General features: G+C 40.2%; 3 protein-coding genes and 1 long non-coding RNA gene across 11 annotated transcripts; 3 read left to right on the top strand and 1 right to left on the bottom strand.

The window, feature by feature from the left end:
- Positions 1-2218: 2218 nt before the first annotated feature.
- On the top strand, positions 2219-50665 carry mboat2 (membrane bound O-acyltransferase domain containing 2). Of its 2 annotated transcripts, XM_004082258.4 has the most exons (13): positions 2219-2472; positions 28210-28355; positions 30076-30153; positions 35634-35729; positions 39048-39103; positions 40411-40465; positions 41598-41784; positions 42264-42456; positions 42766-42869; positions 42957-43021; positions 43137-43269; positions 45725-45876; positions 48633-50665. In XM_004082258.4, the coding sequence occupies exons 1-13, from the start codon at positions 2389-2391 to the stop codon at positions 48796-48798; spliced, it is 1515 nt and encodes a 504-aa protein (XP_004082306.1). In that variant the 5' UTR covers positions 2219-2388; the 3' UTR covers positions 48799-50665. The 2 variants fall into 2 exon arrangements, with proteins under 2 accessions (XP_004082306.1, XP_020569117.1); XM_020713458.1 differs by lacking the exon at positions 28210-28355 and having other exon boundaries at positions 2331-2472.
- A 1550-nt stretch (positions 50666-52215) lies between these two features.
- Positions 52216-107725, top strand: LOC101155812 (kinase D interacting substrate 220). 7 transcript variants are annotated; one of them, XM_004082534.4, is made up of 32 exons: positions 52216-52382; positions 56503-56651; positions 58793-58891; positions 59505-59603; positions 60422-60520; positions 61378-61476; positions 61895-61993; positions 63660-63857; positions 63934-64032; positions 64218-64316; positions 64590-64688; positions 64795-64972; positions 65086-65250; positions 65325-65504; positions 66250-66415; positions 66530-66681; positions 66943-67043; positions 67918-68103; positions 68303-68443; positions 69524-69761; positions 69837-69928; positions 73900-74044; positions 74918-75080; positions 91308-91486; positions 94165-94376; positions 94579-94692; positions 95313-95372; positions 101009-101125; positions 101198-101296; positions 103465-103677; positions 104777-105001; positions 106581-107725. In XM_004082534.4, the coding sequence occupies exons 2-32, from the start codon at positions 56520-56522 to the stop codon at positions 107385-107387; spliced, it is 5055 nt and encodes a 1684-aa protein (XP_004082582.1). In that variant the 5' UTR covers positions 52216-52382; positions 56503-56519; the 3' UTR covers positions 107388-107725. The 7 variants fall into 7 exon arrangements, with proteins under 7 accessions (XP_004082582.1, XP_020569290.1, XP_011488627.1 ...); XM_020713631.2 differs by lacking the exon at positions 95313-95372 and adding an exon at positions 97828-97860 and having other exon boundaries at positions 56493-56651; XM_011490325.3 differs by having other exon boundaries at positions 56493-56651.
- LOC110017505 lies at positions 71962-73306 on the top strand. The gene is made up of 2 exons (XR_002292924.2): positions 71962-72695; positions 72782-73306. It is a non-coding gene; the product is annotated as an uncharacterized LOC110017505 (long non-coding RNA).
- A 513-nt stretch (positions 107726-108238) lies between the features above and the next one.
- Positions 108239-110305, bottom strand: id2 (inhibitor of DNA binding 2). Its single transcript, XM_023951977.1, has 3 exons — positions 109842-110305; positions 109636-109696; positions 108239-108994 (listed from the first exon to the last, which is right to left on the bottom strand). Exons 1-2 carry the CDS (start codon positions 110196-110198, stop codon positions 109640-109642), a joined length of 414 nt encoding a protein of 137 aa, XP_023807745.1. The 5' UTR covers positions 110199-110305; the 3' UTR covers positions 108239-108994; positions 109636-109639.
- Between the last annotated feature and the right edge of the window lie 11591 nt (positions 110306-121896).

The raw sequence follows: 121896 nt of genomic DNA, 5'->3' as shown, positions 1-121896 counted from the left end.
AAAGCTAAATTTTGAGATGGTTGACTTAAAAAACCATGACCCAAAGATCCCAGATTAAGTTATAGAATCATTTAATGAAGAGATTATCCTAGCCATTAACAAACTATTACAGGTTTGAAAATGTAACAGCATCCAGGCCTTTCTGTCCTCAAAACATATAACCACTGACATGACAGAAAATATTTCTTTCTGTTTAGAATAATTTAAATAGATAGATGACTTTATTAATCCCACAATGGGGAAATTTCATAAATTTCATCAATCTGGGAATAATCCAAGTTACAGAGAAATTACATCTCAAATTTTATGAGCAAATGAAAAACAAGAGAGGGCCAAGAACTGAACCCTGAGGAACTCCACATAAGAAAGGAGGTGATGACAAAGTGAACACGGCGGACTCAAAAGGGCTTACATTCTAAATAGACCTAACCTATCGCAAACTGCTTCATGCTCACCTACTTTTCAAGAAAATAATTTGAAATATTATGATTGATTGTGGAACTGTTAGTTCTTAAAGTTCAAGGCTGAAAGGATCATCAGTCATAAAGAATATTTTTAAAAACACAAATAGGGGCAGATTATATACAATGCACATTTCTGAAATTGAATTTAAACTAAGGTTACGTTATTTTTGCTTTATTTTCTTGGTACTTTATATTACATTTGGGGATTTTTGTGTGTGAATTGGCCTTTTAATGGGCTTTGGCCTGTTGGTGAATATGTATAAATAAAGGAATAACTAAACAGTTTGATATTATCATAAAACCATTATTTTTTAATATCATGTGCTCAAAGTTTCTGCAAAATTCATCATCAACTAACACTTTGGATATTTAAAATCTTAACGGTTTTCTGTATCAGCAAAATGAAAAGGATGACCTTTATGAGCGGGGGCTGCCCTCTATTGATCACTTTTGGTAATAGTGCAACATGGGAGAAAATAAAAGAGTCATTTCAGTTAAATAAAATGTTGGAAAGCGAAAAAGAAACAGAAAGCATATAGTTCTATCAATCCCAGTGCCAACAAACAGATGTCAAAATGACAAAGATTTTGAATTCTCGAATGAATGAGAGTGCACCTCCACCAGGGGGCGCTGATTGACACTATGGAGAAAAGCTTCTAGTATAAAGCGGCCACTCCCTGAGATTATTGTGTAACCTCATAAATAGACATACCGGTACTTTCTGACTCAGGCTTGGAGTTTAACGTGAATAAACATGTGCAGTATTTGCATTATTTTCTTCAAGTAGACTATTTTTTTGACCAAGAATAGGAAGACTGTTGCTTCATTCTTTAACATACATATTTCTACGTAACATTGCAAATAATGCATTTAATACATAAAGGGAATAAAGAATTGCTAAAAAAAATACAAAAATTATCTTAGTTAAATCTGCTTCCTGACACTATTTGGCATTTTGGGAGTCTAGAAATTGCCATCTTTATGAAAAAAAAGAAAAAAAGAGGCACACATAGGGCTTATTACTATTATTGTTTTTTGGTCTTATACGTGTGTTTGATATTAACAATTGTTTCTTTATTGTGCAATTGACTGTGAATTTCTGTAAATTGAAAAATGTCCAATAAAGTTCATTGGAAAAAAAGAGTTTCCATCTGGCTTTAAGAGCAAGACATGTAATTAAAAACTATTAGAAATCAGTTAGGATTTTTATTTATTTTGTAAAATGCACTGGATTCGTTAACAGTCCAAATTTTCTGGACTGAGTTAACTTTTCTTGCACCTCAAGTTAAAATAGATGCTTACGACAGAGGGCTGGGCCGCAGCCGCCACTCTCCCCCGAACACCATTTTTACTTTTGTGCCAAAGACCCTCTAGGGTCAAGAGAACTCACGGCTAACTTGATTTCAATAAATATCACCATCTTGTCGCTAACAATATGAAACAGGCAATCTATTATAGTTACTTAAGTGATATTTCTATTTAAAAAGATGGAGTAATAACGAACATTCTAGACGCTAAACACGCATGCGCACACGATGTTAAATAGAAGGATTTTTGATAATGAACTACAAAATATAAGCACAATATAAATTAATCACACGTGAGTTAACTAAAAGGGGGCGTAAATTTCCAAAAACAGTGTTCTTAAAAATGTAAATATAACTCTTTGACAACGAAACGAACTAGCGGGCCGACGAAAGATAAATTGTTGGAGTGAGTCATCTCGTCCCTGTGTTTGTACTCTTTGTCGTCGGACTGTGCCGTGGATGACAACAATCCAGCTCGTCGCAAAAACAGCAGCAGCAGCGGCGGCGGCGGCGGCGGCGGCGGCAACGGCGGTAGCGTGCCTATCATCGCAGCGATAGAGGGGAGGTGCAGCGGACCGGAGGAAGGAAAGCAGAAGGATTTACAGACCCGTCCAAGCATGGCTACCCAAACGACAGCATCATGCACTGGATCCACTCTGTTGCAGCCACTCAGCGAAATTATCAATCTCCCTCTCGATCAGGTATGTGTTCGGATGGAAGAAAGACCAATCCGTGGAGGGGAATCGGCTGGACTTTTATTTGAGAGAAATTAATCACTCGTGGGACGGAGTTATTGTATTAAGCTGATGCGCAGCAGGAATTTTGGTTAATGCGGGTTTTTTACTGAAAGCTAATGGATATTAGACCAAAGAGGCATTCACTGTCACCATCAGCTAGGCGCTTGTCAAGCTATGGCGAAGCTAATGTCCTTTGTCTGCTCCTTTGGATGCCCAAACCCAAACCGTTGCTCCTCCAAGAGAGGTTCGAGGACCCTGGGAGATCGCTCCACCCTCTCCCATCCATGAGTTGGCGCTTTCACACTTTGATTTGTCGTGAAATGTCCTCATTCTAAAGGCATCTGGATCTGCTTTCACTACCTACAAGCACATTTTACAGCTGTTTTACCTCATCGGATCCCAAAAAGGTTCAGAATCCTATCCGTTTTATGAGAATATGGTGAAGGAAGCTGGAAAACCAGATTTTTTTTTTTTTACCAAGCAAAAACATGTAATTGAAAAATTAGAATAGGCCGGAACAATGACAAAACTGTGGAGCCACATTAAGGTGTGTCCAATCTGGAGTTGCATGATTAAAATGAATTAAATGAATACATTTATGTGTTTGAAGTGCTCTCAGTGTGGGTGATCACATTCAGACCTGGAACAAGCAGTCACACCCACTGGATCTGCCTGCTGGAAGCTCATCTCAGCCTATCATGGCGGTTGCAAAAGCCTCTGAGGCTATCCAGTTTTGTTGAACTGGAGGAATATTTAGCAAGTAAAGACTCAATGGCGGATATGTTCGTTTGCACATGGAAAGGCGCAGTGGTAATATTCTTCTCCTCCTTTCCTTCCCCAACTGAAATCACACTGTGTTTGAAGTTCATTCAAGTCAGGGTTTATTAACTTCTATATAAGCTAATAAAGAACCCTAATAAGAACCCAAATATAAACTTTTAAGTCATTAAAAAAATCTTTCTATTTTCAAATTATACAACATGTGCATGCTGTCACTCTGCTGCAATTCTGCATATGACCCAAGTTTAAGCAAATATTTGAACATCTGTGACACCTCAGTGTGTGTCTTTTCTGTAAAATGCACTCACTTCTTTCACCAGTGAGGAGAACTGTCAGATGCATAGAGTCTTCCACCTGGGGGGGGGGATGGGGTGACACATTCCCAATCTAACTTTTCTGGCCCCAAATCAGAAAAGCCTGAAAAATCACCCTGAGGGGGGGAGAGCCGGAGGTTTGTAAAAAGAAAAAAAAACAACAGGACCATGTCATCTGCGAACAGCAAAGACAGGATTCCAACCATTTGGCCATGTTGAGAACTTTTGTTCATAAAAATTCTGAACAGAGCAAGAAAAGCCATTATATATATATGTCAGTCTCTGAGATCAATCCATTAATGTTGCCTTGGTTCACAGAGACCTGTGGAGAGTTCACTGAACCACAATCCTTTTCTTTATCTGCTACTCTCTTATAAGTTCAGACCCTGTTTTCTAAGAAGTCATGAACATGTTGTTTCACATCGTCAATTTAAAGACAATATTGTGCGAAATCACAATCCAACCCCTACCATGCTCGACAGTTTGGGTTGTGTGTTTTATGGCTAAATGTCTCGTTTGGAAAATTCTTCTATCTTGAAGATATTCAAGACGTTGTCTAATACATTTACTCCACTAAAGTTCATTGAAGCTCCTGTCTCTTTAAGAATCTCCTACTGGAAGACTGATTGATTGATTTGTAAGATGACATTGACAGATTATAAACTACTATTATTTTGTTCTCATTTGTTTGTTTGAAAAATGTCTTAATAAACTGCACATCCATGAATGCAAAACTCGTGTTTTCAGCAGCAGAGCATCTTCACTCTGTTGTGAACTTTAAGTCTTAGTCCCAGGAGCTTGTCACCTGTACGAATGCTTTTTGGGTTGTCCGGTCTTGACAGGAGTGACTGCATCTTAAGAGGAGCAAGGGTGTGTCTTGAAGTTGGTATGGCCACCTCAAGAGATGTCGTTAAAAATGGAACATACGATTGTTGTGCGTGTGATACTGGTACTGTAAAGTATTTTTAAGTCTAATTGTGTCGAACAGGAGACGCTGTCGTTCGGTGCCAATATGTAACTCTCTAGTAGTCTGTAAGGTGCAAGTACTAGGCATTTACTGACTCTGCTAAAATGGTGCATGCGCCAGTGACCCAGTGCCTGTTGTATAATTCAATTCAATTCAATTCAATTTTATTTGTATAGCCCAAAATCACAACAACAGTCGTCTCGATGGGCTTCGAAGTAAAACATGAAATCAAAAGGATCACGAATACAAAGAGTTCAATAGGAAAATACTAAAATGAACTAACAAACTGACTAAGCTATACTGGCATCCCTGCCCTTAGACCCCCCTTCGCGGTAAGGAAAAACTCCCAAAAAAACCGGATTCCGGAAAAAACGAAGAAACCTCAGGGGTGCCCACATGAAGGAGGGATCCTCCCCCAGGACGGACAGGCGATTTACCAGAAATCTTAGAGAAGAATTAACTTATCTAAATCTACAACTACATATATAAAAGTCCAGCAGACGAGCTTCATCCAGCCGTGGTTATCGGGACAGTCAAAGGCGCGAGTCGAGCCGGAGACAGGAACCACAGCCAGGTGTAGGAGCAGGAGCAGAGACGAGGTACTCGGTCAGGTACAGAGCAGAGACGAGCCAGAGATGAGCCAGAGGCAGGATCCACAGCCAGGTGTAGGAGCAGGAGCAAAGGCGAGGTAAACGGTCAGGAACTGGAGCACGGATGAGCCAACTGGAGTCTGGAAGCACTCCCACTCCCCAGGAGGGGAGAGGAAAAGAGGGACAATACATGAATCGCACTGCACCAAACAGAGGCATGGAGAACTAAATGATAAATTATGATCAAGAATAGAGGAGAGGAAGGGTAGAAGTAAAAAAGGAAAGAGGACAGAACCCCAGTGTACCATAGTTACCCCAGCTTCAACTTCTAGCAGCCTTTTAAAAGAAATAGTTATTATTAAGTTTAATTTAACTAACATTAAGTTAAATAATCTCTGAATACTAACTAGTCTGACAATAAGCCTGTCCAAAGAGGAATGTTTTCAGTCTAGCTTTGAATGTAGAAACTGAGTCGGCCTCTCTTATATGAGCTGGGAGTTTATTCCATAAGACAGGGGCTTGGTGGCTAAACGCTCTACCTCCAACCGTACTTTTACTAATTCTAGGAACCACAAGCAGTCCTGCATTTTGCGAGCGAAGTGTTCTGATTGGTTGGTAAGGGACTATGAGGTCCTTAATATAGGACGGGGCCATTCCATGTAAGGCCTTATAGGTTAACAGGAGGATCTTGAACTTAATTCTAGAATCAACTGGGAGCCAATGGAGCGAAACTAACACAGGAGTGATGTGATCTCTTCTGCTGGTTCCAGCTAACAATCTAGCTGCTGCGTTCTGAACAAGCTGGAGACTTCTTAAGGAACTCTTAGGACACGCTGCTAACAAGGAGTTACAGTAATCCAGCCTCGACGTAACAAATGCATGGATGAGTTTTTCAGCATCACTCTTAGAAAGTATATTTCTGATCTTAGCAATATTCCGCAGGTGAAAAAAGGCAGTTCTACATGCCTGAGATATGTGAGCCTTAAATGATAAATCCTGGTCAAGTAAAACCCCAAGGTTTCTAACTGTGGAATTGGGGGCTATACTTATACCATCCAGGGAGACTATCTGAGCAGACAGAGCATCTCTGAGGTTTTTAGGACCAAGTATAATGACCTCAGTTTTTTCTGGGTTCAAGAGGAGGTAATTAATTGTCATCCAGGTCTTGATGTCACTGATGCAGGCGTTCAGTTTCTCTATCTGGTCATTCTGGTCAGGCTTCATGGATAAATACAACTGCGTATCGTCGGCATAACAATGAAAATTAATGCTGTGTTTCCTGATTATGTTTCCTAGGGGTAACATATAAAGCGTAAACAGGATCGGTCCCAAGACTGAGCCCTGTGGGACTCCATAGTTGACTCGAGTGCACTGAGAGGAATGGCCATTTACATTAACGAACTGATACCTATCAGACAGATAGGATTTAAACCACTGGAGAGCAGATCCTCTGATCCCTATGTCCTGCTCTAATCTATGGAGTAAAATACCGTGGTCGATAGTGTCAAAGGCAGCACTGAGGTCCAACAGGACCAGAATAGAAAGTAGTCCCTTTTCTGAGGCCAATAACAAGTCATTAGAGACTCTAACTAGTGCAGTTTCCGTACTGTGGTGAGGTCTAAACCCCGACTGAAAGTCTTCAAAGTGGCTGTTGTCCTGTAGGTGGCAGTAAAGCTGCTTAACTACAACTCTTTCTAGGATTTTAGAAATAAAGGGCAGGTTTGATATCGGTCTATAGTTGGCCAAGATGCTAGGATCCAAACTGGGCTTTTTCAGAAGAGGTTTAACAACTGCATATTTAAAAGACTGTGGCACGTAACCCGTTTCCAGAGAGGCATTTATCATTGTTAATATGGAATCATTAATTAGGGGAAAAGTTTCTTTAAAAAGTCTAGTGGGTCTAACTTACACGTTGAGGATTTGGAGGACGTAATAATTGATGTTATTTCCGCTTGATCCACAGCAGTGAAGCAGTCTAATGTTACAGAGGTTTCTATGGATGCCTCCATTTCTACCGCTTCAGCCTGTTCTGGGCTGATAGTAGGAATAACTTGATTTAACTTATGTCTAATATTTGAGATTTTACTATCGAAAAATGTAAGAAAATCATCAGAGCTGAGAGAAACAGGAACATGTGGTTCTACTGAGCTCTGACTGCGAGTTAATTTAGCTATAGTGCTAAAAAGAAATCTTGGATTGTTTCCATTCTCTGATATTAAGGTTGAATAGTACTGGCTTCTAGCTCTACGCAGAGCTTTTTTATAATTTAATAGGCTATGTTTCCAGATATCCAGAGACTGCTCTGAACCGGAGCGGCGCCATTCTCTTTCCAACTTACGGGTTTCTCGTTTAAGAGAACGAGTTTCAGCGTTAAACCACGGTGCTACTCGGTTTTGTCTGACGAACTTAGGTTTCAAGGGGGCAACAACATCGAGTGTACTCCTGAGGGCTTGTAAGGCATCATTAACAAAGTGGTCATTTATACTAGGACTGATACTATGGGAGCTGGTCTCAGAGTATTTTCTCAGAATATCACTAAGTACTGGCTGAACTGTGTGTTTAAACTCAGACACAGAACGGTCAGTTAAGGTTCTTCTAAGCTGTTTCTTATTCACTGGGGCAGAAGGATGTTCCAGTGTAAGCTGGAAGGTAATCATAAAGTGATCAGAAATGATGGGGTTAAGAGGAAGGACACTCAGCTGGCTGATCTCTATCCCATGGGTTAGAACAAGGTCCAGGGTGTGCTTATGACAGTGAGTGGGTTCATTCACACTTTGGGTGAAACCAACATCATCTAATAAAGCTGCAAAAGCCTTTCCTAGGCAGTCACTGGGGTCATCAACATGAATATTAAAATCCCCTAATATTATAATTTGATCAGAATCTAAGACAATAGTCGATAGGAAGTCGGAAAACTCAGTTAAAAATTCTGAATATGGGCCGGGGGGGCGATAAATAATTATGAGTAAAACAGGTTTTCGAGTTTTCCTGTTTGGGTGACTTAAAGACAATATGATGCTTTCAAATGAATTATAAGCATTTTTAACTTTAGGGCTGAGAAGTAAGCTAGACTGTGATATTACTGCCAAACCACCTCCTTTCCCTGAAATCCTGGATTTCTGATAGTTAGCATAAGTGGGGGGGGTTGCTTCATTCAATCTAACATAGTCATCCTGATGGAGCCAAGTTTCTGTTAAGGCTAAAAGACTAAGATTGTTATCAGTAATTAACTCGTTGACTAAGAGGGACTTGGAGGAAATGGATCGAATGTTTAATAAACCGCATTTAATGACATCATAATTCTGCTTGTGAGAACTGCTGTCTGTCACTTTAAGGTTTCTATGACGCGCTCCTTTCATTTGTCTTTCAGCACATAAGCTAAAGCTAGGACCTGCTTGACTTTCCCTGCATGGGTTTTGCACCGGCACTAACCCTAAGGGAGGCTCAGAGGAGCGTTTTACACTGCTGCTCTGCGCCCGGGTCTCGTCTCTGGATTGTCAGGTTAACAGACTAAGGCTAGCAGAAATGTTTCTAGAAAGAAGAGCGGCACCGTCCCGAGTGGGATGGACGCCGTCTCTCCGCATGAGACCGGGCTTCCCCCAAAACGCGCTCCAGTTATCCACAAAACCAACGCCGTTTTCTGGGCACCATCTAGAAAGCCAGCGGTTAAATGATGAAAAGCGGCTGTACATTTCATCATTGACTAAGTTCGGCAGGGGACCAGAGAAAATTACAGTGTCGGACATCGTCTTAGCCAGTTTACACACCGAAGTTACGTTTAACTTAACCACCTCTGACTGTCTCCGTCGGGCATCATTACCGCCTGCGTGAATCACGACTCGACGGAACCTGGACTTACTCTGAGCTAACATCCTAAGGTTCCCCTCGATGTCACCAACTCTGGCCCCCGGATAACACCTGACTGTAGCCGCTGGGAGCTCCACGTTTCTAACTTCAGAAGAGCCTATAACCAGAGTTGAGTGTTCAGCGGGTGTGTCGCTGAGGGGGGAGAACCTATTACTAACGTGGAGTCTCGGGTGCTCTAAGTTTTTGCGTTTAGCACTATGTTTCCTCCCAACCGGTACAAACCCCTGACTGTCTCCCGGCTGTTGGGAGGGCGCTGGGGTGCTAACTAAGTTAGCCCTGGTAGCGCGGCCCGCGCTACGAGTAACGACCTGGCTAGCCGGCTTAGCTTCCACTGTGCGGAGCCGCGCTTCTAACTGCTCCAGCCTGGCCTCCAAGTCTAACACAAGACTACACTTAACACACCTACCCCTATCTTCACTAAAGGAGGCAGGATCATCACTAAACATATGGCACATGGGGCAGGAGAGAGGAAGAGAGGCGGAAGGAGTGGTGGTGGCCATACTAGGTTCTAAGCTAAGGCTAGCGGTGTTTAAGTAAAGAGAAGTGGTTTATTTAGCAAAATGAGAAAAGTGAACAGCAAGCGGTTTAACAGTGGTGAATTCGCTAATAAAAGGTACTAGATGTGAATATTAACCCAGATAACCCTTAGAGTAAGCAATAGTAGTAAGGCTAATGCCAAACAAGAGGACAGCAGTCACACAGCTAGCACTGGGAATAGCTCACCCGGAAATGACGTCACAGGAAGTCCACAGCACTGTGCAGTGTTCGCTACGACCTCTCGCTCGCAGCATACCCATGGATGCGTGGACATTTTTGCTTAGTGGAATCTCAGAGCAGTGTACCACCTTAATATCTTGTGTGGGCTACCTGTGCACTTTGTACAGGTTTGCCCGTTTTTCGCCCTCAGACAGCCTGTATCTATCCGTAAGGGCAGTTGTGACCAAGGCTTTTTGTTGGAAAGAACAACCAAATGACACGACTTTAATCAACTCTACAGAGCATCAGTAAAATAGGCAAACATATACTTACCTACTTATTCTACTATTGTAAAATCACAATACTGATAAAGTAAATAGCTCGGCAGTAGGACGGTAGTGATCATATTAGATCACCTTTGCATTTGTGCACCTCTGCAATCAGGAAGGAAGTACTTCAGGAAAAAATACTGAAACTACGGAATACTGAAAGTGGCTATTGGTGCCTTTTGTTTTGTTTTGACCCTTTTTTCCTTACCTGAAAGGATATTAGTTGAAGGACAGGAAAAGGAGACTGTCCAAACTGCACAGACACTCTTCGCTCACACTTTGTTGGACAGGTGTCACCCCCTACGACAGTTTAGCTTGTAAGCTTCCTGCCAGCTGCTCTGCTGTGCCAGGGTCGCTGTCAATACCACATAGATCAATACATCCACTTGGGTGTGTGTTGCTCATTGATGTTGACGCTAATTTCTCTGTGCTGTTGTGGAGTTATGCGTCTTTATATGAGCTCTTGTTTGGATTCGGAACTAAATGTATGGATGGAAAGCAGGCGTGGTAAGTTCCACTGTTTGTATGTTTTTAAAGCCGGTTTTTCCAGCTTTGTGGTTTTGGTTTTGTAGTTGGATGTGTTGTCACCGAACCTAAACATTTCTCAAAATTTACATATAGGTTTGGACTAACTAGTCTGATGTTTTTTGGAGCATACACAGTAGGGCTGGGTTTAAAGTATAAAATTCAATCAATATCAAACCCATCTTTACTATACAATATCAATTCAACAAATGCATAAATACAATATTTTTCTTAACCAAACAAGGTCTGTTTTGAATGAATTCAATCAAATTGCAAGTGAGACAGAATTTTTGACCAAAAACAGTTCAATTCAGTATTTTACCCATGATACCCAGCCTTTTTGCACCAATAAGGTAATTTAAAAAGGATTAAACAGTAACCTGTCTATCAAAGACAACATTTTGAGTGTCTATTGGGTGGCTAATCACAAAATCAAGCCTGTCTCTGTAAAACACACTCTGGCTCTAACCTTTTTGTCACTTCTGTGTGTGTATTTAATGTCAAAGATAATTACGCTTGGAGGTTTATTATGAATGAAGCGGTGTTGTCATTAGGGAATGGACTGATGTGAGGTCAATCAAGAGTCGAAAGGGCCGTGATCTAACCACTTACAGAAAATGCTTGTCCTGCCAGTTTGCCCAATTGTGGAAAGGAAACGTTTAGATGACATCATGTCCTGCTTTCATATGAACTCAATATAAACCATTGACTATAACTAGTCACCTATTGGTTATTGTGTGAACTGACCTGGTTCCAGCTGCTTCTTTTTTTTCTTCCCAAAGCAGCCTTGAACAGGAGGTGCAAACGTTGCCCCATTAGTTTTAACAGCTTCACAAAAGTGGTATCATTTTTATAATTTTTCTTATCCATTGAATTAGACCTAAAATGGTGCCTACATTTCTTTTTGTTTGTTTATCACACCTACAGCCTATTCCCTCTCATGTCAGCACATTTTCTTGCTGTTTTTACATAAAATTTGACTGTAGCTTCGCTGTTGTTTGTCACTACTCACACATCACATGACCTGTAATTCAACTGTTAATTACTACTTCCTATTTCCCTATAGAAATGCTGCCTTCACTTGCTACTTAAAAGAGGACGAAAAGAGGGTTCAGTCCTGGCATAATGAATAAAAAATGTAGACTTTTGTGTGGTTTAAACTCTTGACTACCTTACTGATATTAAGCTGTGGTGTTTGTAAAGCAGGTCAGAAAATCAAAAATAACCCAGTTTAAGGAATCCTGACTTTTTACCAAATCTTTCTTAATAAAGTTGCCATTGTAATGATTTGTTTTGACAGCACAAATCTTGTTCTTATTTATAATTTAGACTTCTCAATTTAGCTTTCACCATTCAAGCCCCAGTCAAAGCATGTACATGAGTGTGGCAAACATAACTAGAGCTTCCAGAATATTATTATTTATCACTTGAGTTGGGATCTTGAGCTACTTCTTGATAGAAATGACTCTTTTTATCCCTAATATTCCAACACAAGAAGTGAAGGTCGTTCTATGCAAAGAAGAATTCTCTTCTCCCCACCATTGTGTTTTTAAGCACTGTTTGTAAAGTGCCTTGACATCTCATGCCTGATTTTGAGACCTTTCTTGTCCACATGTGTAGACCTGCAGTGTCCCAGAGGAAAGTTTGGAAATTTCCATCTGCACTGTGAGATGTTTTAGTGATCACCCACACCTCCAAAGGATGGGTCTAACGTCAAAGCCTTTGTGTTTATCTTGTCAGTAGTATTTAGGTTCGTGGAGATATCAGGATGGGGTAATGTTTTGAGTGTCAACACTGGCAAAAAAAGAATATTCCAAGCATCTTTTTTTTGTCTGGCCATTGTTGAAAATTGTGTGGCAGTAGTGTCTTTTTCAGTCAAGTTCTTTTCTTTCTTTTGAAGCAGATACCGGAATGCTCGGTTTTGTGATTTCTACGGTAAACGTTTCTACTTTGCCCATTTCCTCTGCCAGAATACCAATGCTTTTGTTAAAGAATGTGCTGTCATCACAAAGGCATTTGCAGTTCCTCTTGTTTTAGCCTACAAACAACAACAGACATAAAGAGCTCGTTTTTTTTTTTTGGTTGTTGTTGTACCTGGTCCCAGCGTGGAAGTGGGGTCCTGCTGTGCATCCTGTGGTCTCAAAAGACCCAGCTGTTCAAGCACTCTGTTTTTATTGGAGATATTTGATTTTAGTCACAATCAGGGCATAATTTCTGACTTTTCTTTTCCTTTTATTTGGTGGTACAACTCTTTCGCAATCACATGGTGCGTCAAGCTTGCAATCATAAATGAGTTTATACCATGTTGTTCCTAAAAGGCTTCTAGTAATGTCTCTTTGGGTCCCCATAAAACATTTGCAGCACACATTCCCTGCTATAATTTGCCCTTTTCTGCAAGTGTTTAAAATTATGCTTTGAACATGTGCCTAAAGAATAAATCCAGCGTTGCTGGGATTCCCGAAGGCCCCAGCTTGGATCTGCTCCTCCCGAGCTCTAGAGGCCTCATGGGAGCTTTCCCCTTCTTCTTTTTTAATTTGCTGATCTTTTGGGAGTTTTATCCTTCCCAATTGATTTCCCTTAGTGTAATGCAGTCTACTGGCTGCTGTCTTTATTAAAGAGCAAATTCAACAATTTAAGCATGTGGGATTTTTCCTTGGGGGGGGCGAATGAGAATGCTTGTTTATGTTGCTAGTACGCAGATTGGCAGTCCTTCTGAAAGGGGTTTGGATTTGTGCGTAAAGAAGTGTGTAATTCAGAAGATTCCAAGCTCAAACAGCCATTTTTGTCACAGTCATGTTGGGTGTAGATGAACCTTCTCTAAAGATCCATAACATTGTGTTTGTAAATTTTCTGTTGTTGGATTCAGGACTTGAGCTAATTTGTCTTTTCTGTTGTAAAGCTTGTTCCTTCAGAAGGAGCCTAAATGTCGGCGTCGCATCTGGCTCTCTGATTGTTCTGTTTGGCATGTCAATGCAGGTGCCTGGGCCACTCTAATTCACTTATTCAAATGCACTTTGTTTGGCTGGAGTGCGGTGCTGTGGGCACGGGTGTGCCCCCATACAAACTCACAAGGCGTTTGCATGCAAGACAGAGACATGAGCCACATGGGCAACAAGTGATGCTTAGTTCACACTGGGCTTGAAAACGAATGTTCGAGTGACTGCTTAAAATGAAAAGTCTTTGTAAACACGTGCATATGGGCATTTCGACTTCCGTGTATAAAACTCTCGCGTTGACGCATTGCTACACAGTTTTTCAATCCATTTATGGGCTATACGTATAGTGTACATTGCTTCAAAGAAGAAAATGGTCTCCGTTCAAAACTTTAAAGGCTATAGTTTTTATTTAGTTATCGCTTTATGTCTTAGTCACAACTGCCCTTACGGGTGGATATAGGCTGTCTGCTGATGAAAAATGGGCAAACCTGTATAGGGCACGGAGGTGGCCCATAGGAAGTTTTAAGATTGTAGAGCGCTGGGTAAACCCGTAGCGCAAAAAAATTCATATATATTTATCTATGGCCATAGTACAGGTCGTATCAAACACTTTTACAACACTCAAAGTTAAGTGATGGTGAACTAGGTGTGATCCAGGAGTGTTGAACCATTTTTTTTCTTTTTTTTCACCCCCCCACCCCCCAAATAAATAAATAAAAATTATGGACTGGTCAAGGGGCTCGTTATTGCTGTTCAAGTGCGGCCCTTGTCCAGCCGCTGCGTGTTGCAGCCAGACTGCTAGACATTAGCCAGGGATGAGAGATATAATTTTTTTCTGACCGATACGATAACCAATATTTACCCTGCAACTGTGACCGACAGCTGATACTTAAGTGTCTACAGTGACACAAAGTTTAGATTTCCCTTTTGTCTCTTTATTAGAAATGCACATCTATTCTTTTACTGGACAATCACTTTGCGCTTGACCTTTTTAACATACAGCAAAGGATCTCATAGGAACAAGGATCACTTTAAAACTTTCATATAAAGATATCTGAAAGCATTCAGACCATTTATTGAATATTGGACATACCTGTAAACCATAAGCTCCCCATTGCCAGGGATCTATTAGGAACAACATGTATTATATCAAAAATAGCATTTACCTCAAAACAGTCAATGGCTGACTTTGACTATAAACATAATCTTCTCAATCTATTAGGAACAAGTATAAATTTCATAAATGAAGTGTTTCTAAAAACAGCCAGAAGAATATCGGACCGATACAGATAAACTCAAATTAATGCAAATATTGGCCGATACTGATACTGGGACTGATATATTGCCCATCCCTAACATTAGCTCATTACAATTAAAAATGAGACGTATTGTTGCATGTTGCATCATCTGTACAGGCTTTATGCACAGGCTGGTAGCTCTGTGAGAAGAGTAGTAACTAAGCAAATAGATGACAAGTGTCTGAGCAAACCACAAACCAAAAGATTGTATCTGAAGCTCTTTGATGAAAAGGGCAAATTTGCATTCCCAATGAGCTGATCCCAAATACATGAGGAAGGTTTTCTTTACTGGTTTAAAAAAAGACCACAAAATCAGTCTTGAAGAAATCGAGATGGCTTGTTAAGATGCCTGTTAATTGATGCAAAGAGTTCCTCTTCTCAGTAGTTCCTATAATGTTAATGTCTGGATCTGGACGACAGCAGATGGAGAAAAGAATCATCTGACATTCCCCTGTCAAGTGTTCAAGCGGGGATTCTCTATGTAACTCAGCTCTACTTTAAGTCAATACATCCATTAGTAACGCTGCAGTGTAAAGCAGACAGATCGAGTTGCTACTTTAAAAGAAGCTTCTCAGTGTCTGGATGAGCTGGCCTCTTCTCAGCTGGAGAGTCTTTTTTTTTCAGGGATTCAATGAAGCAACTTCAACTTACAAGCCAACTAATTAGTCACTTTTGATAGTGGAACATACAAATAAGTAATTGAGGAGATGTTTCTGGTTAGATCGAGTTACGTGGCTTCATAGATGTTTATTTTTAATGGATCTTGGGGTTTGAAATGTTCCACTCTCACTTCAGTTTCGAGTCAGACCAGAAAAACACAACTTCTAACACCCAGCGGCCACTAAAAATCAAGCTAAAGGCGAAGGGAGGATACAAGTTTGTACGTCTTTGCACTACCATTTTTGAGCAAATCCCACTTTTCTATTTTCATCGGAACAGACAGACTCTTTCACAGTCACCAAGCTTCAGATACTTTATTTTCTAATTGGCTTCACGCTCCAAAAAAAATAGTCAATGTGAGCATTGATCTCCTCTGGAGTACAAGTTGCACTGTCATCCGAAAAGTTCTGATACTTAATGTGAAATTGATTCACAGTGGTCGCTCGTTCGAGGCCTCCTCTCATTGATCGCGTTCGGAACTGATCACCTTTGTTGCACACTCCCAAACAAACAATGGACTGCGGAAGTGCACTCCTGCATCCTACAGGATGGAGGGTTGCATCACACCGCCGTGGCTGATTTTGTTGAAAGCGTTGACCTTATCTGAGGACAGACCGAGGTTTGGGTTCCTGACCTCTCGGCAAGAAAATACTTGGAAATGAAATTTCCGTTATGTCGAAATGTCTGCATAGGGTACATCCTTCAACCATGTCATTCTGCTCCTGTCTGCTTTTTTATTCCCTGAAAATATTTCCTTTAAACATGTTCTCATCTGTAACCAATTGGATGTTGAACATAAGAAGCTAGTTGTATTTTTACATGATTGAAGTCACTGGAAGAATCCAACTTTACAAACCGTTACCCTGATGCCACGTTCAGACCGGGCATGTGATCTTGAACAAGCTAAATAACCATTCTTGAACTTGCGTTTAGCCTGTGTTGTTCATACTGGACTGTTGCTTGTTCATGATCAAGATCATGGACGTGCAGTAGACATGCATCTTGTCTGTAGAGCTCAAAAATGTCCGTAGCAACATGTGAACGTGAGAGTTTTGAACGTGGAAGCCCAAAAGCACATATACATGTTTACATACTTGTCAATGAAAGTGGTTGCTGGGAATGCACTTTGCTAAGGGCGATGTGAATGTAGCTTAACTCTCAGTTTTTGTTCATTCATGTAAAAAACTAGGTTGTTAGGCTTCTCTACTTTTGGGGTTAATCTTTACCCTGTCTAGACGACACACCATTGGTTTTACCTGTAATGGTCAGGTGTCATTCAGGATGCAGCACAGACTGTGTTACTACTTTCTCAGAAATCTTAGCTGACTCCATCCAGTGCCGTTTGGAGTTACGTTCCTTTAGTTTCTTTTTTCACCATTTTTTATTTTGTTTTAGTTTGAACTAAAACAAGTCTGTTTACCGTACTTATTTTCTACCATTATTAACAAATAAATTCTTTAAAAATCAGAAAATCAGACGATAAATACATAAATGATCAAGAATAGAGAAGAGGAGAGGAAAAGTAAATGAAAATCAAGGACAGAACCCCAGTGCACCATACTTTCCCCAGTTTCTAACTTCTAGCAGCTTACTAGCAGCTAGTGGTAATTAAAATTTAATTCAAGCATGTTAATAGTAAGTTGCATGCACTATTATAGTACTTATAGATGATGGTAATGATAATATTAATAATAGAAAATATACATTTTTAGCATATCAATATTATTTAAAATATAGTATCAATGTAAGTTAATAGGCCACGAAATCTGTCAATCAGAGGTGTTGATCGTTTCATGAGACCACATATGTGACCACATATGTGAGACCACATACTGTAATTTCCGGATTATAAGTAGCTACTTCTGTCACACGCTTTCAACCCTGCGACTTATTCAATGATGCAGCTAATTTATGCATTTTTTTTCTTTTTTTAATCCATTTTTTTCTAACGACCCCTAGGGGCGCTCGAGCAGAAAGGTTAAGAGTGAGACAGGGGGAATACGTTATATGTGTCGAGGAAGACTCAAGTTTAATGTACCTTCCTGCTTTGTGAATGAATAGCACAAACAGACCCTCATCATGAAAAAATCAAGAGGAAATGCATATGACGCAGCTTTTAAGTTAGAAGCAATCGTTAAAAGCAGTGTGAAAAAATCCACCATCACCAACGGGTTTGGAAAAGCCGGTCTGCTGCGTGACGGAGAGGACAGAGCAAGCTCAGGAGAGAATTTGCCTCAGAGTGACACTGACAGCGACAACTAAGGAGACACTGAGAGAGTGTGTGGCCAAGAATATCTGACGCTATTCCAATCCGACACTGAGGAGGAAGACTTCCATGGAAGATGAAGAAAGCTCTCAGTGACTTTTACGTTTATGTTTTTTAAAACAGCCCTGTTAGCGCTGTGTTACGGTGTGTAACAGTTGTGGAAGAAAACTTCCGGTGCACATGCTGCACAGCGCTTGCCTCTGCGCAGCACGTGCCTCTGCGCATAAGCGCGTGCTGGGTAGGGGCGTGTGTGCACGCACGCCTATAAGTTACTGCTGCTCTCAGTGACTTTTACGTTCATGTTTTTTTAACCAGCCCTATTACTACCATATTGCTGCTGTTATTGCCGTGTCACAGGCACTCTTTGGAAAGAAAAGCTCAGGTGTATTCATAAAACGTTGAAAACTCTTTCTGTGTACCGTCTTTCTTTGTAAATATATCATGTGTTGAACCTTTCCTGCGATTACTTTTTTCTTTCCTCTCCGCCGAATGCGGATCTTCCTTCGGTTTTTCACTTCCCTGTTCGGACCCTCAGAGCCTCCAGAGCGGGATAATAAAGAATCATTCAGAGTTCTTCTGGGGGAAACCTTTTTTTATTAGAGTTCCCCTTCTCTCTGTATATCAAACATAAACACACACTTCCGCTGTGCGCTTTCGCTCCCTCTTTGCGCTCCCTCCTCTTTCTTACACACGCGGTTTCAGCACATACACATCCTCATTCTACAACACGTGTTTCAATGTGGGCACATGCGGCTTATAGACAGCTGCGGCTTCTGGATGTACAAAATGGTTTATCCTTTAAAAATGTAATGGGTGCGGATTATAATCAGGTTCGCTCTATAGTCCGGAAATTACAGTAATTTTATTAAGGAATCTGATTGTTCAGTTCATAACTTAAATGAAAAAAATCATGAAGAAAATGAGAATAGGCAAAAACATGTTAAGAAAAGGTAGCAGAGCAAGAATGTATATTCGGAGAAATGACTAATAGCTGTTTATTTCTCAATAGAAGTCACCGGAGGGTACTTCCTGTTTGGAACTCGAGGGTGTTTCTCAGTCCAGTTCTCATTTACTGTCAATGGAGTGGTTTAGAGTATAACGTGAAAGATGTGTAACTCTCTAAGGTCCGTAATAACGGAAACCTAACTTCCTCAGCCGTGAGCTGTAGTGTTTACTATAACAGGAAACCAAAGGCTTTAACAGTACTTGTAGCAGCATTCAAGCTAGAATGAATCAAACTGTAAGCCAGCTGTATTTCTCCTTCCCTTATCTGCTACATAGTGCTACATAGTAGCATTGTTATGGTGGAACATGCTGCTGTTTGCTTATTCCGCTGATTCTTCAAGGACGTTTACAGTGATGGGGTAACAAACTGTGATTACTGTCAGGAAATCTCTTTAAAGAAGTAAAAAATAATTGAAAATATCATTACTTAATGACCTGAAGAAGAGGTTACCTTTGCAGTGAGACGGGCATTTCTTTTTGCCAGTTTCTTTTTTTCTTTTTCAGGCCTCAGACTGTTTTTTGGTTCTGGAAAAAATGTTTTGTAGACGGGAGATTCGTGTTGGAAACAGGGTTCTAGCCCAGCACTGTAGGTTTCTTTGTGGGGAATGGCTGATTGTTCGGCTATTTATATCTGGCCTGACTGTAGAGCCTGGCAGGGATAGTTGAAGCGCGACTCTGCAGGCTCAGAGCATGGCTCTTTGTGGCTGCTCTTGTCCATACGACATCTTTTTTCTTTGGCCTAGCTCTTCCTCGCCCTTCTGTAAAACACACAAAAGACGGCAATTAAACATACTCTGCGGCCTATTGGCTGCCGTGGCATTCCCGGTGTTTTATAATTCTGGTTGAATAGTTTGTTTGCAATAGGGTGTTTTCCCACAGACCCAGATTTCACCTCCCTCATTTATTCCTGTCATCAAGGAGGGCTGAAGAAACCAACTGACTTGTTGCCATCTCCCACAAAAGTGCTGCCTTTGTTTTTTTTTGTGGATCTGGTTCCACATCAAAGCAGTGAAACATGTCTTTTCATTGAAATCCCTTTCACAAATATCAATACCTTTTCTTTGCCACGTTTCATAAACGCATGGGCGTCAGCTGTTTTTAATCTTGTGTGGGATCCTGAACATAAATGCTCTTTCCAGCTCTCACCTTTCAAGACAACTTGTGCCAGCTGCTGTTTGTGAAGGAGAGCTTGTCAAGCACTGTTGTGTTGTGGAGGCCACACGTTTTTGAAAAATTATTTTCTGGTAGCAATATGTGTATAATCAACATTTTGACACTAGTGGAATCACTCAGGCTGGATGGTGGTGTTGGGAGGGATTGATTTAGTGACAAAAAAGGGCAAAAAAGATTTTATGCTAATGGATGTCTAAATATAACTCCCACTCTATGAAGAAGCAAACAGACCCGTGCACAGTCAGGAGCCCACCGGATGCAAACAAAGAGGCAAGCAGGATGGATGGATGAATTTAAAGTATTTTACTCCTTTGTGTTTGATGGGATTTATATGTGCTTCCATGGGAAACGTGGCCTACGCATTCAGAGCGCTAGTCCAGCTCAATATGTTGGAGACAATTATCCCTTTTGTACCGTTCCTGAGCTTTTGATCAGCATTTTTCTCCAGCATTTTCAACAAATGGTGTTTAAGGTGTGCACCACAATGGATTGGTATCCTGTCCTCGCCTTCCCCCAAACAGTAGCTGGGATAGGCTCCAGCAACTCCACAACCCCAAAAGGGATTAAGTGGGTTTTCAAAATGGAGGGAGGAAATTAAGTAGGGATCCGCTATCCCCACGATTTGGTTCAAACCTAGATTTTCTTTCGGTTAAATACATGATTGGTGTATTACAAAGCAACATCAAAAACCTACAAATTCAGAAAAATCGTTTTTTGATTATGTTAGTAAGCAAGTATCAACGAAGAATAATCTTTCCGTTGGCTTATACTAAGCCTGGTGTAATGTAATAAAACAAAAAATAATAAATCCTTCTTAAATTTAGCAAAACACGTGTTTGACACTTCCTATGAATAATAGATACCAATACGGGTTTTCTGTAGAGATGAATGGACTTACTTTCCCCACGATTTGGTTCAATAGTGCAACAGTTAGGTTTTAAATCGAAAATTATGTCATCCCTAGTTTTAACGTTTTTTTTTTCTTAAGAGTAAGATACCAGTGTTTGTGACTTTTTACTATGCCTTCATTTTCTTATGTGTTTTAGCTTTACTCTGAAATTCATACCACTTTATAAACAGTTTCATTTATATTTGCTTTTTAAAAACCTACAAAGTAATTCTTTTTTAGCCTGTATGTCCCCAAAAACCTTTTGATAAATGATCAGAACAAAAAACATTTATTTTTATTTTCTTGATTTTAATAGTTCATTTTTAATATCTCTTAGGTGTTCGTGCTGTGCCACTTCTTGTATTTTTGTTTTTAATGTTTACATTACTTGCAGATAATTAGGAACAGAAACTGGGATAGGGTCGCGGCGTTGCTGGACCCTATCCCAGTTTCTGTTGGGCAAAGGTGGGGTGTATCCTGAATGGGTCGCAAGTTGCAAGATAGACATATTCAAAGTTATCATTCCTAAAATATTTTTTGTCTTCCAGCAAAACAAAGCTGAAGTTGTTATTCTTCTTCCACTAGGATGATAATCTATCAAAGACTGGATGTCACTGATAAAGTTCCAAGATTTAATCACAAAAACGGACTTCTTTTTTTTATGTTGTAGCGTTATATCAAATACTTGCACAAATAGAAGATTAAAAAAATATAACACAAACTGGCATGATTGAGATTACCTGCTTGGATGTGGCCATTTCTGGGTTTTTGTTTTAAAAAAAATAAATAAAATAAAGATTTGCCCAACAAATGCTTGATTTGCGCTCCATCTGTCCATTGTCGTGGCCCCTGGGACAGAGAGTTGCACCCAGAGAGGCGCTTTGCTTGGAAATCAGACCGCAAGGATGCCTACAGACTTAATGATGTAAAGAATACGACAAAATGCGAAACACGATGAGTGTGTGGTGAACTGCGGTGCCCCGAGGTCTTTCGTTTTCGTTTCCCTATTACGAACCCGTGTTTGCAGTCAGCTTCAGGAAGCTGTCTTATCTTGGTCTTCCACTGCACTTCTCCTTCTCGCTCAGTTTCTTTACATCTAGCGTGTGTCATTCTATGATGCAGCTGCTAGGAGAAACAGGCTGAAAACCCGTTGCCTCTAAGGTGCCCAGTGGCCTTTTAAACATCTGCATTTCTTGTTTTTTTTTTTGCTCCCTACACGTCTACAATCCATACGTGCAGTAACGATGCAAAACTGACATTATATAGCCTGGTTTAATGTACATTTTTTGAAAGTTGGGCAATAAAAACACAGCATTTTTTTCTCCATATGAGGCCGACGTGGTAAGCTTCTAAACCCCCATTGTTTCTTTTTAAATAGTTGGTCTGTCATCTCACAAAGTTTAACTCCTTCTTTAGGTGATTTTCTCCAGAGCTGCATATTTCATCGGGTTTACTGCGACACATCCAAAATAGTGGTTCTCTCTGTGTCTTTTGAATCTCGAAGGAGCGTAGACATTCTGCTTGGCGCTCTGAAACAATAAGTGTGCTGCGCCCAAGGGGGGAGTTGACTTCAGAGGGAATCAATAATAGAAGAAGGTACCCATGTATTATGAATGAAAAAGCGGCGTCTTCTCGTAGAGGCGCTTGTCTGTTCCAAAGTGTTTGTTCAATAAACAGCAGGCCCCCAACAGTGGCGACAGACAACAGCGGACACACACAAACACATTCAACTGTCTTTTTTTCTTTTTTTACTAACTCTGCATCTATGACCGCTGGTACATTTGCTGCAAAGCAAAGAATTTGCCCTTACAGAGACTGATTGCTGCTGCAAATTCCTGCATTCTTCAGATGTAGGTGAAAACTGATTGTCCACAAACGCGACAACAATGCTGTGTTATCAGGTTGCTGTGTAAAGCCACATGAGCGAGAGGCATTTAACAGCTTCTGTGACATGTGCTCTTTGCTTTGCAGAGTGTTGCTCAGGCAAAAGTACAGATTTAAAAATAGTTTGGCTCAGTTTTGTTTCTCTTTGCCAGTCCTTTCTTCACACTGTCAGTTCCCCTTATACCCATGTTACATGCAAATCTGTTTAAGCACTAATTTAGTACAAATGTGTCAGTATTACAACGCTTGGGTTTCCTTTATGATACTTTAGAGATCAATATAGCTTTTTTCGATGAAAATTGCTGTTTTGTTTTATTGTTTTGTTTTCAACATGTTTTTGTGGGATTTGTCTGATTATGAAGGACACACGTAAAGAAAATTAAGTGTAAAATTGCATTTCTGAGTATTTCTTTATTCAAGTCATTGTGAATCAGGAGCAGACGAAAAAGCGCCGTTTGAAAATTAATGTATTTGTTAGGTAGAAAATACGATGGGTGGGCCATAAGCTCTCATTCTGATGCATCCGCTTATAGACAACTAGATCCATGTACGTCTTCCTTTTCCTCGTCCGAATTGGCGTCCGGCTCAAAACTGAAAACCTCCAATACTGCTCGCCCTTTTTGTCGCACTGGTGATGTTAGGTTAGGGATGTGAGGAGCTGTAAGCTAGCAGAAGGCCGTGTAAGCAGTAAGCACTCTGTTATGGGTGACGGTAAGGGGGGGCGGGATTGCACCAACACTTGCACCCACAACACAGAGGTCTGCTCACCTGAGCTGCCCGCGAGGGTCAGATGTACTCATGGTATGTATTTCTTTGTTTCTCTGTTGAATCAGAGCTTCAAGTACACAAAAGAAGCGGCTCAAACCCTAACCCCCACCTGGTTCTACACGGACGCAACCCAAAGTTGTGACAAAGGGCAGCTTGAATCATCTTTTTTCTATGTTCTTATGCTTTATCCTAAAGCTACAGCTGTTTTTGCTCTGCTGAAAACACTTTTGAATTATTACTATTACTATAATTATTACTACAGACTTTTCTGTTTTTAATGCAGTGTATAGGCAAATAAAAAAAATTTGGCTCATCTTTTACTCTAATCTCAAAGAAAATGTCTAAGAATGGCCGAGACCTTTATTTAGCAATAACGTGAAATAATTACTTTCTATACCTTCAGTTTTTCTATTCCTTGCTTTCTCCAATTCATTCAAACTGGATTCTGACTGGTCCATCATAACACTGACATATTTTAGGCACTCTGATCTACACACACCGCTGTACTTGGATGCAATGGCCTGTTACATAACCGAATTTGGCTGAAGATTCAGCTGTTTGGAGTTCACGGTCAGACAAACAGTGATAGGTGTTAAGACCGTTAGATTCAGGTCAAATCAGTAGCCCGTCTTCGCTGTGATTGTTTTGGCGTTGTGCAGGCGTCTGTACTTTGCTCTTGCCTTTCATAATGATGACGCTTAAAAAAGTTTTGCAGTTTGTTTGATCATGTTGGCTTTTATAAAAACGGTTTCTCTTCTTTCCAGATTCTCTCTGTCAGGGAGGTCAAGGATCTAGAATTGTGCATTCCGGCCAGAGTCATGGGTTCAGACTGTGTTCGTCTTATTCAAGGGAGTGGGAATTCATTCTTCTTTCTTTAATGTTCTACAATTGGTGTGTCCAAGCACAAAATAGAAATGGGAAATAGAAAAGGAGGAAGAGGCAGAGACGGAAAGGCCTGGAGCAGATAGCTGCAAGCACAGAGGCGGAGACCGAGACGGGGGTGGGGGGCAGAACACCAGTTGAAGTCTTCCTGCTGTTTTATTGCAAACAAATGATGCGATTTATTAGGGGTGTAACAATTAATTGATGAATCAATTTATATTTCAACATCTGAGGCAAGTTTTGTTGTATTAAGCTGTACCAATAAAAATGCCTTTCAAAATAAAACAAATAGATTATATCAATACTGGTAAAGTACCATTTGGATTGAGACATGGTAGGTTTATTTTATTATAACGGATAAACAACCAAGTGCAATCACAGCAGACAACACATGTGATGACAGCAAAAAATGATCAAGCTATCATTCCAGTCCAATGTGTGGAAACACCTTGAATTTTCTAAAGACATGTGACCATACAGTGTGGTAGAATGTTTTAATAATGTTCCGTTTGTACTATTTTGATGTGGAAAAACAACAGTGGGCTGAACCTGAACTTGCAAATTAATTCTTGTTTACTTGTTTATTTGTACAGATATTTAATTTACAATTAACTATCAAGAAACACAAGGGGTCTGGAAAACTTCACCTGCACTGTTCAGGACCCAGATATTTATCTGTGAGTCACACTGGTTGAAGCTTTGACTAAAGATGTCCCGGATTGATTTTAGGTCAGTGAATCGAACCAATATCGACTATGAATCATATTTTCAACCACAAATTAAGATATGAATTGAATTATTGCTGCAAAGGAATCATTACACCCCTACGTTTCATGCATGTATCATGCATGTATCATACATACATACATGTATGTATCATGCAGTGATTTGTTACTGTTACTGTTACTGTTACTCTGACTGTGGATGGTTCTTGTCAATTTCTACTGGAAGCTCCTAACATCCCAATATCTTGGTTTATCATGACAAAACCTGGTCATTCTAGTTTAGCTACGTCATTATGAATATTATCTATTTAGTTCAGTTGTGTCATTATCAATGTTCCTGGCATCAGAGTAAAAGACGAGCACTTATAATAATTGAGATCAATAGAGAAAGTTCTGGTGACCCGAGGGCTCAGTTTTGCTCCTGCTGCCTTTTTTAAACACACACTAGCATGCATGTTTTACCGGTATGTTTTAACGTGCCGGCGCCTTAAAACCCGGTACATCTTTTGTATGTGTCAAATACCGAAAAATCACCCATAACTGAGACTGCGCCCTATAACCCAGTGGGGCGCACTGGGTTATATGGTCGTGAAAATACGGTAACCTAACAAATACCACACAACATTCTTACCACACCCATGACATTCCATTTTCAACAAGCCTCAAGGGAACTGCAAGACCTGTGTTCCTCCTGAAGTACTACTTGATCCGGCAGCCTCTTTCCATGACCTTCCAAGAGCCTGGACAACCCAAAAACTTGCAGCACCTGCAGGTTGCATGTGACTACACCTTTAGTGTCTAGCCCAAGGTTAATTCAACATATGACTGGCATAGACCAAACTACCAAACTATGAGTGGGAAACAATTTTAAGATTCAACCATCCAGACAGCTAAGGAAAGCCATTAAAAATCTCACAAACTAATGGATGATCTTTATTTAAGTCTTTCCTGTCTTCTTGTTCTTGTGTTCGGATGTATCCCAATACTCCCCTCCCAAAAGTTCTGTAAAACATTGTCAAAGATTCCTAGCTTTCTGAAGACTATTGTAAGTATACTGTCCTAACTCTTTTAGGTGAAATTTGCAAAAATATGTAGTTTGTGTAGTTATAAAAAAAACTATGATTATTACTAACTAAAAAAGTTTGTATATCCAAATATCCTTTACCTTGTTCCCTAGCTTTGGAACCTTTTTTAGCACTATTCCAAAGAGACACATTTTTTAAGGATTTTAGTGGATTTCAGAGGGGCATTTCTCCAGTTTATTTCTTCATCCTAAAGAAAAATAAACTATTTATTGTCAACATTTTGGCAGTGACTGAGCTTTTTCCACATCTCGCCCCCTGTAGTCACTCACGTCTCATGCTTGCTGCAGCCTTCAACAATCCAGTTACACCCTTTCACCCTCCCACATGAAATGATTTCCTTATAAAGCAATGCATTGATGTCCAGGAAAGAGCTCATTTCACGCTGAAGCTTTTGCTATTTTAAACACAAATCTTTCAGGTGTACTTTTAACACCGAGCTACTCTAAAGATCCCTCTTTTGGCAGGTTTAGTTTTGGGAAAACTTTAAAGTCTCTTATTGTTGGGTTTCTTGTGTCTCTTGCTTTCTTGGGTTATGGTGACTTGAGCAAACATGGATCGTTTTCTTGTTTGCAAGGAAGGTCAGCGGGGCTCTTCTTTGGGCATCTTACCAAGTCGACTTCACATAAAAATCTCTTTAGTTGGAGAACCTTAACGTAATCAAAGTATGAAAGGAAAACTATGTTGTCATAAAAAAAATAATTTGGCCATATTTTACTCTTTTGATAAGAATTACTCAGGGGCTGAATGTCAAACAAGGCAGACTGTGTCAATTAAAAACCACATTTTTTACTGGTACTTTATCGGGGGGTGTTGTCTTTCCATTTAATTGATAACATTTTTTTCAAATATAATTTTTGGTTAAACTCCCAATGTCGTCATGACTGTCTATCTGTTTTAGTCTTGCCTGTTGGACTTCTTGTCATGTCTTTGTCTCAAAGAGGCTGCTGCCTTGAACAATAGTCACTGTAAATTTAGCTGAATATAACAGACCAGCTTTTGTTGTGAACGTTCCTTGCATGTGTGCCTTTTTCTTCCAAACGAAAAATCAAAGTTCTTTTGGTGTCATGCCCTATTCATTATAAAAAACTGAGCTTGAAAACTGCATATGATTTCTTCCTACAAGTCATGCAGAAGAGATGACCTACGTACTTTGGGCTATATCTGTCCCCCCCCCCTCTCTGTCCCTCTCATTAATCACACAGGATGCATGGATAATGGATGGTCCTCATGGTGTTTGTAGTCCTTAACTGCCTACAGCCAGACAGATCTATTCACATGACCTATATACAATGTTGAGCGGCTGTGTTTGCAGACATGCATCGCTTAGCTTGACAGAAAACAAACACAGACTTACAGCATAATTGTTTAAAACCCCTTTGAAATCATCATCCCGGCACGAAGCCCTAATCAGTTTGGTGTCAGAATTGGTCTTTTTTTCTTCTTCGTAAAAGCAGATTTAAAAAAAAAAAAGAAATGGTATCAGATTTGAGTTATTACTGTTTTTAGAAACAGTCCCTGCAGTAATATAATCAGATGCAGTAATAGCAATAAAATCTTATTTAAAATGACAGTGTTTTGGGGGGGTTGACGTCACAAAAAAGTATCAACCTTCTGTCACATCAGCTGAGCATCTTTTTTTTCCCGTATAGTGCTTCTCTACAACCATATAGCTAGTGTTTGTAATCAGATCCAGAGGTTTTTATTGTATTTCCCCAAGGGATTCACCCAATCTCACTACTGACTGCACTAAAGCTGCTTTGCTGAGCCTTTTATTTTAGACTTTGTGAGGTGAAACAGGGTCTCAGACATCCACTCCAGCACAGCTTTACTCTGACCTGTCAGACTCTGTTACTTAAAGCCCATCCAAAGCAATATTATGAAATTTGAATTTCTTTTCACAATTTCAGCTTTGTTCCACTTAAGTCTGTGTTTTACAACAATAGATTAATCAAAAGTAGAAGGTGGACCACTTCAATTATAGCTCACCTCTTTCAAATGTGGGTAAGAGCCCGCCAAACTCCACAAGTGCCATATTCTTAATCATTTGTGTTTTTGTGTGCAGGTTAACTTTGTTGCATGTCAGCTGTTTGCCCTCCTGATGGCCATGTGGTTTCGGATCTACCTCCATCCCAGTAAGACCAGCCCATTTATCAGACATGTAGTGGCAACTCTGTTGGGCTTCTATCTGGCTCTGTTCTGCTTTGGCTGGTGAGTCAGCGCTTTTTAAATGTATTCATTTTTATTACAGATTTCACTTCCCTCATGAAAATCTTACACCCTTTTGTCCTTCTCCTCCAAAGCTTAGCTTTGTAACTCTTTGTTTGTATCATTTTGTTTGGGATTTATAACATACCATCACTTCTCAGCTGCTTCAGTAATTGGCACACTAAAAGTTATATAACATTAAAGACGTGTTATGTAATGAGGTGCTACTTCTCCTTAAGCTATTTTACGATTCTCCTGAGTGTTTTTTTTTATACACGAAAGGAAATTTACTCTAACAGTAAAATGTTCACAACCTTTATAGCTTCATTGTTTTTTTCAGAGATCATGTGAAAATCCTTTTTATTATCATTATCAACAGCCTTGTGAACGGTTGAATATCATCCAGACATGGACTCCTGGGGCTTGCTTTGCTTCTCACCCTTTTCCTCTCTCATCCTCCATCAACTCTGCTTCATTCATCCCTACCCAAAGCACTATAGTATATTGGCTTGTAACTGATATCCAATTAGAGTAAATTTGCTGGGTAATAAACAGCCCGTCCTGCCTCTCGAAGTGCAGCTGCTGGGCAGTCATACGAAGAATTATCTGGTCCTGACAGTGACGCTTCGCAAAGCATCCTTTACTATTTATATTTACAAGCAGATTTATGGATGTTGGAAAAGTAATGAGAACCAGAACCAAAAGGGACCATCTATAGGTTTCACCTGCTACCACACGGGTGCATAATGCCGTCTTCAAGAAGACCTTTAAAACTAAAATCCACTAAGCAGATATTTAAGGTTGTATTCAGGCTGGACACAATTGGTTTGCTTGAAGTGAACCAGATTTCGTTTCCCCCAATAATCCGGAAAAATTGTTTTTTAGTGTGAATACACCCCAGCGGGCCCTGGTTCCTGGACCAGGAACTGCTCTCCAACCCATCTTTCTGACCCATTGAAAACCAAGTTTTGGTTCGCTCTGAGATTCCTTTCGGAACGGAGTATCTGAACCAAATGATTTAAACAGAATAGGAATATAGCAACTGATGAGCCACGGACAAATTGTTACAACAAGCATTGCTTTGTATTTGTCCGCTGCTATCATTTTGATAATGTTAGATAACATTATCATGTTATCATGTTAATATAGTTTTTTTTCTCAACTACTCTACAACATTTGATGAGGTCTATTGTGCTTTTCGGTTGCACACACTTCAGCTTCCTTACTTTTTAGTGGGCAGTTCCCCCCTTTTTTAAATTGAAATCACCTGTCCACCCCGCTTTCTCCCATGGTTTCTTCCAGCCTCGGATGCCCTTGTTCTCTTTGTTGACTTTCTGCTAACGCAGTGTGGCATCTCTGATCTCCTGGAGGGCCTGACGTCGGAAAGATCACACACAGAGAGCCTTCTGTTGCACACTGCTGCTGCTGCTGCTGTTAAACCGTTCATGTGTGTGTCCATGTGTATGTGCTTCACAAGAAGAATGAGAGATGGCTATAAATGGCAGCATTTGATTAACAGGCACGCGTTAATTTACAGCTGTGGTGTGATATTACTGCAGCTCGAAGGCGAGCTAATTAATCAAGGAGGTCTTGTGTTGATGGTTTTGGTCTAGGTGGTGATGACAGATGTCAGGCCTCGCTTTGTTTTTCCAATTCCTGTATTTGCAGAAAAAAATGAGAAGACTTTGAGTAAAAGACCCTAAAGGATTCCTGTTTTCTACAGGTATTCCCTCCATTTCCTGGTGCAGAGTGGGCTGTCGTACGGTGTGATGATCTTTGCTGGTCTGGAGCACATGCACAAGTAAGACTTACATTTTTTATGTTCTTTTTTGTAGTAGTGTTACATATTATTGACCTCTGAGCTCTGGAAGGAGGCCATTAAACCAAAAAATTAGAAAATCAGCACGAACCTGTGTTGTTTTTTTGAGACATAGTTTCTGCAGAGTGGCTGTAGTTTTTTAGAAAAAAAATGGAGTAGCTAATTTTAAGTTTTTCTATCTCCTTGTGTGTTTTCATTGAAGGGACGTCAATTTTCCTGATTTATTTATATTTTATTTTATATTTGCTTGTCTTTAATAACCACCCAGAAGCTAAATTATGTTCCCTTCTAGGGTGTGGAGGGTCTGTAACCCTTGTGCTATCCTAGGCACTTTACCATTGGGAATTGGGGAGTTGGGTCATCTAGACCCACTAGACAGTGCTTTGAACCTTTTTTCTTCAATGTTTTGTGATCTTCACTGGTGTCCATGGATTACATGAAATCTTTCCACCTTTATCCACCTTTGTCATGGTAGGAATAACACGTCAATGTAAGGGTGGGGTCATCTAAGATAGCACAAGGGTTAAATAAGTATTTAAACATCTCTTAGTATATTTTTGTAGTCTTCTTTTCATAATTCAAAGGTGTGCATAGGTATTTTCATGAACAGATATGAAATCATACTTTGATATTAGTGACAAAATACTGATGTTGAATTTTGCCAGTATTATTCAACTTTTCTTTTAACAATTTACCCTTTGCAAATGAAATTTTTATATTAGGGTTGCATTATTCAAACAGCACAATATACCTGCAGAAGCTATTTAAGATATTTTAGGCGACAAAAACACTTTAGTAAAATAAGAAAAATAAAAAATAATAATAATAATAATAATAATAATGCAAAATATTTAGTCAAACTATTTAAAAAATGATAAAAAAATAATCTATTGAAACAATTTATTTGTTTAATTATTACTTTATTTGATCCTTCATTGTTGGAGTTGTTGAAGGGCAGAACTAATGGGTTTCATCCAGAAAATGTGGAATGATAAAAATCTACAAAATGTATTTTGAAACTGTTATTTTAGTAGATAGAATCTAATTTATTTATTTTATTTATTGAAGTACCCTCCGTGGATGCCAATAGGTATCCTCAGGGTCACATGTTCAATGAGAACAGCTAAGACTTTTTTGTGGTCTGAGTGACACATCCTCTTCCCTCAGGTCATCATTAGTCTAAAAATACACACTTATTCTCACATTAAGGCTGATTCTTCAGCCAGGACAAACGCAGGTGTGTGCACCCCCCCCCCCCCCCCCCCCCCCCGACTCCTCAGGGAAGGCCTACCCAAAAATAGCAGTCGACACAAGCCCGATCACAGCTGCTACTGCAGACAAAGAGCTCAGATCTGACGGAAAATGTCAATTTCTGACGGAAACTCTGAGTAGCTCCGTGTCATTTTTGTCCCCCTCCAGCATTTCATTTCATGTTTGTGGGAAGTCTAACCAAAAAAATAAAAGGTAATCCATAACACCTGCGCTGCTTCAAAGGTAAGGTTTACCCAGCCCACTGACGGAGAGGCAGCTTGGGGGCAGAGAGACATGACATGAACTTGTTTCCTGAGGCTGTTGAACCCGCTGGCATGGCTCTTTGCATAACAAATGAGTTACTATCACTACAAGGGGTTAAGATTTAATCGTGTCTGTGTGCTTTGTCCCCGGGGAGCGTACATGCTGATCCAGCATTTGGCCTTTGGCCTTTGACCTCAGACCTCACCACAATGGTGCCCCCTGATCCCCCTCATTTTTATTTCTCCTCTCATTTGCACCAACCTTGTTAATTGTGTCCTGTTAGTGCAGCCTTTTTCTTTCCTTCTTGCTTTTCCCTCAGCTATTTGGAAAGTATTTGTGGAGTCCTTTCAGGGAAACGAAGGCGCGTTCCGACTTCTTGGAGCTGCAAAAAGCATCTCATGTCGTTGTGTCGAGTACCCAGAGGCTCCTTGTCCACTGGAAGGCATCATGTTTCACCTCATTCACTCCGTGTCACTTTAAAAGCTCATCTTTTGCATGTGTTAAGTCGGCTGGGAACGTTCTAGATGCCTCCCATCTCTCCAAACTGAGCACAGATAAACAGATGGATGTCAAAAGAAAAGAAGCTGCAAAAATTAGGAATTCTTTTTTTTCCATCAAACTTTTTATAGTGGTTCTAATAGAAAACAAGTGCTCAAAAAGTAATTTTTTTTAAGGAAAATATTTTTTCGGTCAGTTTTTATGTAAATATTTCATATTTTAAACTTAAAATTAGTCATTAAAAGTCTCATATGCTTATTTTCTGTTTTTAAAGGAAACGTTTGCCTAACAGCTAAGTAAAATAATGTTTAGAAATTATTACGGTAGATTGTTTTTTTTTTATGGTAACAGTAAAGCAAACGTTACTGAAAAAAGGGCTTCTAGTTAATGTTTTACTTCCCCAATTATCCTTTAATTTTCACTTACATCACATAGAAATACTTCATGACTCCAGGATTTCAAATGGTCCAAACTATTTAGCCACCAATTAAAAGACTGTTTGCAAAAGCGTTACAAAATAAAATGATTGCTGGTAAAAAATAAAAAGTCATTCTCTGATCCACAAAATAAAAATAACCTTTAAATGACCGACCCAGCTGTAAACTCCATAACCCTAATATTGTCTCTCTGATAATTGTGTCATTGGTAAGAATTGAACTTGATCAAACAGGTTTGAAAAAGTTTCCTCCTTTTGGGGTGAATTTTTTTCCTATAACGGGAGGAATCAAAGCACCAAAACATTGGTGACTTTACAAAATAATATCAGTTCTGTTGTTTTTTAAAATTCAAAATTCAATCAAATATTCAGAAAGAGTATTTTTCTTATTTCTTATGTTTTAAGCCGTTTTGACTATCTTTGGCTCTAAACGCCCAGAATTAGTCTGTTTAATCGATTCATCTACTTTGTTTTATAATAGATCATTTGAATTGACACATAGTAAATAACAGTCATAATTTATGATGCCTCATTATCCTTAAAGGACCGCGAGTGAAATCATTGACTTCATAAGTTAATTTTTTTTAAGCATTTTAATTAGAAAATGTGTTTTTCTTTTACTAAGCATTGATGGACTGAATCATATTTACTGTAACATTAATCTCAGAGACAGCAGTTGACCTCATGACCTCATTATTGCACACAATAATGTGCTATTTAGATCTAATTAACCATAATTTGACTTTTTCTTCCAATTTCAACTGACATTAACAGCGTTTTATTGTCAAACCATGAATGAAAGAGGAACTGTTCAAATAAATACAAGGCAAGCGGGGTGTCATACTTCATTTAAAGGGTTGATTCCCTCCGTATAACTTAAAGGAAGCTCTTTCAGGACATTTTAGACTCAGGGATTTATAAAATCTGTAAATTTTGCAGAACATTAATGAGACAGGGCCATGATACTGATCAGGAAAGCTCGCCTCGTAATCTCTGTTTTAGTTCATAAAGGTGTCTGACAGGATTGAGGCCAGGCCTCTGTGTGAGTCAGGCAAGTTCCTCTGCAATAAATGCATCCAGCCTCGTCTTTATGGCCCCCAGCTTTGTGCTCGGGAGCTCACTCATCTTACAGTAGAATAGAATAAAAGCTTTCTGTGAAGTGGAAAGCTTTTTCTTATCCGGTGAACATAGAAAGGCTGTCCCTAATGAAAGGTAAACAGCCTTAAAATATTATCCTCGCACTTGCAAAAGTCATCATTTGTGCGGAGGAGCTAGGCACGTGATGTTCTCTCATATTTTGGTTGCCAAGTAAGGTATTATGATTTTTTTTTCCTTTGGAACAGAGTGGACTAATATGTTTTATTCCTCTCTGTTGGTCAGACATGCAGCTCCCCAACCATAAAAGCCCATACCATGACACTCCTGCTGCAGTGTTTGTGTTTCCCCAAAGAGTTTGAGAAAACTGCGACCACTGGTTTGTAGACTTCAGCTGACCAAAGAGGAGAATTGACCCTTTGAGACAGGAAGCGAGGAAATTTTTGCACACTATCCATGCATCCATTTTCTAAACCCGCATAATTCTTTTCGGGATCACAGGGTTGCTGGAGCCTATCCCAGTTGCTGCTGGGCTAAAGGAGGGTACACCCTGGATGGTTTGCCGGTCCGTCCCAGGGCCATGCAACCACGCACACTCACAATCACAACTAGGGACAATATAAAGTGACCAATTGACCTACAAGGATTCTTTTTTGGACTGTGAGTGCAAACCACCACACTACCATACAGCCAACAGTGTGAGTCAGATCACAGAGAGTTTGGAAAAAGTTGTCACGTCAGTTAACAGGTGTAGTGAGGAAGTGTGTGTGTGGTTTCCTGACAGGTTGGTCCCCTCTCGATAGTGCAGCATAAAAGTAGATCAAAACAAATGAAGGTGGGAACTTTTTTTATGTGCCATTGTTTTGCATTGGGTTTTTTCTTAAATTGTTTGTTAGAAGTTAACAAGTTTCCCGTTCTTAAAAAAAAAAATAAAAAAATCAAGGTTGTAGACTGGTAGGTTTGCCTGTAGATTTCTCCTTCATGATGAATTTTCAAACGGTTGGCTCTTCAGTGAATCAAAAAGGACACTACCCATCCGTCACTACCTAATCCAAATTCCCTAAAAAGTTCAACCATCTCAAACTTCCAACGTTTGTTCAAAGAACCCACGTTTTGTACGTAGAGACCAAAAACAGTTATAGAAACCTGCATATAGATACGTGAACGCAGGAGTTCTGAATGTGGAAGCCTAAAATGTGCATATACCTTCCTGTGTTTACAAGTGTTTTTAACTGAAAGTGGTTGCTGAATGCGTGTTGCAGAGGCCGATGCGAATGTAGCTCAAGACTTTTTCACTCAGAAACATAACGGGATCTTGGATTTGAGATAAAACTGTTAAACGCTCCAAATAGTCCCTGTTACTGTCTGATTCTGTGTTGTTTTGGATCTGACTGACTGTATAGATCAAATCTTTCTTTGTTGAATACAGTGTGTTCTCAGAATTGAGGAGTTTCTTTGTGTGCTTCCTTCATTGGCGACTTGCTCTTACTCGAGTGCTGTATTCTTTCTTGGAGTACAGTTGTCTTATTGTTTAAAGCTGGGGGGGGTTGCTGTCCTGCTAGCTGTTTTTCAACTTGGGCTGACTCTGCAACAGCTTTGTACCGCAGAATCCATCGCCGCGCTTTCCTCCGCCTCCTATTTGGAGGTTTTGTAATCCCTACTTACAGTTAAACATTATCGGAGCCCCCTTTGACCGGTTCTTCTTTTTTTTCTTTTACTTGCTGAGTCTGCTTCTTTTAACCCAACGCTTAGAGAAGGCTGCTTGGCCTTTGCGAGGAAAATAAAAGAATGCTTATATTATGTATGTGAAGGTGCCCTCTGTGAAGAGCTTTGTAAAATGTGGTGCGTTTGTCCCTTTAACCATTTTTTTTTATAGCTTTGAATTTTACACAGCCTCCATGTTTCTCTGTCTGTGCAGATACTGCTTCATTGTGACGCTTGGCTATCTGATCGTGTGTCAGATCACACGAGTCTACGTTTTTGACTATGGGATGTACTCTGCAGATTTTACAGGGTAAGCTACTCTAAACAGCACAAAATCTATTTTTTTATGTTTGTTTGTTTTTTCTTGAAGGAAAAAAATCTCTATTTTTGAAAAAATGTCAGGGACTCTGTTTCTCCCCCCCCCCCCCCACTCCTCCAGACTCTCCGACAATGCAGACAGCCTGCGCTCCCAGCAGGGTGGGGGCGGCTAGTTGCTAAGCAACCTAATGCAAACCCATACTGCCTCTGACCGCTGCCGTTGGCCATCCCTTTGTTTTGCTTGAGATTGTCGAACTTAGAATATCAGCACAGGCTTTGTCTTTAGAGAAGTTATTATGACATAAAATATTCTTTCATTTTAATATTCAGTTTGAGAAATTGGACGTCAAATTAGAAGATTTAGTCTGCCTCCTAAATGATAAATCCTGATATATCCTATAATAGATCCTGTTACTACTACTAATAATGGATTAGATTTATCTGCGCTTTTCCAGATGCTTTAAGCGCTTATTATGTGTCCATTATTCATTCACCCCTAAATGTTGATAATTCCTAAAAAAATATGACAAGTTTATTTATTCAATTTGCATTTTGGGGAAAAAAATCCAACTACCGGTAAGTGTTTTTAGTTAATTTGTCTCAGAAATTTTATATTTTTACGTGTATTTAAATAAACAGACATAGAAAAAAAAGCCATAAATATATATATGCATAACATAAAATTGTAAGGACAAAAGTCAACATTTTACAAGAATGAAACTGTAATTTATTGATTTAGAAAGCCGTATTTTTATAAGGTAAAAGTCAAAATAAAATTTTCATTTCATGAAGATAAAGTTACCTTACAAAAATGAAAGCGGATTGAGTGAGATTCCTGAGCAGCACGATCTCCTGCAAGATAAAATCAACAGGTTATGCTCAATTGTCATTTTAAAAAGCTTAAACTAACAGTTTAAAACACAACTTTTTCATTATAAAATAACTTTTGAAACATAATTGTACAACGTTTTTCTCATTATTTTACGACCTTATTCTTGCAAAAATTTTCTATTTTTTCTGATAATTTTACAAATGTATTTTCTTATATTTATTTTATTTGATTTATTTTATTTGATCCTGTTGTTAATTCCTATAAAAATATGACATTTATTCATTTATATTGCAATTTTGAGAAAATCATTGATTAAAATAAAATGTGTTGAAATTTAGGGATTAAACTTCCCCAAAAAAGGTGTTTACAGGGATTTAAATTAAAATTAAAAGATTTTACACTGTTTAAAGGTATTTAAATTAAAATCAAAAGGTATTACAGTGTTAACAAGTATTCAAATAATGGATTATTAGGGCTACCATTAAAAGATTTGAATAACGTCATAAAATTGAAAGAAAAAGTCAACATTGTGTGAGAATAAAGCTGTAATTTCATGAAAATAAAGCTACATTTACAAAAATGCAAAGCTTATTCAGCGAGATTCTTGTCGTGCATCTTGAATTAAACCGGTTCTGTTGGATTGTCTTTGTTTAAACATTTTAGAAGCTAAATGTAGCGTTTGACTTACAAAAAGATAGACTTTTATTCTAATTTTCTCTTTTTTGTTTCTCATAATTATATAAATTTATTCTTGTATGTTTATGTTTTCATTTTATTTGATCCTGTTGTCAATTACTATATAGATATCTCAAATTATTTAAATTGAATTTTGGGGAAAAAATATCCAATTAAAAAGTGTTTCATTATTAAATTTTCCTAAAAAAACTATTTTTAACAGTATGTAAATAAAACAGTGTAATATGGTTTAAGAGTTTCAATAAAATTGAGGGATTTTATACTTAAATGCATCAATTTAGAGGAAGTAGAGCATTAAGGGTTCGTAATCTGGTTCCCCATGAGGATCTAAATTTTTCATCTAGTCCTTTGGCAGCCCTGATTCACTTTCTCCTGATAATTTACCATTTTCTGCCTCTTCTGGACTGCTTAACCCCAAAACTTTGGCCAAGCTAAGCAAACTTTTAACTCCTGAAGAGAAGATTGCACACAATTCCAAAAGGCAGCCTGTCAAGAAGTGACTTCTCTCTTTAATCCCAGATTTTCCTCAATTCAAAGAGTCTCCGCCCCCTGTGCCTTAAATCTACCCTCATTTTTAGCGCTGCTGCCAGCAGTTTCTAGGTAGAAATGGAATCAGAAACCTGCTGATGTGAGCGCCGACAGAGAGGCTGCACACAAACCTACATTTGGGTCAAAACAGGCAAAAGCAGAATCCGGAACATATATTTCAGTCTTATGTTTTATGCATATCCTGCTGTGACAGGCAAGAACTTGATGAATTCAGGATGAAGAGGCCTCGCTGCAGGAAAGTGAGAGGGGCAGAACTTTGTTGAAAAGGAGGAAATCTTAACAGGAAAAAGCCCATAACTGTAAGGATATGGCTGCAGCTTTGGCTTTTCCAAATATTGGATTTATTTTCCCATTATATCTATTAGTGGAATAACAAAACTAAGAATAAGAACCAGTGGCGGAGCTATAACGTTTTTTTTCGGGGGCAAAAGAATTCGGAAGGGTTACAAAAAGTGAGAACAGCAGAGTGCAAATGAAAGGATAAAAAAAATGTATTTCAGAGGTTTTATCACTTTTATAAATATTAAAAGTGCAGTTCTTTTTGCTGAGATGCTGTTGCTAATGTAAAGCAGTCTTAAAAAAAAATCATCATCAAGAAATAAACCAAACTCTACTTATACTTTAGTTAATGATCACTGTATTTAATTTAGCAAATGTGATTTAAGTGACATTTTTGTTTTGTTTTCTGTCTTTTTAATCTATGCATTTCATCATTTCTGAAATGAGTTTGATAAATATGTGTAAATTCTTTATTTGCTTTGACTACAATGCTTGAAATAAATGAATAAATCAAAATCAAATCAAATGTTGAAATCTTCAAAGCCCAAATGGGCCGGCACACACAATAGTGTAGAAAATAATTTATGGGGCTCAAGATTTAAATAAAAAATAATGCTTTTGTTGTTTTTATAATGCTTAAAGAAGCTTTACTGATGATTTGTTCAGTTTATCAATGACAATAATAATAATAACTACAAAATGGGGGGGGGCAAAGCTTTTTACATGGGAGGGGGCAGCTGCCCCCCTTGGCTTCCCCGGTAGCTCCGCCCCTGCTAAGGACTAAATGTTAGTAAAATGGGAAGATAGCTGCAAAAATTAGATATAAAATAGATTTGTACAAGCTTAGCAAATCAATTTAAAAATGTGTGATGGAAATCCATTCAATAATTTCTGGAAAATATTTTGATGTGGTTTAAACTTTCTGCATATTTTTTTCTCGTTATTCTCCGTCAGACCCATGATGGTTATAACACAGAAGATCACCAGCATGGCGTTTGAAATCCATGACGGTAAGACAAATGTGTGTGTGTGTGTGAGCATCCTCCTGGGGACTTAGGTGTCGGATGTTTCAGAACAGAAAAAAACACTTACCGGTAGATTCTCTTGTGAGTTTCAAAGCAGACAAGTGGACCACAAGTAGAGCATGAGCAATATTGATTAAAAAGGCACGTCATCTTTTCAACCATCCTTCTTTTCATTAATTTTTCATCTGATAAATGCAAAATTGATTAAACCGAAGTGCAAAAAGCTATTTTAAACATTTGAAATGTTCAAAATAACAGTTTAAAACTCAAATTTACCAAAAATAAAAGTACATAAATGGATTTGTTATTAGTACTTTGTTATCCAAATATATTTTGTTTCCTGTTTGAAAAAAGACCTTTCTATTCTCAAAATATTAGGAGTCAGATTACCGATTAAAAATTGAATCGGATTAAAACTGTCAAAGATTAGGTGTGGATGTAAACATTGTCTTTCTTCATCAGGTTTGCAACAAGAGAATACTAGTGTTTTTTTTCAAACATATATAATGAATAGTCACCAAAAGTCCTAATATTTATTATTTTAGTCAGGAATTTTTAATGCACAAAAAAGTGTATAGGTGCCGATCTTTGCGTTTCATGAGCGCCCCTCTATGGGTTCTGCTTTTGCACCTAATCAAGCCAACGATCACCCATCGACCTCACCTTTGAGATGAGAGGGAGTGCTATTTGTCCGGGATTTATGTTTCTGGACTCTGAAAAGTCAAATTAAGCCACTACAGAGCAGGAGGGGCCTCTCATTGGTTTTTGAATCCGAGGTCAGGCTTGAACATCCGATGATGTGTCATCAGAAGCTTTATAGGGGGGTACAGTACAGTTATTGATGTTCCTGTGTGTCTGCATGTCTTTGGTACTTTAATAAGCATTTTCTCTTTTATTTTGAAAGGAAACTTCCAGCATTTTCAGCACAGTTTTAAGGTTGGGAGGTTGAGTTTTGGGCTGAGGAGCTGCCAAAATTATTCGGCAGCATTTATAAACTTAATGAGGTCTAATTAGTCACAGAGCCCCAGGCCTTCATTACAAATCAGCAAAGAAGCATTGGAGCCCCCTGTAGCGGGTGGTGACCCCTCATAACAGAACCACCTGCCTGGCTCATCCTTCCCTTCAGCTCTCTACTTCCTGTCTTGTGTTTACATTCTTCTCATGTCCTTAGCGACCTCTGCCATTTTGTAACACCAATCGAGAGGCGTTGGCATAAAAAAACAACAACCTGCAAAGCGTTTTTTTGTTTTTGTAATATTTCTTATAAAGTGTCTTTATTCATGTGTTTGTAGGTTTGGCTAAGAAAGAATCCCAGCTGACTCCCAATCAGAAATACCTAGCTATCAGGTATGTGGCTCAGGTATGTTTTAATGCTTCAGATTAACAGTTCAGCTCTTAAAAAATTCACTTAAATTAAAATTAAAATTGTTTTCTTTTTTCAAAGTAACCTCTGTTTTTAAGTGGAAGGCCTCCAAAGCCAACCCTGAAGTTGACACGTGTAATCTTGACCTAATTTGTTTGTTTAAATTCCAGTTTTATTTTATCTACTGGATACCATTTAGATGTACAGTTTTGAGTGTTATTGATCTACAGCATACTGTATGTGGTAGATCTCTCACATCTAGATCTACATCTATACAAATGACTGATCTGGCATATTTACCGTGTAAATCAGCTAGATTGACCAAATCCACCATGTAGAAAAAGATGTTTTACTCCTAACATTTCTAACACATTTGCCATGTCAGTATTTAGATTTAATAACTGTACTTTGCTAATCTAATATATGTATCCTAAAGATGTGCTAAATTTATTATCATTTCTTTGATAAATCTACATCTGTTTGTGAGATATTTGGATTATCATAAGGATTGGGATCAATGAAATGTTTTTTCTTCAGGTTGTAGGTTGTTTCCTCATCTTTTTTCTGACGTTTCAAAATGACCTTACTTTGTGCACACACAAAAAATGGAAAGGAAAAAATATGCCAAAAGAATTATGGAGGAAAGATTTGACCCATAAAATGAAACGGTACTTTGTACATGTCCTCCATCATTGGAAAAATGCCACAACAACATGTGAAAAACACCAAACGCACAATTTATTTTAAAGTAGGGGTTTAAAGAGAGTAATAACTGTGGTTTAGTATTAAGAGGTTGTGAAGTTAGCCCTCAACTAGAGCTCGTGATCCAGCAGTTAAATTGCAGTCTAACCCCTGCAGCAAAAACTACAAAAAAAAGAAGGAAAGAAAAATCACAAGGCCAAAAAGACTCTGCCAAGGAGTTCTTTTGTTTCCTGCTAGCGCCACTCTAAGACATGTTGCCCTGGAGTTTTTCATGGCTGCCACCCGCTTAGAACTGCTTAATAAATGCAGGACAATAAACGTCTGGAAAAGCAAATTCCAAACTAAAAATGTCTAGTTTTAATCAGTTGTGTTTCTTTCCTGTCGTTCTTCTCTTCTCATCTTGTCCCCCACAAGCCGAATGCCCAGCTTGTTAGAGTACCTGAGCTACAACTGTAACTTCATGGGCATCCTGGCAGGACCCACATGCTCTTACCGAGACTACATGGCCTTCATCGAAGGGACGTGCTACCAAGCCCGCCACCAGGAGAACGCCAACGGGAAGGAGAACGGGAAGTTCAAGCAGAGTGAACCCTCACCCAAGGTCTGCAAAATTAAGTGAAACTTCTATTTTATGCAGCATGTATAGAATAACACCATGTAGATGTAATGGTTATTTAGCCAGCTTTGACAAAAATCATTGTGACTAATTTAAGGTTCTTAAAGAGAGCTGGTGGGTAAAAATTAATTTGAATTTAGATGAAGCGATGTCCTCGTGTGAGTTTGAGTACATTTTGTGTGTTCCAATCGATGTTTTACCGATTAATTACTGATAGTTGTGTTGTGAAAATGAAACAGAATCCAAACCGTTAAGCAAATGTCTCTGTTTACGTCCAATTGTTAAAGAATGTATGCAGAAATAGTAAACAAAATGAGGAATAAGAATGGGAGAAAAGACCCAAAACGGGAATTTGAGTTGATATGACTTTAGTTTACACACATTCCTACAACTAAACTTCTTTTGCTTTTTTGAGTGTTTAGTGGTCCAGTGAGGCTTCTACTCTGTGTCTTCTCTCATCTCAGAATGACGTCATCTCCAAGCTGTGCACATGTGCCATCTCGCTGGCTGTCTATCTGTCGCTGTACAAGCTGCTGCCGGTGGAGTACTCCATCGACGACTACTTCGTCAAATCCACTCCCTTGTATCTCCAGGTCATCTACCTTTACCTGGCAATGTTGGCTCTGAGGCCAAAGTACTATTTTGTCTGGACTCTTGGTGAGTTCTCTAAATCATTAATTAGAGTTGTTTAAATTTTGCGGCGGATTAAAAAAAGGTTTAGATGTTCATTTAATGTAAATTCTTCTACTTAAATGAAGCAATTTCTCTGAGTTGATCTGTCTTTTTTTATTATTGTGGATAAACAGTCTCAGCCAATTGCTTTTCTTATTCTAACAGTGCCATCTAGTGGTGAATTTACTCGTGTTTGACTTTCTCACAGCATCTGAAATACTCAAAAAGGGACAAAACTTTTGTTATTATAATTATTATTATTATTGTTATACGTTTTGTAACTTTCTCCTGCAGCTGATGCGATCAACAATGCAGCCGGGTTTGGCTTCAATGGATACAACAAAGATGGCTCCCCGCGGTGGGATCTGATTTCAAATCTTAGAATTCTAGACATTGAGGTGTGCATATTTCATATCAGCCCCATTTTTATTTTTGTTTTTGTATTAATAAGGCCTGAAAATATGTTTCTTTGATCAATTTTATAGTTTGCCACAAGTTTCAAGCTGTTTTTAGACAACTGGAATATTCAAACAGCTCTTTGGCTAAAAAGGTAACTGATTACTCCACTCTAAAGGGCAGATATGTCCACCCAAAAAAGTATTTTTACGGATGTATTATGGTTTTTTCCCCGCTCATTTCAATTAATTTGTCTGTTTTGTTCGCAGAGTTTGCTATGAGCGCTGTCCGGTGAACCCCACAGCCGCCACCTTCCTACTGTCAGCCATGTGGCACGGGGTCTACCCGGGCTACTACTTGACTTTTGTCACTGGCATTGGCATGACCATGGCTGCTCGTGCAGTAAGCGCAATTTTTCTGTCTAAACAGCTCTCATAATAGGTGATCCTCCAAGCAAACATCCCCAGTTATTCATATTAAAAAAATTCAGCATATATTATAGTGGAATTGTCTACAACCTGCTAATATTTACTTATTTTTATTAAAAACAGACAAACACAATTAAATCACTCAATAGTAAATGAGGAAAAACTCAATTTAAATCTTAGTTTAAATGCATTATTGGTCATTTGTAGTATTCTCTAATCCTAATTAAAGATTATTTGTCCATGTTGTAAAGTTAGGATGTATGAAGTTTACTAGGGGAGTTTCTGTCTAATTCTAGTTTAAATCAAAGTGCTCTCAAGTTGGAGAATCTAGGTTGATGCAAAATTCACTTTTTAAGGTTTTCTCTGCATGAGTAGACCCTTTTTCCAGGTTAAATAGTAGATGATGACCTTGTCTCTTATTTTAACAGGCGGGAAAATGAGTGGTAATGTCAAAACCTCTATCAGATAATGTCCTAAAGGCAAGACTTTTTGGGTCGGAACATGCACATTCATGAGGGTGCATTCTATATACTTTGGTCACAACTGCCCTTACGGGTGGATACGGGCTGTCTGTGGCGAAAAATTGGCAAACATGTGTGGTGTGCGCAGGTGGACTACACAAAATATTAAGGTCATTCGGTGAGCCTGTTTACTGAGACGTAGCCGTGTTGTATAGATTTTTCTTTTTTTATACCGCCTGACCAAATTCTGCGCAGGGATCCTATAAGTGCTTCTTTGCGTGGAGCCTGACTGTTAGACATTAGAAAATTAGACCATCAGACTGTAGTTTATGTGGGCATCCATGCACAATTCATTTGCACGGGGTCAGTAACGGGCCATAAAGCCGCCAAACGGCTCATTGTCCCTTGAGGTGGCCGCATGAGCCTTAAGGGAACTGCAAGACACACCTCTTATAATGTGGCCACTCCTCCTTACAACCCTTCACAGGCCAGACAAATAGTTCAATTCAATTCAAGTTTATTTATATAGCCCAATATCACAACACAGTCGTCTCAACAGGCTTTGGGCTTTTACCAAGAACCACATCACTACTCTTTACACTGACTGAAAAATAAGCTATGTTCACTTCACCCCAGGCAATGTACGTACAAGCATACCACCAAAATCTTTGTAAACACATGTATACGTGCGATTTATTTAGGCTTCCACGTTCATAACTTGCATTTTCGTACGTCGCTATGCAAGTTTCTGCGACCATTTTTGGGCTCTACTTACAAAACTTTAAGTCATTTAACACGTCTTGAAAGTGGAACTGTGTTGAACTGTGACCAATCAGGGACTAAGATGTGGTAGTAGCCAAATAATGACGTCCCCTTAAATTCACAGAAGTGCGAATCATTGGAAAATTGATCATGGAGGAAAAATTATTAATTGCATTTCGTTCCCTACCAAAGTGTTATGACACCAATTCTTTCATATATATAGAATAGAGTTTTAAAAGAAAAAGCCTTAAGCTAGTTTCGCGAGATTTGACCCTCTTTGACATTTTGAACCGAGCCTCTTCCAACTGTCGGTGGCGGACGCGCGCTAGTAAAGGGTAGCAAAAGGAAAAGAAGAAGCCCCTCCCTGCTTTTGCAGTGTAAACCCCATGGGTTAAAAACACACTCAAGAGTGCATTTTTGAACGCACGTCACATGCCCATGTGAGCGTAGTTATACAGCTATGCTACTACTAGTTTATAAATAGTATACACAGTCTCCATATACTTTTTTGTGCCCCTGTTTGATATTCCCCACCACCTACACTCCATCCACCAAATTCCTTTTCCTTTCCTTTACCTTATTCAAACCCATTTTATCAATAATTTAATGCTTTTATTTGCATGTAAAGAACTTTATACGGCCTCAGACTACAAAACGAACCATCCCAATAAAGTCAGATTGCCTTATCTTCTCATTTCAATCTGTATTGTTCAGGTCTTTGGCAGTGTCTCACAGTAACAGCCATCTTTGAAATTCTGCTCATGCCCTCCCTCTGAACAGCCACTTTGTCTCTCTTATCATAATCTTTTATCCTCCAAACTGATAGCACTCTAAACATTATTTATAGCAGTGAAGACAGTGATACCCATAAATACTTGATATAGCTCTGTGTAAAATATATACTATTGAAGGAGTGTTTGGGTAAAATGGCAAAGCAGGAAATTTCGCATCCAGGTTTCCGTACAGGCACTTTATTTTTCCTCAAACTGGGAGACGATGGATAGGACACTGACCCACTTCTTCCCTCAGACTAATGGCTGCAGTCTGACAGAAAGGAAAGCTTTCTCTTTTTAAACGAGAAACAGAGAGATAACAAGCAGGAGAAGTTTGTCGGCCACATATTTGCAAAATGAGAGCTGCATGTTTTACTGAAGTTAAGAATGAAAGTCGTTAAAAAGTTCTCAACGATTTTTTTCCTTTTTCCAGGTGAGACACAACATCAGACCATACTTCTTGGTCTCCGACTCACACAAGTTAGTCTATGATGTCATCACGTGGGCGTGCACACAGGTCGCCATTAGTTACACGGTGGTCCCGTTTGTCCTCCTTGCTGTGGGGTCCTCACTAAAATTCTACAGGTATGACTATCCGTACTGATCTGGTTAAAAGAAAAGTCACTTTTACTGGCCTGGCTTTATAACCTGGTGGGGCTTTCTGGTACTGTTTTTGATTTGTTGAAAGGAATTTGTTACAGATCCTCCTTATGGGGGTTCCACAGGGCTCATTGTTGGGACCCCTTACTTTTTTTTCTAACTTCTTTCCAAAAGAATTTTAAGTAAAAATGTAAAACAATTTAATTTACAACTTTATTAATTTAATTTCTTTTATTTCAAACTGTTATGCTAAGCGGCTTTCAGCGATATGTACAGACAGACCTGACCTTTTCAGGTTCATATGAAACTAAACTAAGGCAGAAGTGATTGTGTTTGATCCACTGAGTTCTTGTTATTTTCTTCCCAGTTGGTTTAAATCTTTTGGCATCAAAAAGTGGATCATGTAACTTCATTTTAAGGTAGCCAGTAATCTTAGACTTGATCCTTAGTTTACTTTAGTGATGGTGTAGTTATTGTAATTCATAAAGGGGTAAACAAATTACCCATATTCCCTCTGACCTCCTTCCCGATTTGGAGCTAATTTCAAGACTTAAAGATCATTTAAATCAAGATTTAAATGATTTAAATAATCTTGCTCAGGTCAGCTAATCAGCTTCTTATTAAAGTATAACTGGGTCTCAAAGAGGATTTCCACCAAAATTCTAAAAGATGTGTGACCCTATTAGAAACATCTTAAAAGCCTTTTTCAAATGCAGTTAAATATTGCCAAAATTTTTATTGCATTGTCTATTTTTTATCATTTTCAACAAAAAATGCATCTTTTTTTATTGTGATGTGTTTTTGTTTGTTTTTTTTTTGATTTTTTTGCTAAAAAAATTAAACAAACGTCATGCGACAGACAGTTAATGTTTGTGCCTTTTTATTTTTTATGTGTTGTCACAAAACGGGCAGACGGCTGGTTCCAAATACAACAGGTTTTATTAGCACAACTATACTCCACAAAGCTAAATCAGGGTCAGCCAGGCAGGGGTCAATCAGATTAGAAATAGGAGTAGTCAGAATCCAGGCTAGATTCGGGGCAGGCAAACGGAGTCATGAAATCAGAAAATCAAGTCAAGATATAATGCTTGGCAATGCAGGCGTGTAGAAACTCCACGCCGGGGCTGCTGGGAGATGTAGTGGGTCTAGAACTCTGGAGACAGCTCCCGCCGGTGACCAGTGGGGGAGAGAGAATTCTGACTTCTGACACTCACATTAACTGCTTGTGTGTGACACCATTGCTTTGCAAAAATAGCCAATAGATTTTTGGCCCACATTGTTATAGAATGAAGACTTTTATTAGCCTGGCTCTCTGCTGTTAGGCTGTGACAATTAACAAGACAGTTTAATGAGGGAGAGATAGGGAGAAAATAAAACTGAGCGGCTCGAACATTGTTCCGTAATCCGCCGTGAAATAAATATCTGGTCATCAGCAAGTGGCTGCCAGACAGTCCGTAAAACACTTAGCAGCTATTTGTTTGGGAGCCAAAGAGTTGGATGGATTAAACTTGTGACCTGATAAATGCATTAAAGAGCCACTCTGATCATCTTTTAAGCTATTTTTAAAGCGTTCGCAGTGGTTTTCTAATTACACTTATGTCGTTTTTAGCCAAAATCCAAAAACCTGTTGTTTTTTAGGACGTAGTTTCTGCAGAGCGGCAGGAGTTTTTTAGAAATAAACCCGCTCCTACTTCCCATCATCTCACAGTCCCTCACAACCCCAACCTAATTTTACTGGGGCAACAAAAAAGGCGAGCAATATTGGAGCTATATCCAGCTTTGGCCCTATGTTACAGCTCCAAGCTTTTTCAAATGGCATTTTTTCCCCGGCTGCCCTGATTCACAACGATTTGAATGAAGAAAGCGTTCTACTATGGTGGATGATGGAATGAAAGAGATGGGGTGTGCCCAAAGCTGAAAGGGCCTATATCATGCTTTTCTTAACCCTTTTAGAGAAAACTGAAACCATTTATATATAATTTAATATTAACTTTGGGACACTAAAGAATGCATTTTTTTAAATGAAATTTTAGTTATTTTCACAGCTTATTTTCCTACCCGGCAGTGAGACGGCTCAATCTCTTAGGCACCGACTTTTGCCCCTTGTGGGTACGGCCCATTTTAAGGCGTCACCCTAGAGTCGGCAGCGTGTCTGCGTCTCGCCCATGAAAACAAACAACATTCGAAGTTTTGCAAAGATGGATGAGCATATTACGCATAGCGTTTTTGCCGAACACCGCTAGCTCTGCTGAGAAAGGGTGGTAGCCTGGGGGCTGGCAGAGAAGACTCTTCTTGGAAGGAGCGGTTTCTCACTTATCTACATTACAATATGAGAACCCGCTCATTTTTTCATGGGTTGGGAGGGGTTGGTGCTCAGAGCACAAACTTTTAGAGGAATACCCAGAAATGTGTGAATGGATCAAAATACAACTTGGGGGTGGTTTTTTATAGTGAGTAATTAACATGATAAAACACTTAAAAGTTTAAAAAATTGATGTTGCATGATATGGGCCCTTTAATTTTCTTTATATATTCCTTCCATTGAGAAATATCCAACAAAAACATGCTTCAAGACACCAAAAACATGGTTTTCATTGGAGTGGGACTTTAAAAGCTATGCACCACCAGAGTTTGAACCCCATTTTGGTAAAACTGTCATGTGAAAGCTCACTTGATAGGAATAGTCAAGTCATAGAAGGAAGGAAAAGACCAAAAAAAAAATCAACATTTTGTCTTCACAGTTCATGGTACTTCTTCCTACACCTCCTGTGTCTCCTGGTGGTGCTCGCACTGCCTGTCAAATCGAAACGCCGCCAGGCTAAAGAGCAGCAAGAAAACCAGCAGAAGGACAGCCAATCAGATCCCAGCACAGACAGCAACTGCAACCAGAAGGACAAGACCTCATGAGGCTCGGGACAGAGCAGCAGGCGGAGCCGGGGACTGTTTTGAGTCTGTTTACCTGACGAAGAACCAAAAGAAAAAGTAAAAAAAGATAACAAAAAAATAAGTATTTTTATCAGACAGAAAAAAATCCTGTCACATCCAATTGAAAGAACAGTCACACTGACATGGATAAAAGACCAAGATGGAGTTTAAGTTAACAAGTAATCGTGGTTACAGTATTGGAAAACCTTCAAGCTGCCTTAAACCCTCTATGTACTCTGAGTTAAACTGGACAGCAGGAAACACAGTTACTCTAGTCTGATAGAGCAGGGGTTGCAGTATGTGGGTTTTTTTGTCGTCATCTGGGTTTGATGGCCGAGAACAGAAGGTGTGTACAAAGAAAAATAACCTTTATCATCAGCTGCCAATTTCAAAACAGGCCTTAGGAATAATAAAATTATTATTTAATATCTGTCTTTTTAAAAGAAGAAAAAAAAATCTTCGAAAAGATTTCATGTCGTACGTGTTTTGTATTTAGATGTTTGTGATAACAATATTTTTAAAAAAATTGTTTTTTTCTTTTGGGAAGGGTGGGGGGACTACAACTGACAGAAAACCAGAAAGACATTCAAATGTTGTCCATCTTCAGAAATGAGAAATAAAAGGTAAAAAAAGGACTTAAGTGTTAATTTTTGCATTTTTCATATGCTTGTCAGCTTGTCTTTTATTTTGAAAAATGTGAGTCAATGGAAAGGTGTTTTTCAAAGGGAATCAAGTGGTTGTTTTTTTATTTTATTTTATTTTTTGAGGGATTTTAGACTCAGAAAAGTACTTCATCTCCTCACGTCTGTCACAGCACTGGTTTTTGGATTTCAATTGCTTCTTGAGTGGAACTACCTAAAACATATTAAAATATTGAAGACCTTATTATGGACGTTCTTGATGATAACTTGCACAGTTTTGCTATCAAATCCTGCAAAAGCCACATAAATCGAACCAGATTAATCGTCAGAGAAAAAAAACTGTTACAAGCCAAATGAAGTGATTGCTGTATTCTGGCTGCCTGTGAGGACCTTTGAATTAAATCCTGACCAGCTGATTGGAGTAAAATGGTCTTTCTTTCTGTGTTTGCTTCTCGTTTGGGTAGATTTCAGGGTGCATCTTACTGTATGGTGGATGAGACACTGGTTCCTCTTGTTCTTAGTATGTTGGCTCACCCTAAGCCTTTCTAATATTATGGTTTACTCTTTGAAACACGAGTCCACACAGCCTCATTTTAGATCATTCTTGGGGCTTATTTACTGCATTTATTGAAAGAAAATGATTTTTCCTTAAAGATAAGGAAGTGAATTATATTTCATTAGAGAAAAAGAAAAAGTTCTGACTCAAAAATGGGCTTTTGTTGAGTCAAAGCGAGGTGGCAGATCTGAGCTGTGAACCGTGCATTTCTTACTAAGACTTTCTAACATTTGCATACTCCTGCCATAACTGTGTGTGTGTTTGCACCGGTGTTCATGTGATCTGTACATGTGGATGTGTTTTCATTCTACATGTTTCTGTAGCCTGGGCCGTGTGCAGGCGATGGACGGCCAGCTGAAGGGGGGGTTCGGGGTGGGGGGTGGGAGGCTATGCTAGAGCATTTATTGCACTGCATGGCCACCCGAACCAACAGATCAATGCAAACTGCTCCATGTGTCCACAGTGCCAAATCACAAATGGCGCATCTTTGTTTTTGTGTGTACGTGTGGCTGCGTGTGTTGGTGTGCGTGCGCCTGTGTAACATGATGGTTATTTTTCTGTCAGAAGGAAAATTTATGGAAAGATTTGTATAACAGTACATTAAAATCCTGATTTATGTGGCAAAAATAAAGAGAATTATTTTTAAACACTACACTGCTTGTCTGTGAAGTAATCATTTTAATTCACTTTGGGATGATATAAACACAAAAATCTTTGATGCTGACATTAAAACAACACATTAATAGGGGATTTATTGTATAACACTTGCATGCTTGCACTTCCTTTATAAAAGTTGTGACTAAAATACAATAAAAACCTTTAGAAAATTCAGTAAACTCCCAAATCTGCATCCTTTGTCAAATTAAAATTATTGATAGTGTTGTAAGTTCACTCTCATCTGGGTAGGGACAAATCTACAGGGGGATTCCAGGCTCACAGCTGACTTCCCGCAGCAGGGTGACACACAAATTGCCAGAAATCGATTGGCTGATACTGATGACAGATTTATGAAGGAATCTGTCGATGCTGATATTGTGCCAATCATTGTGCATCACCAGAATAAGTTGCAGAGCTACTATATACCTCAGTTGTGGCTGTTTGACTTTGAAGAAAAAATAAAATCCCTAATAATTTTTTTTAATTAAATTATCTTTAATTTAATTTGAAATTTATTTTTAAAAGGAATTTCAGAGTTATTGTTCCTATAAAACTAAGTTAAACTGTTTTTTACATTGCTACAAAAACACATGTGCTTACATGAATGAAAGTATATTGGATCCTAAGAAAACAAAAATGATGTCAGTACACCAAATCAGACTAATAAATTCATGCAGCTAATCCCAGTAATTACTCAACATTGGTGCACATTTATTGTAAAATACACACAAAAATTGTCTTTTCTATAGCAGCCATAATGCAGCATGTATGGGTACACAGGAACAAAAATATTGTTTAAAAACAAACATCCACAAAGTGATAGAGACAACAGGTAATGTCATTTTTTTGGCTTGCTCTGTTTCAATGAATAATTCAGGCAATATGGAAAAGTTTGTATTTTATTTTGAAATAAATTTTATATGCACCACTTTCAATTGATTAAAGAAAAGACTTTTATTTTGAAAAAATCGAAACTCTTATCAAATCTGGGGTTTTATACATGCAAAAAATGAACGAGTGATAGGAAAAACTGATTTTTTCCCCTTATAAAACAAAAAAGTAGAGTTTAGTGGCTCTTGTTGGGTTTTGATTTGTGAAAAACAGTCCTTCATTGGTGTAAAGGTTGTAGAATCAAAAATAAACCTGATGATAAAGTAATTATTTTAAACCACTAATCTACCTAAAAAAAAAATCTTTAACGACTCATTTATGCAAGATGGTTCCATAGCAGAAAAGGTTTTAATATGGTCATCAGGTTTTAGATTTTTAAAATAAACTTGATTTATTTACTGATTTAAATTAAAGTTACTTAAATTCAAGAAAAAAGTACCATTAAATTATCCTAAAAATAACCATCTGAGTTAAAGCCTGTAACTTGTTGTTCGGTGTGGTAATTTGTTCGTACCCCCATCGTGTTATTTAATCCCGTCGACAATTCTAATCCCGTCGTCAGATTGGGTTTTGTGTCTCCTGTGGAAAACTGTGTGACCCAAACTGCGCATGCTCCGCTCGGATACAGTTGTCAACTATAAACAGAAGAGAAGGGGGCGGAGTTACAGTCCGCTGACATTTCTAGTTGTTGGTAAAAATGACTGTGAAAGCCTGCGGCAGGTAAAATACCCAGCGTCTTTTTTTCATCATGACAGCTGTTTAGAAAAAATACTCCGGAGCACAAACTGTTACAATAACGAACCAAGTAAAAACTTTCAACGGTAAGACCACTTTTTTAGTTCTTAATAACGCTGTGTTGTCCTGGTTTGTAAAAAAGTGATGAAAGTGAAAAAAACTGTTAGCCACTGTTAGCTGTTTAGCTAATTAGAGTTTGGCTAGCTCGTTTTGTTGTTGTTTTCCTTTACAAAAACATAAAGTTAAGTTGTTTGGTGCATTTTTTAAGCTCAAATTAAATAAATAAGTAAATAAAATGACGACAGTTTATCACCCCCCCCCCCCCCCCCGACTCATGTGAAAACAGATGTGTTTACATTAAAATTCAAGCCACCGTTAGTTACAACTTGTCACAAAATGAGTTTAACCGTCTAAATTTAAGTTTGTTGACACATTGACGGGTTTGACATTATTGTGTGTTTTTTGTCCTACAAACTATATTTCCCTCTCAGTCATGTTTGCAGAACTTAACTGTTTCTGTGTCAATCCAAACTCCCAGACATTTGCTTCAGCGCAGGCACGTAGGAAGACCTTTATTTAAAACACAGTCGTTGGGATCTGAGCTAAAAGTAACATCTTCAGTCCGGAAAATCTCAAAGTGAAATTTTTCAGACATACCAATGAAGTTTTCCCCCCTCTCCTTCGTCTGTTCTGTACACTGGGTATGTATGTTTTGTCAGCAGTTTCATACCCACATGACTTGCCATGAAAGCTGACCGGTTAAATTTAGAGATCCTATCCAATGTTGCCTGCTCAGTTGCAATGTTCTGCTTTCAACTTGTGCAGATGACAGCTGAGGGACGTTTACTATGTGGCATTTTCTTTATTTATTTATGTACTTATTTACGCACAGCGACAAAATTCTTTTTGGCTCTAAGTTTTTTTTTTTTTTTTTTGAATTAAAGTCCCTATCATCTTTGCTTTTGCAAACACACTGTGGTTTTTGTTAAAATGATCCCAAAAAAAGCTTTGAATGATTGTTAAAATAATAAACGAAGTGCACTATCCTCATATAATGGTTCCTCTGAGCCAGTGATATTTAGATTTTAAAGACCCACTGATGAAAATTGTATTTTGGGTGTTTTTAATGTGTGTTTGTGGCATTTTTCTGATGATGGAGGACATCTTTTAGGAAAATTAAGCTTAAAATTAAATTTCTGAGTATGTCTTAATTCAAATGGTTGTGAATCAGGAGCAGATTAAAAATTGCCGTTTAAAAGACAAGCTTATTTGTGACAGAGAAAATATGATGGATGGAACACAAGCTCCATGCTCCGCTCCATTCTTATGTAGGCGACCAGATCCCTTAAAGTCCTTGGTTTCTTTGTACGAACTGGCATCTGGCTTTAAACTGCACGGCTGGATAGCTCCAAAATTGCTTGCCATTTTTGATGCACCCGTACTGTTAAGTTGGGGGTGTGAGGGGCTGTAAGCTGGCGGGAGACTGTAAACGGAGAGCTCTCAGTAATGGATGACGAGACGGGTGGTGGGGTTGCTCCGCGCCAATGGCCCTCCCCACAACGGTTTATGCCACTCTGCATAAACTATGCCCCAGAAAACAGCCATTTTTTGTTCTTTTGTTTGTTTTTTGCTAAAACTGCCTCCCGGTGAACATAATTAAAAGAAAACTGGGAACCAAAGATTGGAGTTGGACTTTCAGGATGAATATGCCAAACATCTAATGATTCAAAAACTCATTTTTATGCAGTCATTGGAGTTTTTCCTCTGCTAACACATCAATTAAATTTACCACCCTTTGGTTGAAGTTATTGTTAAATTTACATTCTAAAATAAATATGTATTGTCTAATAAATCACGCATTGATTGCTGCTGTGCAATACGTATATCGGAAAAATCAGCAAAAATTGCGATAAATGGTAACCTTAAATGTGCATTTGACCAATGGGGTGGACTCCTTTATGTTGTTGACCTAGCAGAAGGTGCTATTTATGTTAACGTTGATGTTAATGATTTTTATTTAAATTAAACTGTTGCAGTGAAATTGAAATTGTGTATTCAGATTTTTTGGTATTTGTCGATGTGTGCAAGGTATATAGTCATGGCAATACTGATCATTAATGCAAATTGCAAGTTTTCCTCATATGGTGCAGCCCTACTGCTTTCATATTAGTAGTTTTTAAATTGAACACATCATTACTAAAGTTATGAACTATTGCTTTAAAAATGATCCCAAAAAAAAAAGGTGTTTTTTTACCTTTAAAATACCAATAATTGCTAATAAAAGTATATAATTTATCAATTAAAGGTTACGTTTTAATCTGATTGATTCAAATTTAAATATTCAGTGTTTTGTTTTGTTTACTTAGCCCTGTTGGAATTAAGGCAGACATTTGTGTTGTATCTTACTTGCTTCTCTTCATCTGCATCCACTGAACCAAAGCCATTTAGTGCAATGAGCAGAAATGGGATTGCATGTCTTTTGTGTGAAGGGAGGAGATGGGCGTGGGCTGTCCCCCTCATCTAATATTCAGCTCTCTGTAAAAAAGGGGGATGCTGGGCTGTCCGCCCAGCAGTTGATTTTTTTAGTGACAGAGAGGAATCAGACTCTGAACTGGTAGATTCAGTAACTTTGACCTCACACCAAGGTAAGGGTTAACAGCTTTTTTGATTAGTTTTTCCTTGTTTGTTTGATTGAAGACCATTTGAGCTGTTTTTTGTGCGATTTCTTAGAAGGGGTGTTTGTATGGTTACATCTGGACAGAGGGGCAGAGGCAGAGATGAGCTTTTTCACCGATTGCTTCCTGTGTGGTCTCAGTCTGAAGCCATTGTTTGGAGACCGGGAGCTGGGGAGGGTGTGTCAGCAGGCTCCCATTGGTGTCACTGTTAACAAAGGATTTCTGTTTGCCTCTGTGTGATAGGGGCTTTTAACAGGTGATATGCCGACAAAAGAGACAGAGGGCCGCAAACAAAATAAAAATGAAAAAAAAAAAAGTCCCTGTTTGGATAGGCATTGATTGGCTTCCCAGATTTCATCTGAACTGTTGATCCTTTGTACTTACAGCCATATGACATCTAAGTGTTCTTCGACCTCAGCCTGAGCAGCTCGTTTCAAGGATTAAAACAAAGTATTGAGCTGCCTGTTTGGTGGCTATTACATAAAATGCGTTGCCAAGGAGATGAAAGCTGCTTATTAAATTCTGCGTTGGGTCGGGCAGGAAGTAGCCCTCCACCGTGATGGAAGAGCCTAACTTGATGAATTATAAATGAGTTTTTTTATCGATCAAATGAAACTTTAATGCATGTTGCATTCGACGGGGGTTTCTTTGTCTGGGGTAATGATGCATTAAAGGTCTGAGGAAACTATAGATACGGTAGAAAATGAAAAATGTTTCTTTATTTTTTTGACTCATGAGTGGGGTAAAGGCTGACAAAAAAATAAATCAGTGGACGCAACCTTGATTCAATATTGCGTTTTCTAAATAGCGATGGATTCGTTTTTTAATAATCAATATGTTTTTTAATAATCTGCATTGATTTCCATCTAAATAGTTGCTTTGCTCCACCTTTGCACTGTGGTCTTATCAGTGCAGCAGATGGTAACATTTTATTTGATATTTTTTTGAAGTTTTTGCATTGATTGTACTTTTTCACTTCCTTCTACTTCGCACACTAAGTTCAGATAGTCAATTTACTTTCAGAATACGACAAAAAAATACCGATTAGCCACCAAGAGTCAAAGTTTAACGATCAGAGTTCAAGCTTAGCAGAATTTAACGACCCGTTTTACTGTAGGACAGAACTTTGGGGGGCTTTCAAATCATTATGCCAAGCAGCGGTTCATATTTTCCGCTTCAGTGGGTGCACGTAATAAAACTGGGAATAACTAATGAGCATGCTCATTGTTGGAACATTTGCTTTGAAGGCCAATTAGAATAATATATCATAGAGGAATTTCTTCAGATCTGATTGGATTTGTATTTATGGGTCACGTGAGCTTATTCAAAGCTGTTTTTTTTTACTTACAGGAGCATATATAAACTTTCGTTTTTGATGTCTTGGAAGTATTTGAACAGTGTTGCTTTATTAATTTTTTTTCTTTTTTGGTTGTTTGCCTTTATTGACTTTTGTGTAACTGCACAAGCCAAACAGATGCTAGGCTTTGCCTCTGGAGATGCTGATCTGCTCTCGCCTTACAATGGTGTACAGGTCATCCACCGTGAGCCATGGATACCACCACCTCCCTGAAGATGGCGTCTCTGGCTGTCCAGAGTCTGTTCAACTATGTGGAGGAGGAGGACCTGCCTGCCATTATAGCACACTTGGAGAAGTTCAGGGATGTGGACAGCAGAAGTGATGTAAGTCACTACAAATCCCTTAGTTTGTACACCAGTGTTGTGGTTAATTTAGACACTTTTAAGCAGATAGCTGCAACTGCTAGTTCATCCCCTATTCAGCTGGGACAACAACAGAAAGAACAAACTTCAGAAGCAGGATATACCCAACAAAAAAACAATTATTTATTCAGTGTTAAAACAGATTTAAAACAAGACCTACATACATAAATAAAAACAACTAGTTTCCGGATCTTTTGAAATGAACTTTAATCCTTCACAAGAGAAAAGTTGGTACATTTTTTCGTCAGAATTGTAAATAATCGAATGCAGAAGAAGTTTGGGCATTTTTTTTATACTGTAGGATAGTTGGGCTGGATACATTTTCACAAATTTTTTGGTTTAGTCTGCATTTGTGAGAGGAGATCAAACTCTAGAAACGATCAGAGTTCACCTGCAAGCAAACTGATCTCTACATTTCCAGGCAGGTCAGGGTTCACTTGTTGGCTCCACATCAAAGTTCATGTGAGTCTGTCACACAGATGGGATTATCCAAGGAAACAGTCTCTGACCAAACAACTGGAATGTTAAAGAGCTTCTGATGTCTCAGTTACCGTGGCGACACGTACACAACACAATTTAGTCATAACTGCCCTTACGGGTTGATACAAGCCTTCTGCTGGCAAAAAGTTGACAAACCAGGACGGGACATGCAAGTGCACTCCAATGAGATATCAAGTTTGTAGACCGCTCAATGAGCCTGTAGACAGAAAACGTTCATGCACCTTTTTATTCCACAGGTAAGCTGTAGGCGTCCAGTCTTAGCGAACACTCAACAGTAAAGCAGGGATGAAATGGATGAGATGCAGGCGTGTTGAACAGATTTTTTTTTTCCAACCCCCAAATCTTGCAGACTGCACAAAGACGCCTATTAGTGCTGTTCACGTGAGAAGTGTGAGCTCCTTGCTTGCAGCCTGACTGTTAGAATTTAGGAAGTTAGACAGTCAGAGTGTAGATTATGTGGGCATCTTATGGGTGTCCTACAGGTACCTTTGTGCACACACCATATGTGTCATATTCACATGGGGTCAGTAGGGGTCAGCCTTCACCACTTACTAACGAGAGCAGGGGTGTCAGAATCCAGCTCTTGAGGGCCGTTGAAGCTCCTTACTAGCTAAACAGACCTGATCCAGGTAATCAGCAGCAGATAAGGCAGGGTGTCTGGAAAACCAGCAGGAAGCCGGACATCAAGGCCTGGAGTTTAATACCCCTGGACTAGAGTGTGGTGATAGGGCACCGTATGACATCGTCACCCAAATGTCTTAAATGTGTGCAACTTACATTTAACTTATGAATACTTTACGATACACTTAACACACACACACGACTATTGTATGTTCCATTTTCAATGACTTCCCTTGAGGTTGCCAAAGGGTACTGCAAGACACACCAATGCTCCTCTTAGGATTCACCACTCCTCTCTGCACCCACAGCACCAGTACGGGTCAACCTCCGTGGAGGTTCATGTGACCGAGGCCTAATGCTACGTTCACACCAGCCAGGTGTCGCCTGTTTTAGAACGCTGGTTCTTGAGCGTTTTTTAGTAATTGGTGTTCACACTGGACTGTCACAACCCGATACTAGCGCATGTATCGGCAGTTGGAAGAGGCTTGGTGCAAAATGTCAAAACGGTGCAAATCTTTCTCCAGGATTTTCCTTTCATAGCTCAATATCATATAATTTGGGTCGTGCACAAACCACAATTATAATTTTTTCTCCATCATGATCAATTTTGAAACAGTTTGCCCTCCTGTGACGCCACATATTTGTCACTACCAAATCCGATTCCCTGATGGGTCAAAGTTCAACTGGTTTAACTTTCAACAGGTATCAATGGCTGCACGTTTTGTACTTAGGGTCTGAAAAAGGACTTAAAAATGTGTGTGGCGATGCATGGATGTGTGAGTCTGAAATGCAAAGGACCAAAACGCACATCTACGTGTTTACATAGACTTTTCATTGAAAGTGGTTTCAAACTCCAACCAATGATTAATTGCTGTAAATGTTTGCCTCATTTTGTCAGTGATTTCTGACTATAAATTTACAAAAAAGGTGGCTCTGTGACTGATTAGAAAGCGCTGTTTTATTATTATTTTTTATTTCAGAATGGACAAACCCCCCTGATGGTCGCAGCAGAGCTGGGCAACCTGGAAATAGTGCAAGAGTTCATTAGGAGAGGAGCCAACGTTGATCTGGACGATGTTGTAAGGAGCCAAGCACACACACACACACACACCTTTAACAGTAAAAATCCTTAAAACTAAAAGCAGCCCAGGTGAAGAACAACACTTATGGTTACAACGTTTCCATTTAGTGATGAAGACGTAACTGTTGGCCTTGATGTTCCATTTTGCTGAACTCACCACTCTCAGTGCTTATTATAAGCCATTATGAGCCATAATGACACCTCATTACACACTTTTACCTTCACTCTTGACTAAATGATAGCATCATCTCACCAGACAACACCCTGTATCTTCAGATCCAGCCCCACGCCTGCACGTGTTTACTCACACACCTTCTATTAACATCACGCATATATGCAACCTACGATTACACATGGCTCACTCAAGCTTTTGCTCGCTCTCACTTGACCAGCAGAAGCTGTGCATCCTGTAGTTACTCTTTCTTGTAGTTTTACCCTCTGGTTGTCTTTCAATGCGACATCTTGTTCCCATGAGCATCTGGTATGACCAGCTGGTAGGTTTGGCAGTTTTGCCCGTCTTTGGTTGTCCTGAAGGCTCCTTTACGAACTTCTTCAGGCAGTTTTGGGGTCTGAATGGAGGCTTCAGAGTAACAACCTGACTCTCTGTGCAGGACTGTTGGACTGCACTGATCTCAGCAGCTAAGGAGGGACACATCGAGGTGGTGAGGGAGCTGCTGGAGAACCATGCCAACTTGGAACACAGAGACTTGGTAAGAAGATGGACTGACACATGAAAAACGTCTGTGTTTTCGATGACATACTGGCACTTATTTTGTGTTTGGCGGCCATATATCTGCAGATATAATTCAGGTGAACATTTCTGTTGTTTGGTTACTGTTTAGATAAAGGGGTAGTGCAATTTCTGATTAAACAAGATAAACATTTAGTTTAGAAATTGACTCTTAATAATATAATTTTCCAGAAAATGGCCCGTCTCTTTATGTTAATTCTATTTACTGGACTGCCTGGGCTTTTAGCAGAGATATAATTTAGCCGTTTCATCTGGGCTTTGTTGAAGCATCATAGTTGCCATGACAACCTCACTTAATTAGAATAATTATAAACAAAGTTAATTACAGTACATGAATTTCTGGTTTACTCCAGGAGACAAAATATTAAAACACAGTCATATGCCAACTGTTATTTTGCTTAGAAAAAACAATAAAATGTAATTGATTGATTTCTGAGTTTTTGTTTAAAAAGCCCTAACTCTATTGGATGAGTCAGACGGGGGTGTTCAAGACACACAGGAAATGTCACAGCGAGTCATTGCAGCTGGATTTGGAAATGTGACACCACTCAGTCGCTGAAAAATATCCATAAATAGAACATTTTCCAACCCAAAAATCATCGTATTGTTTTTGCACTTCATGATGCAAGGACCGCGAAGGAAGCCAATGATGGGACTATGTGATGGATTATGTGACTCTATATGGGATCTACAGACCTGTTCTGGTTATGTGGAGGGATCTACAGGTGCTGCATTGATTAATGAAACTTCTTGTCTTCTTTTTCCTCCTTCATTCAGGGAGGATGGACTGCTCTCATGTGGGCAGCTTACAAGGGCCGGACAGATGTGGCCGAGCTTCTTTTAGAAAAAGGGGCCAACCCCAACATTACTGGACAGGTACTGAAACAAGTCTTCTCATCGTTTGCATCATTAATTTAACCTGAAATCTTCGAGTTTTCTTTCAAAGACTCACTCTGATCCCCTTTGAGCTTCTTTAAAAGTGTTCTCAGTCGTCTTTTAATTATGATTGTTGTTGTTAGACAAAAATCAAGGACGTAGTTTCTGCATAGCGGCAGTAGTTCATTAAAAAAATCATCTTTGTTGTGGGCGTGGCCGTTGGCGTGGAGCAATATCATTCTCTCCTGCCAGTTTACAGCCCTTCACACCCTGGCCTAACATTACCGGAGCAGCAAAAATGTCAAGCAATATTGGAAAAAAAAAACAAAAAAAAATATTGGAGATATCCAGCCGTCCAGTTTAGAGCCAGACGCCAGCTTGGACAAGAAAAAACAAAGACGTCCATGAATCTATTTGTCTACAAGTGAATGCATCAGAATGGAGCAGAGCAGGGAGCTTGTGACCTGCCCGGCGGATTCTCTACGTCACAAATATGATCTTTTTTAAACCATATTTATTTTATTTGCTCTAGATTCACAAGGATTTGAATAAAGAATTACTAAGAAAATGCGACTTTGAGTTTAATTTTAATACGTGTCCTCCATCTTTAGAAAAATGCAACTAGAACATGTCAATAACAGTAAAAACAGGGTTTTCATCAGAGTGGGGCTTTAAAACTGAAGCTCTCCAGGTCAGTGTTGTTGGGATTTTAAACAGGTGGTTGTGGAGTGATAATTGGACGTTTTTAGGCATGAAGCTTCTTAGTTTAAAGGGGCTTAAAGCATTTGTATAGCAACAGAAGGACCACTGATAATTACATGTTGGAATGACTTCAGTCTTTTGCTGTTGCCCAACAGTACAGTGTCTACCCCATCATCTGGGCGGCAGGTCGTGGTCACGCAGAGATCGTGCATCTTCTGCTGCAACATGGAGCCAAGGTTAACTGCTCAGACAAGGTAACCGCAGAATGACCGATGTTTACCGGTCACTTGTTTTTCAGTTTGGAGCCAGGTCAAACCTAAGACCTTTAAACTTGCCTTCTATCTTATTTTTATCCTGTCTTCCTTAAGGGATTGTATTTCTCTGTAAATGCCCTTTTACTCCAGCTCTGATTTTAAAAACACCAATTTTGTTTTGAACAAGTTTGCCTTTGCTTCTTTTCTTTAAATAAGGTAAGAGGTAATCGAGGAAAGAGAAGAGGCTCTGTGGCTGTTTTAGCAACTGTTTTAGGACAAAAAGGGTCTCCATTTTTTAAATGTTGTGCCTCTAAAACACCAAATGAAGAGGTTACCATTTATAAACCATGAACAAAAGAATGAATTGATTTGACAAAAAAGTGCTAAAATGAGCCTAATTTACCTTTTTTCTTTGCAGTATGGTACCACTCCTTTGATCTGGGCTGCCAGGAAGGGTCACTATGACTGTGTGATGCACCTTTTGGCCAATGGTGCCGATGTGGATCAGGAAGGAGCTGTAAGTAGTTGATTGCAACCCAGCTTATAAAACAGAACTTTGATAGAAACCCCTAGTAAAAAAAAAAGGAGTTCAAAAAAGAAATGTAATCCAAAATAGAGTTTGTCCAATTGTTGTGGTTTTGAGGCAGGAACATAGCTTATCTTTACGTTTTATCTCCATAGCAACAATTTTATTTTTTGGTCACCTGGTGATGATGTAATTTTTAGAGCAAAATCTGCAAAAGGAAGCTTTCGGATTTCCTTGGAAATGGAGGTTTTTGGTAACTACGGACACATTCCTTATATGGTCACATCGTAAATCATACCAATTCGTTCAGTTTAAGCCAAGGATGCGTGAATTAAATGTTCACGTTATTCCAGTAAAAAAATGTGTGAGCAACAGGGGATCGCCACTTTTGCTAGCTCGCTATGCTAACCTACAACCTTTCCCGAATAGCTTCCCAATGATGCATGAGGAGTTAGGAGGGGATAGATTGAAATCCAGAGGAAGGGGGATTCAACAGAGCGACCTCTTCCAGAGGTCAAAGGTCAACAAAACTTCACTTGTGGTTGCAGACTAGCCCTGGAGGTCTGAGTGTGTAAAATTTCTTGACGATCACTTTCTTTTTCCATATTGTACGAAAATGTGAAAATCGACACATTTCACACTTTGCCACAAAATGGCCACCAAACCATAGGCCATGTGGCCATCCCATAATAATTTTTGAAACATGCGTTTGTTAGTTTTGTTGTTTGTTTTTTTAGCCCCATGAGAGATCTTGGCTCCACTCATTGTTTTGGACAGTTTTCCCTCTGTGATGTCATGATTTTTTTGGCGGGTGGGGTCTCTCACTGTGCCCAAAACTCATATTCAGCGGGGACCAGGTGGGGGCAAATGTTGGTGAGTTTTAGAGTATGCGGCGGGGGGAAATTTTCCCTCAAATGCACACTAAGAAAGAATTGCGAAATGGAAAATTTGGCTCAAACTATAACAACATGCTGACAGTTGAAAGGAGATTATGTTGTATTTATCCGGGTGGTGATTGCAGTCTGTACAGCCAGAGTTGAAAAACTGGATAGACCTGATATTTGAAAGGAAAAGGCCTGAAAGCTAAAATTAGAAAACAAAGGTTTAATATAGTATGATTTCAATAACCCTTTAATATTAAAGTATTGTCTCTTCTTGCTCTGCTACTAATTCATTATATCGTAAAATGATGAAAGTATGTATTTTATTGGGTTTAATTGTTCATTTTTTGTTTTTTCTTTTGAATTATTTGTTTTCCATCGCACTGTAATCTGTAAAATTGACACCAAAACAGACATTATGGGTTTTAATAGCTCTTAAAATATGAAAAATACTACATTTTTGTGCCTGTTAGAGAGACAAACACATTAATGAATGCCAGCATTGCATACTGGATCCTCACAATTATGTTGGAGCATCTGTGCTCCTTCAAGTCATTATGCAGTCTGTGCTGAAACAAACCAAATGATGAGGCTGTTCCACATGGAGCATCAATGATCTGAGAGATTTATAGTAGCTGAGGATTTATTGTCTAATTACAAGTGGAAAGTTTATGAAAGAAATCCCAAAGCTTAAACATAAATACTGCAGATAAGAAGACACTTTAGAGAATACCTGAAGTGTTTGATTGTTTTTTGTTTGTTTTTTTCTGTGATAGAACTCAATGACGGCTCTGATCGTGGCAGTGAGAGGCGGTTACACCGAGGTGGTGAAGGAGCTGCTGAAGAGGAACCCCAACGTCAACATGACAGACAAGGATGGGAACACAGCTCTAGCTATTGCTGCCAAGGAGGGGCACACAGAAATCGTGCAGGATTTACTCGATGCAGGAACCTACGTTAATATTCCAGATAGGGTGAGGCGTAAAACTTCATCCCCAGTCATTGTTAGAGGAAAAGTCTTTGTTTGAGTTTGAATTTGAACTCTTTCAGAATGGAGAGACGATGCTGATTGGAGCTGTGAGAGGAGGTCATGTGGAGATAGTGCGAGCTTTGCTGAACAAATATGCTGATGTAGACGTCAGGGGCCAGGTAGGTGTCACTTTTCCACTTTTTATCTTTAAGACCAGCGGGAATCCTTCTCATGTTTTAAATGTAAACATTAAAGCTGTTACCCAACATTTTTTTTACCCGTTTCCATGTCATGGAGGACGGGGAGTAAATTTATGTGTTTAAATAATATATGATCAACATTATTTGATGTCCTTTCAAACAAGGATGGAAAGACTGCCCTCTACTGGGCAGTGGAGAAAGGCAACGCCATCATGGTGAGGGACATCCTGCAGTGCAACCCCGATACAGAGAGCTGCACAAAGGTGAGCTACCTCTATAAATAATAAACAGACGGTTTTAAATATATTATACATTGTAATATATCATATAAAATCATTTATAAATATATATTCATATAAACTTATAAATATCTTCTTTAACTATTTGTAAAAAAAATAATATGATAAAACAATCAGTAAGCAAGTTATATTATTCAAATATCTATGTGTTAAATTCTTTGTTGAATTTTTGGCATGTACTCGTTTGATTTCAAAATAAAAGTGTTTTTTCATGTATTTATTTGTATTTTATTTTAGGAAGGAGAAACGCCGCTTATCAAAGCTACCAAAATGAGGAACATAGAAATAGTGGAACTGCTGCTTGATAAAGGAGCCAAAGTGTCTGCAGTGGACCGGGTACTTGATCTTATGTACTTATACAACAGGTTTTTTTCTTCTTCTAAAGTAAATATTTTTTCAAATAAAAAAACGATTAATGGTATGTTGTTTATTTTTCATCAAGAAAGGGGACACACCCCTCCACATTGCCATCCGTGGACGCAGCAGAAAACTGGCTGAACTGCTGCTTAGGAACCCCAAAGATGGGCGCCTGCTGTACCGCCCCAACAAAGCAGGAGAGACCCCTTACAACATTGACTGTACCCACCAGAAAAGCATCCTGACACAGATATTCGGAGCAAGTACGGTCCTGTTTTTTATTTGAAAACAAAAATCATGCGGATTTGTTGTTTTAGGAACTTGATAGCGCCTTTTTTGTCTTTTCCCTAATGTGATAACTCTGTTTCTGCATCAGAACACCTCTCTCCCACTGAGTCCGATGGAGACATGCTGGGTTATGACCTGTACAGCAGTGCTTTAGCAGACATCCTGAGTGAGCCCACCATGCAGCCCCCCATCTGTGTGGGCTTGTATGCTCAGTGGGGCAGCGGAAAATCTTTTCTTCTTAAAAAACTGGAGGGTGAGTAAACAACAAAGAAAACCAAACATCTGATTTATCCTAAAGTAAAATTTTTCTAATCTTTGTCTTAACAGATGAGATGAAGACATTTGCAGGGCAGCAGATTGAGCCGCTGTTTCAGTTTTCCTGGCTGGTGATCTTCCTCACTCTTCTTCTTTCCGGGATGGTGGCGGTTGTCCTGGGTTTTACCGTTGATCACAAGTTAGCTATCGCCGTCTCCCTCAGCCTCCTCGCCTTGCTCTACATCTTTTTTGGTGAGGAGAACATTTCAATGAAATATTTCTGTGTATTGCTTTGTTAGGCGCATTTGTCCATAATGGTGGCCTTTCATGATCCAAGTATTAATGTGTTAAGAACCTGATTAAAAGAAAAACTAATGCAACGAAACATTAAAAAAAGTTTAGTTGCTCTTTTTGGTGAAGTTACTTTAAAGTAGTAAAATTAAATCAGCAAGTAGTGCTGTGTGGCCCTCAGGCGCATGACCACCACAGCTGGTCATGTGACAAATTCCCAAATTGTATTCAAAATGGCAGTTTTTGTGTTGGTTTTATCTCCATAGCAACCATTTTTTAGGTTTTGGTCATCTTTGGGTAGCGAAGAGAACCATGTAATTTTTAGAAGAATCAGCAAACGTACATTTTTTAGATTTCCTTGGCAACAGAACCAGCCATTTGTTAACCACGGCCAAATTCCTAATTCATTTATATTGTATATGTTTTTTTGTAAAAACATTTTTAAATGGTTTTAAATTACTTTAAGATTGCTCCATATTCCCATATTGTGAAAATTTTTGAAAATTGTCCCCATGGTTTAATGGTTTCTCCTGCTGTGATGTCATCATTTTTTGGCAGTTTTGTTGTTTACTATGTCAAAAATTCATTTTGCGTGCAAATTTTTTTTTGAGTACGTAGTGAAATATTTGCTCAAAGGCGCATTCAGAAAGAAGCACTGTGAAACAAATGTTGGTGCTGAGATTAAACAGTTACTTTCTGCGGTCAGTGCTGGTTTACTTTGGAAGCCGCCGGGAGCGAGAGAGCTGGAGGTGGGCGTGGCTTATCAGCACTCGGCTGGCCCGTCAGATCGGTTACCTGGAGCTGCTGCTTAAACTGATGTTTGTGAACCCTCTGGAGCTTCCTGAGCAGACCACGCGTGCGCTGCCTGTGAGGTGAGGAAAATCCTTCAAGTTGGAACAAAGAATCTTCACTTTGGTTCTGGCAATTGTTTTGTTTCAGTTTTGGGGTCAGACCAATCTTTTTCCCCTTTCCCATGTTGCACACAGATTCTTGTTCACGGATTATAACCGCCTGTCCAGCGTTGGAGGTGAGACCTCCTTGGCTGAGATGATTGCCACACTCTCCGACGCCTGCGAGAGGGAGTTCGGCTTCTTGGCCACCAGGCTCTTCAGGGTTTTTATGAATGATGAGATCAAAGGTAAAGCAGCTAAAATGACACTTTACAGTGTTTTTTATTTTTCATCTGAAAAATAAATGAAATTTTGAAAGGTGTTGACAAAAGTCCTTTATTTCAATAGACTAACAGGATCGATCCACACAAGAAAACATTCACATTTAACTACATCCTTTCAAAATAACATGCATTATGTGAATGTTTATATTATGTAAACAGAAAAAACTGTTGGTATGAACCCCGGTTTTCCCCTCATCTTACTTTCTCTCCATCTTGATCCTGCAGGACAAAAATGGAAGAAGACCTGCTGCATTCCCTCTTTTGTGCTGTTTTCCTTGACAGTTTGCTGCCTGATCACTGGAATGGCTCTGCTGGTTATCTTTAAGGTGAGTAAAATGCAAAAAAGTATATGTTCTTAAAGACTCGGATGAAAATTGTAATTTATTATGTTTTTAACATGTTCTTGTGGGATTTTTCTGATGATAAAGAAAAACTAAACTAAAATAAAAGTTCAATTTCTGAGTTTTTTTTTAATTCAAATCGTGAATCAGGAGCAGATGAGAAAATGCCATTTGAAAAAGATCATATTTGTGACGTAGAAAATACGCTGGGGAGGCCATGAGCTCCCTGCTCCGCTCCATTCTGATGCATCCACTAGTTCGTAGACGACTAGATCCATGTACAACTTTGGTCGTCGAAAACAGCATCTGGCTTAAACCTGTACGGCTGGATAACTCAGATATTGCTTTCCATTTTTGTTGCACCAGTAATGTTAGGTTGACTGTGTGGGGTGTGAGGGGCTGTAAGCTAGTAGGAGAGCACATAAACGGAGACTTCTCAGCAACAGGGAGGAAACAGAGGTCGGAGTTACTCCATCCCATAATTCAGAGTCGTAATTTCTTTTGAACTACTCCTGCTCTGCAGAAACGAATTCCTAAAGGTTTTTTTGAATTTTGGCCAAAAATGTCAAAATCAGAATTAAAAGTTTACTGGGAACGCTTTCAAAATAGATAAAAGGTGAATGGAGTTAAGATTTTTTTTTTACATTTGATGTTGTATGGCACCAAAACTTTAAGCCAAAGATTTAAACTAATATTTTTCCTTTTCTTAAATCTTTGTTTTTGAAAGATTTTGTTTTTGTTTGTGGCTTTTTCACTTTTAGTTGTTAAAAATGTAAACATGGACGTCACACAAAATGATGCCAATCCAGTTTGTAAAGGTTTGTGTTTAAAGTTTCAGAGGTTCCTTTTGGTTCTGCAGGTGGACCCTGAGAATATGACGGTGAACGCGGTGCTGATCGCCATGGCCAGCGTGGTGGGCCTGGCGCTGCTGCTCAACTCTAGAACATGGTGGCAGGTGGCCATCTCCGTCCTAAACTCCCAAAGGAAGCGTCTGCACAGTGCTGCCAACAACTTACACAAACTCAAAAGCGAAGGATTTATGAAGGTGGAATAACGCATTTAACCAATTTCAACCAATCAGCTGCAAATAGAAGTCCTTTGAAAGGCTGTTGTTATCATAGCTAATGGGAAATTCTATTTGCTTATGAAGTTATGGATATTCTGCACACTGTTGTCCCTTTCTCTTTGCTTGATAAACTTTGGGTATATTTTTGCTTCGAGTCAATGTTTTGTGATTTCTTTAGGTTCTCAAGCATGAAGTGGAAATGATGTCCAAAATGGCCAAAACAATCGACGGCTTCACCCAGAACCAGACCCGGATGGCCGTTATCATTGATGGACTAGACGCCTGTGAACAGGACAAAGTACTGCAGATGCTGGACACGGTGTGTAGATCTAAAAGGAAAATTCAATTCTTTGACACTTGCTGCCCTAAAGGTCACGTGACCTGACCTTTCTCTTGTCTCTTTTGTTGACGTTGTTGTTGCTGCCTTAGCCTCCCTCCAAGGTTAGATTTGTCCTCGCAGCTCCTCGAACATCCTTTTCATGAACCCTTTTAAGGCTGAACCTCATCTCCAGCGTTGGTGTTCTTTTCACTTCCGTAACTCTTCATTCTAAAGCGGAGAAAAACAGCTTTGCACTGATAAACAACACTGTACAGCAGTGAAATGTTAACACAATCCACGTTAATCAGCTGATTCGGTCATGGAGAAAAAGGTGCTTTGCAACGTTATGCAACATTTTACAGTAGTGAAGTGTTGGAAAGTCGACATGAAAAGCCGCTTTTCTCCACGTCAGAATCAGCTGATTTACGTGGATTGAGTCAAAGTTACACAAAGTCAAAGAACTTGTTATTTAGGCGTCGCTGGTGACATTTCAGGTGTTAAAGGGTTAAATAAAAGTTTTTGTTTTTTTATTGTTTTGGTGAAGTTATCCCCTCCTGAGCCTCAAACGGTCCCGCAGGCACTCTTTATATAGTCTTTAAATACCGTTTCATGTAGATTTCTTTTTTCTTCCACACAAAGTTGAGTCTTTTGTTGCGTACTTTTCTCACCAGCTCATTAAAGAGGCAGACATCATGTGATGTTGTCGGAGTTTATGGGGCTGACAGCTGCTTTAGGTATCGAGGTTCATTTCCCCGCGCCGGAGGGGGTTAACAGAGCATCAATGCATGGAGCACAAATGGATGTCCTGTGACACTTAGACAATGTTCTTCAGTCAGCAGAGGAAATCCCCAGCCTCATGGGCTGCGGACAGCCCGCTCTCACAGGAGACATTAAGCTTAAGCAGTGTGCCTGGCTGTTGCCTCCAGCTGATCAGACACAGACTCTTAAAAAATATGAAAAATAAAGAGATCCACAACTGTTGAATCTGCTCAAGGTGGAAACTCGACTGTTCCTGGGACATTTTCAATCGTCTCCGGTTAAAAAAGGAGTCAATTATCTCCCCATTTTTTGTCTTTTTAGGTGAGGGTTCTCTTCTCTAAGGGCCCTTTCATCTCCATCTTTGCCAGCGACCCTCATATCATCATAAAAGCCATCAACCAAAACCTCAACAGTGTGCTGAGAGACTCCAACATCAACGGACATGACTACATGAGAAACATCGTCCACCTGCCGGTGTTCCTGAACAGCCGCGGATTCAGTACAGCCAAGAAGCTCTTCATGGCGACCGCTACCAGTGGAGAGGCTCTGCCCACTGAGGGTACGGAAGTCATAGTAGACCTCAAACATCACCCCATAATGACCTTTATGTCCAATGGTTTCTGCTACTCTGCAGGATCGCTGGATGAGGAGAACCGCAAGTTGTCCCAGAACAGTCTGGCTCAGGATCAGGGCAAGCTGGGCAGCAGGAACACTCTCAACCGAAGGGTAAAAACTGCTAAATTCAGCCAAAATGTTTGTCAAACCTGTGGTTATTAACCTGGCAATCTGATAAAGTTTGGACCGTTGGGTTAAAATATACAATGTAATAGTGGTTGAAAGTAGACAGTTGACTTGAAGAGGGATAAAACCCACGATTATAACCTATAATCAAATATACTGTATATTGGGTGGGTGGAGTTCTCCTGACCCACGTGGAGGAGTTCAAGTATCTCGGGGTCTTGTTCACAAGTGAGGGAAGATGGGAGCCTGAGATTGACAGGTGAATTGGAGTGGTGTCTATAGTTTTGCGATCCCTGTCCCGGTCCGTTGAGGTGAAGAGATAGCCAAGTTAGAAAGCAAAGCGGACGATTTTCCTTTCAATGCTGTGGATCATGACTGAAAAAACATGGTCCTGAATACAAGCAGCCGAAATGAGCTTCCTCTGCAAGGTGGCCAGGCGCTTCCTTAAGCTACGTTCACAGGGGGCATGTGTCACGCCAACGCGCAAATCTCGGAAATCTTGCTCCAGGCAAGATTCTGAACGTAGTTTTAGAGAGAGCTCGGAGTAGAGCCGCCGCTCCTCCACATCCAGAGAAGCTAGTTGAGGTGGCTCGGGCATCTGGTCTGGACGCCTCCCTGGGGAGGTGCTCCGGGCATACCCACTGGGGGGGAGGTACCCAGCACAAGCTGGGGAGACTACATCTCTACGACTGGCCTGGGAACACCTCTGTGTCTGCACAAAAGAGCTGGACATGGTGGGCGGGGTGAGGGAAATCTAGACTGCTGCCCCCGCGACCCGATTCCAAATGAGCGGAAGAAAATGGATAAACAGATTAAAAAAATAGTGATGGTGGAGTTTTTCCTCACAGAATTGTGGTTCAACTTTTGCAGTGTTGTTGTTTCTCGCCTTATTTTATTCAATATTGTATGTTTATTTTTTTCAGCACACTGTGTTCTGCGTCCCTGATTGGCTGTAGACAATTGTCAATTTCCTCCGCTTTGTGTCTTCTGTACGAGCAGGAGTTCTTCTATATGAGTTCAAGTTGCCAAAAATACATAAATCTTCAATCGTGAGCAGATCTTTGGTTTCAATCTATAATAGTGAACTCATTTTTCTGCTCTTAAACAACAGAGAAAAGTGTATGAAGTGTGTATAATCCCACTTTAGAGATTTCACCTATTAAACGAGGGAACACTCATTTCGATGTGATCTCATTAATCAGACTTGATTGGAATGCTTCCTGATTTAAATGATCAGAAATCCTTCCGTTTGCTGTTTTCAGCATAGGCTGGAGGACAGAGGAGGGACACGCACAGATGATTACAAAAAGAGAGCGAGGTGCCCTGTGTGCGGCCAGGACTCCTGCTGTAATTGATGTAATGGGTGTTTATCCTGCCTGCTGTGTCGCCACTGCCTAATGACAAGCCCTAGCAGCAGTGGGTCCCTGTGACAAAACACTGGCACCGGGTCTGCTGGCAGGAGGCTAAGTGATTCTGCTGCTGTCGCTGATGCCTTCCACCTTCCTGTGAGACCCCCCACCCCCCACCCCCGGCCTTGTTTGTTCAGCGTTTGTTTGTTCTGCAACTTTGTTCGGCGCCCTCAATTATTGTTGCTGGGTCTTTTCATCCTGGGGCGGGATTTCAGCTAGATCCTCTTAAAAGTAGAGGTGAAAATGAAGGCAGGAGGGGGGGGGTTGTTTTTCTGGGGTTGATGATCTTTCCCATATTTATTTATGTTTGTGGGAGTTAAAAGAAGCTGATGAAGCTTCGTTGACACAGCTGTTTTGTTATATTGGGCTATATAAATAAAACAGAATTGAATTGAATAAATGCAAACCCAATTCTATAGAAATATTTTTAATCTTCTGTGCGTGATGCTGCTTTTTGGGGTAAACTTTGATCACATGTCAATCAAGCTAAGGGGGTGTTAAAGACCCACTCCGATCATCTTTCGATCTATTTTAAAAGTATCTCTTTTCATTATAATTATGCTGTTTTTAGCCAAAATCAAAAAAAAAGGTCCCACCTTCTAGGACATTGTTTCTGCAGAGCGACAAGAGTTCTTTCGAAATTCACCTCTAAGTGGTGGGTGGGAGTTTTGGCGGAGCGTAAGTCTGCCCCCCTTCCCGTCGCCCACTGAGCTATGTGTTCATGCTCTCCTGCTATCTTACAGCTTGAGGCAGATGCAGCTCCCACAGCATTTTTTCTTCTGCCCCGATTCACAAGGATTTCAATAAAGAAACACTTAGAAAATCAATTTAAAGCTCAACTTTCTTTATATATGCCCTTCATCATTAGAAAAAGTCCACAAAAACATGATTTATTTATCAGAGTATTAAAAACCAGAGCTTTTTTTGTTTAATTTTGCCCTCTGGTGGCTCTGAAATCAACTGTTTTACAAAAACAATGTTTTGTCCAAAGAGTTTGAATTTTTTTGGCTAGATTTTCTACAGGGGGTTTGAGGTTTGCATTGACGTTACAATGAAACAGCTGTAGACAAAAGACAGGTACCAGTTCATGACAGGTGTTTTTGTATTTTTATTAAATAAGGTTAAAAAGAAGAAAAGTTAGTGTGACATTTTCCCACCACCATCACACCTCGCTCTCAAACTTCCATCTTGGTCTTGGTCGGCAGCAACAAAAGCTTTGCTTCACTCGTCAAAAACGGTTCTGCAAGTCGGTGTGTCTCGGAAACTAAGCTTCGTGTGTCAACGCTGGAGTTTCTCAGCTCTGACTGAGTGGTGGCCATATGCTCCATCTCTCTGAAAAAGAGGTCATGAGACTGGCATTACAACTTCAAAGTCAACCGAAAGCCCGGCATTGGCTCATGACCATGACAGCTGTCTGATTCCATCGCAGATGTTATCCTGTAGATCTGTGTCGATGGGCCTCCTGTGTGTCATGACTCTTCTGCCGTGGACAGAGGCTCTGCTAGATTCGGCACAAGTTTGTCTACTCCAGACATCTATTGTGTTTTTTAATCAAAAAAGGACGTTTATGGTGATAATTTGCTGGTTTGTTTCAAAAAGTAGCTTTAAACTATTTGTTAATGATGGAAAAAGTTGTCATTTTTTTAAATTACTTAAGGAAGACTGGTGAGAACAGTCATGTTTCAATAAAAGGACTGAGATTATCACTTAATCTGGACTACCAGTAGCTCTTTGTAGAGATGAACTAACCCAAACATGGCTTTTCAGGATCCTTCACTATAAAAAGAGATGGCCTAAAAATAGAAAAAGAACTCTAATCTTAAGAAAGAAAATCACTACAAAGTAGTAAAATGATCTGTCTATGCAGTACGTCATTTTACTTAACGAGAAATCTGATAAAATAATGAAATCTAGAAACAAGGAGTTCCACACAAGCGTTCTAAAAAGGGAAAAATAAGATCATTTGTTAGATAGATTTACTGGAGTTGAATCTTTTACAGTATTTTTTTGCTAGTTCTAAGCAAATAGTTTGTATTTTTTACTTTTTCTGTACCTAATTGTAGTTCATTTTGATTGCTGTGACCAAAACTAGTGTGAAAAGTGAAAATGACTTTTTGATTCCAAAGTAATAGCAATGATTTTTGTCAAAATTACATCCTTGAAATTTGAGTTTTATTTCTGAAATCATATTTTTCGATTGGCAAGAGTATAAAGCAAAAGATTTGGACTCATTCTATTAATAGTTTTCTCATTTCTAGATCCGAGCTCCTAATGGGACAAAACAAAAATCTCCACTGTGCTTGTTTTGAGTAAATTTTGGAAAGATGTCGCCAATGATAAATTAAAACAACCTAAAACCTGGTAAAATATCTTGAATGTGTAAAAACATGGTTTTAAATCTTTGCAAGTATCAAATGGTTTGCAATTTGAAGAGTTTGGAGCTTCATGTCCAGTATCTTTATTGCAGTAGAGTAGGAGTAGGATTGCTCAATCAAAAAAAAAAATCATCAAACCAGACTTTTAAAATATGAAAACCCTTCTCTTAAGGACACATATCGCCGCCGTCACATGCAGAGAACCATCACCAGACAAATGTCCTTTGATCTGACCAAGCTCCTGGTGACCGAGGATTGGTTCTGTGACATCAGTCCGCAGACGATGAGGAGACTTCTCAACATCGTTTCCATCACTGGTAAAGAAAATACGCTTCATTTTTCCACATCTATGCATACTTGAGGCTTAATGTAGACTTAGACTTTGTCTGAATTCCCTCACTACTCCCTAACCCCCAAAGGATCATATAGTGCAGGACTATCAAAAAAAAGTTTTTCAAAAAACGCCATTTTTGATATCATCCATTTGCTGAAGTAAAAACACCAATCTAGCGAGCTTCAATGCATGCTGGTTTTTCAAAGAGAATTCTGGGAAATTTTCAGGGCGCCAGATTTTTTTGAGTAGCGAGTGAATTCGGACAAAACCTCACATTTAATTTGAGTTAATTTGATTTCCTTTTATTGTCAAACAGAAAATAAAATAGTGAAATATCAGGATTAACATGATAAAAAGTGATTTTGTAATGCATTTTTACATGTTGATCATATAATAGTTATTCACAGAAACACAAAACAACAGAAAAAAACACATCAAGGTACCTAAACAACATCAAACTCTTGAGCTATATACCACTTTTTCTAATTTATTTAAATTTTTTGTTTGTATTTTTTTTAATTGTGTAACGTTTTTACACATTTTGATATTTTCCTCCATATTATTCCATAACTTCATCCTAAAGACAGAAATGAACAATCAATCTTATTACAATCTTGGGTTATAAAATTCATGCTTATCATAGTATAACAACAAAAAGAAGCTTTGTACCTAAGTTAATGTTAACATTTTTATATTTCCATTCTATAAGATGCTGACAAACTCTCTCTAAAGCACTGATTTGAAACTAAAAGTTATAAAAAATTATTGGAGACCGTTTCCATGTCAGTCAGGAAAATGTTTTCTTACTCAGAACGAGCAAACCAGTGGCTAATTACTCTTTGACTGTCGGTGTCAGGTCGATTGTTGAGAGCCAATCAGATAATCTTCCACTGGGATCGTCTGGCATCGTGGATCTACCTAACAGAGGAGTGGCCCTACAGGACATCATGGATCATCCTTTTCCTGGAAGAAACAGACGCAGTATCGGATCAGCACACGCTTAAGAATGTCTATGAGAGGTAAACATGTCCCTTCCTAATATATTCCTAACATTTTCCCTTTTTCTTTTTTTTTTTTTACTGTGGAAAAACTTTATTTTAAAGCGACTGATGCTTCAAAAAAAAGATAAAACATTTCTTGTGAAATCTCAACTGTAGCCACTAGGTGGCAGTAAATGATTTCAGCTTCCTGGTGACTCAGTGTGTGCAGCTCCATATTTAAGAGCCACTGTTTTTAAATTGATCGTAACGTATAAAAAAACCTGATGAATATCTGGAATACTTTGGATTCAGAAAGGAACACTTAACAGTTAATGAGGTTAAACGGAGAGTCATGTGTCCGCGTCTGCACAGCGCCAGGTCCTGTAAGGTGACTGTTGTAGCCAGCAGAGCTCCAGTCGCTGTTGTGCATCAATCTCTGGCCTTTACAGTGTGTGGGCGCCTGTAGCTCCTGGGGCGGACAAGTGTCACAGGAGGTTACTGTCAGCTACTCAGCTAGCTAGATTAAGCAGATAACTCTCCATCCCCCCATCTTTAGTAAAAACACCGTATTAGTTTGATGTTCAAGAACACAAGACAAAACCTTTGGTTTTTAATTCTTTAAAGTATAAAATATGAAGCATGTCAGTGAATTTCTGACTTTTGTTTGTGTGGATATAGATTTTTTAGAAATATGTCCCCTTCCTAAAAGGGAATCTTTATATTTTTTTTCCACAAAGCTGAAAGATTCCAGCATGAAACGAAAGGTCTTTGTGGAGATAAAGGAACCCACGCTCCTCATTAGAGTTAATGTAGCCGTCATCTGGTGTTTGAGCGAAGATCCTGTCTTCCGTTATCTTCCTCCAACTCGCTGGGTGTTTCCGAATGACGGCTCTGTTTGTGCGCTGACCGTCCAAGACGCTGCTTTAATGATGATGACAGGAAGCCTCAAACGGAGCTAAATGCGAAGCCTTGTCTGGGAGGCCTTATCTCTCACACCAATCTCAGCAGATAAGGCCGCTGTCTGCGGATCTTTTTCTGTCTCTGCTCCTCTCTTCCTCTTTCTTGTCATCCGAGGCTCTTCGGGTCCGTTTTTTTCTTCTTTCTGGATGAGGTGTTCTGTCGTTTTCCGTTAGCGCCAGACAAGCACTTGACCGCCGTCTAAGAACCTCGGGGGTCTTTCTCCTGAACATCTACTTGAGAAATGGATTTTCTCTGGTGAGAAGCCTCACAAAAGCTCTCACCCCGTTTTTTTTTTCTTCTTCACAATATTCTACTAACATTGCTCTCATCTGTGTGGTTTAGCACACGCTCAAATGGTTTATGGTCCGCCATTTTTACCCAGTGAAACTGCACAACCCCTGAGCGCTGCTAAGTGAATATATTAGTGTTGAAGTCAGCGCGGGGGTGAATCAGCCCCTTATAGGTCAACTGTCGCCCCGCATCTCAGTCACAAGGCAACACGCTCCTCATCTGCTCTCCCTCCGATAAAGCCCAGAATGCCGCAGTGCACAGGGGCAACAAAAAGCGCAATGAAGTTGCAATCTATAAACGGATAGATTCTATCTAGCAAAAATCTTTATTAGTCCAAACGTAAGAAGCGTCCCTTTGTGCAGTTCTGAGCAGCGAAATTACAAACGTAAATCATCTGTGAAGGAACCTCAGGGAAATGTGAAAGTTATGAAAAATCGTCAAAAAGCAGGCTTTGTTGAATGCTTTTAAAGCAAAAATGTGGGGGGTCGGATATATCTGTCACAGTCGGTGGCTTTTCCCTCTTTTTTTTTCTCCGTTTTTTGTTTCTTGCTGGACAAGTGTTTTAATAAGCCTCACTGTATGAGAAAAGTGTAACACAAATTCCCCAAGCTGGAACTGGATGGTACAGCCTTTTTAATCTGATGGAGAATGCATAATCAGTTAATAACCTCAGCAATTTCTCTCCTCAACGGTAAGTCTCAGAGCTGCAGCTCAGACAAGGCACTGGTGTTAAAGAACGGTAAAGCGGAACGATAAAGAGGAGGACTAGCAGTAGTCGAGCTTCCTCTTGGACAGAGCGTTGCTAAATACTTATGTTTGCACTTGTAGGGTTAAAAAAAGAACATTTGCTTCAAATTGTAGAATAAACACCATTAAATCTTCATTTGGTTTGTTCTTCAGTCTGAAAACTACCACTTTTATTTCTCATATTTTTCTCTGATACAGTTTGTAGCAGCCATCTTGTGTTTGATTACCCAGCTCCTTCCTGCTTTGTTTATAAAAATCACTGTGAATCAGGAGCAGACAAAAAAAATGCTGTTGGGAAAAAAAAGCGTATTTGTGATGCAGAAGCCACAATCGGTAGGCCACAGGGTTCCTGTTCCGCTCCATTCTCATGCGTCCTCTTGGAGACGGCTAGATCCAGGCATCGTTAATGTTGTGTTGGAAGTGTGAGGGGATGTAAGGTAGCCGTAGAACTCATTTTCACCAAGGGCCACATCAGCATAGTGGTTGTCCTCAAAGGGCCAGATATAACTTATACATGTAACTAAATGTAATGAAAAATAAAAGTAAATACTCCTTAATGTTAAATCACTTAGTTATTTATTTATTATAACTTTTAAAGTGACAATTACAGTTGCATAGAAAAAATATGTTTGCTTGTTACTTTGGCATAAATCCTTTTAAATTGGATTCTGTCAGGTTAGGTTATATGGACAGTGTTTAAGTCCTAATGTATAGTTGCCCAATCCGATATTTCAAGTCCAATTCCTCCTAGATATGAATAAATACACACCAATTTTTACTTTTTATTTTAAGAAATTAAAAACTTTATTGCTATCGCGGGCCACATAAAATGACGTGGAGGGCCATATTTGGCCCACGGGCCTCGAGTTTGACGCATGTGCGGTAAAGTGTGTAAAAACTGAGAGCTCTCATTTATGGGTGATGGGAAGGGGGGCAGGGTTGCTTCACACCAACGATCCCGCTTTTACAATTGATCAACAGATGATCGGATTGGGACTGTGATGTTTTTTCACGGACTTTCTTCTGCATTTAGCTCTAAGCAGAGATCAGAATGTTGCCTCAGTTCATCTTTTTGGTACCCCTGCTTTTATTTTTGAACTGGTGGCTTTCCGGAAAGCTATTATTTTGAAAACAAGGTTTACTTGGACTTTTTTTCTTTTTTTTTTTACTTGATGGCATCTATTAAATGTGATTTAATAGGTGGAATGTGAGCTAAGAAAGTTAAGCAAACGTCATTTACTAAAAGGAAGAACATCAAGATTTTAGCCAAACAATTCAAAAAGCTTACCGTACATTTGTGGAGTTTATTGGACATGAAACTTTCCTTAAAATAAACACAGCATCTTAAAATAGGAAATAAAGTTCAGGCTGGAGTTAAAAATTCTTAAAAATCCCTGAAATGTAAACCTACAAGGACAAAGCGCTTTACAGTCACAGACCCATTCACCCAGTCACACACACATTCACACACTGGTAGCCGCTCCGCTGCCAAACACAGCCGCCCGCCTACCACCAGGTGAGGTTCAGTGTCTTGCCCAAGGACACTTTGACTCATGGGCGTACAAGGCGGGAATCGAGCCTGCAACCTTACGATCGTGGGTCGACCGCCCTACCACTGCACCACGGCCGCCGAATATAAAATGTGTGTATCTACAAACGCAAACTCTGGTACTTTTGTGCCTTTATTTAATTTTTGTTTTGTTTTCTTGTCTTTTGTTAAAATCAGGTTAATTTGCTCAAGTGATTTAGCTCAAATACAATTTAGAAATTGAAATATTTTCATAATTATCACCACCGTTGGAGAAATATGCAAAAAAAGATAAAAATATAATTAAAGAGATGAAAATGAGCCCATCCTTAACAAGAGATTTTCTGTGCAGGGCATGCTCGAAAGCCTCCATTAGTTCAAATACTTCTTGTCAGTAAATCATTTGAATAAAAGAAAATCCGTTTTGAGGCACATTTGAAAGCGGCAAGGGTGAGTTCTGTCGGGGCCTCAGAGAGTTTATTCCTGGAAGCCCAGATCCAGTTTTCAGCTCTGGAAAAAGTGTCACTGGTCCACTGAGCAGGTTTCTGCTCTGCCTCTGACATCTGGTGCCCCTACTGTGCCAGGATGCCCCCTGCCCCCCCCCCTCAGGAGAGGCTTTTCTGGCGCATCACCTGAGTCTTATGTTCATTACACACCCACATCTACAGCATGGAAACCAAACTTAAGTTTGTGGGTTACGTCTTTGTGCGTTGCTTTCCCTGGAAGCCGCAGTACTCCATCTACCTGGAGCGGCATCCGTCACTCCCAGACTCCCAACGGTTGAACTCTCACTCACTTTTAGATCACATGTAAATCCAGCGCATGTGGTTCATGTAATATTTGTTCAGACGCCCACACAATCCTCTCACACCAGTGCAAGAACATATGTCACCCCAGGGTCCTCTGAGAGGCCCTGTAATTAATCCAACTCTGAGATGCAGTCTGTGTTCAGCAAACATGCAGATGTACACGTACGCGCACACAAAAAAAAACATCAGGAAAACACCATTATCCCATCAAACTGGGCTTTTTCTTTCATTTACCTTTACAAATGAGAGATTTTTAAGCTTTTCCTCAACTCCAAGTGAACATTTAGTTTAACTCTCCTTTATCCGCTGCTTTCATCTCTAGTGGACTCAGCTCCTCTCCGCCACTTGGAAACTTTTTTTCCATCCCTCCTTTTTCTTCTTTGGCATCGGCGCTAATCACAATCGGAGTGAATATGGAACCCAGCAATTCACTCTTAATTAGATCGACTCTTATCCCAAATACTGAAGCATTAAGATGACAGTCCGTTCATTTAAGATTACTTTAATTGGCACAATTATTGTAATTTAGTTGCAATTATGGGCTGGATTAAAGTGTCATTGCGAAGCTAATGCCGGTGATTTTCCTTTATGTGGAGTTGAAATCTGGATGCAAAAACGCTTTTTTTTAAACAAATACTTTGAACTTTTCTTCCCCTCAGATAAAACGCTATCCTTATTTTTTCTTGATACATGGGATTCATACGATTATTTCATTATTTTTTTTACAGCGATCTGATGGAGCTCCGTGAGGTACAAAGTTAAACTGTTAACTTCATTGCTTTTGCACTAATGCGTCTAAGCATGTGTAAATTTGAAAAGGCATGTGTGAAGCCACCTTAGTCTCGGCTGAGTTGTCGCTACCTTTTCTGCCGGGACCCAAGCTCCGAGGCAGACAGACCGCACGCCAGATAAAGACAAGCAGTGAAAAAAAAAGAAAACGTGGCTGGTGTGAGATAAAGACGGGAAAGGAAGAATGCTAGAAAAAGATAAGAAATTGCTTGAAGAGGCAGAAGAAAAAGAAGAAGAAAAAGTTGAGTCTCGGTGGTTTAAAAAGTAAAAAAAAAAAGAGTTAAAGGAATCGGAGTCTGTGAATGCTGTGGAGGATTAAATCAGATAGCAGGCAGTTTGTTAGCCTCTCAGGTGGATTCTAAGTCTCAGGTGATGCTGTCGCTGTGACTGAAGTAGTCCAGGTGGTGGAGACGCACAGATTCACGCACACGTCCCCTGGCTCCCACACGGCTCCTTGCATTGGTGGAAGCTGGTCCTCTGCTGAATTTCTTTGCCGGTTTGTCCGGGATTAGTTGCGCCTTCATCCCTTAGGTGTTTGCTGGCTGATGACTAAGGGATGAATCAGCCTCTGCCTCACCAAACAGCCCCTGCCCATGCCTGATGCTGCGTTCACTCTGGGCTGGGGAACGCATCTTCCAGCCGCCACTTTCAATAAAAAGGTCTACGTAAACACATGTAGGGCTGCCGCGTTCAAAACTATCTCGTTCACTCATCGCTACGCAAGTATTTAAGTCTGATTTGGGGATCTACGTCCAAAACACGCGGCCATTGAGCACATGCTGAAAGGTAAACCAGTTGAACTTTGACCAGTTGGGGGCTTAAATTTGCTAGTGACGTATGGATAGCGCCCTTTTCAAAAACACAGGAGTACAAACAGTTTGAAAATTGATCATGAAAGAGAAATTAATAATTGCGGTTTGTGCTCCGCCTGAATTATATGACACCAAATCTTTTGTGTGTTGGAGCAGAGCTGTGAAAGAAAGAGCCTGGAGCGGGATTTGAGAGATTTTCAGCGCTTTAGCATTTTACACCAAGCCTCTACCAACTATGAGTACATTCGCTAGTATGGGGTAGGGACAGATCAGTGGCGATTTCTTTAAGACTGCAAGGCAAGCTCGGCTTCCCTTATAATGTCACAAAATTAATGGTCAAATATGTACTATTGTATTACCATTTTATTGACTAAAAATGCGTTAGAAAACGTTCATCTCAAAGACTAGTGCGTTCAGAATCAGTTACAAATAGCAGGTCGGCTGACTCGATTTCCTTCATATACATTCCTGCAGCGTCACAGTGCATTTCCCTATTGAAGCCCAGTGTCCATTGACTTCAATGGGGCTGCTTTGAACGTTTTTTTTCAGCGCTTCGAAACTAGACGGTCATTGGATAAGCGCTGCGATTATGTCCCGCCCACGGACGCTCAGCATCTCTGGGGGTGAATGGGGAGTGGGCTTGCCCGGACTCCGAGCTTCTGCGTGATGATTGGAGGGTCTGTCGAAAGATTGCATCTCCTTTTGACTGACAGCGATTCTGTACTATAAGGAATCACTGAAGCTTTTCGCACTCAGTCCCATCGCTGATTTCTCAAGTTAAGTCAAAATAAAAACTGCTGTAACCTATTTCTTTGATATTTGCTTGGCGAAATTGTTAGATTTCGATGAATATCACTACATGTTTTGTTTTGGAACTATTTTGTGCAGCGCAACGTTACGTGTCTGTATAAACAAAGGCGGAGCCTCCTGCCCCGCGTTCTTCATGGGTGTCAGGGTTCATTGCTACCGGAAAGGTGACAAAGTGTCTTCAGTCTCATTTATCACTGGGCAATATATAATATTCTGAGAAGATGTCTGTATCAGAGAGCACAGGTGAAACTCTCTTACAGCTGGAGAGCGGTCCGCTGCAGAAGAATCAACACGCACCCACAACACACTTGTGCGCGCTCCTTCCTCCTACACACGCAGCGCGCTGACACACACACACATAGTCATTCTACAATACCTATATAGATAGTTCATTAGTTAGATAGGTAGTAGTTAGTTGTTACTGTTGTTTGTTGAGAAAGAATACTGTGTTGTAATTGTATTTGTTTGCGACGCGGCCGCTGGCGACAGGTCGTAGCGAACACTTAAACAACACAGAAGGGTAAAGTAAGGGTGAAATAGGAGAGACGCACACGTGCCGTATAAAATTTTCTTTTTTTATACCCATCAGAATTTGCGCGCTACAGACAGTACTGTTCACGTCTTATGTTTGAGCTTTTTGCACGTTCATTGTGCCCAGCCTGTTAAAAAAAAGGAAATAACAATGACGGTCTAGTTTGCGTCTCTATCCTACTGGCATCCAACGGGCACGTACACGAGCACACTCCACGGTCAATAAAGGACCAGTACTTACACCTTACAAACGACTAGAGTGTGTCATAAGGGCATACAACAACAGCATGATCTATATATGTAATTATTGTGTTCTACTTAATTACCCTTACACTTGCCACATGCATGACAATCATACGATCGATTTTCATGGTTCCCCTTGAGTACTTGAGACAACTGCGCTCCCCTTAAGAGGCCGCCACTCCACGGGCCCGGATAACCCAAAAGCCCGTACCTGTACGGCTGCATGTGACTAAGGCTTAAGCTGCATGAAAAGAATTTTTAAAAAAATATGAGAGCAAAGCAGTTGGTGTGTTTAGGTAATACAGGACATTCTTGATTTGATGTGAAGACCATGACTGGAAGAGCGTCATGCAGCATTCTTTGTCAGAAAATCCTTTGCATTTCTGCCTATAATCTGAGGTTGAAGGATTAGTCTAATTGGTCTCAAACAAGAGAGCAGCTCTGTTCGCTCACAAATAATCTTTTCAAATGCTGAAAAAAAAGAAGCCTTGGACCACACTTTTAAATGACCTCTGCTCTTCAGACACGCAGACGCCATCAGTGACGATAAGGTTGGATTAACCTTGTAACACCCGGATGCAGGAGGAACACAGGAGGCCTTAGAAGCAGACTCTGTTGATATCCTGAAAATTTAACAGTGTTGAGTTGTCATCTCTCTCTTGCTATCTCTTTGTGCTGCTAAAAGGCAGGGCACTGATTATAAATAGCAATGCAGGGCTGCGAAAGGGTCGGTGCTGACCTTTAAGCAGACAGCAGAATTCACCACTCAGCTACTGTAAGAGCTCCAAGCACTCTTCATCACACACACACATCTGGTCTTTAAGTGATGCAAACATCTCACTTTCTTAGAAGTCAGTAAAAATCAAGCCTTTATGGAGATTATGTGTGAAGAGGTGTCGCAATGACTTGACAGTTCTGTAAATTAAAGCATCTTAATTTGGCAGGCAATCAGGCCAGAGCTGGTTCAAGTGTGACCAGAATTTAGAATTATTTTATTTTTACACTGACGTCTAAATGTTTTGTTTTGGCACAAAAAAAGGAAAGTTTTGAAAGATAAATCGAATTCTTGATTTAATTCAGTCACAAAAAGCATGATTACGTTAGTTTATGATTCAATATCAACTTGTTTTTTTTTTGGATTGACATTTAAAAGCCGATTTTCCTCGTGTATGAAATAATTTTCTCACAACAAATTGTAACAATCTGCACAAAATAGAACTTTAATAAAAGTGTTGATGTTTAAATAAAAACTAACAGAAAAATGGAGTTCTGTACCAAAAGGTGTAAGAAATTGCATTAAAGAGAAATCTATGCTTTCTATGCTAGGAATAGATGGATTTAAATTGATAAATTACTGTTTTTAAACACAGTGGTATCAATTGGAATGTAAAGAATTATAATATGGTTTGGTTCTTTTCCTATTGGGTGAAACTAGCTCACTGTTACATGCAACAGCTGTTGATTTGGGGGTGGAGCTGTCCAAAGAAAGGGGCTGGACTAAACTAAAAATAAGTCTACATGTTGCCGAAGCATACCAGGGTTCACCTGCAAGTAAATGAAGATCTTTATTCTCAGTTTACTTGTTTCATTATCTTTGTAGATCAAATAAAGTTATTCAATATGGCAAAGAGAGACAACTATCCAATCAATCAAATAGATGATGTGTTAAATATTAAACAATGAAAAAAAACTGTCTTAATATCTAATAGATCTCATTCTCATCAGAAATGTCCTATTTTAAACCTTACTTTTTTTTCATCTCACTAGAGAGAGGAATGAGTGAAAAGGAGCATAAAGTTAAAGAATAAAAGTTAGAACAAAAATTAGTGCACATCACAGCTTAAGGCCTTAGTCACAATTGCCCTTACGGCTAGATACAGGCGTCTGCAGGCGAAAAATGACTGGTGGCTCACAGGAAATAACAAGGTCATAGACTGCTCAGTTAGCCCGTAGATCAAAAACTTTTGTAATTTTTTATCTATGAGAATGCTGCAAGCGTCAGGTCGTAAACATGTAAATGACACATAAGAGCGAAGTAGGTGAGACGCAGGCATGTCATGTGGATTTTTCATTTCTACCCCCCCCCACCCCCCCCTTAAACCCGGTGCCTGTTAGTGCTATTCAGATAAGTGCATGCAGCCTGCCTGTTAGAATTTAAGAAATTAGACAATCCGAGTTTGTGTGGCATCCTACGGGCACTTATGTGACCCCTGAACACCCTGTGCATGCAGTCAGTAAGGAGCCAGTGTCTGCACCTTACTATCGACTAGAGTGTGGCGTAAAAGGAGTGTACGATATCACCCCTATGTTGTGTACAACTCGCATTATCCTTCCAAATACTTCCCAATAAAATGACCACACTTACAACAACCGAATGTTCCATTTTCATGACATGGCTTGAGGTGGCCGTAAGAGCCTCAAGGCAACTGCAAGACACAAGACTCAGGCACTCCTGTCTATGACCTTCCACGGGCCTAAGCAACTCCAAACGGATCAACCTCCCGTAGGGATGCATGTGACTAAGACTTGACCCTACATGCGCCATTTATTTCAGATTCTTACTGCCCAATGACCAATACATAGGATCAAATGACACCAACAGCTGATATTAAAGTTTAGAATGACGAATGACACTGGCCTTTTGTTACTTTGACCGAGCAAAATCTCTACCAGAGATGAGGCATTTTTTTTCTCATTTTTGCATCAGTTAATCATCTGAATCCTTTAACATTTTCAAAGTAGATGATTTTCTTCCCACATATTCAGCTAAACTTTTCCAATCAACCCAGAACCACCTTTCTCCTTGGAATATCACCAAACTGTTAACAAGCACTGCTGATACGACGTCCACCATGAGGAGCTGGGATTTTCCCTGATGTGTTTTTGAGAGCGAACAGAAGCTGCTCTTTCTGTGACTTGATTGGATGATTACTGTCCTTATTGTGGCCAGCCAGCGAAGCTGGAATGAGGTCAGCATCTGGCAGGAGCTTGACAAAACACTCTGTTAACTGAAACTATTAGCTCAACTAACTTGGTTAAACTGGTCAGAAATGTTCTGTTAGTTCCACAAAGCAATGTTCTTGAGCCTCTGTGATGATTGGTCAAAAAAACAAGAGGGAACCAGAGAAGAAGATTCATAGTTTGCAGTTTCTGGCTTGAAGTTTAAGCCTTGACTTCGGAACAGGAAGTGATTGATCAAATAAACTCATCATATATATATATATATACCTATATAAAATATGCCTAAAAATGCTTTTAGAAATTCCCTGTAAATCTTGACTTATATACAATTGATTTTTTTTCTTCGTCAATTTCATTATTTTATTTTGAAACCTATAATAGGATTAAGTAAATCCTAAAAAGGCCAATACTTCACAGTATTGGCCTTTTTGGGCCTTGCTGGCCGCGGTAATGGAGTCTCATTCATTCACTGCCAGACCAGATGCAGACATACTACAATCACACATCCCATACACAAAGCCTTCTAAGTCTGCCCTCCTTCAAACTTTTAACAAGACCCAAAAGGTCAAGGAAGCTCCATGTTGGCACACAGATGAACTCTGCTCAAGTGACCTCTGCTGCAGAGAAGCATTTTAAAAGGGAGGGGGGTATCAGTAATCATACACACACACACACAAACATTGAAAAGCAGCGAAAGTCAAGATAACGTCACAAATGTTAAATATAAAACAAATAAACTGACAAAAACAAGTGTAATATCTGTTTCAGACACCAAAAGGATGTGGCTTCCTACAAGGTGGAGTGTGTTTGTGTGCCCATGAGTGTACAGTACGGGTGTTTGTTCTGTTTCTCATGAACTGTTTCAACCCGCACACAAACTGAGAGAAGCCTGTGCTTCTCCGCCCCATTTCCAGCTGGCTTACTGCTGTTTATTTGTGGGTTGTAGACACAGACCAACAGGAGCCAGTGACTCTCACACACACATAAACACACACAAGCACACCCCCACAGGGTGCTTACTGTGCCCTTTTTATACAACCATCTAACAAAACCCACAACAATAATTAAACTCCAAATGATACTTTATGCCAGTGGTCCCCAACCTTTGGGCCGCAGAACAGTACCGGTCCGTGGGACAGTTGGTACTGGGCTGCAGAGAAAAAAATGCAACCTACTTTTTGAAAAAAACTTTATTTAAAATCTGATTCTGAAGGAAGTTTTATTTTGGAAAACTACTGGATTTTCTCCACCACATTCGACTTATTCTTAAAGCATATCAAGTCGCTCGGTCAAGAGTCGATAAAAATTCCAAAATATACTAAATTGAAACACTCAAGCTTGCAGACTTAACAAAAACAAACATTTTTGGAAGAAGAGCGTTTAACTTCAAAGAAAATGAAAGCTGCTTTAGACAAAAACCAGAAGTCTTTACTCCAAATATGGAATTATTGCAACAGTTCTTCCAGCACGCCATAATAGTAATGCAAAACATATATTAGCCTAATTTTGCTGCTAATAAAATTCCTCAAATGGATTCATGTTTATTATATTAGGAAATACCGGTTTTTGTAAACATTTTTTTCTATGTGTCGAACCTTAAAAGTCGGATGAGGTGAAAGTTGGCATCCAATATTTTTTTTAAGCATCCTCTTTGAGAGTTATGGGTTAAGGAAGAATCTATATCACTTTTTAATGGTTCCTACACGAAATCTAGTGGACAAAATACACCTTAAACCAGTCGGGAAACTGAAAGCTACAAAAAAACAATCGGAAACCTATTTCAGCTTCTTACAATCGGTCTGTGAAAATATTGTCCCACAATAAACCTATCCTTGACCTGAAAAAGGTTGTGGGCCACGACTTTAGTTCATTTTTATAACTCTGGAGGACATTTGAGAATTAACCTTAAAAATATGAATAAAACTAAGTGCAAAATGAAATAAAAAAATGAAAGATTGTCTTATTTAAAAAAAATCAAATTTCCCCTATCCAAGAAACCTGTTCTTTTTTGCACAGCATTAGCTACAGAATAAACACTTTAGAATCAATCAAGGTTGAGTTGACCAAATATAACTTCTAGCATTCAGTCGCTAAGCGACTAAAAAGCTGTTGGTGCTTCAGTTCAGCCCAGGAAGCTGTTGCATCATTTCAAGCAGAGGATGGACCAAAGAGATAAAAGGAAACGCGCATCCCTACAGTCATTCTTGCACAATACCCCAATTGACAGGGCTCTAGCTTAGGGCTGCAGAACAGGCCACTTGGTCCTACAACTCTGTGTGGCACATTCGCTGGGCACTTTCCAAATGTTAATAGGTCCCAAAGCTAACTAGAGTTTAGGCGATCTTCTCAACCTCCCACGCTCTACAGCTGACAGGGATACGAATAACTCATAAATCTCACTCTTAGGTACACCCTTTAGGCACCAAAAGTAGGAATGTACCACTTGAATACTTAACAGCTGCCCTCTTGGCTTGCTGACAACGTAAAGGCACAAATGGCAAAAAAGGTGTTTTCCCTGCCAAATATTTCTATAAAGGGACCCAAAGACAGGCGTGCCAAGAGAACAGACGATTGGTTGTTGTGTTTGAACAGCTCAAGGGTGTTATTCGGTGCTCAACCAGCGCTACAAAGCACTAGTGAAGAAGTTGACCAGGTCTAATGGTCAGACTCGTGCAGAGCTAGAGCTTCAGAGACATGCTGGTTGGCGCGTGGACTCGCAGCATCGGGGCTGGAGAACGGTTATTGTTTCAGCAGGAGCTGCCAAAGCCTCCACCACCCAAAAGACAGGGAGACCAAGCGAAAAAATATGTTTCCACTTTAGATGACGCCACGCTCTTTGTCTTGTCAAAATCCAGAAGTATTTCCTTGATTTAAATCAAATGCCTCAAGTGCTGCAACCCCCCCCCCCCCCCCCCCCCCCCCTCACATTTTCTATCACTTTCCCTCTTTCTTCTTGCTTCCTCGTCTTGGCAGAGCCAACAGACAACTTTGTGGCAATGTCTGCTTTCCATATACGTTTGTGGCAACATTCAGCGCGGTAATTGGAACTTTCTTGTTGAAAACTGGACCTGTGCATCCCAGAGCAAACCACAGAGACAAGCAGGCTAATGGGAAACACACCATGCTGATAAAAAAAAACAAAAAAACCCCAGCACTTTTGGAGCTAGCAGCCTCCCTGTGAGATGGGCTAAGGATTCAGTGGTTCCCCTGAAATGTTGATTAAACTCATGTGTAGCGCTCAAATAGGGCCTCCTCCTTTCCAGACCCCCGAAACCTTAACTGAACCCTCTAGTCACGGAGCCCAGGCCACATTTTGGACAAACGGCAGAGCTGTAAAAGCGGTGATTTTATGTAGAAGAATGAAGCCTGCAGTTTCATAGGCAGGGTTTTTAATTGTGACAATAATTCCACGGTGAGGTTCAACCTCAGCACATGTGGTAGCTTGATTGATATAATGGTCAGTTAACCGGCCATGTGATGCAGAGATATGTGGGGTTGACTATTAAATTGTGCATAAATAAACAGCATATTACACATCTGGAATAAGCTTTTCATGGAACTAGCATCCGTAGTGTCAGCGATGACAAAGGCTTACGTTTCTCCAGTTGAAATCTTTGCTGATCTGGTTGCACGCATCAAGAAATAAGAAGATAATTGTAAAAGAGCATTTTTAGCAATATTCTGGAAGGATAGCATGCAAAAAGGATCGTTCCTTAAAATGAGACCAAGTAGAAAAACAAGCTCTAAATCAGGGATGTGTAACCTGAGGCTTTGGATCAAAGCACACCTCTTTTATCCCTCCATTGTTGCTGTCTGGCTTTGAAGAAAAATGCGGTTTGAATAAATAACTGGTTGGTGTGTTTTAGTTAGGATTTAGTTTAAATTTAGATAACAAAGGCTTTAGTCACATGCACCTGTATTGGAGGTTGGCCCGTAGTGGTGCTTAGTTGTTGGGTTGGAGGGTCGTAGACAGAATTGGTCGCATTTTAAGGGGAGCCCAGGCGTAAAGGGACATCATGAAAGTAGAACGTACCATTGTCATGCCGTATGAGTAAGACTATTGTGACGGATGTGTAAGACTAATGGCGTACGGGGGGATTCTGTTAAACTGCAGCAGGAGCAGTTGTGACTTGGGCCTAAGAGGTTTGATCCATGGTCAGAGTGCTTTATCATTCTATCATTCATTCATTCATTCATTCATTCATTCATTCATTCATTCATTCATTCATTCATTCATTCATTCATTCATTCATTCATTCATTCATTCTATCATTCATCTTCTTCCGTCTTTTTGACAACTTTCGGGACAACTGCGTGCCCCGTGACCCAGTGATCCCGGCCACTTATGGGCAAAGGCAGGGGGACAGGTTGCAGGGTATCACACACCCATGCATACTCACATTCACATCTAGGGACAATTTGGAGTGACCAACCAACCTATGAAGCATGTTTTTGGACGGTGGGAGGAAGCTGGAGTTCCAGGAGAAAACCCACACATGCCAACTCCACACAGAAAGGTCCCCCATTGTTGTTCTGTTTCAGGTCCCCCAGCCGGGACTTGAACCAGGGGCCTGCTTGCTGTGAGACAAGAGCGCTAACCACTGCCCCCACCGTGCAGCCTGCTTTATTATTACAAAACTTAAAACACACAACAGTGTCCACTTATTGTTCAGTAGGAATGTTCTTCAAAGTATATAACTAGATTTATGCCTATAGATTAAAAAAAGGATTCTAAACCATGTTTATATTTAATAGTATTAGCAGAAAAATGAGGAAGGTGCACCAAAGTTACGATAGAAAATGTAATATTTGAAGTACTTACATTTTTAATTTAAGGAAATCTGCTGCAGATGACAGGTCTTATTTGTTACAGGGTGTATTTTATTTTAAAAAGAACTTGTATGTGCTGCTGTCAAAAGTAAAAAGAAAAAAAAAGAAAAAAGATCAACTTTTTTTTTCTTTTTTTTCCCCCTAAACATATTTTTAGTATAACAGTTGAAATTCAATTACTATATATTTAACAGCTACATTTTATAAATGAATGAATTAATGGCCACAAAAACATAAAGTTGAATTTTCTAAATAAGGAAATGGGGACTTGGTAGCTCTGGGGTTTGGTTAGGTTTTTGGTCATTAAGAAATTAAACCAAATGGCTCTTTTAGCATTAACTCTGTGCTGCCTATTATTTTTCTTTTTCATTTCTTAACATAAAAATTCCAACCATTTAGATATATATTTTTTTTACAAAATTCTTATACAGTTTTTGGTTGATGCTGCTTCCTAGAGGTTTGTAACAAATAACATAGTTAAATTTGATGGTTTCAAAACCAAATGTCATGTTATTGCTACACTATGGGGTTGTTTCTTCATCCCCTGACGATCAGAGAGTCTATATCGTGCAGTAATGGAACATTTTCCTAACGTTCTGTTTACTTCAGGTCAGCGATAGCAAACATTTAAACCACAGCATCACCATGCGCTTCCGTCTGCTGCTTGCTAATTTACCCTGATTGTCATCTTCTCAGGTTTCCTCCTCTGCTTTGAGAAGATAACATCCCTCACTTTATCTGTCCTCGAACATCCCCCTCTCCCTTTTTTTCTATTTCGCTTTCTCTAAATCCAGTTATCTCTTTGCTGTCATGAAAAAAAATGACCGTTGACATATCTTATTAATCTCAACAGTTTTTTGTTTTTTTTACTCCGTTATGTTTGTTGTTGCTGTTCCTATTAATGCACAAGTCAAAGTTTTCTATGAACTGTTTATTTTTCTTGTTTTTGATGCAGAATCTCCAAAAATATTCCCACCACCAAAGACGTGGAGCCTCTGCTTGAAATCGATGGAGACATCCGAAGCTTCGAGGTCTTCCTCTCGTCCAGGACGCCTTTTCTTACCCCCAGAGATGTGGAGATGTTCCTGCCCTGTACTGTCAACCTGGACCCCAAACTCAGAGAGATCATAGCAGGTCTCCTCTTTATTTTTCATTTTGTAAAATATTAGCATTATAGGGATATCCCGATCAGAGGCTCTAATCAGATTCAGGGTCATGTGATCCGAGTCTCGATCCGATACTTTTGTAACACATAAAAAATTGACACATTTTATAAACAGATCCAGGTTGTCCCCTATCTTTTCTTTTATCATTTAACACTTAAACAGAGCATTTCTGTGAAGCAGCCTGAACAATCAAGTGAAAATAGTGCAATTATCAATCAGAAAAAATAATTAATTATTAAAGACCCACTACGATGAAAATCCTGTTTTTGGCATTTTACTGACGATGAAGGACATTTATGAAGAAAATTTAGCTAAAAACTATATTTCTGAGTATTTTTTGTACAAATCATTGTGAATCAGGAGCAGATGAAAAAAATGTCCTTTGTAAAAGATTGAATTTGTGACGAAGAAAATGTGCGGGCAAGGCCACAAGCCCCCTGCCCTGAGTTCTCAGCAGCAGGGTGGGCCTCCGATTCCGAGGAGTTTGGGTCCGATTTCCGATCACATGATCGGATCGAGACATCCCTATCTATTAGTACCACTTTCTGTTCATCCAAACAGAACCTTTCCTGTGGAAAAGAGTTAATTTTTCATTTGAATTTGGGGACAGCAGCGTTCCCGAACAACTGTGCATGACAAAAAAAAGTGTCTTCTTGAACGTGATGCATTGAAAGGAACGCCAGCTCATTTGGCAGCGACACTTCTCATGCCATTGAAATCACCCTCTGCAGGGACTCTGTGTAACCCACCGCCTGCTTCTCATTTCCAAACAATCAAATGTCGAGCAGGTTTTTACTCTAACACTGTGGACTCGAGGACAATGTTCTCACTTAGCTTTCCTGTAGAGCTGCAGCAAATATTCACAGTTTGCGGTTGCTGTGACGTAGAACTGTATCAGTATAAAACGGCTGGCCAGCTCCGCGTTGTACTTTTGCTAGCGTGCGTCAGCGGCCGTCGAGAGTGTCAATGACGGCTGGTGCGAAGCCGCCGCATCACTGCCGTTGCGAGTCCTACAGCAAACACACGCAGGGTCTGTTCCTTTCAGCCCACCTTGAGCATTGCAGAGTCGAGCTGCTGGACTCCGACCAGATGTCCGGCGCTAAACGTGTAAAAGCGTTCACTGGAAACCGCGAGAGCAACGCATCCCTGGAGCATGTGTTTGTTTGCAGCCTCTGAAGTGCGTGGGCGTTTTCACCTCCACACTTTTTTTTTTTTTTTCTTCAACGGAGGGGAGGGAGCGGAAGGTGACCAATGCTGCTGCCCAGTCATCCCTCCACTCCGTCTGTGAGCAGTTGGAGCTCGGAGCCTGATGTCCCACAGCCCTGCCAGCGATACCCACCCATGGGCCTGACTCACTTCATAAGGCCCCCATTGTGCTCAGAGGCTGGATCGGGTCTCACTCGGCGTGTCAATCAGCATCCACTTGTATACGCGGGAGACATTCTGGTGCCTGTCTTTACGCTCTCGCAAACCACAAAGAGACGCTCTATTCTAAACTTTCAGACACATTTAGAGACTTTACCTAACTGGCTATATTCCTTCTTGCCTTTTCTAAAACTCTAAGGCAAATATTTCCACTTTTTCTGCTGTTTTTGTGTCTCTGGACTGTTCATCCAATTCATTTTTGTTTTGTTTATTAACCATGTTTTCTTTGTAGTCCTCCTTTGGGCTTTTATTTAATTTTAGCACGCTCCCCTTGAGTTTATCTGCTATTTGACTTCATTTTTTTCCTCTTTGGAGTGTTAAAACCCCCAAAAGATGATCAAAAAAAAACCAAATTATAGCTCTGCACTGGTAAAAACGTCTTTCACAAGACAAATTAAATCTCAGAGAATGAAAAAAGTTTTTCCGTTGTCATAATTGGAAAAAAATCTGCTTACAGAACTAGCAGAATTAGTCTTGGTAAAATTTCTTACAATAAATTGGGATGTCCAGCTCTTTTAGCTCAAAAATCTGGTCTGCAACAGTCCTGGACTGCAAGGACCATATTGTTTTGGTGATTCTTCTTTCCTACTAGGCCTTTGAGCGATCACTTTACCCCATACTTAAAAACTCACCAAAATTCGCATACACCTGGTATCTGGTGAAAATGAATTTTGGGCAGAGGGAAAGACCCTCCCCCGAAGACGATGACATCACAGTGGACAAATCATCATAAAAAAATGAAGGGGGCAAAAGCCTCTTATGAGGCTCAAAAAAGGTTATTCAAAATCCATTTATGAAATGAAAACACGTGAAGGGGGTTTCCAAAAAAATGTTTGAAATTATTATGGGATGGCCACTCTACAAATTGGGGTGATTTTGTGGCAAAGTGTACAATTTGTTGATTTACATTTTTCCACAATATGGAAAAAGGAAACTTTTATTTGAGCAATCTTCCTCAAATATCACACAGAAGGTGAAGTCTATAAACACAACCAAAGTTTTATTGACCTTTGATATTTTCAAGATTCAAGAAAAACGTATAAGCTTTTCAGTTGTCTCAGCAAATTGTTCAATCTATAGAATAGTTACTAGTAAGTTGTTTTAGTCTTGTATCGAGTGTAAAACAAAATTCAAACTAGAAACTCAGCTCAAATACTTGGTGATATTTTGTGTTTCGTCTCTGCCAGTTGATAAATGCTCGCTTTCTTGCCCCCTTCTTAGATGTCCGTGCAGCTAGGGAGCAGATGCACATGGGCGGAGTGACGTTTCCCACGCTGCCCCTGCAGGAAGCAGCGCCCCGTCACCAGCCGGGGTACGGCCAGCCCTCCGCCGCCTGCTCCCCCACTGGCTCCTTCGCCGGGTCTCTGCCTGCTCAACCCCACAGCTCTTACTTTAGCGGGATGACCGGGCCTCAGCACCCCTTCTACAACCGGGTGAGGCAGCACCTACAGTCTGGACCAATAATACCCCCAAATATACTCGTTTTAAAAAAATCAACTGCAGTCCAACGCACCATTTTTAGTTAAAATATGTCCATTTTTGCACATGTTCTTTTTTGTCCCATACCTGCATGATCATCCTTTTACATGCTTTGTTTTTACCTCAGTTTGTGTTTTCTCATCTCCCCCCCCGTAGCCTTATTTCCCCCATCACGTGTATCACCTACCTCGCCATTTTTCACACCACGCCCCTCCACCCTCGCGCCCCACCATTAAACCACCCGGTCAAGCCCAGGACACCAGTGGACTTGTAAGTAAAAAAAAGAAACCGAAGGGGAGAATCTCTAAAAATAAATTACATTTATATTATTTTTTAGCAAATTTTTATTATATTATACAAAATAACAAACCATTTTGTTTTTGATGGAAATCACAAATTACTGACCTTTTATTTTGAAGAAATATTAGTTGTCTTTCTTTCCTTTTGCATTTTTTCTGCAGAATTTGCTATAAAATGAGTCAAAAATAAGGATTTATTGCAACTAGAATGGAACTTATTCTAGATTTTGAAGTTATTGAAGGGCTTCATGTGCTTTCTGTTAAAAAAAGCCCTATAAATGTCACTGTGGGGGTTTTTAGTTTTCTCCTGGGCCCATCGTGTTGACCTGCTGCATGAACCAACCACCAAAGTCAAAACCTCATTTCCTTTTTATCATTTCCTCCTGTCTTTCTTTCTTTTTTGTTCCTTTCTGTCCACATACTTTCTGTTCTTTTTTGTATTTTAATGCCACCATGTCCAAATAACGCAGCCCCTAAACCTGAATTTTCTGCTGTTAAGAAACCGCATAAAAAATGAAGAAGTTCAGTAAATGGGTTTATCTGGCACTTCCTTCTTATGCATTCTTTGTTTCCACTCTGCACCCGTGTCAGGATGTTATTGCAGAGGATGCCAGAGAAGGCCTCCCCTGGAGCCCCTCAGACCCCATTGTGGTAACCTCACTAACATTAGTAGACTTACTGCCACGCGTTCTGCTCCTTTACGCTCAGGTCTACAGAAAAACCAGCTCTGAGCTATCTGCCTGATGATCTGCGCCTGTGACCATGCAGCTTCTCCTCTGTCGCATGTCTTGTATGTTTGCCAGGTTAAATCTTTTGAAGACATTCATCTGGTTATCTCTGTGAAAAGAAAACTTCGTATCTAAATGCGTGCGTGTCTGTAGACGAAGAGCAGGCTTTGGCTTTGTAGGGGACGTTCTGGTTTCTGTTTTTTTGTATCAGCATCTCTTTGTTTGATTTTTGGGTCAACTGCTACGAAACTATGACGTAGAAGGCACTATTCGAATCTGCTGGCTCTGCTCTGACTCCTTTTTGCATTATCCAAATTGTTCTAAAATAAAATAAATAAAAAGTCCTGCAAACCTGTGAAACCTGAAAGCATTGGTGGCTGTCCTCAGGTGCACCGTCAGCAGATGATGCTCGACTGGTTTCCAGCTTGCAGCATGGGACTCTGCAGTCCTAATAACCTCTGCGTTACTGCATACCATAGTAAAATCATAAACTGTTCAACTTTGTGCAGTAATGGAAGAAGAAAATGGATTTCCTGCTGATTTTGTACATTTGCTGTCTGACAAAGACGATTAAAACTCGGTGAGAAGCAAAAAACAGAAAAAAAAATATTTTCAAAAAGTTTTACATGGATTTTATATTAGATTAAAAATCAGCAAGAGTTTCTCCAAAATGTATTTTATTCAAATAACGTTAGAGACTTAGTTACCGTTACGGCTAGAAATGGGGTGTCTGCGGGCCAAAAAATGGGCAAACGTGTGCACGTCCCACAGGAAAACCCAAAACGATTTGTTTTTCTACAGGCATGCTATTAGCGGCAGATCGTGATGAACAAGAGTGAAGTAGGTACTTGAACTGCCTCTTGCGCAGTGTGCAGAGTTCTGGGGGGAAAAACCACCCTTACTTTACCTTAGCGTGTCGTACAAGTGTTCACTACGACCAGACCGCTCTCCGGTCTCCGAGCAGTCTGCGATATTGATATTACATTTTTTTCACCCGCAGATAACCTGTATCCAACCAGTTGTGACTAAAGGCCGTGTCCCACAGCCACTACATACATTTTGTGCATATAGAACGGATGAAAATTGGTTATACGTAAACATATGTGAGAAAAAGTTAGAAAAGTTTACATAAAATTTTCACAGATGTATCACAAATGAACCACGTTAAAACCAAGGAAGGAATAAACCACACAAAGAACACGGAAATCAACGTAGAACATGAATCGTGCGTCATTATAGCGCCGTTCATATGCGATGATGTGAAAATTCCTCTGTCATGTCAAGCTGACAAGCAAATCAACTGCTTATCTAAACATATTTTCTCATTTTTTAACTTCAAAAGTTCTGATTTTACTTGCTGAACGGTAAAAGAGCTGAACCTCGGCTTCCACATATTTACAGATTTCCACAGAGAGCTGCTGCCGTTAAACAGTTGAATGATAACACTGGTCAGGAGATTTCTACTAAAAAAAAATTACTTATCAGAACACTGCTAGCAAGCTTTGAGAGGAGCTGTTTGAAAGATTCAAATATAGATTCTTGAGTTATGTTCTTTTCTATTTACTTCTTATCTGTCTGGGATTTGTGTCTTTAATTTTTTTCTAATCCCATCTTTCACACCTTCATCAGTTTAAAAGAAAAACTTGTTTTCTTGGTATCTTCTTCCTGTTTAAAATACATTTTCCAAATGTTTCTTTTAATCCCTTTTCAGGCTGTAATCTGGCTGTAGTGCTCATGTCAGTTTGTTGTTCTGCGAGCGCGTACGTGTCTCTGCGCTGCTCTTTGGATATGCAAGCAGACAAAGACGGGTGTAATTGCAAAGCTGATGTAAGTGCGAGAATGGATTCCTCTGGCTGCCAGGATTATCATCAGAGCAAATGTTGGGGCTGACAACACACACACACACACACACACATACTGACAACGCACTGGTGGAGCTTATCTCCATACCAAGACGCTTCCTCCCTCACAGAGCTCTGTTTCCTCTTCCCCATCCTTCTGCCCAGCCCTGAGCTCAACCCAGCTGTAATTACAGTCTTATCAAACATGCACACTGGGACGATTCTCGCACACATTCGTGCTTTTACTCCGAAAAGACGTGCTCGCTGTCCAAATCAAGAAGCCATCCCCAAATGGAAACTTCTGCTTTCTTTTTTTTTAAATGACGTCTCTTTTCTTTGCAGACTACAACTTAAAACTTCTTGTCTAATAATCTTTAAAAGCCTCTGTTTTTCTAGACTATGAAGAAGGCGGCCCGCGCCCCCCGCTGTGAGCATGTCCTCACATCCCAACCTGGTTTTTTTTGGTGTCGTCATGTTTCTGAAACTCTATCTGTGGTTTTGACTCTGTTTGCTACTATCTGTCTCTTTTCCTTTAAGCATTTAAAGTCGCTGCCTTTCAAAGTAAAAAAGGTACAATTTTTGGTCTCCTCCATCTCTACTAGAATTCGTCTTCCATCATCCACAGATCTCCACCGCTTCTCTAAAGACCCACTCCGATTATGTTTTTGGTGTTTTTAACATGTTCTTGTGGCATTTTCTGATAATATTCAAAGTAATTTAACCATAAAATTGTATTTCTGAGTATTTCTTTATTCAAACCGCTGTGAATCATGATCAGACGAAGAAATTCCTGCTTCCTGCTCCGCTCCATTCTGAAGCTACATACACACCAGGCATGTGTGTACAAGAATGTATGTTCAAGAATGTGGGTGGTCGACCCATGATCGTAAGATTGCAGGTTCGATTCCAGCCTTGCCAACCCCCTTGTGTCGAAGTGTCCTTGGGCAAGACACTGAAACCCACCTTGCGTCTGGTGGAAGGTTGGCGCCAGTGTTTGGCAGCGGAGCCGCCACCAGTGTGTGAATGTGTGTGTGAATGTGTGTGTGACTGGGTGAATGGTTCTGTGACTGTTAAGCGTTTTGGGCCTTTGAAGAAGGTAGAAAAGCGCTTAATAAGTATACGCCATTTAGCATTTAGCATTTACCATTTACGTTTAGCACATTATGTACAAGCCGGGAGGCCCTTCTTCTTCTTCTTCTTCTTCTTTCTTTTGACTTGTCTGCCACCTACGGTTGGAATAGGCCTGGTGAAAAATTTAAAAACTGGGCAAATCTTGTGAATCTTGCTCCAGGCTTTTTCTTTCACACTTCGTTGTAGACTTTGGGTTGGCCACAAACCACATTTATTGATTTCTCCTCCATGATCAATTTTCAAACAGTTGGGACTTGTGTGAATTAAAAAGGATGCTACCCATACATTGCTACTGAATCGGAGTCCCTAATTGGTCCAAGTTTGACCAGTTTACCTTGCCACAATGGACTCAAAAGCCCCGTGTTTTGTACATAGAGCCCGAAAACAGTCGTTGAAACATATGTAGCTACGAGCTAAAGCCAGAGTTCTACACACGGAAGCCCAAAACATGCATATATCTGCGTTTACATAGACTTTTCATTGAAAGTGGTCGCTAGGGCTTAATAGTTCTAATTTTGTTTGCCATTTGTGCTTCATCAGTAATGTTAGGTTGGGGTTGTGAGGGGCTGTTAGCTATTGGGACAGCGTGTAAACAGAGACCTCTCACAACTCAGACGTGAATTTCTAATGAACTACTGCCTGCTTTGCAGAAACTAAGTCCTAGAAAACAACACAGATTTTTTTATTTTGGGTAAAAACGTCATCATCATAATTAAAAGACCACTGTGAACGCTTTGAAACAGCTCAAAAAATGATCGGAGTGGGTCTTTAACTCTGGTGTTCCTCTAAAGCATGCTGTGTGAAGAGACGTAAAAACGTCCAGATCCATCTCTAGTTTCACTTCCTTTTAGGTTCCATTGGTCATCTGCATCGCTACAGAGAGTTGGCACTCGCCGTTTGTCGCCTGAGCTGCCTTTTCTTTGTCTAGCAAACATTCACGATCCATCTGGGCTCTACTTTTTCTCCCCCTGGAAAGCAGAAACAAAGCCGGGCAGCTTAGTTTGAAGCCTCGTCTTAATGGTGGTAGTAGCAGGGTGGAGCCGGAGGGGAAGGAGAGTGATGGAAGGGAGAGCAGGAGGTCAGCACAGAAGGGAGGAAGAGGAGAAAAGCGAGTGAGCAGAGGGAGGGAGTTTGTTTTCCTCGTGCCAAGGCGAGGCTTTGAGCATCAACTGGTTTTATCAAAAATAACAGCTGTGGCTCCATTCCTCAAATGCTAATCATTTATGCTCTAATAGGAAAGGGTTAACAACCAGTTTGTTTCATTTTAAGACCCTGTCACACGGCCACTACTTACATTATTTGCATTTCCACATTTAAAGTGCTGTATTTCGTGATACATGCGTGATATACGTAATTCCTATGTTTTTCTTGCGTTTGTTATTCGTCGATGAGCGCAGATGTCTGTCGAGGGTTTGGGCCGACGGGTCTCTATGTGAATTCAGTTTTGAGTTGTTTAAAATTTTTCTTTGATTGAGAATTACACAGTTTACGTGTCATTACGTATTTTCTACCCAATTATTACGTAAATTTCACACAATTGTGCATGATTTTCACGACCCTTCCACGTATGTCTAATGGACTTTTCACACATGTACCACCGATGTATAACTTTATTACCGCTTATACGGCACACATATCACGTTAAAACCATGTACCTGACGCACAAATTTTGGGTCAGATTTGGCTTATTTTTTCAAACGTTGATTTACATGTTCTTTGCGTGGTTTATTCATACTTCTTCCGTGGTTTTAATGTGGTACATATGTAAACATTTTACATAAAGACCACAATTTTTCTCACTTTTTCCACATATATTCACGTATGACCAATTTTCATCCGTGTAATACCCGTGTTGCGTCCCTCTTCAGGGAGGAGGGATAAAATGGGTAACATAAAGATAAAATAATAATCGGTTTATTTCGGTTACACAACATAAAAATCGAGGAAACTAACCATCAAATCACCAAAGGTGGAATAAATGATGAAATAACTTAAACTCAGGCTTTATAGCAAGAAAACCTTTGCAGAAATACAGTCTCCAAAACACTACGACCACTCAAAATGCAAACAAAGACCACAAGGTTAAATTTAACAAAAGGACAAAGCCAGAATAAACTAAGAGGGAAACCAGAGGCTTTCACCGGCTAAGGCCAGGCAGACTGCAGGGGCAGGCTGAAGAACAAATTCCTCTCAGGAATTCAGCAGCCACTAGAGCAGAGGATCCTGGGAGCTTTTAAAGCTTCCATCCCAGCCAGACGATTGGTAGAAGGTGGCAGCCTCAATCAGCTCTGCGGGGGGGGGCGCTGGATGCCTGCAGGAGCTAAACATCAAGCACATGTACACATAAACAAGACATAGAGGCAAGACCAGGGGTCGTAACAATGTGCAAAATATGTGTAGTAGCTGTGTGACACGGCCTTTAGACACTAATAGAGTAGCTGCTGGAGTGTCTTTAGTCTGCATGCCGTTTAACAAAACGTCTTGCTCGATTTGCACTCATCTGTGTAGTTGGAGTGAGTTTCTCTAACCGTGTGAAGCACTTCTCTCAATTCCATGCTTCAGCTGTGTCTGGGCTCCATGTTTCCAGGTGGGTCCAGCTGTCATGCTCAGCTCTTTGAGCACGGAGGCGGTGTGTGAGCGCCTCAAACAGACGGATGGGATCGACCCCAACATGTTGCCTCAATACACAGCCACCATCAAAAAGGTGACCTTTCTAAACACCCATCACACTTTGGAGTTATTCTCACTAAAAGTTCTGATTCCTTTTTTATTCCAGGCTAATATAAACGGTCGAGTCCTCCTTCATTGCAACCTGGACGAGCTGAAGAAAGAGATGGAGATGAACTTTGGGGACTGGCAGCTCTTCAGAGGAATGGTGAGACATCTTCAGTCAATGGGAAAGATTTTTAACCCTTTACCAACGAAGCCTTAACTCCAGTGTTGACCATTTATGGTTTATGAATGAGTGATCCCTCCCACCTGGTGTTCCAAACAGGAAGTACCCACCAGCCTTAAGAAGCAAAAATCCCTCTTGTTGAGAAATAACCAGCTGTAACTCAGTCAAATAACCATTCTTGCTCCGATACCTTTATTAAAATGTTCTTGCTAATCCTCTTTTCTTTCATGATTTTAAGTTACAAACTGACCAGTCAGATAAAAGTATGTGGTATCCCATCAAACGTTTGAAACTTTGATTGATAGATTCTCCCGGTTTCAAGTGCTTACATCTGGCTCCAACATGGCGGCATCCGTATCCCGTTGGAGCCAGAAGGAAGCCGGTCCGGTTCTAATACACAGTCAGTGGTGTTCACGTTCTTTGAATGACCATAACCCTTCAACAGTTCACGCAATCAACGGAATTCAAATGGATTCTGAAAGCTGAGAAAAACGGCAAACTTAAGCCAACACTGAGCCCAAAGCTGCTTTGTCTGCGTCAGAATCCAGTGGAATTGGGTTAATTGCGTAAATGATTGAAGAGTGACGAGAGTTCAGAGAACAAGGCCAAATCTAAATTCTTCCCCTACCCCTGCGGCTTCTCCCTACCCCTACATGTAGCCCTCCAGACGGAGAGATGTGGAAAAATATGGTCTTCAAATTCGGATGTTACTACCGCTTGATGACATCATCAATAGTCACCGGTCATCTATGTAAGCGCTCAGAAAATACACAACACCGGTTTTATAATTTTAGTCATGCTAAAACAAAAAGTCATGACTTACGTTTAAATGTTAACTTCTGTGCTTCAGAGCACCCCCACATGAAGAAATGCGTTTGTCCTCCGCACCACAGTGCAACACGGAACACCCTCCTGGTGGAGGGATACCCAGCAGTAAGTCGCTACGGCTTCCCCTTCAAAAAAACGAGTTCTGACACCCATACAGCTCCAAATGCCCCTACAATTGGAGCAATCGGTAGAAGCCAAAGGGGTAGGGGAGGAAAGAGTTGTTCAGTGTTGGCGGTGACAGCTCTGATGTTAAAGGGTGAATGGTAGTGTACTTATATAGCGCCTTTCTACCTACAAGGACAAAGCGCTTTACAGTCACAGACCCATTCATCCAGTCACACACACATTCACACACACATTAGCACAGGCGCCCGCCTACCACCAGAGGCAAGGTGGGGTCCAGTGTCTTGCCCAAGGACACTTCGACTCACGGGCGTGCAAGGCGGAATTGAACCTGCAATCTTACGATCATGGGTCAACCGCCCTACCGCTGCACCTCAGAAAAAGGATTTAAAAGAGACAAGTTTTATTTTGAAAGCTTTTAGGGACCAAGGGGTTCTCCTTATTTTGTTCATTTGTCATTACACAATCAGTGCCCTGCGATAAGTTGGTTGGTTTTTGGCCTTTTTAAGACTTTTATTTTTAAAAGCTGTTCCAAAACGGTTAAAAAAATCGTAGACATCGTAAATTACGTATATGAGGTTCTGCTTTTCTGACACCTGGTTTCTAACAGCATTTCTCTCCTTGACTGTAACATCTTTAGTTTATTAAAGAAAAAATATTTATATGAGAGTGGTTTTTTTTTTCTTCTTTTTGCTTTCACTGGAAATTTCAAATCCACATTAGCGCTAGTAAGTCAGCCAGGAGTCCAGACGGCTGAGCCGGGCCTGAAATCACAAACACATGTCCGCCTTTGCTCACTGCTACGAAAGCAGGGAGCGAATTGGTCATGTTGTGCAGGAGCTTGAATGTGGGGTCCGCCTGGAAGCAGCTGTAAAGTACGGTGGCCTCCCAGCTCCCTGTAAAAACCCAGCGCTGCGTTGCTGGGATGTTGCAAAAGCGCAGCAATCTGGTTTAAGATGGCCGCCTGATATCTGGATGAAGGGAGGTTATTGTTGGCGAGGAGAGGACAGCTGAGTGGTTGTACTTTAAAAACGGCTTTTCTCACAAGCACATGCTTTCACTGTTGCTGCTAAACACGCTTGTTTGGCACATCACATGTCCTGAGAAAGGAAAAAAAACAAAACAATGACCACTACAGGGACGGCTGTCCTCAATCCACCTTTGACCACACAGAAAGCCCTCTCCATGTTTTTAAGGTGATGGAGCAGCGGTATGCTGAAAGCCAGGCGGCAATCCAAGACGAGTCTCGAGCTGCTAGTGAGCAAGGCAGCAGCCTGCTCCACGGGGAGCCCAGCAGACGCGCCGGGGGTCCCCAGCGTGAAACCTTCAGCCTCAACCTGAGCTTTGAGGAGCTCAGCGGCGCGGGGGTGGAGGAGCCTCCGAGGCGCAGCAACAACTCCCACTGGCCGGTCAGTCAGCCCGTCTGTAAAACGTCACACAAGATTTCAGGAGGAAGGTGCCACGCCGGCCGCTTCGCACAGACTTTAAGTGAGAAAGGAGCGCGACAGAAGAAGATCAGACTTAAAAAGATCCCCTATTAGACAGGGGGAAAAAAAGGTGTCAAAAGGCCCCCTGTCTGCTATTTTCAAATCTAAGACACGAACAAACAGTCACACTCTGACAACTGGCTCTGCTGCTATTTTAAATGCTCTCACTTTCCGAATTGTTTCAAATTGAATCCCAGCACTGAAAACACAGAACAGCTTTCATCGCAGCTCCATCTGCGCCCGTGTTCCAGCAACTTTTTCACGTCCTCACACTCTGGTTCTGATGGGTTTCCAGTCATTTATAGCTCAAACATTTAAAGTCCCACTCCGATCATCTTTTGATCTATTTTAAAAGCGTTCCTAGTGGTTTTTTAATTATGTCTTTAACCAAAATCAAATTAACTTGTGTTGTTTTCTAGGACACAGTTACTGCAGAGCGGAAACAGTTCATAAAAGATTTTCTTCTGAGTTGTGGGCGGGATTAGAGTAAGCCCACCCCCCTTCCTGTTACCCATATGTTTGCACACTCTCCCGCTAGCTTACAGCCTATCACACCAAACATTACATGCGCACCAAAAAATTGTCATATTAGAGCAGTACAGTTTTGATGCAGATGCTAGCTTGGATGAGGAAAACGAAGACGTGCATGGATCCAGTCGTCTCCAAGTGGATGCTTGTGGCCCATCCTGTGTATTTTCTGCGACACAAATGAGCTCTTTTTCAATCTGCATTTTTCCCTCTGATCCTGAGTCACAACAATTTGAATAAAGAAATTCTCAGAAATGCTAATTCAATCTTAATTTTCCTAATAGATGTCCTCCATCATGAGAGAAATGCCATAAGAACAAATAAAAAACACCAAAACAGAAGATTTTCATCAGAGTGGGTCTTTAAATGTTTGTTCTGTAAGTGGAATGTTGACAGGAGCTGAGATGTTTAGTTGTGTGGTTTGTTTTTTTCTTCTTCTTCTTCTTCTTCTTCTCTTTTTCCATGCCAAAACAACTTTTTGTCATCTTGTCAGGTGGCAAATCACCGCACTTCAAGCATGTCCAGCCTCAACTCCCAGGAATCCTCCAATGACATCTGTAAGCTGACAGACAAGCAGCAGGCTGAGTACCGGGACGCCTACAGGGAGTACATCGCTCAGATGGCCCAGCTGGAGATGTCCGGCAGCGGGGGGGAGAGGCCTGTGCAGCCCCACCCGGGGCAGTTTCTGCTGCCGGCTGGCAGCTCCGAGGACAAAGGGGTGGGTGGAAAGTTGTGCGTTATCTGTTGACATCGCCGTCATATCGTTTCTGATCATATAAATATATTTACGCTTAGAACAAAATTCTCTCCTGCAGTGTTGCATTTAAAAAAGCAGAGGAGTGTTACTGCAGCAGCTCTGTTTTAGTTCCTGTATCAGAAGCTACTCAGAAAGGCCGGAAGTGGTTTGGTTACTTGCATTAAGAAAACCACTACATTTGAAAGAAAAAAAAAACAATAGAAAAAAGCCTTTTGGTGAGCATCTGCATCCGAGACCTTTCTACAACGGTGTCATCAAAGCTGCAACAGCGCTAGCTAGCAGCTAAAATTACATTTGACTCTTTGTGCAACTAACTCAGAACCTAAAAAAAAAACCTGACCCTGAGTCACATTAGCTGCTCCCTCTTTACAACAATTCACTTTTGTGTCGATCAAACTGATGAGAAGAGCTAAAGTGGTGCAAAGAGGCTTTTTTTATAGCTTGTATAGAGAAGCTCAGACAGTTCTACCATAGCCTAAAGGGGAACTACCATCTACACTGCTAAAGTGAAGTGAATGCACTAAAAACCCTTTTTCATGCAGAATTTTTGGGCCAAGGCTTGTTATTTAAAAACAAACCCACACACACACACTTTGAGTAGATATTTCAACCCTTACATTGGGGATGTTGATGCAATCAACACGTATCAGCGCAGATGCAGAGAAAAGCGGCTCTGCACCATTACAAAATGTTCAGCATCCGCTGATATTACTTTAATTACGTAATCGGTTGAAGAGTTACAAAAGTCGTAGAAACTAATCATTGGAGCTGAAGCTTCAGTGTTAAAGGGTTAAAAGAAAGTTTTCTGAGATGTTAGCATTAGCCATGTGGCAGGCATTTGATGTTGGATATCAACTATAGTACAACAGACGAAAAACCACAAAATGAGTTTTTAAAGAAACAATAAAGTTCAGTAAAACACACACATATTGCCAGATTTAGCCCAAAAGCACTTTTGAAGCTTCAAAGCTTCAGTTTATGAAAGATTTAGACATTTAGTGGCTGACCGACGGAACAACAGCCTTTCAGGAGAGCACAGTCTAGTAAAATAAATATGGTGAATACATTCATCCAAATCAGAAAAACAACGCACAGTTCATCAAAAAGCTTTATTTAAAAATGATACTAAACATTTAAAGCAGAGATCCGGTTTGAAAGATGAACATAGAAACATTTCCTTTTCTTTGGAAAGGATGATGCTAAACTATTCTTGACTAATCAATAACTGGACATTTGTTATTAAATGCATCCTGAATAGGAAATATTGTGCCATATTCTTAAAAACTTTTCAAAAAAATACACTATACGATATTCCTTTAGACTTATTTTAATTTGTAAACGATATTTTAGTTTGCATATTTATTCAATGTAATATAAACTTCTAAAAAAAAACTATTGTGATTGTTGTTGGGTCACATCAGTGCAGACATGAAGCTCAGAGGTCAGCTTTTATTTTGAAATCTGTCCTGCTTTCACATCTCCTTCAGCTTCTCTGTGACCAACTTCTCTTTGCTTCTCACAAAACCATCTTCCTCCTCAGGTTAAGGAGGGAAGTGACCAAGACGGTCGCAAGTCCTTCAGCAAGCGGGCCTCGAAGAGCATCGAGGCCCCCGATGCAGACGCTCCGCTTCTGGACCCCATCAGCGAAGAAGACGAGAAGCTCGACAACAGCTTGTACTTTAAGAGGAAAGGAGCCGGGGCGCTCTACCATGAACTGCCCAATGAGGAAGACTCTGGCTCAGAGGAAGCGGACAACACCACACCTCTGCTTTCTAAAGCCTGCCCTCCCCCCTCCCATGGGGGCGCTCAGCCTGTCGGGCTGCTGCCCAAGCCGGGCTTCCTTGCAGAGATCCTCCTGGACAAGAAGGACTCGTCGGATTCAGGCATGCGCTCCAGCGACAGCTCCTCTGACCCCTCCTTCGAGGAGGCGATGGACGACTCCACCAAAGAGGGAGAAGCTCCGAAACCCAGCCTGATCGAGCTGGAGCTGGAGGGTCTGGTGAAGAAGAGGGGCCTCCTCCCCAGCAGCCTGAGCGGCCTTCAGGAAGCTACGGTGGCCCGCATGTCCATCTGCTCCGACGCGCCATCCGAAGCCAGCCTGATGGCCAGCAGCCCGGATGAGGGATGGCCCGCCAACAGGGTCGCCAACCTCAACCACACCTCCATCGACGCCGCCCTCAATAACAACACCAACAACAGCCGTCAGCAGCAGGAGGGCGGCACAGAATCCTCTACCGGCATCATCATCATCCCCGGCAGCAGCAGCACCGCCACCGCCGCCACCGTCCACCACAACCACAACCTGTGCTCCATCAGTCTGGGAGATGAGAGGGAGAGCGTCCTCTAGGACGGCCCGCATGCGTCCATGTCCCAAAACGTAGATCGGTGGTGTCGTGTTAGAAAACCTGAGTCGTGCTTTGGAAAATCCCTCCAGTCAGAACGTTTCGTGAAAGAAAACCAGAAAAAGCTTTTGTGTTTTGACAGTTTGGTGGCTCTCTCAACCGTTTCCTGGTAGAATGTTACAGTTCTAGAGTCAAATGTGTTTGTAGGTAGTTTAAAAAAATAAAAGTAAGAAGCCTTGCAGTGTTACTGAAGCATTTCACTCGTGACGTAGATTGTGTTGTTTTTTTATTGTAAAACCATTTCGTCTTTGCATGCAGCAAATAAACATTCAATTCTTAAAAACATGTTTTGGTTTTGAAATTTCTCGCCTTTCAGCCTCAACTAAAAAAAGAAAAAAAAACATTGATCTTGAATGTAAAACACTAATTTAATGTAATTTCAGGGTAAAAGGGAGAATGAGAAAAGTACCACTGCAGGACTCTTGTGGTCCGACAGATGGCGCAATTTCTATACAAACCTGCTGCGGTTTGGCGTGAACGCAGTCAACTTTAAAGTAGATGTACAGGAATGTCAATGTTTTCTGGACATTGACTTTTTTTGGACAACATTTGGTTCAAATATCCAACATTTCTGCTTTTTTGTAGAATTATTTTTACACTGAGGAAAATTTAGTTTATCAAAATGGATTTGATGGGATGAAAAGATGATCTGACAGATTCCTGAGTTTAAAAAAAGATAGCATTTACGGTTTGATTAATTCACCAAAATAAAAGCGCCTCATTTTTTAGATTTTTTTTTAAACAAGAATGTCTGCACTTTTTTCAGATCTGAATGCAATGAAAAAGCCAAGAAAAATCAAGTTGCACTTTGATTTATTTTTTATATTTAAAAAAAGGTACAATTTACATTACTTTTATAAAAAGTTTCAGCATAATTAAGTACAGCAATACACTTTTGCAGAAGTTTCAAATTCCTGCAACTATACAACTCCTGGTGAGAGTTCACAAGATTTTTCTCTTTTTTTTTAAATCAAGTTTTTTGTTTTTTCTTAAACATTGTCCAGTCCTTCGTGTGCCAACATTTCTGACAAGACAAGACTAAACTTTAAACATTTTTTTCTTTGAACAGTAACTAACCAAACTGCTTGTTTCTGTACAAGTTCCCACCTCCGCAGAAAAAGCGAAGAGATCAACAAGGAGAGAAAGGAGGGAGGGGGGGGGGGTCACGGGGAGGTGAGGAAGAAGAGGGGAGGTGGTAATCCTTGTGACAATCCCCCCCCCCCCTTCTTTCTTCCTCTTTCCCCCCTTTTTTCCTCCCGTTGTCGGGAACATATCGCGCCTTCCTTCCATTTCCAGAAAGGACCCACAAATAAAAAAAAAAAGTCTTAAGTTAAATAATAATGAAAGTGTCACATCACAGGAGATTGTCCTTTTTTTTCTTTTCTTTTTGAAGTAAGAGTCTTGATTTCAGGGGGGATAATGAAAAGAAAAAAAACATCCAGGCCTGAGGAACTGCAGTTGGATGGTGTTGGATGGGTTGCTCCTCAGGTCCTGGTGTGGGTTTTTTTTTCTTTTTTTCTTTTTTTTTTTTTTTTGCGTCTTGACCAAACACCTGCAAGAGATTGAGAAGGAGGAGAGGCGTGTTTAGAAAACGCAAACAGGGCAGAGATCCGGACAGTCTGGCGCCAGGGAGGAAGCCGCAGTTTTTTAACATTTAACCAAACACTCCCAATACTAAGCAAACTCTGCGCTCCAGATGTACGCGCACGCACAAGCGCTCACGACAAGGAGAGGGGGAGGAGGAGGGAGGGAGGGAAGGGGGAAGGCGCGCGCACATTTTTCGCACAACTTCAGCCTACAATCTGGGGAAGAATCAGCGTAATTGCCGCTCAGCTGGCGCCTACCCACTTCTTGTACCAATTATGTGCAGACATCGTAGTAGCAGTAATCCAAACAGCCATTATTTTTCCTGTTGCAGATGCTCTTCATTACAGGCACAAGTGGGGATAATAGAACCCTGACGGCTACTTCTTCCATACGCTGGAAATGCTTCTAATTTGTTTTTATTTGGCACCGATGACGCGCGTTTTTATTCATTTTTAGAATCCCGTTTCCAATGGCTGTCGGGGGAGTGACGCATTCCCCCGCGACAGCCGATTTTGCTGCGGGAGCGTGGAAAGCCCTGGCCAGAGAATGCAGCAGACAGACAGACAGACAGACAGACAGACAGACAGGAGGGACAGCCCCACTTACCGCCTTAACGATGCAGAGTCCGGCTGTCATCTGTCATCAGCTCTGATGGCAACTCCGGGGACTGCAAACAAACAAACGCGGAGCCAAAGCGTCAAAACGCGTCTCATGGTTTCATTTCCCAACAATAGGAATGAGAAGGGGGGGGGGGGCGCATCCCCCTACCCAAAAAAACAAACCAAAAACAACAACAAAAGCAGTGTAATTACCTGTAATGACAAGATGCTGATGTCTGTGTTGAGGGTGGTCAGGGGGGGCCTGGATGCGCCGGTCTGCCCCGGCCGCGCGGGGTGATGCAGGCTGCTCAGTGCGACGCTGGAGTCCAGCGCGATCTGCAGGTCCAGGATGTAGTCGATGACATGCTGCAGGATTTCCATCTTGCTGACGTTCTTGTTCTGCGGGATGCTCGGCACCAGCTCCTTCAGCTTGGAGTAGCAGTCGTTCATGTTGTACAGCAGGCTGAGCGGGTCGTCCACCGGGGTCTTGCTCCGCGAGATTCCCAACGAGTGCTCCGTTAAATTCACGGCGTTTTTCCGGAAGGACCGAACGGGGCTTATTGCTTTCATTCTCGAAGTTTTCTTCTTCTTCTGTTTTCTCTTCTATGTTTGTTTGGTTTTAGTCCCGTTTTCTCAGCCGATCTGCGCTCAGACTGGAATACAGAGCTGTCACAAGCCTTTAAATAGGCAGCAGGGCAGTGTGTGCCGAGTGGGCGGGCCGAGCGCGCGGGTTGGACAGCGCCCTTGTGTCACTCAACGCCTTCCCGGCGCTCCCATTGGCTGCTGAAATCCCCGCCCCTTCTGTAAAACGTTACCAGTGGCAACGCGGGGCCGGAGGCGGAACTTCTCATCTCCGGTGGGCAATTTGGGAAAATTAAGCCCTTACCTGTTTCTGATCAAGAAAATGAATGATTCAAACGTAAACTGGATGATAAAAGCAGCGTTTTCATACTTCTAAAATCAAATTATTAATAAATTAGGATGGAAAATTGAGAAGAAGTGTAGCGGCTTTTTGAAATATTTGACAGTTTGGGACCTAAATGTTCAAAAATCTGATGTGATGGCACAGACTCGGCATTTATGGAACTGAATTTTACTAAAAATGTTTGTTAATTAAACCTATTAACCGTAAACACAACTTTCTATGATGATTAAAGCCAAATCTTAATGTTTATAATTTTTATTTTTTAGGGATAATAGCCAGAGGAATCTGGGTTAATCCACTTCTATATGCTAGAATTTTTAGTTTTTGCATGATTTCTTTGAGGGGGGGGGGGGGGGGTGTTAAATAGCCTTTTGTTTTTGTAGTGATCTTAATCTGCACTTGAGGTGAGTGAGGGAGTCCTGAAGAGGTGATTAACTGTAATTGAATGCTTTCAGATGTTCTTTTCTTCCCCTTCAGATGGAGTTTCGATGCGGATAAAGTTTGGTCCAGGTGACATATTTTAGGTTTAATTTGAAAGTTTATTTTAAAAAAAAGATGACAGGAGATTGACTTTTATTTTGAAATATAACTGATGTTTATTAAATACACAAAAGACCAAACTCCAGCGGCGCATCATGTTTTTCTGCATCATCCACGGGTCCACATCTGCTGAAATGCACATTTCCCATTATCCCCTCCTTCCCCCGTCGCTCCTGCAGCTGTGCACCTCTGCTCACGCGCTCTTGACTGAAGCCTGACAGACAGGTGATGGATCGGCGCAAGAGCACGTCGGTGCAAAAAAAGCCGCGCCCTGCGTCCTCCTCTGCTCTCCTCTTCCTCTCCTCTCTCCTCTCTCTCCCTCCGGAGCAGACTCTCTGGCGCCGGCCACGTGACGTCACCCTATTCACAGCAGCCCTCGAGCCGAGCCCTCGCGGCGCCGCTGAGGCGGTTTCCATGGACACGGGCTTTCAAAGGATGTCGGTCGGAGGTTCTCAGCTGATCCCGCCCGAACAGGGGAGCTACGAACACCGATGCGGTCCGAGTTGGGTCTGCCGGGTTTGGTGCACTCCAAACTAAACTTTAGCAAAGGATTGCTTCCTTTACGCACCGAATCCACTGAAACTCAGTGAGAGTTTAACTTTCTCCTGTTAATTAAAAGTTTCCCCAAACTCTTAAACAACATTTTATTAAGAATATCCCTATGGAAAAATATCTATTTCTACATATGCGTTTAGGATATTTCAGTGGCACCGTTAAGTTCCACTTTCCAAATCAGATTGAATTTTTTAAAATGTTGCTCCATAATTCCTTTTTAAAACAATATCGTGATTTATAAGGTCAACTTGATAAACTAAATCAGGGATGAGATGATCAAAACTGTCAAATTTGAAAAATGTTATTAAGCTTTTATTTTTTAAGTAACCTGGATGATTGACAGGATACAGGTCAAGTATTTTGAAAACGTGAAAATGGAAGAATTTCAAAATAAAGTTGGTAAAGAAACAACTAAACTCCTCCGACACCTACAGCAGATCCTTTCTGTAATTTTCCTCAACAGTTAAATTGTTTTTCGCTTTTCCAAAACGTATTTTGTTTTCCCATCACATAAATTAAAGCCCCTTTATCCCCGTGCCTGTTTCCCCCCTCAGTTATTAGTTTGAGTTTCAGGAGAGAACAAAGACGAGCAGCCAACAGGCTGCAGTGCGCCCCGCAGCCCGGCGTCACGATGTCTGCGCTTCGCTCTGCGCGCTCGTCCTCCTCCCTGCAGCCACCTGATAATTTCCCTTCCTTCCTCTTTTTAAATCAAAATCAAACAATTTTTAAATCTAATAAATAATTTTGAGTCCCTCTCTAATAGCAAAAGTAACAAAAATGAAAAAAAAAACGTTATTTAAAACGAGAATATTTTCGTGCGTAATTCTAAGAATCGCACAGATGCGCAAGACAGACGCAACTAATTTTTAAATGTTTACCAAAATAGATGCGCTCTATTTTTTTCTTTCTTTTTTACCAAAACAAAAACTGGTCTTTAAATAAAAACGGGTCTTTCTCAGTCCTGCTCCGTGGTTACCGCAGCGCTTCAGGGGTCTGGCGCTCCACTCCTCCTCTTCCTCAGGTTGCCACGCGCCTGTCGCGTGGAGGAGTGCACACATCTGAGAGAGCCGCGTGGACTTTTTGAGCAGTGTCGACCCTGCGGGGGCGGGGTCTCTTATCACACCCCCCCGCCCTCCAAACGACAGCCATGTGGTGTGTTTATGCAAAAGAGGGGTGAGCTCTTTGAAGTCACCAAAGACAAGCAAATATTTCTGAGGAAAATGGTTTTATTTTTCAGCAGATTAGAGGCAAATTTATTATTTGGAAACAAACAAAAATTGTTTCCCTTTAAATGGCAAAATTTGCATGGATACGAGTTTGGCTTGAGACAAAACATATTATGGTTTTGATTATTATATCTGCCCCCCTTTTTTTTTGTCCCCCCGAAGCATCAGCAGTAAATACTTTGATTTCCTCAAAACGAAAGTCCAGTTAACTTCCAGGATGAAGTGGACAAAACCGTAAAATAGCGGACTCCGCTCCTTTCCCCGTACATTGATCTGGCTACAGGAGGGGAGACAGCAGTAGGGAGGGTGACTACATGACAATGGGCGTGTTTACATCCTCTTATTGCCCTACTCGCAACACACCAATTGGGTTGTGCCAGAGTCCATCTGGCGCTGAAGCAGGACTTTTTTAGTAGCCGTGATCGCGCTGGTGCCACCCCAGGAATTGGACTTTGGCTCGCCTCGCAGAGGTGTGTTGTGGCACCACACCCCCTGGACTTGAGAACGGGAGTTGCTGTGAGCAAGAGTTAAGACAGATGTAACAGACGGCTCTTTCACGTCATCTGTACGAAAATGTACTGCTTTGACCACGTGGCTACTTTCACATCGCCCTCAGCAAAGTGCGTTTAAGTGGCCACTTCCAATGACAAGTCGATGTAAACGTGTAAATGCACATTTTGGGAAACTCTTGCATTCACACATTGATTTGTAAGTTTCTACAAACATTTTTGGGCTCTACATACAAATTGCACCGAAGATCATAAACTTTTACAGTTGCTTTTTCATGATGTATGCAACTCATGACGTATCTTGCACCTTCTTTTGCTATTTTCTGTTTGGACATTGATGGTAAAAAAAATTATTGTATGAGGGGAGCGAAGAACTGTGAGCAACCCCCCGTCTGTGGTGCTGTTGGCGCGGCCCAACTTTTGTGCTTTGAGTGAAGCTAGGACGAGGATTGTCCAGGGAAATCAGTTGGAATAGGAAAAAATGCTAACATGTTCTTAACTTTATTGCATTGATTTGCTTTTCCATCAACCAAACCTCCTGGAATCATGATGCTGTTACAACAGTCATCCTTTAGGGGGCAGTATTCAAAAAAACAAAATTTGATCAATAAAAAAAAAACGACACAACTAATTTTTAATAGTTTTTGTGATTTTTTTTTTTTTCAGATTCATAAATGGGAAGTTATTCATTGTAGGTTCGTTGAACGCTTGTCTTTTTGGGGGGCAGAAAGTCTCACAATAAGGTTTATTTACAAATCCAGATCTTTCTGGCAAGGTTCGCATCCCTAAGAAATGAATGACTTCTGTTATTAACAAATCCCTTTCTTGAAAGTTTTTATCACTTCAAAATTAACAGTATTGATAGAGTTCCTTGATGAAGAGATGCACAGTAAAAGGATTGAACTTAATTACTTGTTGAAAATGCATTCGCTGCAGCCTCGGAAAAGTGTTGTGTGACCTACGGCAGTTTTTTTCTGGAGCATTAAAACTCCAACATGTTGTGGTATTTTTTTTTCTTGTTTTTGGCACATTTTTTTTTAAACTTGTCCTGTCCAACAGCTGAGCAAACAGATGAGAGCTGAAGGCCTCTTGTTTTAGACATGTTTTACTTTTACAACAGGGGTTATGAATCTTCTGACACACCAGGTGTATATTTGAATAAACCCCTTTTGTAATTTATACTAAACTTTATTCACATTAATTATATGTGTAACAGTTGGACCATATAAAGAAAAGGAGGGAAGAAGAGAGAGGGAAGTTAGAGAGGGGATGATAGGAAGGTACACATTTATCATTTAATTATATTATCATTCATCATTTAATTAATTCCAGTTTTTGCCTAGTTATAAATGTGGATTCTTACTTTTGCTGCACCACACCAGGGTTCACTTGCAAATTCATCTTACACCTTGGTTTTCTGAGGTCAAGGGTTGATTTGTTTAGTCCACAGATTTGCAGAGCAGACTATTCAAGGAAACAAATTAGTTTCTGGTCTGAACTCCCTTTAACGGTTTCAGCACGAAAGAGAAATCAGTTTAGTGGTTTACATGCAAATTAATGACAGCTTTACTGGCGTCTCTTGAACTCAAAGTCATTCAAACTCCCCCAAATAACTGTCAGCATTGATTGTATTTATTTATAAAATTATCTAAAAGTCATGAAAAGTGTCAACTAGTTAAAACGTTAAATGCAACCAACATTTTTGGCAGTATCACCAATTAACGCCAACGTGTCACCCACTTATCACTGCAGCACACCTGCGGCTGCAGAAAGCAGCCTGTAACTCGATATCTGCGTATCTCCACATTCACGCACCAAGCGTGTTCGATTTCTGGTTGTGGGATCTGATTTTACAAATCTGGTTTTTAGCAGCTTAACAGAACTTTTAGTCACTCCAACATGGGGCTGTTTCAATTTTATGCTGTTTGTTGGGTTCCTCTATTCCAGGCGGAATTGAAAATGTTCATAAGAGACCTGAAACTGGGCTCTGATACCACCTAGCTGAGACTTCTTGGATTCTGTGGTAAAACTGTTGCATGCATGTGACAAACAGCAATTAACTCCTGAAAATTGTCCTTTGGCTTGGCTTTTCCCCAGTCGCACAGTTTTCCTTTTAAGGCTCATGAGGGTAATTTTTCAAATCACAACATGTACCTGTCAGTCAAAGTGGACACAAAGCTGTCAAATCTTTTTTTTTTTCCAGAAAAAGAATTGGCAATAGGAGCTTAAATTTGACACTATTTTTTTAAACTGATGGCTTGTCTGTCCCACTCCGATCACATTTTTGCTATTTGGAAAGCGTTCCCAGTGGTCTTTTTGTTGAGTTTTACACGGGCGCGCAGGACAAGTTCCACGAGGTTTAAAGGCACAGGCGTTGAGACTAAACTGTGTGAACCCATGCAGCATTCACTGTCTGCGTGGAGTTTTATCCATGCTTGTGGGAGAGTTTTGGCATAAATTTAACTCCTGATTCCCAACAATTTAAAGAGGAAAAAAACCCTCAGAAATGCAATTTTGACCTACATCTGCCTAATATGTGTCCTTCAACATTAGAAGAATGCCACAAGAACATGCTAAAACACCAGAAAACACAACCAGAGTGGCTCTTTAATGACAACGAAGGCCGAAAATGTAGAATTCAAAGTAGCAAATTATTCATTTATTTTGATAACCTGAAAAAAATAATGTCTTAATTTGACAGCAGTTGTTAGCAGTTCTTCCTAAATGCTAACTTACTTTTATTCTTTTTACAGTTAATTTTAGTGCATTTACCTCTAATTAATCATTTTCCTTTACTTAGTGAGTTTACAAGTTAATATAAAAAGGGTCAGCTAGAAAGATTTAGTTTGCAGAAAATACATACATCAAAAGTTCGGGGGCGGAGCAAAAGGGGGGAATGGAGTGGGCAGCTGTGCTCCCCACTTGCCCCCCGTCCCCGATTTTCAAGTCAATATTGAGAAATATGTAAAAGAATCATCATTATAAGCTTCTTTAAACATTGGAAAAATAAAAAAGCAATATTTCTAAATTAAATGAAAACTTTTACAATACTAAAACTGAAAAAATACTAGATCCATTTGTAATGGCCTTCCACTCTGGTGTTTTGTCAGCCTTCCAAAGTCTTCAGGCCTTATAGGCATGTAAAAAGTTCAAGCTCCGCCCCTGCAAATACTGTTGTACAAATGTGTAACTTTTGCAGCATCGATCAGTAGTGTGAATGCAGGAGCTTCAATACACTTATTTAATGTAGTTATTGCAGATTTATTTCTATAATGTAAAGAAAACAAGGAGGAAAAGGCCAGTCCTGCAGGCTGATTCCTCTCCTGTACCATCGCTGACTTGGGGTTTATCTTTAAGGTAATTTATGGGTCTGGTGTTTGGCGAGGAGCTGAACCGTTTGAAGAAAATTCAAAGGTGGAACATGTTCATACAATTCTAAAGAGACTTTAGTGGCAGACAGAAATGATGGTGGTCTCTGTTTATTCTTTTATAATAAAGAACTCTAGTTGTAAAATAAAAACAACAAGATTTTAATAAATCATCCAACTTAATTCATTTTTATTTAAAAAAATAATATCTTCTGAAAACAAAGCAAAAAGTGTAGCCGCTACACTTAAAGTAGAAATGTCTTCATTAATAAACACACCCGGTGATGTAGCTCCACAAGCATCTTTCTAAATACTAAAACAATAGAAAAAAAACAAAAAAAACAATGAAGGCTTTTCCATTCCAAACCGACAGCTTAGCAGCATCACTGCCAAGAGGCTTTCCGCTGTCTTTAAAGCGTTACTTATTGTTTGCGGAGCAAGTGTGAAAACTGTGTTGCACCAGCAAGTCCAGATTCTCATATTTAAAACAATTTACTTAGCGCATAGTGTTTGCCTGTTAAGGACATATCCAACACTTTTACCTTAATCTGGAAAATGTAGGCCAGGAGTCAAAACAAACTAACCTTCACTGGAAGAAATGTTAAGAAGTTTTGAATCTGATCATAATATGAGAAGATTTTTTTATTAAATTAAAATTCAAGTCCAAACATCAAATTCTTCAGGTGGTTAGATAATTGTTTATCACCAGAATCTGTTCAGGGCATTATGGAATAAGGGTTTATTTTCAAACACAATGCTGTTTCAAAACCTCTTGTGAGCCACAAGCAATAGGATTATGGCGCAAAAGATCTGTATTGCTTTTAAAAAAGTCAGTTTTAAAGCTACAGTTCAATTAATGAATCTTTATTCACCACATTTCTTCAGCTAAATCCACTTTTGTGTAATTCATGCATGATTGGGATGCAGTTTTTGTACAAGTGGGGTGATTATATCATGTCCAGTTTAACAAATATGGGGATCAAATATTTTACTTGCTCAGAAAAATCAAAATGAAGTTATTTTTAAAAAGCGGATATTTATTCACAATAATTGGGTTATTCTGATATTTGCCGGAACGGAAAGCTTTCACAGCTCTATTCCGATAAATGAAAGATTTGTGCAGATCCAAATTGCTTCCCTACCCCAATATGGCTTCTCCCTATCTCTGCATTTAAAGAAGAGAGAAAATTGGGACGTTACTACAGCTCAACGTCTTAATAAATAGGCAGCCTTAAGTCGCTCCTCCTTAAAAAAAAGCACACTTTCGGACACCACTAAAGATACAAATGCCCCTACAATTGGAGCAACATGGAGGAGCCATATTTACACTTCCGTAAATAAAATAAAAAAAGACGCTACCCACACATCACTACCAAAACCAAGTCCCTTATTGGTCAAATGGTTTAACTTTTAACCTGTGTTCAATGGCCTCTCATTTTGTACGTAACTGAAAACGAACTAAACGTGTGAGTTTGGAACGAGAAAGCCCGAAACAGGCATGTGCTCCTTTGCATAAACTTTTCATCAGAAGTGGCGACCTGAATGCACGTTTCCGAGCCCGGTGTGAACATAGCGCGGTGACAAAAAACAGCAGGACTACTTCTGGGTATGGTCATTACTTGACGCTGGATTATTGTGACTGCATTATTTCTTTATTTGGCGCTATGAACATCAAAAATATTGAGTATTTGACAAAAACTTGGATATCTAAGAGTTCTGTGGTGGTGACTTAAGAGTTTTGCCTCCCCTGTACTTTTGGGGTCAGGTCATCAATCGGGAGAACAACTTTCCTTTTTATGTAGTTTTTACCATGACGATGACAATGAGGTGGTTGAAACCATAGTTTCTCTAACATTGACATAATAGAAAAACGTTCAGCTTGTTTGCAACTCACAAAAAAAAAGTATAGATTTTGACAGAGCGCCGTCTCAAAATCACTTCAACATCAGTAAACCAGAATGAATCCATACATAAGGCTCTCTGATTCTAAAGTTTTTTTAAGTGTGCCTTACAGTGTGGAAACTGAACAAAATGAGTTTTGATTGAAGTATTTAAAAAGTCAAACTTTTGAGAAATATGTTCACCAAAACTTGATCCCGAACAGCGGTGGACATGGCCTTATGGGACTTTTCCAGACCTTCAGAGGTGTTTTGTCATCCATGACATGCAGATTTGCTGCTGTAAGCACGCTGAAGTGGTCAGGTGGATCATTCAGAGCCAGTGCTTTTAACTGATCACAACAACAAAGGTTCTCACGGCCCTAATCCTCTTTTGGCTCTTATCTCTCCCCCATCCCCACCCATCACCCATCTCATCGGCTCACACAGGATCAGAACGGCCGGCGCACACTTTCTCATGCCTTTGACTCCTCCCTATCACTTTCCCATTCACTTTCCCTTTCTCCATTAAAATTGTACTTTTTCTTACCCACTTATCTGTTCTCTTCCCACCAAGGGAATTTGGGTTTGCAGAGATCCTCTGTACCCCTCTACCAACGAGATGAGGAGCAGAGGCTTTGACACTTACCCCCCCCCCCCCCCCCCCGCTTGAAGAGGCGTTTCATCAACAAAAGAGCGTGGACCACGATCGAGCACACGGCGACTCATTCAGGGCGATGGGAAACTGGGCTGCAATCCTTTGCATCATAATCACGCTCTCTTAAGTTTTCCCTTTATTACAGCCTCCATATGATCGGCTCCACATTCGTTAGCCTTAGCCAACAGGTTAATGCGGTCGTTTGCTTTAATGTGGGCAAAATGAATAAACTTTCAAAGGCTATTAGTGTTATTAAATTGTCGGGATTGGAAAAGCGACTGTCGGTGTATTTCCTGAGTCAGTGCATTTGTTAAAGTTAGGTTTAGATTATTGGGATTTATTGGAGTAACAAGCTAATGGAATTAAGGTGCTGGATTTCATGCGCCGTTGCCAAGATTCAGCATTAAATGGATGCGTGCTGAATAAATAGCGCTTTAAGTAGATGAGATTCCGACACGGGAGAGATTCGCTTGTCGGAGCGGCATTGTTTGCCCGGCTCCTAAGCCAGTGAAACTGTCAAGTGCCTGGCTGGCCTCCGATGGATGGATGGGTGGAGGATTCCGAGATTTCCCCCCAAAAGGGCAATTGATTTATTTATGTATTTGTTTTAGAAGCTGAGGCTGACAAACCCCTCAGATGAGAGGAGAAACTTCTTTTTTTTATATATAAATGAAAGTGAAAAGACAGAGTGAGAAGAGAACCGGCAAAGACGCCCAAGTAAACGCACGACTAAGGGTTGCTCTATATTTGCCAGCTAATTATGAACACGAAAAGCAGCTTCAAAATAAAACCCAAATATTTACCAAAATAAACTGGTGTTTTTGTTTCATTTCTCCGTCAGTGGTGCCAGAACAGAGTCCTCTCCATTACAGATAATTCATCTGATGTTTGTGTTTGTTGGTGGATTAGCTGGGAGGCGTAGCTGTTGGCCCGCGCTGTAAAACGCTCTCATCTGTATTTTAATGGACGAAGAAGCAGTGGGAGGATGTGGCTCTGTGCCACAATTTCACAGTGAAAGAGAGGATCATATGTAGCAGGTAATCTATTTGTGAAAGTGTTCTATCCGGATAAATCGAATTAGGAAGAAACATTAAAAAGGCAGCGGTGAATGTGTGTTGGTGTGTGTTTGTGTGTGCGTGCCTGCCTGTGCTTGAGGAGCCATATTTGATCGACCCTAATTGGGATTTCTATGAGGAGTGTTTCTTTGCTTTGATGATGCTCAGGATGTGAGGTTAAATAAAAACATTAAGGGAAGGCATCGCTATTAAATCCGAGCACGCAGCATAAAGTGGGTTTGTGAAATGCACACGGCTTGGAGTCACAGCTGAGAGATGGAGGGCTGGATGTACAGTGGTGCAAAAAAAGTATTTAGTCAGCCATCAATTGTGCAAATTCTCCCACTTAAAAAAATGATAGATGATAAAAGATGATTGGTCTGTAATTTTCATCATTGGTAGATATCATCAATGAGACACAAAATGAGACAAAAATCCAGAAAATCCTATTGTCTGATCTTTTAAAGAATTTATTTGCAAATTATAATGGAACGGTCAAAAACAAAAGTTCAGCTCAATATTTTGTTTTATACCGTATGTTGGCAATGACAGCAGTCAAATGTTTCTGTAAGTCTTTACAAGGTTTTCACAAACTGCTGCTGGTATTTTGGCCCATTTCTCCATGCAGATCTCCTCTAGAGCCGTGATGTTTTTGGACTGTCGCTGGGCAAGACAGATTTATAACTCCCTCCAAAGATTTTCTATAGGGTTGAGATCTGGAGACTGGCTAGGCCAGTCCAGGACCTTGAAATGCTTCTAGAGAAGCCACTCCTTTGTCACCCAGCAGTGTGTTTGGGATAGGTGTCTTGCTGAAAGAAAGACCCAGCCATGTTTCATCTTCAATGTCCTGATGGAAGGAGGTTTTCACTCAAAATCTGACGATACATGCTCCCATTCATTCTTTCCTTCACATGGATCAGTCGTCATGGTCTCTGTGCTGAAAAACAGCCCCAAAGCATGATGTTCCCACCCCCATGATTTACAGTAGGTATGGTGTTATTTAGATGCAACTCAGCATTGTTTATCCTCCAAACACGATGAGTAGAGTTCTATTTTTGTTTCATCTGACTATAGGAAATTCTCCCAATCCTCCTCTGGATCATCCAAATGCTAACTAGCAAGCTTTGCAATAGATATTAAAGACCTGGTCCAGTAAAAATGATGTTTTTGGTGTTTTTAACATGTTGTTTTTCTGATGTAAAATCATATTCCTGAGTGTTTCTTTATCCAAGTCATTGTGAATCTGAAGGAAAGGGGGGGAAAAAAAGGTCTGCATGCAAGGGCCCGCTTTGGTGCATTCAGTTGGAAAATTTGTTCTGGATTATCAGGGGAAACAAACTCTAGTTCGCATTAAACGAACCAAATGTGTTCAGTCTGAATACACCCTAAAAGACCACTGGGAACGCTTTTACAATAGATCAAAAGATGATTGGAGTGTGTCTTTAAAGAAAAATCCTTGCTGGAATCTAGATTGCCTCTTTTAGCTCAGATCTTTATAGCTTGTCCTGGTAGCTAAAGGACCTTGTCTTTCATCCATCTTTGATTGCAGCAGTGT

This window comes from Oryzias latipes, chromosome 22, assembly GCF_002234675.1.
Source record: "Oryzias latipes chromosome 22, ASM223467v1".
Taxonomy (NCBI): Eukaryota; Metazoa; Chordata; class Actinopteri; order Beloniformes; family Adrianichthyidae; genus Oryzias; species Oryzias latipes.
The sequence above is the reverse complement of the archived record's forward strand: the minus strand, read 5'-3'. Positions and strand labels throughout refer to the sequence as shown.

Bases quoted from the DNA above. Each gene is read 5' to 3' on its own strand.
- id2 (XM_023951977.1), bottom strand. From the start codon at position 110,198: ATGAAAGCAATAAGCCCCGTTCGGTCCTTCCGGAAAAACGCCGTGAAT. The intron at 109,697-109,841 runs GTAATTACACTG...GTTTGTTTGCAG, and splicing joins TCAGCATCTTGTCATTACAG to TCCCCGGAGTTGCCATCAGA.
- mboat2 (XM_004082258.4), top strand. From the start codon at position 2,389: ATGGCTACCCAAACGACAGCATCATGCACTGGATCCACTCTGTTGCAG. The intron at 2,473-28,209 runs GTATGTGTTCGG...TTTTGTGTGCAG, and splicing joins TCAATCTCCCTCTCGATCAG to GTTAACTTTGTTGCATGTCA. The intron at 43,270-45,724 runs GTAAGCGCAATT...TCCTTTTTCCAG, and splicing joins TGACCATGGCTGCTCGTGCA to GTGAGACACAACATCAGACC.
- LOC101155812 (XM_004082534.4), top strand. From the start codon at position 56,520: ATGGATACCACCACCTCCCTGAAGATGGCGTCTCTGGCTGTCCAGAGT. The intron at 61,477-61,894 runs GTAACCGCAGAA...TTTTCTTTGCAG, and splicing joins AGGTTAACTGCTCAGACAAG to TATGGTACCACTCCTTTGAT. The intron at 94,693-95,312 runs GTAAGTAAAAAA...CACCCGTGTCAG, and splicing joins CCCAGGACACCAGTGGACTT to GATGTTATTGCAGAGGATGC.